General features: G+C 40.8%; 7 protein-coding genes, 1 pseudogene and 2 gene segments (V, D, J or C); 3 read left to right on the forward strand and 7 right to left on the reverse strand.

The window, feature by feature from the left end:
• Positions 1 to 1,875: 1,875 nt before the first annotated feature.
• Positions 1,876 to 11,464, reverse strand: LOC109058532 (annotated as a pseudogene).
• Positions 11,465 to 26,918: 15,454 nt separating this feature from the next.
• On the reverse strand, positions 26,919 to 35,442 carry LOC109077501 (interferon-inducible GTPase 5-like). Of its 2 annotated transcripts, XM_042768942.1 has the most exons (4): positions 35,305 to 35,439; positions 33,441 to 33,520; positions 27,901 to 28,469; positions 26,919 to 27,805 (listed from the first exon to the last, which is right to left on the reverse strand). In XM_042768942.1, exons 3-4 carry the CDS (start codon positions 28,466 to 28,468, stop codon positions 27,177 to 27,179), a joined length of 1,197 nt encoding a protein of 398 aa, XP_042624876.1. In that variant the 5' UTR covers position 28,469; positions 33,441 to 33,520; positions 35,305 to 35,439; the 3' UTR covers positions 26,919 to 27,176. The 2 variants fall into 2 exon arrangements, with proteins under 2 accessions (XP_042624876.1, XP_042624885.1); XM_042768951.1 differs by lacking the exon at positions 33,441 to 33,520 and having other exon boundaries at positions 35,305 to 35,442.
• Positions 35,443 to 49,955: 14,513 nt separating this feature from the next.
• Positions 49,956 to 50,789, reverse strand: LOC122135311 (gastrula zinc finger protein XlCGF49.1-like). Its single transcript, XM_042714021.1, has 2 exons — positions 50,720 to 50,789; positions 49,956 to 50,479 (listed from the first exon to the last, which is right to left on the reverse strand). The coding sequence occupies exons 1-2, from the start codon at positions 50,787 to 50,789 to the stop codon at positions 49,956 to 49,958; spliced, it is 594 nt and encodes a 197-aa protein (XP_042569955.1).
• An 820-nt stretch (positions 50,790 to 51,609) lies between these two features.
• On the reverse strand, positions 51,610 to 59,952 carry LOC109094270 (interferon-inducible GTPase 5-like). Of its 3 annotated transcripts, XM_042768932.1 has the most exons (5): positions 59,824 to 59,952; positions 59,208 to 59,287; positions 53,839 to 54,406; positions 53,271 to 53,743; positions 51,610 to 51,801 (listed from the first exon to the last, which is right to left on the reverse strand). In XM_042768932.1, the coding sequence occupies exons 3-5, from the start codon at positions 54,404 to 54,406 to the stop codon at positions 51,775 to 51,777; spliced, it is 1,068 nt and encodes a 355-aa protein (XP_042624866.1). In that variant the 5' UTR covers positions 59,208 to 59,287; positions 59,824 to 59,952; the 3' UTR covers positions 51,610 to 51,774. The 3 variants fall into 3 exon arrangements, with proteins under 3 accessions (XP_042624866.1, XP_042624854.1, XP_042624862.1); XM_042768920.1 differs by lacking the exon at positions 51,610 to 51,801 and having other exon boundaries at positions 52,910 to 53,743; XM_042768928.1 differs by lacking the exons at positions 51,610 to 51,801; positions 59,208 to 59,287 and having other exon boundaries at positions 52,910 to 53,743; positions 59,824 to 59,928.
• A 6,562-nt stretch (positions 59,953 to 66,514) lies between these two features.
• On the reverse strand, positions 66,515 to 67,895 carry LOC109059326 (oocyte zinc finger protein XlCOF26-like). Its single transcript, XM_019076516.2, has 2 exons — positions 67,722 to 67,895; positions 66,515 to 67,581 (listed from the first exon to the last, which is right to left on the reverse strand). The coding sequence occupies exons 1-2, from the start codon at positions 67,804 to 67,806 to the stop codon at positions 66,626 to 66,628; spliced, it is 1,041 nt and encodes a 346-aa protein (XP_018932061.2). The 5' UTR covers positions 67,807 to 67,895; the 3' UTR covers positions 66,515 to 66,625.
• A 3,506-nt stretch (positions 67,896 to 71,401) lies between these two features.
• On the forward strand, positions 71,402 to 75,272 carry zgc:113293 (uncharacterized protein LOC550593 homolog). Its single transcript, XM_042768967.1, has 5 exons — positions 71,402 to 71,674; positions 72,647 to 72,991; positions 73,063 to 73,374; positions 74,494 to 74,595; positions 75,120 to 75,272. Exons 1-5 carry the CDS (start codon positions 71,635 to 71,637, stop codon positions 75,134 to 75,136), a joined length of 816 nt encoding a protein of 271 aa, XP_042624901.1. The 5' UTR covers positions 71,402 to 71,634; the 3' UTR covers positions 75,137 to 75,272.
• Positions 75,273 to 75,907: 635 nt separating this feature from the next.
• LOC109059323 (ATP-dependent RNA helicase DHX30-like) lies at positions 75,908 to 91,173 on the forward strand. Its single transcript, XM_042768982.1, is given in 24 exon segments — positions 75,908 to 76,119; positions 76,206 to 76,330; positions 76,468 to 76,578; positions 77,495 to 77,658; positions 78,995 to 79,103; positions 79,184 to 79,333; positions 79,724 to 79,876; positions 80,638 to 81,114; positions 82,985 to 83,356; positions 83,445 to 83,520; positions 84,281 to 84,385; positions 84,482 to 84,657; positions 86,106 to 86,312; positions 86,458 to 86,469; positions 86,471 to 86,540; positions 87,385 to 87,566; positions 87,568 to 87,579; positions 87,654 to 87,804; positions 89,065 to 89,222; positions 89,466 to 89,569; positions 89,711 to 89,757; positions 89,760 to 89,812; positions 89,814 to 89,835; positions 90,678 to 91,173. Coding segments are annotated over 24 exon segments (3,477 nt in total). The 5' UTR covers positions 75,908 to 75,944; the 3' UTR covers positions 90,944 to 91,173.
• Positions 91,174 to 115,837: 24,664 nt separating this feature from the next.
• LOC122147243 (tripartite motif-containing protein 16-like) lies at positions 115,838 to 120,199 on the forward strand. Its single transcript, XM_042769002.1, has 6 exons — positions 115,838 to 116,730; positions 117,583 to 117,678; positions 117,758 to 117,991; positions 118,655 to 118,814; positions 118,954 to 119,001; positions 119,218 to 120,199. Exons 1-6 carry the CDS (start codon positions 116,161 to 116,163, stop codon positions 119,772 to 119,774), a joined length of 1,665 nt encoding a protein of 554 aa, XP_042624936.1. The 5' UTR covers positions 115,838 to 116,160; the 3' UTR covers positions 119,775 to 120,199.
• Positions 120,200 to 128,728: 8,529 nt separating this feature from the next.
• LOC109059182 lies at positions 128,729 to 129,438 on the reverse strand. The segment is given in 2 exon segments: positions 128,729 to 129,188; positions 129,310 to 129,438. Coding segments are annotated over 2 exon segments (369 nt in total).
• An 8,947-nt stretch (positions 129,439 to 138,385) lies between these two features.
• LOC122146941 lies at positions 138,386 to 138,919 on the reverse strand. The segment is given in 2 exon segments: positions 138,386 to 138,729; positions 138,816 to 138,919. Coding segments are annotated over 2 exon segments (369 nt in total).
• Positions 138,920 to 144,179: the final 5,260 nt, after the last annotated feature.

The raw sequence follows: 144,179 nt of genomic DNA on the forward strand, positions 1-144,179 counted from the left end.
ATAGTGTGACTCTTCAGTGGGGGTTTTAGTAAGAGTGAATCAGTGTCTGAGCTCTCTAGGTGTGAGGAGGTCTCTAATGCGAGTGCCACTTCTGGTGTTTCTTCAGGTGCAAGGACAGAATGAATCTCTGGCCGCATGGCTCACATCTGAAGGGCATGTCTCCGGCGGGACACAGCACCGGCTTTTTGTAATTGCACACCTGCATGAGTTTCCTGTAATTAAGTGCTGTGATTTCTCTCCGGTGTGAATCTTCGCTGTGACTGGGTGAGGTTCCCCTGGTGTCTGAGGTTATTCTCGCACTGCTGGCAGGTGAAGGGCAGCTCTCTCGAAGTGAGCGATGATGTGTTTCTTCAGGTCTCCCTTGGTGTGTGAAGCTCCTGGACGACTGCTGGCAGCTGAAGGGCTTCTGTCCGTTGTGAATCACCAGGTGATCCTTCAGGTCTCCTTCACGCTTGTAGCTCTATCTGCAGTGAGTGCAGGGAGAAGGACTCTTGGCTCCTGGGTGCTTCGTGTTGAATCTTCTCTCGCGTCTGTAGGATTTCTCCGGCTGTCAAAGCGTGTCATTGATTAGGATTGAGATGAGTATGAAGATCAAGCCCAAAGAACACAGCCGCTGTTACTCTGAAACTCACCACACTTCACATATGCCCTGCGATTATAATCAATAACAGACGACTTTTCACATTACTTCAGGAAAACGTTCTTAGTAGAGTTATTATGTTTTTGGAGTACAATGCGTAAAGAAATGTCAAGGTTTTAATTTACAGATGCTCTAACAGTGAGTTGTTCAATGTGCATGTGACGTGATTTCAAAGAATGTCATCACATTTTGTAGCCTATTATTATTATTATTATTATTATTATTATTATGTTTAATTATATCAGCTTGGTTAGACAGTTAATCACACTTGTTTAAATAATCTTACTTTGTTCAATAATACAGTGATGTTATAATAAACCTTAGTAAGCAAAATGAAGTATTGGGTTAAATGAGTATCAGCGTGACCTAGTGGATAATGTAAATGTAAATGTGTTGAATGGGTGAACCTGAGTGAAAAATAAAGAACACAACATTGTTTCCCAGCTCCTAAATCTTTTATTGTTAAGATAAAATATAATAAAAATAAGATGATACATTTTTCAAAAATTTCTCAGTAGTTTAGTTTTATTCCTGATCAAACACACTTGTGAAGTGGCATAAACCTGTAGGAGTTAGACTGCAGCTTTAATAAGCGAGTATGAGTCAGTGAAACTTTACTGCCACTGTCAGTGTTGTTTGCAAAACATAAAATATAATTGTATTATTTATTACTATTCATACAGTATGTTGTAAAACATAACCTGCTGTAAATGTAAATGTAGGTGCAGCAAAAACATTTTGAGTTTTCATTGCTCTAAACTTGGTTGGATTTTACTGCCATTCAATAAACTGTTGGGAGTATTCTTCCTCAAGTGTTCCTGTGGCTCAGTGGTAGAGCATTGCATTAGCAATGCAAAAAGGTTGTGGGTTTGAATCCAGGGAAACACATGTTAGGGGAAAAAAATGTGTATACTGTTGAGTCGCTTGCGTCTGCTAAGTGCATAAATGTAAATGGAATCAAATTGAAATTATAGTCAAAAAGTTTACCCTGTATCATATTGAGAAAATAACTTGAATACAACAGTAAAGTGATAAATGTTTTTTAATGTAATGTATCATGAGTATAACTACAGATATTATGATGCTGCATTATTTCTCCAAAGGAAAGTACATTTCAGTTAAAAGAAATAAGACATGCAAGATCATGTTTTAGTTAACTTACAGAAATTTGCTACAAGTTTGAATAAAAGCAGCTGCTACTTGAATACATGTAACTTCTGTGTCATATTCTATGTTTACACTTCAGTCTGCACTGAAGCCATCAGCTACGATTCTGGCATCTTCTGCTATGTCCCTTCAGAGCTCTCTCTTCAGCATTATTGACACTGTAATATAGGACAATCCTCCTGCCACCACAGAACCAAGTAAGGGTATGAGACTCACAGCATACTCAACTGTATTTTTCAGCCACAAGCAGAAATGCAGCTCCCGCTAAGGATAATATTGAAGCTGGGTTTATCCCACCAATCATTAAGCGATTTCCATTAGACTTTTGAATTCCTCAATGGTCTTCCCAGATCTTTCACAGAGCTTCTGCAGGGATGGATCATCCAGACCAAAGGTACTGTAGTATGTTTCTATCTCCTTTATAACAATGGCAAAATCCATAGCAACTGAAAGACCAGGAAGAGGGACTGTAGCCACCGAAGCAGACAGTAAGGCAACTTTTCCAATGTTTTCCTGTAGAACTTTCTTCTTTTTCTCATTGATCTCCAGTGTAGTGTGATATTCTGGCAAAGCCAACATCAGCACACGTCTCTTATGCTGTGGAAGCTCTTGCTCCATTCTATCCTGCAGCAGATTTAAATCATACTTGCCAAGCTCAAAGCTAGAGATCAAAAACACAACAGGATCCTCTATACTGATCTTTCTAAGACCTACACGGAAACAGGAAAATGCATCATGAAATAAGTCATTAAATATTTTATTATAAACTATTAATAAGAAACGTTGTGTGACCTGAATAACCAACCTTTTTCACAGTCCTCTCGGATGGTATCCAGTGTCTTTTTCTGGTCAAAGCTCTTCTTCCTCTTCTCAGCATTAATGCTTGAGTCAATCTTGGAACGAACAAAATAAAACCTTTTCCCCATTCTCACAATCTCTTTGGCCAGCTGAATGTGGCATTCTCTGAACCGATCTGAAAGCGCATGATGATGAGAAAAAATCATAGCGCTCAAACTCAACCAGTTTAAGATACTCATTGGCTTTGAAGTTTGCGTTCCAATGCCAGGGAAGATCCCACACTTTCACATTTTTGTATTTTGGGTGAATATAAGCTTCTAGGCTCCATAGTGGTTTCTATAGGGCCAGTTTTAGCAGAGCCCTCTTTCTTCATCCCCTAAACCCCTGGAATGCATTGACAAACGAGATTTTCCAGAACCGGACTCCCCCTGGCCACATTAACAATGTTAAGTTCTACAAGATCCTGTTTGTCAAGGAATTCCTTTAATCATGTTTACTGCTGTTGGGAGATCCTAAGTAGATATGGATTCTTTAATATCTTCGAGGTCCTCCAGAGTTATTATATCGAAAAAACAAAACAAACCAAACAAAAAAAAAAAAAAAAAAAAAAAAAAAAAAAAAAAACAATCACTCCAAAACCAACAAAACCTTAAAAAAGAAACTGCTGAAAAGTATGTAGCAGAAATTGCTCTGTAACTAACCTAACCTTGGTTCCCCTGAGATAATAAAAAGTGCATTGCATTAATTTTAATGCTATGGGGAACTCTGTTTCTCCAAAATACTGAATCCTGATTTGATAACATTTATGTAGCTGCACAAACAAATGGCATTTTGTCTCAGTCAGTGCTGAGTGCTATTTCATCAGAATATTTTTGACTGAGAAGTGTCAGCACTGACTTAGGCACTGTAGCACGGCCAGCTACGCAATGCTCATTCCCGTTATCTCTGGGAACTGAGGTTGCGTTAGTAAACAATATGGTTCACTCACAATGCATTAGCTTTAACGCTATGGGGAACAGTATCCAATAGTGCCATGCTACAAGCGCAGAACGAAAAGCCGTCCTGGGTTGTGTGGGCTAATATTAGGCCAGAACTAACCCAGAATCAGTGAGGCTGGAGGCCTCAGGGCCTTGCTTTGTAACCAACGGACCTTTAGTCCGGCTTCCTAAGCACACAAAGAACTGCTCTGATTGCCGAGACTGGCTAGAGAGTTCCACATATATCCTGAGGCCCAAACTGAGCAGAGCAATTGTACACCATGCTCATCCTCCAAAGCAGAAAAAGCTGAGAGGGTAATAACTTTTTGTTCTGAATAGTAGAGAGTACCTTAGGCACATATAGCAGTGCCTTGGCTTGAGGATGACTTTGTGGTTGTAGGCCCCAACTCAGGGCAGGAAGTGCTCACAGAGAGTGCCTGCGGGTCACTCACTCAATTGATTGATGCAAAAGCCAGTCCTCAAAGAGCTCTGAAGACCATGGATAGGTCCCAGGTCGGAACATCAAGGATGATTCAATCTCCTGGCTCCCCTCAAGAACTTAACAACTTCATGAAGTTGGTCTTCCCTGCTGACTGACCGGTCAAGGGAGCTTGGTTTTCCACAACAGCCGCCATATATACCTTGAATGTGGAAAGGATGTGCCCCTTATCCAGCAGCTTTTGTAGGAAGGACAATATGGACGTAATGTCAAAAGACAAAGGGTCATCATTCCAGATTGCACACCAGTCAGACAAGACTAACCACTTGAGGGCATAGAGACCTCTAGTAGATAGGACTCTGGCCTCTGAAATAGTTTTAATGACCCTTACTTGAAGCTGCAGAGGGTCCTGTCAAGGCCCTTAGATGTTGGGGTGCAAAATAGCTCCCTTTGCCTGAGATAGGAGGTCCTTTTTCATCAGCTGTACTAATTCGGGAACCACAGTTATTTCCCACCAGAGTGCTCTCTCTGGTTCAAATTGCCCAGCACGTGCACTGCCTTCAGAAAGTGCAGATTTCTCTAAGCCCATATTGTCAGGACTCAGCCCTGGCAGCTTTGTCTGTGTTGCCTTTGTTTAATGTTTCTTTGTTTGTCTTATGTGTGTCTTCACACATTGTTTTGTCTTTGTTTATGCCTGCCATGTGTTCCTGTGGTCCCACCTCCTTGTTTCCCTTGGTCACGCCCCCATCTTGTTTAGGCCTTGTCTTGTCCTCATTTCTTTAATTGTGCTCACCTGGCCCTCGTGTACTTTCCTCCCTTTATATTGTGCTGTTTTTCCTCTTGTGGTTGCTGGTTCGTCTTGTGCCATAGAGACAGTTACTGATTTGCTGCTCTATATTCCAGTCTTGCCCTTGTTACTGTGTATCCTTGTTGTAGATTTTGCTCCTGATTTTCTATTTTCTGATTTTGGTTTAGTTCTTTAGTAATCTTGTTTATATTTAATTGTAATATCATATTTAATTATTCATCAGTCTTGTTTCTTCTCTTGAACTGTTTAGATTTTATACTTGAGATATTTTTCAGTCTAAACATGGATTAGATTTGGTCTTTCTTTTTTTTTAATTTTGTTTCTCCTGTGTGTTGCGCTGAGTAGTATTGTTGTGTGGTCTTGAGTGGTGCCTTGTTGTGCATTCGTTTCTGCTGTGTGTTCCCTCCAGTCCTGCTCTACCAACCTGAGACTCCCTGCCTGTTGGTTCCCCTCTAGGCGGCCTGCCAAACAAGCCTGCTGCTTATAACCGCATCTTTGATACTGCCTATGTAGCGTATCAGGCCCCGAACCAGACAAATTAAAGATTTGATCGGAGCCTGGTTGGAAACATGAGCCGAACTCCACAGAAAGGCAACAGGTTGTTGTAAATCAACTCCCTAGCACCACAGTCTGAAGCAAGATAACCAACCAACTCTTTTCACAGAACAGCTTTAAACATTACACACCATTAGAACAATTATTGACAACTTCAATTCGAGAAGAGATTGTCAAATTTGGGGCCAAGTAATCCAGATTGATGGTCAAAGAGATGCACAGCCTGACCATCATATGTAAACCCATGATAGTAATCATGATCACAAGCTCTTTGATTGACTTCCCCCACCTAGAAGGAAACCAGACTGAAATTCCTAAGGAGACCTGTTAACCTCTCTGGTCTATCACAGGACATATCCTTACTCCACAGAATGGCACAGAGAATGACTTCCCAATGAATATATGCACCAAAATGAACTCAAAAAGACTTCTAAATGGATACCAGTCCATTGCTTAACTCAATATCATACACATAACCTACACATTTGACTATAATGTTTCTAATCACTTATTGTGTATGTCTTTTTAAATAACTCTTGAATAGCTTAAGGATCATATTCATGTTTAGTATGTGTGTGTTCAAATCTTCTTGCTTGAAACGTTTATGACCATCAGTTATTTGTCAAATGTATCATATTCTTGTTATAGGAATCATGTCCAAATTATACTCTGCAAGAGCGGAAAATCGGACCACGTGCTTGATAAGATAACATATGATTTATGAATGGGTGGGACAAACATCGCAACACCCCTAGAAAAGACAATATCTAATTGGTCAAGACAACATTTGAGGTGTGGCCAAAAGGCCAGTTTAAATACTCAGGACACCATCAAATTTTGCTTTTAGCCTGCTTTTTAGCTTTTGCTTTTAGTCATGCTTTGTCATCACTTTTAGCGTTCTTCGAGCGCCGTTCCAGCGTGCTTCGGCCTGCACGCCTGCTGCTACTTAGCCACGATGAGAAGAAAAACCACCTAGTCTCTCGGACAAACTTTACTTCTGTTCTTTTACTTTAGTTTCTTTTCTTTTCCGCTTGAGAGTTTCGTGTTCCTGAGTTAAGTTTTGTAACGCCGTGTCTCAGAGTCTGACCTCACCGTGTCTGCCTGAAACTTCAACCAGCCCACAACTCTGCATCATCCAGCCTACGCCCAACCACTGGCTTCCCCAAGACGCCACTTCAACGACTACTGAACTTCCAGCCAATCAGTAACCTCGGGAAACCCCCTTTTCAGCGACAACAAAGGGAACACCGTTACACAGGCATCACAAGTAACGTACCTCCAGACTCTGATCTGTACTGGTGTTATCTAATATAATTTTAACCTCATTAAGGAACTCAATGCGAGGGTTAATTAAGTGATTAATGGTTGTTCATGTCTATGCAATTTCACATATTGCTACAAACTTGGGATTTCTCATTTTCATTCTCTTAAACTCATCCTTTCCTAACTCTCTATCCTCCTGCAACTTGTGTGAATGTGTGAGTGCGTGTTCTTGTGTTAGATTAGTTTATATGTCTTAGATCTATCTAATAAAGCCTTTTCATATTGAAAAGAGAAGTATCTTGTGTTTTGTGCTTACAAGTTAATGTCTTAAACTGCCGATCTTGTTACTGTGCTAATTAATAGTGTTTTCACTATACTTTGGATATTAATATCCAGCGCAGATTTGATGTTAAATGTCTCGTTCGACACTAGTGTAAACAAACTCCATGGTGTTGCTAAGCTAACGAAGCAGTTGTATTTACATTGAAGTCTATGCTAAAGCCACTAGCCTCAAAGGTTAGCTGTTAGCATTAACATCCAGTGGTTGAATAGTGTCTGTGTGGGCAACGCTAAAGTGATTTAACCCTTTAAACATCTTAACTAACACACTTGTTGGTCTCTTTCTCTCTCTTATTGCTCTCTTTTCTCACGATACCATTTATTGGCATTTTACTAGAAAGGGAAATACTGACTCACAATTATTAATTGTGTCTAATTCAAATTTAACTGAAACATTAAATTTATTTGGAATCATTCAGATTTTCCCTCTCAGATCATTTCATATGATCATTACTTCTAGTATTCTCTTTTGGGCCTAATTATTTTAGGTACGAATAAGCCTTAAACTTTGAAAGTTTAAACTTATTCTACCTAATTTATTTATCACCCATCTTTATATATTCTATTCAGACTTATACTTACTCATTATTGTATTGCGTTTTACCCCTCTTTCTTCCTGTTTTGGTTATACACTTAGCCATTATTGTTTTATTTACTGATTTCCTCCTTTATTTAATTTCATTTTTGCTTATTTTGCCCATTTATTACTTTTTAATTTAACTTTTTCTTACCATTCCTTTCCTCGTTGTATCCTAGCTTGGGCACGACACACCTGAGCCCTAAAAGGAGACATTGTTATCCCTCACTACGAGTTCAAATAAATTAGAAAGACAACTCTCTTTCACTTATAGTTTATTTTGTTGATTAGTTGTGCAGCAACTAAAGCAACACTATACTCGTAGTTGAGATAACCACTACTGGACTTACTGTCTCTGTCCTCTCTCTCCTTTCCTTTCCTCTTCACTTTTCACATTTGTAGGGACATGTAAGAACCATCAATCAATTCTAAGTGAATGAAATACACAATCGTGTCAAAGAAGACAAATCATCCTTATGAATTTGATTGTAATCAACCTCTCCTTTGTTCTTCCTAACCTCCCTACATTTGGAAACGCAATCCAAGTTTTAGCATCTCATCCAACGTTGAGATCAATTTAATAGAGATACGTGTTGAACGACTGTCGCCTCAAGCAGCCTCCCTGGTGAACGGTCCAACTGTAAGGTGTACGGTGTCAATCCTGTCAGACTAAGGAAAGAGATATCAGCATTATTATTGTATTCTTTTGTCCAAAACAAGAAATTTAATAATATTGTTTACCTTCTTGATAACATTTAATTGGAAAAATTAATTTTCCTCATTTGAAAAACAGAAGTTGTTGCTTGTCATTGAATTTGTTTTTCACCTCTTTCTCTCTTTCCTCTTCCTCATTAGAGTGACAAAGTCTTCGCATCTCTATTCTACTTAGACACCCTGAGACCAGCACAGTCATCACCACACTTCACTAGTGGTTCAGAATCACTGATGCAACACTTAGTTGTCCCACCACACATAGGCTTTTACTCCACACAGATCTGTGTCAATCTCTCTTCTCCCCAGCGTGCAAACATGCTGCAGACTGCAGACCCCATTGCCCATGGGGAAGATGTGAACATTTGGCTGAGAGGCATGACAGACAGCCTCACCCCCAAGACATCTGAACTGTTATTATTTTTAATAATAATCCTAAACCCTGAGAAGATTCCTGACACAAGATTCAAGCCAGAACAACAACCACGAGGAGCTAGTCAAGATCACCAGCCCCCAAGCTATGCCTTCACAACCCAGCTGAAACTGATCGACAAGCACATCACCCACCTTCAAGAGGAGCTGACACGTGCTCAACATCGCATAGACAAGCTGGAAGTGAAAGTTCAAGATCAACTCAAAGCACCCAACGAGAGGGAGCAGGAAACAACGGAACAAGTTAAGAAGCTCCAAGCAGCCCTGGCAGCAGCTCAGCTCGAACAGCAACATGCAACGGCTGCCGAGAAAGACCTGGTAAGCAGACTCCAGTATGCCGAACAGCTACTAGAGAAAACCAAGAATGACATCAGAGACAAGAATTCTGAAATCAGTCCTTTGAAAGACCACCTTGACAGGTACAGAACTGAAATGGACAATCTGACCCAACAACTAGACGATACCAACGATGAGCTCTACATGGTCAGAAAAGAACTCCAATATGCTTACAAGGAGAAACAAGAGCCAAGGAAAGAGAAACTTCTCTTAGCCTCATCACTGCTGAGCAGAGCAGAGTCCCACGTCCAAGAACTGGCATATGACGAAAGGAGCGAAGGGCCACAACCTAAAACCTCACCTGCCTTCGCCACACAACCCTGTCCTGCCAACGAAAGAAAACCTCCCGTCCAAGACCTTGGAGCTGCTCACGGGATGACCATCAAAGACCTCAACAAGCTGTCTGAAAACATCAGCAGGTTCAACCCGAACTCCAAAGAGGGCCACGACATCCAGGCTTACCTGCAAGATATCGAATTTCATCTGGAAATGAGACCTCATGTGACTGACAGAGACAGGTTATACATCCTTAGAGCCACGTCCAGTCCAGAGGTACGAAACTTCCTAGATCGACAGCCCAGTCAAACAAAGTCAAACTACCAGGCTGTGGCCTTCAAACTGAAAGGAGCAGTTGTAGACGACCCGGTTCTTGTTATTGTGCTGAACCATATGGTGCGGGATGTACCATGACTCTGTGGAACTATCCTCCTCTCTCGGTTCCAGCTTGGCCACATAACCTGCTTCCTTCAGTTTGGTGATCTCACAGTCTTCTCCTGCAGCAGTCTGATGGCTTCTTGATCTAGTTTGGATCGTGTTGCTATCTTGTCACTGCGATAGGGAATCACATCCATTTGCCATAGTCGCTCGCGACATGAGCAAACAAGTCTGTGTTGGGGGAGAACGGATGTAAAGAAACACTGGTGTGTGCTGATCTCATCAGCCTAACCTCATGAGTAGGACCTTGAAGAGTCCATCCAAGGCGGGTTCTGACTGCTGCAGGACCCCCTGGTGGGCCTAACCGACTGGTTCAACAGGCGTGATGAGATGTGGACAATCTGATCCGATCAGTAACATAGGCTGCACTTTCTCCATCTGCTGCAGTGGAAGGCCAGCTAGATGTCTGTATCTCTTCTGTAAGGAAGCCACTGGATAGGTGTGTTGGCAAGGCCTAATCTCTCAGCTGTAAATGCATGCTGAATGAGGTATTTCTTGTGGGGACGAGACACAGGTGATACCGCGGAAGGAGACAGCCGCCCCATGCAGCACCTGCTGATCTTGTCTCACTGTGCGCAGGATCAGATCTTCTGGTTGCCCCTTGAGGTTCAGTTGCTGAGCTGCAGCATGGAGGAGAATAGTCCTTTCTGTCCCATCATCTAGCACTGCATACGTTTCCAATGATGCATCCCCATTTGTGATGATTACTTTACTAACTTTCAAGAGGACTCTGCGGCTGCCGACCCGAACGGTCTGCATACAAGATGTCTTTCGTGGAACTCACAAGACACGAAGTTCTCCTTGGGATCAGTCTCAGCATTGGTATTCAAAGCTCGCTCATTCAGGTCATGCAGTATAAACAGGTGTTTCCTGTTGCAGGTCTTGCACAGAGCCTTCAGTGTGCATCTGGAAGCATGATGATTGCGCCACACCGCCAACACCTGTTGTTCTTGCGGATCCATGTCTGTTTCTGTTCTTTAGTAAGCTCCTTGAAGTTGGGGCATCCATTAAGGAAGTGACTAGCATTGTCACAATAAGGACAGTAGGCACGTGACTTCTCTCTATACCTGGCCAAGCTGGGTCTGGACTCTGAGTATGCGCTCTGCATTCACTGTCAACAGTGGGCTTCTCAGTACCCAGCAGGATGCTCAGATCTGCCTGGAGGCTTGGTGTCATGACGACCTTCTCTTTTCTTACTAGGTAAGGGTGGAGCATACATGACTGGATTTGGCAGTATCATCTTGGACCTGAAGCTCGTACTTCAACCAGTTTGCAAAGTCGAGAAGTGTGGGAACTGTGATCTTAAACGGGTGGACCAGCCTTAAAACGAATCTGGAGTTCATGTGGAAGCTTGCCTTGGAGTCTAGACACATGTGAACCGCACTCTAACTCAGCTACTCCCTCTGAACCCAACTGTTCCAGCATACTCACTAGTGAGCGCACTCGAAGGGCGAAGAGTTTGAATGCTTTCACGCCACCTGGCTTGAGATTGGGACCTTCCAGTACTTCAGCTGAGCACTCCGAGCACAAGCCTGTGTGGCTGCCCATACATCTTCACAAGAGCTTGCATTGTGTCTGTATATGGTCTCACAGAGTTACAGTAGGAGTCAGCCACTAGCAAGGCCTCTTCTAGCTCCAGATGATCAGTCAGAATCTGATACTTGAAGCGCTCACTCGCATCTGCTGGCAGAAGGTTTGCTAGTGCCATCCGCAGTCTGGAAAACTGTCGGGGATCTACTGCTGTCAGGCTGGGGATAGTAGGCTTAGGTCCTCGATATATCTGTTCTTGGACGTGCAGCAGCTCCTTTCTAGGTGTCACCTGTGGACGGAGGGTAGACTGAATCCTCTCACTCTCTGAAGATGACTGTGTCTGGGATCAAGCATCACAGAGTCGTACTGTCCTGTTCCTGCAGGCTGGGCTGAGTATGTATACGAACTCTGAATCGGTGTGTGATGACTCTCTTCAGGATGAGGCATCCTAGGTGAAACTGTAAGGTCTTCCATATGTCTCGGGCCAGCTGCTCACACGGGCAGGTCGGGGTGGAGGAACTTCATCAGCATACACTGCAGAACTTCTCCCACTACAGACGGACGGTGGCAGGTGAGTACGAGGGGGCTGGTATTGGTGTCGCTGATCGACCAGGAGTCTCAAAGCTGGTGCTAAACTGCTGAATTTCCTTTCTCAATGAAGCATTCTCCGTCTTGAGTCCTTGCAGTGTAGACATGATCTTTGGTAGAATGTGGCTGCGAAGCTCGTCGTTGTCCCTCTTTATCTCAAACCACATATACTTTATATCAGACAGCTGCTGGATTTGAAGGTGGCGCTCACCTTGCTCTGGTGACACATCTTCAAATGGTTCTGGCCATACATCTCTGAGAACTAGATCATCTCCGTATGAAGGCTGACTCTGTGGAGAAGACGATCGGGATGCATTCTCTGGTGTGAGTGCAGCGGCTTGGAATTTCAACTTCATTCAGATGTGTAGCTGATGGTACTCTCTTCACAAAGCCTGATCCATGAACTTGATAGTCTGCTAGATGTGCAGGTGGCCTTATTTGTCGCCTAGGTCGGACAACAGGAGGATCTGGCTCAGAACGCGATGTCATCTTTCTACAGTGATTCACTGATCCGGCTCGAAGGACCACTTGTAATGTAGGGTTCGTATGATGTGTTAATTATGGGGGTGTGAAACACTGTAGGCAGTCTGTCAGGGCTGAGTGAGATGATTTCTTAATTGAAGAGAAGTACACAATGCAGTTGGTTGATGTCTGATTTACTGAAGACTTTGTGGGTACACATATGTGTGGTTTCTGAAATGGATTAAACAAGAGAAATAAACTTAATGATATGAATATACAATGTTCCACAATAAACATTAAAACACTGAACAGCACACTATATAAATATAACAACCTAAAATCATGCTATATTACACTATTTAACATGGGCGTTTATGCTCTAAATGTCCATAAGAGGGCACTATTCGCACATGAATGCAGCAAGGGGCAGGGTAACATGCCTGACATGTACTAAGCAGATGATCGCTACGTGCAAACAACAACCGTCACATAACGCGCACACACAATGTTAATAAGGTTAATATTCACTAACACAATGTATAGCATCATAAGCATCTCACCACAAGGAATTTCACATAAATACTCGCGGAATGCACTAAATTGAGCAGGAAATACTGGCAGTGCTATGCTAATTGGCTACTCCTTAATCGGTACAAGAGTAACAGCTGATCACTTAACAATAACAGAAAAAAAAATATATATCGCGTTACTTACTTTACATGTAATGCGACACTGTAAACCCAGTATAACTCAAGTCAATGTCTTTAAAGTAACTCTGAATGAACTAGAATACAGCTGCCAAACTCTCCTTCTTGCGCCACATGCTTTGCGCCTCCTCTCTCTAACCCTGCGATTCAGCTCTCACTCAACTAATGCCATTGCTGCTGCGCTGAACTCTCTGATTGGGCAGAATCGTCCGGGACTTAGAGATGGCAGAGCCTTTTGTACAACCTCAGTCTCCCAACGCTCACTAACAAACTGTCAAATGAACTCCAACTCCAAGAACTACATTCCTGTCTGTGCAACAGCAACCACCAGAGCACAGAAGGTCAGAAAGTCTGCCACAGCCAGAAGGCACCACAAGAAGAGTGCAACATAGGAGACAAAGTTTTGCAACCCAGCTTCACACAGCCATGCCAAACTACCTCTGACTGTCTGCTAAAGAACTTCCTGCCTTGCTGGACTGACCCCCATTAGACCATGGACAGGCCCTCATCCAAGCCAAGGATACAGAGAGCCAGTCTTCAGTGACATACAAGCAAAGGGGGGAGACAACACAGACTGAAACAGATCTGACCACACATACACTACACCTTTAACACACACAACATTACCTACACCCAGAGGTAACCACATCTACTGATAACACATTCAACAAACATATTCTTCCCACAGGTAGAATATCCAAATTTTAGCGTAACAAAGTTACATTTACCCACCATGAAGAAACATGCAACCATCCTCACAATAGGTAGAACACCTAACACTAAGTTAAGGTACATGACACACTAGCTGCACATGACATCCTAGCTCAACAGTAGTTGTAAGCCATGCTAGGAAAACCACAGCAGCTTTGTTTTGTTTTGTTCTTCTTTTACCTATCCTTCTCCTTCCCCTCTTCCTGAGTAGATGAAACACCTAGACACCCTGCAAGGGTCGAAGGTCTGATATTAGGATTGACTCGGCCACACCTAATATCTGCCAGCCACTCTAAACTGAATGGAAGCCAGAGACCTCCATGCATGATAGGTCAACTCATTTCATTGCAAATGAGGTTACTAGAAAACCAACGGTAAACGTTTAAATTAAGACAACCTAGAAGAACCAAACAAAGTTAACCACAAATTTGATTGACAAATCAAAATAAAACAATGATTTCCAAAATGATCTAAACTATCCTCAATGTACTAAACTACATTGACTAATTGAACTTAACCACGTGTACCTAAATAACCTGATGCCTGCACCAGTACAGTAACTGTCATGGAGGTGTTGTCTTGTTGTTTGCTGTGTTTGTCTGTTTCTTCTGCCTTTGTTTCTCCAGCGATCGACGATGTCTTCAGCTAAACACCTCACCGACGAAAAGGGGGATATGTAGCGATCAGGTCCAACCAGACAAATGAAAGATTCGGATCGGGAGCCTGGTTGAAACATGAGCCGAATTCCACAGAAAGGCAACAGGATGTTGTAAATCAACTACTAGCACCACAGTCTGAAGCAAGATAACCAACCAACTCTTTCACAGAACAGCTTTCAACATTAACACCATTAGAACAATTATTGACAACTTCAATTCGAGAAGAGATTGTCAAATTTGGGGCAAGTAATCCAGATTGATGGTCAAAGAGATGGACAGCATGACCATCACATGTAAACCCATGATAGTAATCATGATCACAAGCTCTTTGGATTGACTTCCCCCCACCTAGAAGGAAACCAGACTGAAATTCCTAAGGAGACCTGTTAACCTCTCTGGTCTTCACAGGGCATATCCTTACTCCACAGAATGGCACAGAGAATGCCTTCCAATGCATATATGCAACAAAATGAACTCAAAAGACTTCGAAATGGATATCAGTCCATTGCTTAACTCAATATCATACATGTAACCCACACATTTGACTATAATGTTTCTAATCACTTATTGTGTATGTCTTTTTAAATAACGCTTGAATAGCTTAAGGGATCATATTCATGTTTAGTATGTGTGTGTTCAATCTTCTTTGCTTGAAACGCTTCTGACCATCAGTTATTTGTCAAATGTATCATATTCTTGTTATAGGAATTATGTCCAAATTATACCCTGCAAGAGCGGGAAAATTTGGACCATGTGCTTGATAAGATAACATATTATTTATGAATGGGTGGGACAAACATCGCAACACCCCGAGAAAAGACAATATCTAACTGGTCAAGACAACATTTGAGGTGTAGCCAAAAGGCTAGTTTAAATACTCAGGACACCATCAAATTTATGCTTTTAGCCTGCTTTTAGCTTTTGCTTTTAGTCATGCTTTGTCATCACTTTTAGCGTTCTTCGAGCGCCGCTCCAGCATGGTGCCAGCGCCTGCACGCCTGCACTGCTACTTAGCCACGATGAGAAGAAACACCACCTAGTCTCGGCACAAACTTTTTCTGTTCTTTTACTTTAGTTTCTTTTCTTTTCCGCTTGAGAGTTTCGTGTTCTGAGTTAAGTTTTGTAACGCCGGTCTCCGAAGTCTGACCTCGGCGTCTGGCCTCTGAAACTTCAGCCAGCCCACAAACCCGCAGATCGCCAGCCTACGCTTCAACCACGGCTTCCCAAGACGCCACTTCAACGACTACTGAACTTCCAGTCAATCAGCAACCTCGGAAACCCCCTTTCAGCGACAACAAAGGGAACCCCTGCTACACAGGCATCACAAGTAACGTACCTCCAGACTCTGATCTGTACTGGTGTTATCTAATATAATTTTAACCTCATTGAGGAACTCAGTGCGAGGGTTAATTAAGTGATTAATGGTTGTTCATGTCTATGCAATTTCACATATTGCTGTAAACTTGAGATTTCACATTTTCATTCTCTTAAACTCATTCTTTCCTAACTCTCTATCCTCCTGCAACTTGTGTGAATGTGTGAGTGCGTGTGCTTATGTGTTAGATTAGTTTATATGTCTTAGATTTATCTAATAAAGCCTTATTCATATTGAAAAGAGAAGTATCTTGTGTTTTGTGCTTACAAGTTAATGTCTCAATCTGCCGATCTTGTTACTGTGCTAATTAATCGTGTTTTCACTATACTTTGGTATTAATATCCAGCGGAGAAGAACCAGTATTTGCTTCAGAGAAGCTGCTTACCCTGCAAGTCACGTCATGACAACAGAGCCACAGTCGTGCATGCTTTGGGACATCCTTACTGAGGTGCTTGCCTTCCTGTATGGCCAGTGAAGCCATCCTCAAGCAGCTATAGAATAGTCACTGCCGCCAGGCCATGGTTGCCAGTTTGAAAGCACAGACCACACTATTTATGAGTATGCAATTCTCCAGAGTGGCCAGGCTCACTTGCCACAAGGCACTCAAGAAATCTAGCTACAGTCCCAGAGTCCCTGGAGTCTGCCCCCTAGAGGTATTTCTTATGGTCCCAGACAATTGCTCCACTCCCTGAGGTTTACGCCCGAGCTAGTCCCAGTCCCTCCCATGGAGGTCAACAAGGTCCGCCCATCACCCAGAGTCGAATTCAGATGCAATTTCAGTACAGGACACACACAGAGATCATACCCTAGCAGCAAGTCCTACAGCCTCTAAGTCAGACCCGAACACATGATCTATATACAAGAACATCCCACCATCTTGTAAAGCTGCAATTGCACCTAAGACCACCTTGGTGCGTCATATGTAGGCCCAAACATGTCACGTTGTCCAAATTATACACCAAGAATGTTGGCCACCCCTTTAAGGAACGGGCAGGAAGCGTTGTTGAGTAGCCAGAATGAAATATAATGCCAATGTCATGCCAACCATGAGCATAACTGTACTGCCCTAGGAACTCGAACGCCGCGTCCCATCACCCCTTTTGCCCCTCGCAAGCTGTCACCGAGGGGGTGAGTTTGCAAGCTGATGGCAGACTGCCAAATGTGATGTGCCGATGACCTGAGATCAAGCAGCGTGTGTCGGCATGCTGAAAGACCTAGCGGATGTTCTTTGTAAACTTCAGGAAAAACAGGAAGAACAGGGCCAGGCTCCTCCTGACTCTTCGAGGTACAACTGCGCCAGCACCCAGGACCCCTTTGCAGATATTAGAAACCATTCCATCAAGTCAGCCTATGGCCAGAGATCGATTCTGGTAGCCGGACCACTACAAGCTGAGCCTCCTCAACAGCTCTTTATGAGGCACGAATATTTTTAAGTCCAGTGTCCTATATTCATTCTAGCCATCACTGTGAGCCAGTCTGACCTATGTGGCCGCCACAACGTGGACAGAGTCCTTCACAGACGTTCACCCAATCCTCTGCAGGCAGGAAGCATGTCTAAAATGACACAGTATCATAGCGACAACAATCATCACTCAGAGAAATCAAAAAAATGCCGCACACAACACCGCCACCACCACTGTTTTCATGTGTATCCAGGGAAGATGCGCCTCGTCGGAAAAGCTGACCCCCCACCGTGGCAGTATCCTCTCGCCTGTGGAGGGAAGAGTGAAAAACACAGGATCTGAGCCAGTGTGCAGCTCACTCAAGACCTTGTCTGCTTTATACCACTAACATTTTCTCTCTCAGAGGCTCCTGAGAGATGAAGAAAACAGGAGGGGACAGCACAAGTGCCAGGGTCACGTATCTTTAAAGACCAACAATCCGCGAGGTGAGAGTGCAGAGAAGCGAGTAGGATTCATGCTTCTCGCACAACGAGAGCAGCAGTGGCTTCGGGAGGATTGGCCAACTGCATGTGCACTAAGCATTCATGGCATGACATTTCACAGCAAACACCACTGTGTAGGACCCTCTAGAAATAAAGCCTCTCTTACAGCAAGATATGCTCATATAGTCTCAGCTGGATAGCCACAGTATGTACTGTTGCTTGAAGTGTCTTTCCATTGCTGGGAAAAGCTCTTCTATGCTCTAGTAGTAGGCTCTTCTTCTTGCTTCTCATTCTTCTGCTTCATTCATTCGGAGTCCAGCTAGGAGGTGATCTTTGCACTGAAGAAGGAGAATGATTTCTGAGGAAATGGCCCATTTTGACAGCCCTGAAAATGCCATTTGTTTCGTGCCGAGACGGCTCACATACATTAGACAAATCAAGGCTTTCCAGAGTTATCCCATTAGGATGAGCGTTAAAGGCAGTTGCAAACGTGAACATTTTAAGTCAAAGCCTTATTGTAAATGTCCAGATGCATATGCTACTTTCTAATTGGACCCCCATTCCAATTCTTAGCTAAACTTTGTGCTGATTGTCTGTTTTTTTATCTGTGTTGGGAGGTCCAATAGGTTCTGTCAATCTAATGAAAATCTTATATTCTATTTTAGTTATGTAGGGTATTTCTCAAAATACGTCTCTCTATAGAGCCTGTCTGCAAGACATATGGATTCAATTGTCATACTGTATATTCAATAATTTACTGTATATTCAATACAAATATATTATAACTATTTTTCAAGTTAAAAAATAAATTGTGCTGTGCTTCTGCCCATAAGTAAACACAAGCACATCAATCTGAATGGTTCTCCTATTCCGGCACATTGCCGGTGAATAAAGCTAATTCTGATTCTAAATCTGTTTATACATCTTAAATGCAAAATGCAAAAACTAAAACAATGAATTGTTGTATGGTCTGTGAAAACTGACTCTTAACTTAATGTTTTCAATCTCACGCTTTGTTTCAGAGCAGAGAGACTGGAGCGAATTAGATCTAGACTGCGTAGAAGAAAAGTTTTGTGCTGTCCTTCGAGTCCCTGTGCACAAATACGGTAGAACTGCCATCCCGGATGCCTACAAGGAAAAGTTTTGAAGTCCCGTCAGTTCAGTGTCACGTGATGTTGCAAATAAATACATAATTACCCTTAAAATGTGTAAAATTAACCTGATTCATCTTGCAATCTACATTTATAGAGTCCCATTTCCGACACTAGCTCACAAAAAAATAAAATTCAACATAAAAAAACAACACTTCATTGTGTTATTGCTGCGACTTTTTCTCTCTCTCCCGTGTTCTTATTATTTTTTTTCAGAATTGCGGGATATAAACTGTGACCGTGTGCACAGCGGCCCGGCCCGTGGCATACCGACGGACACAGGCATTTCGCCTTAGGGTTATGCAAAAATCACTGGGGGGCCGCCAGGCAAAGTTTCGCCTTATTTATATTTATTTTTATTTATTTGGTGACATTGGTTTTAGTATGCGCCCGTCTTTGCTGACCATGCGTGCGCCGTCCTACACCCCTCATATTTTAAGGTTAGTTAAATAGATTTCTGACACAGTTAGAGTCAACATAATCGCTTAAGTTTTTCCACACTGTAATCGAATTGCATTAAACTGATTGAAAATAAAGTGTTAGAAATAAAATCAAATTGACCCATCAACGAAAAATCATATAGATTGTGACAATATGCTTTGGACCAAATTTAAACACTTTTTAGCTTCATGCACTAATTATAAAACATCATCATAACGCATTACCTTTATGCATCGGTGCCGCAGGTTTACCGCCAAATAGTTCAAATATTTATGTGCTCTAGGCCCCTCTCCATGCAAGTGGTCATTTCTAAAAAAATTTGATTGTGAAAAAATTAAAATTATCAGGTGCACAAGGCAGAAAGCGAGGAGGAGAGAAGAAAAAAATAATTAATATAGAAGTAAAAGCAGAGCAGAGGGAGTTAAAGACTGTTTGTATTAACCTGTGATCTTTAATGTAGTATTTTGAAAATAGCCTCTTTTAGAAAATCTTAAACTGGCAACACTGACACCCACTACACGTGGAATGTTTTTGCTTGAGTTAACTGTTTATTTGATGTTTACCTTTATTTTCTTTATTTAAGCCTGTAATGTTGTTTTAATATTCGTTACGCTATTACTGCTTGTGCTTTTCATTCACCAAATTAATAAATGTGTAAATGCTCTTTGTGTGAAACAGACCCATCACTAGGACTACAATATTAGCATCATAAAATGAAATAATTAAGTTTAAGTATGTCATTTTCCACTGTACATATGCACAAAATTGAATGTATGTTAATTAGACTAGCTGGCTAACATGTACAAATAAATTACAAAATGTAGCCTTTATTTTGTTGCCTTTGTTGTCTGTTAGACTATTTATGCCATTTCATATTGCTCCTATTTCTATTTGTTGTAATAAGTACTCACTGTAGGCATAGTTGTGGGATAAGCTAATAGTCATGATCTCATAATTGCGCGCAATAATAACTCGCAAAATCTTACTTTTTTTCCTCTCGCAATTACGCAGTTTATATCTCCGCATCATACTCTGACTTTATTTCTCAGAATTTCTCACATATCTATGTCTCTTAATTAATGTCTGACCTCGGCTATATTAATATCTTGCAGTTTTGAGAAAAAAAAAAAAATAATCAAAATTATGTATCAAATTTATATCAAGCAAAAAAAAAAGTTTTACATTCTACAAACATTTAGAAGATCAGTGAACCACAAAGTATAAAAAATACATTGCAATGGAGCAGATTAATCCGAATCTTTCTTACCAAATTCTTCTGAGCAGCAAGAAGACCCCTGACCAGCGTCTGATCTGAAGTGAAGCCCGGAGCTAAACTTTTCTACTTGATGCAAAATAAGATCAGAGCCTCCACCCAATAAATACTATGACTTTCGTTTTTTGTTTTGACTGCTATGAATCACAGTAACACGTGTCAGAGGCATGCACATATTTGGTCGGAGTTTATTTGCTCATATCTGTGCATTAACACTCAGAGGGCAGTGCTAGACACATTTTTTTCTGCAGTGTATATATGTACTGAAAAGATTTTGCTTCGGTCTGTGCATGTCGATTTTGTGTGATGTAATGAAAGACCAGCAACAGCACTATATCCACACAGGAAAGCCAGACAGGAAAACTATTCTTACAATATTTGCTTCTAGATGTTTTCCACTAATGTCTAAAGTCAAATCCATATTTTAGTGTTCTGTAAACTTATGTATTCCCTTGAAAAGAGTTGAATATGGCAGCAAAGGTCACACAGATAATAGCAAAATGTGATCATTTTAAATTAAGTAATTGTGTCAAATGCATTAAATAAATGTGATGGCACTGAAAATATAATTAATTTAATTGATTATAAAGTCAAGTCAAGTTTTATTTATATAGCACTTTATACAGTACAAAGCAGCCTTTCAGTGTTAAACAGTGTGTCAATGATGCAAGAGGACAATAGAAACCAACATTAACACAATAGAATGAAACTGATTAATTCCGTTAACACTATATTGATTTAATAAAGATTCTTGAATATCTGTAGATGTTATTTATGTTATTGTCAATATTGTGTGTTTCAGGGTCTGTGGAAACTTTGTGGTTTCTTATGAAAGGAAAAGAAGAATGGATGATTAATTCAAGTCTAAATATTTCTGGGTGTTCTTATGACTGTTTTTACATTTGATTATTACTGTGGCATGGGTTGTAACTGTAGTAAAGGCCAAAAGAAAACACTTCTGAAGATGTTCAGGATTGAAATTATATAAAGCCAGGAACCTCACATTTGCACGTAAGGATGTGAAGAATGACTCGGGATCAGTGCTCATGATGGAATATTTGCTTTAATAAAAGTACATCTCTACAAGTCGACGATTTAACAGAAGCTGAATCTCATTTTGTTCCTTTTCAGTTAATGATTTCACTGACTCAATTAACCTCAAAGAAACAATTACAGCAATGCAAGTGTACGAACAATCATAAATTAATAAAGGTTTATAACTTTAATACAGATCATGTGAAAGACAGCAGGCTCATTTAGGTGTGTTTGAACATTGTTCACCTTTCGAATCCCAAATGACAGAATAAAGTGAAGCAGGGGCAATAATTCAGCGTTGAGCTCTTAAGCTCTTGTTTCTTCAGTCATATTCTGTGCATCAGTGCAATGCTCTTTCACACTAGAGTGTATTTTTCAGATGGTCTTTAAAAAACGATCAGCCATGAAAAAACTCTTCCCACAGACATAACACAATGTAAGGCTTCTCTTTAGTGTGTGTTTTCATGTGGGCCTTCAGGTCTGATTCCCAGAACAAAGCTCTTATGGCACTGATCACATGTGAAAGGCTTTTCTCTCGGAGTGAAAGAGCTTAATGAATTCTGAGACTATTTGACCATTTGTAACTCTTTCCGCACTGATCGCATGTGAACGGCTTCTCTCCGGTGTGAATCCGTATGTGACTATCAAGGTTGCCTTTAGTTAAAAAATACTTTCCACAATGAGGACAAGAGAATGGATTATCTCCCGTGTGAACTCTCATGTGACGACTGAAGTGGTCTTTACGTCCAAAGTGCTTTTCACACTGAGGGCACTTGAATGGTTTCTCATTACTGTGAACCTTTAAGTGAGTGTTAAGTGTTCCTCGACTTTGTGAAAGTCTTTCCACACTGCTGGCACACGAACGGCTTCTCTCCGGTGTGAATCCGTATGTGAATCATAAAGACTCCTTTACGTGAGAAACTCTTTCCACACTGAGGGCACACGTGAACGGTTTCTCTCCTGGGTGTGTGAATCCTCATGTGTTCTTTGAGACTTCTTTTGCTTGTGAAGCGCTTTCTACATTGATGGCATGTACCATCTGTTTCCTCTTCATTAAACTCAATCTTTTCAGCATCGCAGCTCATTGTTATGCAGTATAAAGGACCAGATCTGGAAAAAAAAAAGGAAAAAAGAAACTTTGTATGGGTAATATAGGCTACAGTATTAATATGAGAGACAGAGAGAGAGAGAGAGAGATTGAAAAATAAGTGGGCTATGCAGGTATGACCTGCAATATTCTAGATACAATTGAGTAAAGAGCATTCGTTAACCATGGCATTACAAATATTTTTTTTTTCTGACCACCAGTTCTTACTCTAATTTGCCTCTTTGCATTTTAATTTAAAACCCTTTCTCTGTTTTAACCTTAAATACTATACTAATTGTAATATAAGTGATAGAACTAGAAGAAATATTTTAAGTCATTAATGGACCATAATTATTGCAGTTTTTAGTATCAAAAGATCTTCTTAAAATATTAAATCAATATGATTTGAACTAAAATATAGAACATTTATTTAACTGAAAAAAGAGTTCAGCTGTATGGTCAGATTATAAGCAATAACTGAGGGTTAAATACAAGAAAACCATATTAATGTTGCCTCTCCATCACTCTCCAGAATAAAATGATACTGTAATGATACATTATATGCTGGAATGTTTACCAAACATTGCTGCAAATCCTTGTATAGTGAAGCTGTCGTCTATTTTACTTGAACCCATTCAAATGTATGGTCCACGCTGGTTTGTTTGGAGAGCTCCGTGAACCACGTGGACCGCGCGGCGAGATCAAAGCTTGTCGCGACTCTGTGGCTCTGGCTTTAACTGGAGCGCTACATTTTACGATTTACGCCACATTTATGTGCGCCAAACTGTATTTATTGTTTACATTTCGTATTAAAACTTACAAAACTTGAAAGCTGAGACTGTTTCATATCGCAAAGCAGGGTTGCCAATCTGGCGTGAGATTTACGAGCAGCGTGAGAGCGTGACACAGAGCCTGGAAGCGTGAGATCTGGCAACCCTGCTGCTAGACATCACAATTATTCACAACATCTAAACTATGAGAACAATGATTTAACTGAACTAAAACCAGCACTTACCAAACACAACAGAACAAGATCACACGACTGAAGAGTTCGAGTTGTGTATTGTTGTTCTTCTTTTTACTTCTTTCTTCTATGGATTGTGTTGTTTTTGACGGTAAGCAAAGAAATCAAGATGAATTACCGCCACCTACTGAACTGAAGGATGGAGCTTCTATGCGCAGGGAACAGGGCTTAAAGGGACAGTTCACCCAAAAATAAAGATTGCCCCATAGTTTACTCACCCTCAAGCCATCCTAGGTATACGCTTTATTGGACTATTAAATATCACCCATTCACTGCCAAAACATTAAATTAATATAAAGGTGAGACATAAATGATCACACCAAGGGCTGGGATTTTTTTTTTTCTTTATGTATTTAATTGTGCTTTAAGGAGTTTATCAGATGTTAAGATGCTTTCCAGGTGAAATGCTAATAACCTACAGGTTATTACACAATTTGAATCATGCAGTATATTAAAGGTACAGTTTCAGTTCCCATCGACTTCCATTGTTGTTGTTGTTTTTTTCTCTCCATATAACGAAAATCAATGGAAACCGAAACTGCTCGGTTACCAAATATTCTTCAAAATAACTTATTTTGTGTTCCATGCAGGAAAGAAAGTCATACAGGTTTTTAAAAAAACATGAAGGGGAGTAAATGATGACAGACTTTTGATTTTTGTGTAAACTGTCACTTTAACAAAGAATCTCTGAAAGCAAAGATTTCACACCATTGTTAGTCAGTCCTCAACACCTTGATTGGATCATTTAAAAGAAACTATTGTTTCTAGATTCTTATTGTTAATGCACTGCTAATATCCTGCAGTCTTATTTCCCTCATAATATTTTCATAAACGCTGTTGTATTAAAATCACTGCTTTGTCTTGTTGTGCCTACACTTTTAAGTTAGATATATTCAGAATGGGTTGTTTGACACACAGTAGCATTTAGTCAGATGTGTTGCATTGATTGTTTTGTAACATTAACCTTTCCTCCCATAGTTCAGTCGTACATATCTCAAATATGTTATTGAAGTCCTTCACTGACAATAAAGGTTCTGACTGTTGTATTAACATTAATATCTACACAAGAACAGCTGCTAAATCCGCATGGAACTGGTTTTGATTCATAATTGGTTTAAGATTTATTAAATCAATATATTTTATTGTACAGTGTTTAGATTAGAGCGTCCTGTAGTGACCAGTTCTTTTTATTATGGATAATATATGATGTTTTAATATCTCATGTGTTAAATGAATTAGTATGGGCATTTCTAAACTGAGGAACGGCTTAAAAAATAATCACTGATAGGAGTAGAAATCTGAGTACAGATTGCTAAATTATGAGTACCATTTACATATCTGTGTGTAGAAACTGTTAAACTGATGGATGTACAGTTTGTAAACTCCAGACTGTACTTAAATATAGCCATGTGTTCCGGATTTATCCCAACATCTCAGAGCAAAGGCAGGGAATCACCCGGAAAGGATGGAAATCAATCCCACATACTGTGTTTCCAGTATGACTATTACAAAAAAAAAAAATAGACCCACATATTAGAATGTCAACTAGTAAAAATCACTTTGACATATCTTACTAGGTCAAAAATGAATTGTAAAGATAAAAGAAAACAGTATCCATTGTAAGACCATGGATTTGTCAAAACTGCATAACACATATCTGAGAGAAATCATCTACTGATGATACAAACAAAAACTGTCCGTCTTCATTTCAGGCTTAAAAGCAACTAAATGTGATTATTTTAAAGGGTGCTGATTCTTTTCAAGATCCACTGTCTAGACATAAAACATCACTGGAAAGGTCTGAGTCTCAGGATTCCATATTTGGTGATATAAGTAATATTGATAGAACGTTTGTGACAGAAAAAATGCATCAAAAAAATTCAATAGAGTTTTGATGGCACCCGGTGGCTGTTTGTGGTGTAACACCCTAAATAAAATCTCACAGAAACCTCAATTTTTTTTCCATTTTGGAACACAGCTTATATAGACATAAAGCTTTTTTTTTTTTTTTTTTTTTTTTTTTTTAAGCAATTTTAGAGTAAAACCTGTTATATAAAATACTTATTTTATATAAAATATGATAAAAATTGTACAGTGCATTTTTATTACAGTGAATTTAAAACTACATATTTTTGATATTTAAATTTTTTGAAAAAAATCAATAATCTGCTGACTGTCTTCTTTAAAAAGAGACCAACCTTTCCTCTGTATTCCAAAGTGTTCATGAATTATAACAATTTACATTTGAATAGTGCATTTTAATGCCTAATCAAAAACTGACAGTTACGGGATTTAATGTGGTTAAGGGATGTCTTTATAAAATAAAAAATGTGAAGTGTGTAGAAACGTGAACTCTAGGAATACTGATGTAAGACAAATTCTGTATAGAAAGCCTGCATAGACCTGATGTTTGCAAACCACGAGCAAAAAACATGATAAAGTAACTTTATCCACAAGAGTTTTCTGAAGGTGAACAAGCACTGAACATTTATTAAGTCTTTTGTTTTCAGAGCGATGCACTGAAGCTTTGGCACTGATAGTGTCATGATCTACCAGATGATTGTTGAGCGGTTAAGATTTCATCATCAAAAATCTTACTGATCTCATTGCTCTTCGGTTCTCCACTACGACTGACAGAAAGGCAAAGTTCACATTAAAATTAAAATTGGTCACAAGTGTCCAACGTAGCTCCACATTCCTCTTCTTGCACGGAAAACATAGGGGTTTTGGAAAGCGAGTCTGCATTTACTGCACTTTCTCATTCTTTTTAGAGCTTGACAGTCAGACTCACATTGTTTCAATGTGGAAATAAGGCTTAAATATCATGTTCCACACAGGTTTGTGCAACATGTGCGAATAGGTGATGATGACAGAAGTTCCATCACACATCAATATATCTTCTCTGCGCTCACTGCTACTTCATCATGAGAGACAGAGCTCTAAACATGGCGCTTCACAGCGACCCGCTACTCTCAACTATTCATCTTCATCAAACATTACACTCTCAGATGAACCATGTATGTGACAAATAAAAAATCTTGAATCTTGAATGACATGTCAGCTTCTGTTTAGATAAAACATGATATAATAACAGATACAGTAAACAAAAGACTTATTATTAATAATAAAATTCTAAAAAATCATAAAAAAAATAAACCATCAGAATAAAAAACAACAACAAAAAAAATGATATAAATAAGTAAGGCTTGTAATGTTTTTTAAAGAAGTCTCTTCTGCTCATCAAGACTGCATTTATTTGATCAAAAATACAGAAGAAAACAGTAATCTTGCAAAATGTTATTACAATATAAAATAATGGTTTCTATTTTAATATGCTTTAAAATATTATATATGTCCAAAGGGAAAGTACATTTCAGTTAAAGAAATAAAACATGCAAGATCATGTTTAGTTAACTAATAGAAATTTGCTACAAGTTTGAATAAAAGCAGCTGCTACTTGAATACATGTAACTTCTGTGTCATATTCTGTGTTTACACTTCAGTCTGCACTGAAGCCATCAGCACGCTTCTAGCATCTTCTGCTATGTCATTCAGAGCTCTCTTCAGCATTTTTGAGACTGTCATATAGGACATTCCTCCTGCCACCACAGAACCAAGTAAGGGTATGAGACTCACAGCATACTCAACTGTATTTTCAGCCACAACCACGGCTGCAGCACCCGCTAAGGATAATATTGAAGCTGGGTTTATCCCACCAATCAGTGGCGACTTCATTAGACTTTTGAATTCCTCAATGGTCTTCCCAGATCTTTCACAGAGCGTCTGCAGGGATGGATCATCTAGACCAAAGGTACTGTAGTACATTTCTATCTCCTTTTTAACAATGGCTATATCCACAGCAACTGAAAGACCAGGAAGAGGGACTGTAGCCACCAAAGCAGACAGTAAGGCAACTTTTCCAATGTTTTCCTGTAGAACTTTCTTCTTTTTCTCATTGATCTCCAGTGTGATATTCGGCAAAGCCAACATCAGCACACGTCTCTTATGCTGTGGAAGCTCTTGCTCCATTCTATCCTGCAGCAGATTTAAATCATAGTTGCCGAGCTCAAAGCTAGAGATCAGGAACACAACAGGATCCTCTATACCAATCGTTCTTAGACCTACACGGAAACAGGAAAGTGCATCATGAAATAAGTCATTAAATATTTCATAATAAACTATTAATAAAAATCGTTGTGTGACCTGAATAACCAACCTTTTTCACAGTCCTCTCGGATGGTATCCAGTGTCTTTTTCTGGTCAAAGCTCTTCTTCCTCTTCTCAGCAACAATACTTGAGTCAATCTTGGAACGAACAAAATAAAACCTTTTCCCCATTCTCACGATCTCTGTGGCCAGCTGAATGTGGCATTCTCTGAACCGATCTGAAGCGATGATGATGAAAAAATCATAGCGTTCAAACTCAACCAGTTTAAGATACTCATCGGCTTTGAAGTTTGGGGTTCCAATGCCAGGAAGATCCCACACTTTCACATTTTGGTATTTTGGGTGAACATAAGCTTCAGGTTCTATAGTGGTTTCTACAGGGCCAGTTTTAGCAGAGTCCTCTTCTTCATCCCCTAAACCCCTGAATGCATTGACAAACGTGGATTTTCCAGAACCGGACTCCCCCGTCACACCAATGTTAAGTTCTACAAGATCCTGTTTATCAAGGACTTCTTTGATCGTGTTTACTGCTGTTGGGACATCCTGAGTAGATATGGATTCTTTAATATCTTCGAGGTCCTCCAGAGTTATGATATCGAAATCATCAAACATAGCCATCCTAACAAAAAAAAAAAACACGTCAAATTCAACAGTTATAAAAAGAAACTGTTTAAAATATGTACCAGAAATTGCTCCATAACTAACTTAATCTTGGTACCCTGATATAATAAGAATTAGCATTACATTAATTTTAACACTATGGGGAAATCTGTTTCTCCAAAATACTGAAGCCTGATTTGATAACATTCATGAGCTGCATAAACAAACGGCATTTTGTCTCAGTCAGTGCTGAGTGCTATTTCATCAGAATATTTTGACTGAGAAGTAGCAGCACTGTAGCATGGCCAGCTACGCAATGCTCATTCCCGTTATCTCTATGATCTACATTAGTAACCAGAGTTTTCCCTATCAATATGGTTCACTCACAATGCATTAGCTTTAACACTATGGGTAACAATATCCAATAGTGCCATGCTACAAGCACAGAACGAAAAGCCATCCTGGGTTGTGTGGGCTAATATTAGGCTGGAACTAACCCAGAATAAGTGAGGCCCAGGCCATGAGGCTGGAGTCCTTAGGGCAAAAATGCATAGGTTGTTTAGGTGAACAAAATCTGTGGCTGAAGTCTGTAAAACCTAGAAAAGGTAGACAGCGAAGTCCAGCTGGCTGATGCACAGATAACACCAATGGAAACTCTGCTGGAACATGCCTAGGAGGAGGCCATGCCCTTGGTGGAGTGGGACCTCACTCCAATGGGGCACTGTAAGCCCAATGAAGTGTAAGCCAGAGCTATGGCATCTACTATCCAACGGGATAATCTTGCTTTGTAACAGACGGCCCTTTAGACCGGCGTCCTAACCACACGAAGAACTGCTCTGATTGCCGAGACTGGCTAGAGAGTTCCACATATATCCTGAGAGCCCAAACTGAGCAGAGTAAGTGTACACCCAGCTCATCCTCCAATTCAGGAAAAGCTGAGAGGGTAATAACCTGTGCTCTGAATTGAATAGAGAGCACCTTAGGCACATAGCAATGCCTTGGCTTGAGGACGACTTTGCGGTCATTAGTCCCAAACTCAGGGCAGGAAGCGCTCACAGAGAGTGCCTGTGGGTCACTCACTCACTTGATCGATGCAAAAGCCAGCAGAAGGCTGGTCTTAAGCGAAAGGGTTCTCAATTAAGCCGGAGGGCCTCAAAGAGCCCTGAGGACCATGGATATGTCCCAGGTCGGAACATCAAGGACGATTCAATCTCCTGGCTCCCCTCAAGAACTTCACAACTTCATGAAGTTGTTCTTCCCTGCTGACTGACCGGTCAAGGGAGCTTGGTTTTCCACAACAGCCGCCATATATACCTTAAGTGTGGAAGGGGTGTGCTCCTTATACAGCAGCTTTTGTAGGAAGGACAATATGGTCACAAGTACACTCATCATTCCAAACGGCACACCAGTCAGAGAAAACATACCACTTGAGGGGATAGAGACATCTAGTAGACAGGACTCTGGCCTCTGAAATAGTTTGAATGACCCTTGAAGCTGCAGAGGTTCCTGTCGAGGGGCCTTAGATGTTGGGGTGCAAAATTGCTCTCTTTGCCTGAGAGAGGTGGTCCTTTATTAGCAACTGTACTAATTCGGGGAACCACAGTTATTTCCACCAGAGTGCTCTCTGGTTTAAATTGCCCAGCATGTGCACTACCTTCAGAAAGTGCAGGTTTCTCTAAACCCATATGAGGAGGTGCCCCACCATCTTGTAAAGAGGCCATGACCTTAGACCACCTTGTAGATCTATGTAGGCAAAAACATGTAATTTTCCGAATGGACCAGAACGTGGCACCCCTTTACGGCTCACAGGAAGATTTTTAGCACCAGAAAATAATGCCATTATTTCCAGGCAGTTGATACATTGGAATTGCTCCAAGCTGGACCAGGAGCCGAATGCCGGCCTGCTCTAGTACACTACTCCCAAACCTGAGTTGGAAGCATCTGTCATGATTATCTTCCTTCTGAAGACCAGTCCCAGCTGAGTGCCTGTCTGATACAGGCAAGGGGCCTTTCAAGGGGCCACAGCCCTGACACAGCTGTGGGTTACCCTGAGGTGGAGGTGTTTCGGAGATCGAGCGTGGCATGCAGGCTTTCAGCCAGTACTAAAGGGGCTGCATGTGGAGCAGGCTCAGCAGAACCACAGAGGGGGCGGCTGCCATCAGGCCCAGCATCCTCTGTAATGTCCTGAGGGGAAGAAAGACCCCTGCTTTGAATAATGCCACAAGTCACTGAATATTCAGAGTGTATTCCTGCACAAACCAGGCCCGTAACTAAGCTGAGTTGAGACCTGTTCCCAGTAAAGCGATTCACTGGCTAGGAGACAGGGAGCACTTGGCTGAATTGATCCTGAGCCCCAGTCATTCAAAGTGGCTGAGGAGCAGAGATCTGTGGGCACAAGCTCGTGCTCCGACTTGGCCAAGATGAGCCAGTCGTTGAGGTAGTTCATGATGCACACTCCCTTCTGTCTCAGAAGGGAGAAGGCCATGTCCATGCACTTCGTAATGGGGCGTGGTGCCAGAGACAGTCAGAATGGAGGACTGTATATTGTTGAGCTACCCCTTTGAATGCAAATCTCAAGAATGGTCTGTGATGAGGGAATATCTGGATATGAAAGTAGGTATCTTTCAGATCCACTGATAAGAAGCATTCCCCTAAGCAAACATGTGAGAGGATCTATTTCAAAGTCAACATCCTGAATGGCCACCTTATCAGGGTACAGTTCAGGCGCCTCAGTTTGAGGATGGGGCTGAGGCAACTGTCCTTCTTAGAAACAACAAATTAGTGGCTGTAAAAGCCTGACTCACTGAGAGTTGATGGGACTTGGCGGCCTTGGCCAGCAGATACTGAATTTTTTGGATCGGAGAACATGAGTATCTTTGCCCTGGACTGAAGTTTGTCAACAAGGCCTGCGACTTGAAGAGCTACTCATACCCCTTCTGCTCTGCGCTGTCAATGGAGGTGAGGGCGGCCGAGACTGAAAAGTGGACGTGGACTGAGAAGGAGGCATGCCAAGACCTAGTAAATTCATTGTGAACTTCAGGAAATAACAAGGCAGGTCTCTGACTTGGAGATCACTGGCAGCACCCAGGCTGCAGAAACCATTCATCAAGTCAGCTGTGGCAGGGTCATCTGGAGCCGACCACTACAAGCTGAGCTCCTTAATGGCCTTTATGAGGATGAATATAAGTTCGGAGACCAGACTGGTTCTAGCATCACTTGGCTCTCTATGTGGCAAGGGGACAGAGTTCTTCACAGAGTTCACCCAATCCTCTGCATCAGAAGCTGTCAATAACACAGTATCATCAGCAAAATCTTCCTCAGAGGATTGACCGAGGATGACAAGGGATGCTGGTCCTCGTGGAAAAAGTGCACAGAGGAATCCTCTCGCTGTGGGGGAAGTGAAAAACACAGGATCTGAGCCAGTGTGAGCTCACTCTGACCTGTCTGCTTTGCCCCATAACTCCAACATTTTCTCCTCGTAGGCTCCTGAGAGGAAGAAAACAGGGGAGCACAAGTGCAGGGTCACTATCTTTAAAGAAAACGATCTGCAAGTGCAGAGAAGCGAGATTCATGCTCTCACAATGAGAGCAGCTTGTCTCAGTGAGGAGTGCCCTGCATGTGCCACATTCATGGTGTGACATTTTGCAGCAAACATCACTAGAAATATGCTCTTTTAAGCAAGATATGCTCTTATAATCTCGCCGGATAGCCACATGTACTGTTAGCTTGAAGCCCCTTTTCACTGCTGGGGCTCTTCTATGTCGAGTAGTAGGCTTCTTCGTTCTTTATTCGGAGTTCAGCTAGGAGATGATCTCTGCACAGAAGGAGAAAGATTCTGATTTTATTGCATTTTGACAGCCTGAAATGCCATTTGTTTGTGCAGCTACACACCTTATCAAATCAGGCTTTCCAGAGTTTCCCCATAGCATTGAGGTTAAGGCAGTGCAAGTGAACATTTTAAGCCTATTTTAAATGTCAGATACCACTTTCTCTGTCCTGGCCAATTTTAACTAAAATTTGATGTCCTGTTTTATCTGTTGGGACGTCAAATGGTCTGTCAACTAAACATTTTATTATGTAGGGAATTTCTAAGTATCTCTCTGTATAGATCCTGTCAAGACATTCATTCATACTTGTAACGATATAACAAACTTCATATTCACGGGAAGAAAGGAGGCGGGAACCGGCGAACACTCAAATAAAACTTTAATGACAAAATAAATACAAAACAGCGCGACAGCCCCTCACGGTCGACTGCCGCGCACAAACAAAAACCAAACCACAAAATAAAGCCCAGGCCTGATCCTCTCTCCTCCTTCACTGTCGTCGCTCCTCTTTTGTATCCTCCCAATCTCCTCCGTGGGACTCGAGACCGGTGAGTGGAGCAGGTGTCGCTCATTTCCCAATCACTCCACCGGCCTCGCTCCGTTCCCACGGCTCTCGGCCCCGCCCCACTCGTCACAATACTGTATATTCAATAATTTACTGTATATTCAATACAAATAAATTTCATTAATTTTTCAAGTTCAAAACGAATTGCCCTGCACATTTCAAAGTAAGGAATATTGTGCTTCTGCAAAGTAAATATGCACATCAATCTGAAATTTCCTCCATTTCCAGCAATTGCCTGATTTTCAAGTATATTATGTAAATACATATGCATATTTTTATTTATACAACTGTACAGTAAATAATTCACAAATCTGAAGATAAATCTTCTTTTCCAGATTTTACCACATTATTATTATTATTTTTATTTATTTGTTTTTTTTTCTTTAGTCTTATTTAATTGATCTTTCTGTTCTCGTGTCATATGTATTATGTATATACCATGAGCTCCTAAAAAAACACAAATTCCTTGTGTGTTTGCACACACTTGGTGAATAAAGCTAATTCTGATTCTAAAATGTAAATCTTAAATGAAAATGCAAAAATTAAACAATGAATTGGTATGGTCTGAATACTGACTCTTACATGTTTTCAATCTCACCTTTGGTTCAGAGCAGAGTCAGGAAGAATTATTAGACTGAGAAGACAGTGCTCTTTCCTTCACAAATTTGAAAGTCACTGCTGTACAAAGAAAAGTTTGAAGTAAGTTCAGTCAAGGTGTCCAAATAAATGCACAATTACCCTTAGAATGTGAACCCTAATTGATTCATCATGCATGTTACATTTATAGAGACCCGTTTCCGACACTTAATTAAAAAACTTAAAGAAGGTAATTGCGACTTTTTATCTCCCAGTTATTATTTTTTTCCTCAGAATTGCGGGATATAATCCTGACGCATAAACTCGAAATTCCGAGTGATAATTTCAGAATTGCCCAGTATAAACTCGCTTATCTGAATTATTATTATTATTTTTTTTTTCGCAATTGCGAGTTTATATCTCGCATCTCTGACTTTACTTCTCCCAGTTTGCAACTGGCATAAAGTTGGCTTGACGTTGGACGTTCAATATTCGCAAATCTAGGGACCATCTCTAAAGTTACATGCGAAACTACTATACACTTCTCTAACGTCAATAGCATGCACGGAGAATGACTAAAAGTCATGAAAACAATGATTAACTGTTCATCCAGATGTCAACTATAATGCACACCTTTTATATCTTTCATAATTAATCAATAAACTGTAAATCATATGTAAAATATTGCTAATTTTCATTACCGAATGGACTTAAATACAAATTTAAAGCTCAATACCATTTGAACATAATGACTCACTTTCATAAAACATACTGTAAAGTGTTCATCTAGGTGTCAGCTATAATGCACACCTTTCATATTTTTCATCATTATTCAAATAAACTGTAAATCATATGTAAAATATTGCTAATATGGCATATTTACATTTAAGCCCATTCATTAATGAAAAGTAGCAATATTTTACATATTATTTACAGTTTATTTGAATAATTATGAGAAATATAAAAGCTGTGCATTATAGCTGACACCTAGATGAACACTTTACAGTATGTTTTATGAAAGTGAATCATTCTGTTCAAATGCTATTGAGCTTTAAATTTGTATTTAAGTCCATTCGGTAATGAAAAGTAGCAATATTTTACATTTGATTTACAATTTAATTGAATAATTATGAAAAATATGAATGGTGTGTATTATAGTTGACACCTAGATGAACACTTTACAGTATGTTTTATGAATGTTAGTCATTCTGTTCAAATGCTATTGAGCTTCAAATTATGGCATATTTTACTTTTGAGCCCCTTCGGTAATGAAAATTAGCAATATTTTGCATATGATTTACAGTTTATTTGAATAATTATGAAAAATATAAAAGGTGTGCCTTATAGCTGACACCTAAATGAACACTTTACAGTATGTTTTATGAATGTGAGTCATTCTGTTCAAATGTGATTGAGCTTTAAATTTGTGTTTAAGTCCATTCGGTAATGAAAAGTAGCAATATCTTACATATGATTTACAGTTTATTTTAATAATTATCAAAAAATATGAAAGGTGTGCATTATAGTTGACACCTAGATGAACAGTTAACAGTTGTTTTCATGAGTGTTAGTCATTCTCCTTGCATGCTATATAGTAGTTTCGCATGTAACTTTAGAGACGGTCCCTAGATTTGCGAGTATCGAACGTCCAACGTCAAGCCAACTTTATGCCAGTTGCAAACTGGCTATGTCTTGTAAATCTGACTTTAGCTCATTTATACACTATCTCACTGTTCTGAGAAAAAAAGGTCAAAATTACAAGTTTATAGTGCGCAAAAGTTTTTTATTTTATTTTAAAAAAAAAAACATTCTATAAACATTTAGAAGATCAGCGAAACAGAAAAAAATACATTGCAATGGAGCTGATTAAGCTGAATCTTTCTTACCAAATTCTTCTGAGCAGCAAGAAGACCCTGACAGCGTCTGATCTGAAGTGAAGCTTGTGAAGCCCGGAGCTAAACTTTTCCACTTGATGCAAAACAAGATCAGAGCATCCGCCCAAAAATTACTATCACTTTCGTTTTCACTGCTATGAATCACAGTAACACGTGTCAGAGGCATGCACATATTTGGTCAGAGTTCATTTGTTCATATCTGTGCATTAACACTGGCAGTGGCAGTGCTAGACACATTTTTACTGCAGCGTAGCCTTTTTATATTTACTGAAAAGATTTTGCTACTGTCTGTGCATGTCGATTTTTGTCACAGGAAATAAAAAAAGACCAGCAACAGAAACTTTATTCACACAGGAAATCTACTCTTACAATATAATATATACATTTATGTAAAAAACTGGTGGGAAAACCAATTATGAATTGAACCCACAATCTTTTGTGCTGCCAATGCAATGCTGTACCACTGAGCCACAGGAACACTTTCTTGCACAATATTTGCTTTTAGATTTTTTCCACTAATGTGTAATGTCAATGCCATTCTTCAAAGTTTTGTGTAAACTTATGTATTCCCTTGAAAAGAACAGCAAAGGTCACACAGAACATAGCAAAATGTCAAAGTCTGCTTATTGTCAATTCTTCCACATGTACAGCACATACATACAGAGAATTGAAATTGCATACAGATAACACTACCAGTAGAACCTAAAGAACAGATAGATACAGATCAAATATAAAATACAACTATACAAATATACAAATAAGGACAAGTAATTAAAAAAAAAAAAAAAAAAAAAACAAAGTTAAATGAAGCAGCACAAGGCACATGGCAGATATAGTGCAAACCAGTAATGTGAACAAACAGTGCAGAACAAACAAGTTCAGAGAGCAGTTCATTATTTAAACTGACAGAAGAGGTGTGGTGGCTTCTGCCAACGCTGTAAGGAATCATTCTTCTTGGGGTTTTGATGGCAGAAGATAGACTTTATTCTTCAGATGAAATAAAGCTGAGAAAAACTCTGCAGAGCCATCTCCCGAATCTTTTTTCTGTACTCTCTTAAACACAGTTTTTTATCTAGGCGTGTTCAATACATTTTATTCATAATTGTTATGGGATCATGATGCAGTCATGAGGCCTTAATGTTACGTTTTGTGAAAATAAAGGCCCTATTGTGCCATATGCCTGCACATTCCATTCTCATACAGACTTTCATACACACAGGCGAATACACCTGATTACAATAGTAGAATAATGTTACACATAAATGGCTATATTCCAATTGATTATACATGAATGATTTATATTTTAATTAATAAAAATCTACCACAGAGGTAGTAGAATGACGTCAGTTCTATGCTGAATGAGGTAGTGAGCAGACCAATGCTGCACAAAGTGACTGGTGCATGTCAACGTATGTCATGGGAGGGGGGGTGGAACCTGGGGATGTGGGATCTATGGGGGGGGGAGGGGGGGTTCAGTGGGGGGGTTGCAAGTTTGGGAGCGAGTTCAGCTTCCTGACAGCCTGATGAATGAAGCTGTCCTTCAGTCTGCTGGTCCTGGCCTGGAGACTCCGCAGTCTCCTTCCTGATGGCAGCAGACTGAAGAAGCTGTTTAACGGGTGAGTGGGATCACCTGCAATGCAGAGGGCTTTGCGGGTGAGACGGGTTCTGTAAATGTCCTGGAGGGAGAGGAGGGAGACACCAATGATCTTCTCAGCTGCTCTCACTATGCGTTGTAGGGTCTTTAAGCAGGACGCGTTGCAGGCGCCATACCACACAGTGATGCAGCTGGTCAGGATGCTCTCGATGGTGCCTCTGTAGAAGGTGTACATGATGGGGGCCGGGGCTCTGGCTCTCCTCAGTTTGCGGAGGAAGTAGAGACGCTGTTGTGATTTCTTGGCCAATGTTGCAGTGTTGTCGGTCCAGGAGAGGTCCTCTGTGATGTGCACACCCAGGAACTTGGTGCTGCTCACTCTCTCCACAGTCGCACCGTTGATGGTCAGAGGAACATGCTGAGTGTGCGCTCTCCTGAAGTCAACAACAATATCCTTCATCTTCTCCACGTTCAGAGAGAGAGATTGTTGTCACTGCACCACCCGGCCAGGCGGCTCACCTCGCTCCTGTAGTTTGTCTCATCTCTGTTGCTAAAGAGACCCACGACAGTCGTGTCATCTTCAAACTTAATAAAGAGGTTGTGTGACGGTGTGCAGTCATGGGTCAGCAGAGTGAAGAGGAGAGGGCTCAGCACACATCCTTGGGGGGCCCCAGTGTTCAGTGTGATGGTGCTGGATGTGTTGCTACCGACCCATGCTGCCTGAGGTCTTCCAGTCAGAAAGTCCAACAGCCAGTTGCACAGCGAAGTGTTGAGCCCCAGCTCGACCAGTTTGTGGAATGAGCTGTTGAGGGATGATTGTGTTGAATGCTGAACTGAAGTTTATGAACAGCATTCTGATGTATGAGTCTTTTTTCTCTAGATGTGTGAGTGCTGAGTGGATGGCAGTAGTGATGGCATCATCGGTTGAGTGGTTGGACCGATATGCAAACTTGCAGGGGTCCAGGGAGGGGGGGGGCAGACTTGATGTGGTGCATGACTAACCGTTCAAAGCACTTCATGAGGATAGGAGTAAGTGCAACAGGACGGTAGTCATTGAAGCAGGATGGAGACGGCTTCTTCGGGACTGGAATGATGGTGGTAGCTTTGAAGCATGTGGGAACAACAGCCTGACTAAGTGAGATGTTGAAAATGTCTGTGAAGACATCAGAGAGTTCTGCTGCACAGTCTCTCAGTACACGCCCAGGAATGTTGTCAGGAACTGGAGCTTTGCATGCATTGATCCTGCTGAAGGATCTCCTCACACTGTCCGGGGTCAGCGTCATCACCTGGTCACCGGGAGGAGGTGTAGTCTTCTGTGCAGTGGTGCTGTTTTGTGCCTCAAAGCAAGCGTTCAGGAAGGTGTTCAGCTCGTTCAGCAGAGAGATGTTGCTGTCACAGGTCCGCGGTGGGGGCTGCCACAGGCTCAGAGTGTCTCTGCTGTCACTGAAATGATGGGCTATCCTCCTGGAGTACTGTCTCTTAGCCTCTCTGATGCAACATTTTATCATAAAATGATAAAATGTTCAAATGTTATCATTTTAAATTTAGTAATTGTGTCAAATGCATTAAATACATGTGATGGCACTGAAAATATAATTAATTTCATTGATTATAAAGTCAAGTCAAGCTTTACAGTGTCAAATAGTGTGTCAATGATCCAAGAAGACAATATAAAACAGTCAGTTTTCAGCTAGAGTCAGATCAATGGTGATTCAGTGATGTCATCATCCAGTTCAGCTCTCTTCCATTAGTGTCTGTGCAAATCAGTCAAGCGTCCCAAACTAAGCAAGACAAAGGAACCAAAACTCCATCAGTGACAGAAAAGGAGAAGAAACCTCTGGAGAAACCAGGCTCAGTCGGGGGCCAATTCCTCTTTCCAGACCAAATCAACATTAACAGGATTGAATGAAAATGATTAATTCCGTTAACACTTTATTGATTTAATAAAGATTCATAAATATCTGTAGATGATATTTATGTTAGATGTTGTCAGTACTGTCTGTTTCAGGGTCTATGGAAACTTTGTGGTTGAGCATGTAAAATACATGCAAACGAGATCATGTAGCATATAACACAAGAACAATCCTTGATAAATGATTGCAAATGAATAAACATTTTGTTCAAAATAAATTAACATTAGTATTTGGCTGGTCTGAGTAAGACATTTTTAAAAAATATTTTAATCAGAAGACAAATCACTTCTTTAAGGACAGCTTTTTTTCTGAATAAGAAGTATTGTAATGTTTTTAATTTAATTAAACATTTTTTTTTTACCTATTTTGAACACTGACTGGGAGCATATCTGCATTCACAAGAATGTTTATTCAGTGCTGCAGTGACCTTCAGTTTTTGCTGTTTGTAAGGAAACACTGAATAGACCTTTCAAGCTTCAATAGCTCTGATGCCAGAGTTTTGACATCTGTAAGACATCATACTTTTCAAGAGACTGTTCTTAGTTCAAACCGATTCTGTAGCATGTTGTTAATGAAAAGCACTACAGTGAGTCATTAATAAAGAGTGTCAGGACATTTGTCAAACACAGACACTGTCTCAGCGACTGTACACAGCCAGGTTTGAAGTTACTCTGAAAAGGCTAAATGTTTTCACCATAGTAATGAGAGTAAGATACTTGCTAGACAGGATTACAGCCCTGTTGTGTAGTAATAAAAACAGTTCAAAAGAATCTCCAGAGTAGAAACCATGATCCAGAGAAAGAGAAAAGAGGGATGTCAGAGCTAGAAATTGATCTTCATTAGAACACTTTCTATGGTCAGTTTTAGTTTATAAATCGTGATATGTGTGTGACTAGTTCAAACCTGTCTGGTTGACACAGATGTGTTTTGTGAATAAAGAACAGCAGAACGGAGATGCTGCTGTGACCTTTGTTTTACTCCAAACGAAACATGATCTGAAACATACTGCACTTCCTTAAGTGTAATTCAACAAGAGAGTGGCAAAACCAAAAGCTAGAAAGACATAAATTAGCGGAAATAAATGCCATTTTTGAGCAAATACACATATGCAACAAAAGTAACCCTAGTTGAACCTCTAAATAAGGTTAAATGTGCTCTCAATTTGGGCGCCCTAGGGCTAGAATGCCATTTATTCATGCAGCTACACAAACAGGCTTCAGTGTTTGGAGAAACTGTTTTCCCCATAGTGTGTTAAACGCAATGCTCGTTCCCGTTATTTTAGGGAACCAAGATTGCATTATTAAACCATAGCGCTTTATTTAACAGTTTTTAGATAGTTCTTTGATTCAGTAGTGGCTTGTTAAAAAACAGTCTACACTGAGCTGAACTAACATGTTAGCAAAAGGACATCAGATCATCTATCAGTTTATACAGCAGGGATTATTGCAGTTAATTTTGAGTGAAAGAGACCTTAAAATATAGTGATTCCATTTCTGTTCCTCTAAAATTTACTGAATGGTAAATCTTCATCAAGACAGAATTTATTTAAGTTTTGGAAAGAGTGAATCTCCTCCTGCTCCTGTTTCTCTCCAGTGTGAATACTTATGTGTTCTTCTAGGCTTCTTTTACTTGTGAAGCTCTTTCCACATTGATGGCATATATTATCATTATTCTCCTCTTCAATAAACTCCATCTTTATGACACATCTCACCGTTATGTGGAATGGAGGACCAGATCTTGAAGAAAAAAGTATTGTATGGGTAATATAGGCTACAGTATTAATATGAGAGAGAGAGAGAGAGAGAGAGAGAGAGAGAGAGAGAGAGATATCTGAGTCCACTTTAGTTACAGAGAGACACCTTCTAGACATTACAATTATTCACATCTAAACTATGAGAACAATGATTTAACTAAACTAAAACCAGCACTTACAGAACAAAACAGAACAAGATCACAAGACTGAACAGGTCAAGTTGTTATTGTTGTTCTTCTTCTATGGATTGTGTTGTTTTTGGCAGTGAGCAAAGAAATTAAGATGAATTACTGCCACCTACTGAACTGGAAGATGAAGCTTCATTATTTTATGTTCAGAAAAAAAGACAAATTAAACGGGACACATTATAATTTACAGAAAAAAAAAACAAAAAACAAACAAACAAACAAACAAAAAAAAAACAATTAAAGCCGTATTAAGTGTGTCCCAAAGCATTGTATGCAGAAAAGAGTTTCCCCGGATGGTCAAACTATTTCAGGTCGATCTGTGAAATGTAGATACATGCACACTCTAATGGCTAATATTACCCACAATCCATTGAGCTTTGGAGGAGGATTCAGTTCAGAACTACAAACATGAATAAAAAGTGTTAAAAAACCTACAAACATGGCGAATGTGCAGTTTAGATAAAGGCATAAGTTACTAATGATCAACATTTAGCCTGACAAAAATGTTCATTTAATGTTATCTGTGTTATATTTCATCTGCAACAACAACGTGAACCATTATAAACATGTGTTTGGCCATTAACTTTTAAATGCATCATTATGCAACAAATATGAGCAGTGGTCCGTGCAGAAAATACTGGTATGAGCAAAGACACTTTAATTAGATGTGTTTTGTTCCTTCAACTGAGCTTTGTTTAAATATACAAGCACAAGATTAATCAATACAGATAATGAGGCCTCTTTTTCTGCTCATCTTTGTAGGGTCACAGCAAACTGTTCACTTTGCCCTCTTTGGACAGTGCTGTCTGACATGTTTCTGTCGAGTGCATGATGAGCTGAAACTCTTGTCGCAGAGCGAGCACTTGTAGGGTTTTTCTCCGCTGTGGACTCTGTGGTGACCCTTCAGTTCTCCGGCTCTTCTGAAACTCTTCCCACACTCAGAGCACACGTGAACTTTCACACCGGTGTGACCTTTTTTGGTGCATTTTAAAAACAGTCCAGCCGTGAAAAAAAGTCTTTCCACAAACAGAACAGAAGTGAGGCCTCTCGTTGGCATGAGCCATCATGTGCTTCTTCAGGTGTGAGGCCAGAATGAACGCTTTACCGCACTGCTCACATTTAAAAGGCTTTACTCCAGCGTGACAGCGCAGATGATACGTCAGGCTGTCCGGCTGCGTGAAACTCTTCCCACACAGATGACACGTGAAAGCAGCTTTGGCGATGTTCGTAGAATCACAAGTTTCTTTGATATTCAAAGACTTGTTTAAAATAAGAGAATGCAAGACAAGAAAGAAATAACTCTGGTGATGTTAACTGCACTGATAAACATAAAGGAACTCCAGAGCGCGCGTTTGTTACAGTGTTTCAAACACGGAAAAACGTCACGTAACGTTACATTTGAAAGTTATCCAGTGTTCATTAGTTAGACCTTATTTACTCAACCTATTAATTATTTTCCAAAGGATTTAATTAATGCTCCATAAACCTTTACTAATCTCATTCTGTTTCCAAATCAGTACTTCAGATGTGTCTCCTTCTGCCTTTTTGCGGTTAAGTCACCTATAGTTCGGCATTACCGCCACCTACTGGACTGGAGGAAGGTTTTTATTCCACTACAACAAAAATACAGCATTCCAGAATCCTCCAACAAGAGAATACAGAAAGAAGAAATACAAAAATTAAAATGCAGTTTCTTTAAAAATACTTTATATTAAGGGGGTTTTTAAGTGTTGTTAATGTTAAATGTAAATCAGAGGCACAAACTTTACCGTTAGGCTTAAATGCAGGATTCTCTTGCTTTGTGAATGTGGTATTTACCCATTATTGTCACGACACGCACACAAACAGATAGATCCAAGAGCAGTTCAAAACAAGAACCATGAACATCAGTGAGTAAACACAAAATAACAGGGTGACATTAACCAAGGACTCCATAACAATGACAAAACAGAAACAGGGTATTTTTAGACAGGTGCAAACAATGTAAGTGGGAACAGCTGTATACGATGAACAGTGATGAGTCCAGACAAAGGCTTGTGGGAAATGTAGTTCCTGAAGTGGGGTGAAGATATGGGGAAGTGAGACCTCTAGCGGACACCCAGGGATACACAAACCAGACACTGTGACAATTATACCAACAAAAACCAAGACATCTTAGGGCTGTCTATTCACAGAAATGTTGCAGTGGAAAAGAACTTTATTGGCAGAAATGTTGATACTCTGATAAAACACAAGAAATAAAGATGCTGATATTTGATTTGTACAGGTTGTACTTGTAGCATAAGAAATTATTTTGTGCTCCTTAAGTTAAATGGGTTTTGATTTTAGCACTAACGTTTATAGAAGCCTTTCTTTAACATAAATTGGGTCAAGTATTGTCTATGCATCTGCATGGTTGTAACAATCAACATATATTATTCAAAATACAACAGACCCATCCATCTTGGTTTTCTGACTTCTCTACTGGAACACGGTCCACTTGGATGTGACGTCATTCCCAGTTCCGACATCCGAGGCAAATGGAACGCAGCATTAGTTCCTGTTCATTTCCATAGTTACTCATTGGTTCATTGATTTATGTTCATCTGTGTCTTGTTTAGTTCCTCATCATCCTTTGAGTCTCAAGTGGCCAAGACACAAGCATGGGTTTTGTGACGGCCCTAATGTTCAGCTGAAAATTGACTGAAGTGTTGCTGAGATACAGCATAATCCTGATTTACATCGATATTGTTAACTATGGCTGCAAGTCTTAGAGCACAGATCCGATCTTTTTACCCACCTGTTTACATTCACTTAAGACACAACTGGTATCTGATATCTGTGTTTAATTACAAAAACTGCTAAGTTATCATCAAAAATCAGATCTCATGTGGATTTTTGTGTTTACATGTGTGCAACAAATTAAGATCTGTGTCAGATGTGAGCAAAAAATCTGATTTTTTTGGTGCCAGTGTAAATGCAGCCTTTGTGTCATTTCAAATTCGAAATGAAGGCATAAGTTCAGTTCAGTCAGTTTTGTGAGGCTGTCCAATGATTGTCTGAGCTAATTTTGCTACAAATTGACCAAAGGAGTAGCAAAAACAAAAACAAAAAGTCAACTAATGCAATTGGCTGTGTTTAGATGTAATAAATGAAATGTGATCAGAAGAGTGATCAGATTTTAATTCTAGACCAAAGGCTTCTAAAGTTAACTAAAAGATAAGGTAATATCGGAATTGAGTACTTATTTCCAGTCCATCGTGTTCACTCGATTCAGTTATGCGAACTACAGTTATAGTAAACAGTCACTTTTGGACATCAACAAACGGTATTCCAACATAGTTTTAGATCATCCTTTCGACTTCAGCGAACTCCCGCCGGAGCTACAGAGATCACCGCGGAAAAGCGGATCACTCGTACCAACCGAAAGTGCTCGTCGTTGAGCCTGTAAACAAAGATGAGGAAAACGTGGAGGGCTGCGTGCTAAGCTAAGGCTAAACCCACATCGACCAGCTCTGCCCAGCATCTTCCTTGCCAGTGTACGGTCTCTGATGAACAAGATGGACGAATTAAAGATCTGGACCCTCACACAGAAATGACTTATGGACTGTAATGTTATGTTCTTCACTGAAACATGGCTCTGCAACGATGTCCCAAACACCATGGTGCATATGGATGGACTCTCTTTCTTCAGGGCTGACAGAGTAGCAGCAACCTCTGGTAAAAACAAGGGTGGTGGAGTATGCATTTATGTAAACAAATCATGGTGCACAGACTTTGTCATTGTTGATACCTACTGCTCTGCTGGTCTGGAGTTCCTGATCATCAAGTGCAGGCCGTTCTACTATCACGTGAGTTTACTTGCATTGTTGCTGCTGCAGTTTATGTACCACCGGATGCTAATGCTAACGTGGCTATGAAAGAACTTTGGGCTGTGATTAGCAAATTACAAACCTTGCACCCGGATGGAGCCTTTATTGTTTCTGGGGACTTTAATCACTACACTTTAAGATCCGTTCTCCCTAAATTTCACCAAAATGCCTCCTGCACTACAAGGGGACATAAAACATTGGACCACGTTTATACTAATGTGACTGATGCCTACAAAGTCACATCCCTCCCCCACCTGGATCAGTCTGACCACCTCTCTTTGTTCCTGCTCCCCAAGTATACCCCGGTCAACAGATGTGTGAAACCTACAATAAGAACTGTTAAAATCTCTCTGGAAGGTGCTGACTCCACTCTTCAACATCAATTCCAGCACACAGACTGGAGTGAGTTTTCTGCCCAGGCCACCACAAACTCTCAGATTAACATTGACACTTACACCTGTTGTGTATTGCATTTCAAGTGTTGTACATTTTGTCCTTACGACACCCCGTACTGATACTCTGTTTGTAGTACGCATACTCAGTATGCACAAAACGTCATGTGTATACCTGTGATTTTGAATCAGTAAAGAAGTCACATTGTTCAAGGCTCATGTCAGTGTTCTCTATTAATAACTAACACACACATCAAAAATATAATAAAAAAAACTGGCGATGAGGATAAACAAGCACACATCTTCCGCGACACCCACAGAGGTAGTGATGTTCAGTTGACCTCGGCTGCACGTGATTGCACACGTTCGTCTGAAGCTAACAGGCTAACCGCATGCGAAGCCAGTCGCGCTGGGAGAATAGTGCAAATAAACAAAAAAAAAGAGAGAAAAAAAAACGGAAAAAGAAAAGAAGAGACGGCGGCATTCCGGAGTCAGATACAAACGAGTGAGTAAAAAAAAAAAAAAACACTGATAAACAGAGCAAAATGGTGGGTCTAGTGGGGCAAATCGGACCATATGATGAAACTGTTGAACAGTGGAGCTCTTACACTGAGGGGTTTGATTATTTCGTCAAAGCTAATGGAATAAAAGATGAGGTTTTAGTACCAACGTTCCTCAGTGTAATGGGCAGCAAGACGTATAATCTACTGCGCAGCTTGGTACAGCCCAATAAACCTGGTGATTGCTCATTCAAGGACATTGTAACATTGCTCCAAGAACATTGCTGAAAGATTTCGTTTTCATAAACACAACCAGGTAAAGGGAGAATCAATCACAGGAAAAGATGATGAGGATCAATTTGTTGCCGTATAGAAGCGATTGTCGGAACACTGCGAATTTGGCACAGCACTAAACGACACAATAAGGGACCGATTCGTCTGTCGACTGCGTAGTGAGGCAATTCAAAAACGACTTCTGTGTGAAAGTAATCTAACATTAGAGCGAGCAGTGGAAATCAGTTTATCCATGGAAATGGCTGCGAAAGAGGCGCAAGAGTTAAATGTATCCATGAAAGTTCACAAAGTAGACAGTGAGAAAATACAGGACTGCTAGTTTAAAGACAAAGACTGCAGAAACTGCGGAAAAACAGGGCACATTGAACGTGCGTGTGAAAACAAAAAGCTGACCGTAAACGAGAAAGTAAACCCAACTAAGCATGCGGGGCCAAAGTAGGTTATGTCAGGAAAACTAAAAAGAAATATGTAAATCAAGTGGAATATACAGGGAAACAAGAGAATGAATCTGATGAAAATGAGCTCTCACATGTTATGTCTGTGTCTTCAAATTCTAATGGCTACTGGGTGACGCCACTGCTTGATGGAGAGGCCGTTCCGATGCAAGTGGACACAGGCGCAGCTGTATCGCTCGTGGCAGAGTCAACTTATCGGGAGAAGTGGCCACACCTCCGTCCAAGGGAAGCGAACCTGACCCTGAAATCATACACAGGAGAGCTCGTACCTCTCTCAGGGATTGTGGACGTGACTGTTACACAGCAAAAAAAAGGTAAAATTACCACTGTATATGGTGAAAGGTGGTAGTCACACAGCTCTAATGGGTCTAGCATGGCTAGAGAAAATAAAGTTAAACTGGCAGGAAGTGCACTTAGTGGCGAAAGAACCTAGCAGTTTGGAAAACATCCTGAGGAAGCATTCAGAGGTGTTTGGAGATGAACTGGGGAACATGAAGGATATAACGGTAAAGCTGGCCATTAAACCTGAAAAGCTAAACCTAAAAGCACGCCCTGTTCCTTATACGATAAAGCCAAAGGTGGAAACAGAACTAGATCACCTGGAGAAAACTGGAGTACTCAAGAAAGTGAGTGTTAGTGACTGGGCTACACCCATTGTTCCTGTTCTAAAAAAAGATGAAACAGTCCGAATTTGTGGCGATTTCAAGGTTACTGTTAACCCCGTTTTGCCATTAATCGAAGATCTTTTTGCTGGATTATCAGGCGGCCAGAAATTCAGTAAAATAGACTTATGTCATGCTTACCTTCAAATGCAGGCAGATCCTGTTTACCAAGAGCTGTTGACTATCGTGACGAACAAAGGCCTATATAGATATCAGCGTCTACCTTTTGGGATAACTTCGGCTCCAGCATTGTTCCAGCGTGCCATGGACCAGATCCTAAGTGACTTGAATGGCGTACAGTGTTACCTCAATGACCTGTTAATCACAGGAAAAGATGATGAGGATCATCTCAGAAACTTGAATACAACACTGCAGCGGCTGAAGGAAAATGGTCTCTGGGTAAAAAAAGACAAATGTGAATTCTTCCAACCCACCATCGAATATCTTGGGCACGTAACTGACAGCACTGGTCTCCACACAGCATCATCAAAGGTAAAAGCTATTGTGGATGCACCATTTCCAAAGAACATAAGCCAACTGAGATCATTCCTAGGACTAGTAACTATTCAAAGTTCATGCCAAACCTGGCCAGCAGGCTTCGTCCCTTACATGAACTGCTGAACAAGTCCAAACAATGGAAATGCTCCGACATATGTGAGAAGGCATTCAAGGATGTGAAATGTACGTTGACACAATCCAAGGTCCTCACGCATTACAACCCTTCACTACCGATACAGCTAGCATGTGATGCTTCACCGTATGGTGTCGGCGCAGTACTTTCACACGTTATGCCATCCGGTGTAGAAAGGCCAATCGCCTTTGCGTCAAGGACCCTGAACTCAATTACGAGAGCTGAGAGCAATTACGCTCAAATTGAACGAGAAGCCTTAGCAATCGTATTTGGTGTCAAGAAATTTCACCAATACTTGTTTGGCCACAGATTTACTCTACTTACAGACCACTTACCTCTACTTTCGGTTCCCAAACAGGCATTCCCTCTTTGGCGGCAAACCGCATGCAGGGCTGGGCTCTGTTGTTGTCGGCACATCAGTATGACATCAAGTACAGGAGATCCAAGCAGCACTGTAATGCAGATGGACTGTTCAGGTTGCCTCTGCCAGATACACCACCAGAAGGCAGTCAAGCTGACATTTTTTGCTTTTTTAGGAAGTGCAGAGTGCGCCTGTCACTGCTGCTCAAGTGAAACAATTCACAAGAACTGACCCTGTTTTGTCAGAAGTTCTGGCCTGGATCTCTCATGGTAAGAGAGGAGAGATGGCGGACAACTTAAAACCGTATCTGGTTGGTGCTATAGACACTGCTCTACCCCGCTCATATGGTATTCATTTTATTTGTGCAGGTCTTAAAAAGTCTTAAATTTGAGTTTAAAAGTCCTGCAGAAACCCTGCACATGATCAATGGAGCAGGACTGAGACTGTGAGAGAACCGGCGTTTATTTCTCTTGTGTTCCTTGAAATGTGTTTTTGTTAGGTTAATTATATTCAAGTGTTCTTTTGAGTCTGAAGGTATCACAGTAGTGTTCGTCTTCATATTATCAGGACTGATGTTTGTCTGACCAACATCTGGACCGACCAGAAACTGTCCACTACTTCTTCAATACAGACAGGGTGGTGCAGGAATGTTAATATAATGTAAAGTGCATCATTTACTACTAATATTACTTACTGTTAAAATTAAAAGTTGCATTAGTGTATTTGAGCGCAGGTCCTTTCAGACTAGTTGTATTCAGGTTCAGACACAGAATAAGCTTCAGTGATGTAATCATGAACTTCTTCATGTGTTTCTTGTTCTGTGGAGTCAAACACTCTCTCTTATAGATCACATTATTATTCATTGAACAGGTTCTGCACCGTTTGATCATATTCATGCTGTTCTGTCATTAAATCAGTGTGTAAAAATGCAAATCTGATGCTTGTGGAAGATTATGCTGAACCTTTCTCAAAATCATTTGGCTTGTGAAAGATCAGGTCTAATTCGACATGAAATCAATAGATAAATACATTTTATATTAACACTAAAACGTACTACGTTCAGTCCAATGGATGTGATATTTCTAGTTTTTGTCATTTTATATCACCCATTGATATTTGTGTCCCTGGAGCACAAAAGCAGTCATAAGTAGCACAGGTATATTTGTAACAATAGACAACAATACATTGTATGGGTCACAATTATAGATTTGTCTTTTATGCCAAAAATCATTAGGATATTATGTAAAGATCATGTTCCATGAAGATATTTTGTAAATTTCCTACTGTAAATATATCAAAACTTCATTTTTGATTAGTAATATGCATTGCTAAGAACGTAATTTGAACAACTTTAAAGATGATTTTCTCAATATTTAGATTTTTTTGCACCCTCAGATTCCAGATTTTCAAATATTGTCCTCCTAACAAACCATATATCAAAGGAAAGATTATTTATTCAGATCTCAATTTCAAAAAATAACCCTGATGACTGGTTTTGTGTTCCAGGGTCACATTTTTCTTTTCTTTGACCATTAAAATCTTCAACTGCACAACTGATCAACAAGCACATGCACAGAGAACTGCATTGCTGCCAGTGTGTGGTGAACTGTGAACACATAATATATAAATGAACATAAAAAGGTGTGGGTTTTCTGTGATCAAACACAACGATCAATTTTCTTCTCACTTCCGTTCATGTGTTTCTGTATTCACCACCATAACTTTACCCAGCTGATCAGAAAAACACAAGCGACTGAAACAGATGAATGAAATACATATACAAATGTATTTCATATACAGCCCTATATAGTCTACACTACACTGCTAGACTGCTCCAGGTTACATGAACAGGACAGAAACAGCACCAATGCTGTCAAAGTCTTCAAATCCTGCTCTAATTACAATGAGACTTTCAGCTCTACAGAAGACAGTAGTGTCATTATTCAGCTCAATTCTATTCTGGTTCAGTACAGATGAAATAGTGTGACTCTTCAGTGGGGGTTTTAGTAAGAGTGAATCAGTGTCTGAGCTCTCCAGGTGTGAGGAGGTCTCTAATGCGAGTGCCACTTCTGGTGTCTCTTCAGGTGCGAGGACAGAATGAATCTCTGGCCGCATGGCTCACATCTGAAGGGCATGTCTCCGGCGGGACACAGCACCGGTGTTTTGTAATTGCACACCTGCGTGAGTTTCCTGTAATTGCGCTGTGATTTCTCTCCGGTGTGAATCTTCATGTGACTGGTGAGGTTCCCCTGGTGTCTGAAGTTATTCCCGCACTGCTGGCAGGTGAAGGGCCGCTCTCCGAAGTTAACGATGATGTGTTTCTTCAGGTCTCCCTTGTGTGTGAAGCTCCTGCCGCACTGCTGGCAGCTGAAGGGCTTCTGTCCGTTGTGAATCAGCAGGTGATTCTGGAGGTTGATCTTCTGTGTGTAGCTCTTGCCACACTGCAGACAGGTGTACGGTCTCACGCTGTGAATCAGCAGGTGATCCTTCAGGTCTCCTTCACGCTTGTAGCTCTCTCCGCAGTGTGGGCAGGAGAAGGACTTCTTGGCTCCCGTGCTTCGTCTCGAATCCTTCTCTGTCTATGGGACTTCTCCAGCTGTCAAACTGTGAGGATCCTCCTCGTCACTCTGACCGGGACTTTTCTCCTCTGTTAGCTCTAAAAGTTGGTAGAAATCAACCAGAGTGTAAGAATATAGTTAAAGAAGACACACGAATGAATCTCAACTGGACTGAGGAACAAGAGATGAATCATTCAGTTTTGTTTACAAACACAAACAGCATCATGATGAATGATTTTTGAACGAAATCTCCCAACCTGTGTGTTCCTGGGTTTCGACCGGCTCCAGATCAGTCAGATCCACGATCTCCACTTTAATGAACTCCATCCTTCCTGTTTGTTTTGTAAGGTTTGGAGGGTATATAGGAGTGGAGTATTTTGACCAATCTCCTGCTGGGCCCATTACTTTAGGGAACAGAGACTGTAAAGCAAATGTGAATGTTGACCTTGGTGATCTCATCATTAAAGGACTGCAAGTGGAAGAAAGCCGAAAATTCAAAAAGCAAGCGAAAGTTGAGAAGCGTTGCCGAGCAACGAAGAAACCTGGAATACCAGCAGGACATGAATTTTAAGCTGAGAGCTGTGATATAGTTGATGCGCAAGAAGGAAACTTTGAATAAGAAAATGATGAAGTTGGTAAGAGAGATGGCTGAGTATAATAAGATCCATCTCGAGCTGCAAGCACTGACAAATGGTTTAGAGTCTTTAAAGCTTATGCGGTTGCATTTTCCAACATGCTTGGGAGATGAAACCACAACCGAGCTGTGTTGATTTTGCAATGCATGAAGGTGTGATTTCAGTGGTTGAACCGAGCACACTTGTACCTATGCAGAAAAAGGTGTTATAGATATTTTTGTGTTAACATGTGTATGTTGCTGACCAATCCCTGCCATTCTTCCATATGAACTTTTGACACCCTGTATTAGATGTGATAAAGGTCATATACTCTGTTTGTGTATGAATACACGTGATTACCAAATAAGGGGGAATGTAGGGGAGGGATGCAAATGATATGCAAAGCTATAAAAGATAGAGAAAATCTGGGTGTGGGCCGCACTTCGATGGTGAAGACTTATTCGCTGTTATTTTTCATTTTTGATTACTTATGAGTTATTGTCTATTAATAAAGCGAAGCCATGACAAATGGGGATGCGGAAAAACTTCATTAAAAGGTAAAGTCTCTGAGTAATTCATTTATGAATAATAAATTATTCCAAACTGAATAATCCTACGAGCTTCAAGTAGACCGAACTCAGCTGAGCAGTTGTGGGTGCCGGGGAGGATTCCACATCTTCTCGTCACAGATCCGGACCTCAGTGGTAAGAACAGATTGTTTGTGACTGTTAATGAGAATAAGGAATGTGCATTAGATATTTAGTGGATTTCCCTCGGGATATTAAATACAACAGTTTGGAAACGTGTCATTGATTAGGATTGAGATGAGTATGAAGATCAAGCCCAAAGAACACAGCGCTGTTACTCTGAAACTCGACACACTTTACATATGCCTTGCGATTATAGTCAATAACAGACGACTTTTCACATTACTACAGGAAAATGTTCTTAGTAGAGTTATTATGTTTTTGGAGTACAATGCGTAAAGAAATGTCAAGGTTTTAATTTACAGATGCTCTAACAGTGAGTTGTTTAATGTGCATGTCACGTGATTTCAAAGAATGTTACATCACACTTTGTAGCCAATTATTAATTTTTTTTTAAAAAAATTTTAGTTTAATTATATCAACTTGGTTATACACTTAATCACACTTGTTTAAATAATCTTGCTTTGTTCAATAATACAGTGATGTTATAATAAACCTTAGTAAGCAAAATGAAGTTGTATTGGGTTAAATGAGTATCAGCGTGACCTAGTGGATAAATGATGTGCTGTAAATGTGTTAAATGGGTGAACCTGAGGGAAAAATAAAGAACACAACATTGTTTCCCAGCTCCTGAGTCTTTTATATTTAAAATATAATAAAAATAAGATGATACATTTTTCTCATTTTTCTTAGTAGTTTAATTCCATTCCTGATGAAACACTTGTGAAGTGGCATAAATCTGTAGGAGTGAGATTGCAGCTTTAATAAGCGAGTATGAGTCAGTGAAACTTTATTGCCACTGTCAGTGTTGTTTACAAAACATAAAATATAAGTTGTATCATTTATTACTATGCATACAGTATGTTGTAAAACATAACCTGCTGTAAATGTAAATGTAGGTGCAGCAAAAAACATTTGGACTTTTCATTGCTCTAAACTAGGTTGGATTTTACTGCCATTCAATAAACTGTTAAAACCTGTACATGTGAGCATCCTGCTCTGATCTTTATCTTGGACTCGTAAGCAAAACAAGCACTGGGAGTATTGTTCCTCAAATGGAATCAAACTGAAATTATAGTCAAGAGTTTGCCCTATATCATACTAAGAAAATAACTCAATACACCAGTAAAGTGATAAATGTTTTTAATGTAATGTATCATGAGTATAACTACAGATATTATGATGCTGCATTATTTCTCCAAAGGGAAAGTACATTTCAGTTAAAGAAATAAGACATGCAAGATCACGTTTAGTTAACAGAAATTTGCTACAAGTTTGAATAAAAGCAGCTGCTACTTGAATACATGTAACTTCTATGTCACATTCTGTGTTTACACTTCAGTCTGCACTGAAGCCATCAGCACGATTCTAGCATCTTCTGCTATGTCATTCAGAGCTTTCTTTAGCATTTTTGAGACTGTCATATAGGACATTCCTCCTGCTACCAGAGTGCCAAGTAAGGGTATGAGACTCATAGCATACTCAACTGCATTTTCAGCCACAACCACGGCTGCAGCACCCGCTAAGGGTAATATTGAAGCTGGGTTTATCCCACCAATCAGTGGCGACTTCATTAGACTTTTGAATTCCTCAATGGTCTTCCCAGATCTTTCACAGAGCGTCTGCAGGGATGGATCATCCAGACCAAAGGTACTGTAGTATGTTTCTATCTCCTTTTTAACAATGGCTATATCCACAGCAACTGAAAGACCAGGAAGAGGGACTGTAGCCACCAAAGCAGACAGTAAGGCAACTTTTCCAATGTTTTTCTCTAGAACTTTCTTCTTTTTCTCATTGATCTCCAGTGTGATATTCGGCAAAGCCAACAGCAGCACAAGTCTCTTATGCTGTGGAAGCTCTTGCTCCATTCTATCCTGCAGCAGATTTAAATCATACTTGCCGAGCTCAAAGCTAGAGATCAGGAACACAACAGGATCCTCTATACCAATGTTTCTCAGACCTAGACAGAAACAGGAAAATGCATCATGAAATAAGTCATTAAATATTTTATTATAAACTATTAATAAGAAACGTTGTGCGACCTGAATAACCAACCTTTTTCACAGTCCTCTCGGATGGTATCCAGTGTCTTTTTCTGGTCAAAGCTCTTCTTCCTCTTCTCAGCAACAATACTTGAGTCAATCTTGGAACGAACAAAATAAAACCTTTTCCCCATTCTCACGATCTCTTTGGCCAGTTGAATGTGGCATTCTCTGAACCGATCTGAAGCAATGATGATAAAAAAATCATAGCGTTCAAACTCAACCAATTTAAGATACTCATCGGCTTTGAAGTTTGGTGTTCCAATGCCAGGAAGATCCCACACTTTCACATTTTTGTATTTTGGGTGAAGATAAGCTTCAGGCTCCATAGTGGTTTCTACAGGGCCAGTTTTAGCAGAGTCCTCTTCTTCATCCCCTAAACCCCTGAATGCATTGACAAACGTAGATTTTCCAGAACCGGACTCCCCCGTCACACCAATGTTAAGTTCTACAAGATCCTGTTTATCAAGGACTTCTTTGATCGTGTTTACCGCTGTTGGGAGATCCTGAGTAGATATGGATTCTTTAATATCTTTGAGGTCCTCCAGAGTTATTATATCAAAATCATCAAACATAGCCATCTAAAAAAAAACAACAACAAAAAAAACATGTCAAATTCAACAGTTATAAAAAGAAACTGTTGAAAATATGTAGCAAAAATTGCTCCGTAACTAACTTAATCTTGGTTCCCTGATATAATGAGAATGAGCATTACATTAATTTCAACACTATGGGAAACTCTGATTCTCCAAAATACTGAAGCCTGATTTGATAACATTTATGAGCTGCATAAACAAACGGCATTTTGTCTATTTCATCAGAATATTTTGACTGAGAAGTGGCAGCACTGTAGCATGGCCAGCTACGCAATGCTCATTCCCGTTATGTCTGGGAACGTCTCGGTTACGTATGTGGCGTAACTGTGGTGACGGAACGTACATCTCCGTTCCCTTTCAGTCAGTCACGTTCAATGTTACATCAGTGACTGACGAAATCAGGGATCCGTATGGAAAGCACCATTATTGCTGACCCCCTCCAGTGCCCTGCGAAAGCCGGCAAGTCCCCCCACACCAGTTGGGGTGGAAGACAGGACAGGGCTTAGGCAGAGGAACCAGCCACTGCTGTTTCGTACAGTGGGATTGGATAACACTGGGAAAGCGTACCCGAGTAGGGGAACGCTGCGGAACCACATCCTGCCCATAGGAGGTAACATGTGGAAATTACACATATGGACTGACCATAGGGCAGTGCTACATATGGAAATCCCTGTGGTAGACTCAGCCCCCCTGGGGTGAGATCACAACGCAGCAGAGACAACAAACAAAACGCTGAAACACAAAAAAACGGGCTTACCATGAGGAAAGCCGTACCATGGAAGAATACACATGTGGGATCACCCGAAGGGGGAATCACTACACACGGGCACCTAGCCCAGCACAAGGGCTGACCTTGGGCATACACACAAGTGCTGGACCTGGCATCTGGCAATCTGCCACGCCTGACTGCCGAGGGTGCGGGAGGAACTTCAACAGGGTTCGCCAAGAGGGAAACTGAACTGAGAAGCACTTAAGCGAACGTATCCGGTCCGTAGAAGGGAATGACGCAGCAAGCGTGATTGACACCGAGCGGGTCCAACATTACAGGCCATCTGAGGTGAGTACATGAGAGGACACAGGCTCTGCACGGAGATTATAGAAACACGCAAACATGTTAGGTGTCGTCCCCGCCAGCAGCTCTAAAGATGTCTGCTATCGAGGCACCCCATGCCAAAGCCCAGAAGGAAGCCACAGCTATTGTAGAGTGTGCTCTCACTCCAAGGGGCACGGTAAGCGATGGGCCTGATATGCCAAGACTATAGCCTCCACTATCCTGTGGGCAAGTCTTTGTTTGGAGACAGCCTTTCCCTTCTGCTGTCCTCCGAAGCAAACAAAGAGCTGGTCTGAGGTCCTGAAGCTCTGCGTGTGGTCCACGTAAATGCGCAAGGCACGAACGGGACAGAGCAAAGCGACGAGTAGAACAGCTGGCAGTGGGACGTGTCCGGAGAGGCAAACAGGTCTACCTGAGCGTCCCCGAAGCGTCTCCAGATCAGCTGGACTGTCTCGGGGTGGAGTCGCCATTCTCCCGGAAGGACGGGCTGATGTGAGAGCTCGTCGGCTGCACGATGGAGCTCGCCTGGGATGTGAATGGCACGAAGCGACCTCAGATGGTGGGCGAGTTTTGACATGTGACGGGAGCGTAGACCACCCTGGTGGTTGATGTATGCAATGGTCACAGTATTGTCCGTCCAGGACCAGTACGTGTCTGTCGCGAAGCCTCGGTTTGAAGCGGTGGACAGCAAGCCATACTGCCAGCAACTCTGGGCAATTGATATGCCACTGCAGACGAGGCCCTGTCCAGGTGCCTGAAGCTGCATGCCCGTTGCACATGGCACCCCAGCCGATGGCAGAGGCATCTGTTGAAACAACAACATGCCTGGACTCTTGCATTAGGGGAACCCCTGCCCATAGAAAAGCAAGGTTCAACCACGGGCTGAAAGTTTGGCTTTCGACTGAGCGCACTCTGTCGAAAGACGCACCGTCAGGTTGACCAAGTCCAACTCCACAATGAGAAAAGAGATCCTCTGCACAGGGGAGAGTTTGCTCTTTTCCCAGTTGACCCGAAGCCCCAACCCGCTGAGGTGGCTGAGTACCACGTCCCTGTGTTCGCACAACTGAGCTCGGGACTGGGCCAATATGAACCAGTCGTCGAGGTAGTTGAGAATGCGAATGCCTGCTACCCTCAAGGGAATGAGAGCTGCCTCCACGACTTGGTGAAGACACAAGGCGACAGGGATAGCCCGAAGGGGAGGACCTTGTACTGATATGCCTGCCCCTCGAATGCAAAGCGGATAAATGGCCTGTGTCGGGGGAGAATCGAGACATGAAAGTACGCGTCCATCAGGTCGATTGCTGTAAACCAATCTTGTGGATGAACGCATTGAAAGATATGTTTCTGCATTAACATCCTGAATGGGAGCTTGTGAAGGGCCCGGTTCAGAACGCGCAGGTCCAAGATTGGCCGTAACCCACCGCCTTTCTTGGGTACAATGAAGTATGGGCTGTAAAACCCGACTTCATATCCGCTGGAGGGACCGGCTCTATCGCGTCCATCGCCAGCAGGACTGCGATTTCCACTAGCAAGACGGGAGCATCTTTGTCCGGCACAGAGGTGAACCGGATGCCCCTGAACTTGGGCGGACGCCGGGCGAACTGAATCGCATAGCCGAGTCTGATGGTTCTCGTAAGCCAGCGAGACGGCCTGGGGAGCGCTAGCCAGGCCCCCAGAGACCGAACAAGCGGAACTAGGGGAACCACCGACGTACCCATGGTGGGGCAGCGAGGCGGAGAACAGGGACCCAACCCGGAAGGCACAGCGTCCTGGAGTGGGGTCTGAGTGAGTGGTGCGACTCTTACCTGGCTCTGTGATTGGGCAGGGGGCGCATGAGAAGGCCCGGGCAAGCATAGCAGTCAGCTCTGGATCTGACTCGGGCAACGCCGCTCTCCCAGAAGGAGGCACTGCAGCTGAATCTTCATCTCCGGAGCCTAGCTCGTCCCCCGATGCAGTGATTGACATCAGGTCCTCTGCTGTTGGGCCGGATGAAGTGCTGGGCCCCGCCATGGCTGCTGCCTCAGCATCTGCATCACGGTACACCAGAGGGTATGATGCGCTGGAGGAGTGAGGGGCCCGTGGAGACTCGCTCGGCGGGGAAGCCCTCACTGTGACCCTCAGATCGCCCTGGCCATGAACCGCAGTAGCCCTCCTTTTGAAGGAAGAACTAGAATGGGGCATGGGGAGTGGGACTCCTCCCCGTTTGACGAAGAGGAGCCTCGATCGCAACATCGCGATGGTCATGTTTCCGCAAAGAGAACATGACTCATCCACGAACGCTGCCTCAGCGTGCTCGAGGCCCAGGCACGAGATGCAGCGATTGTGACCATCAGATGGAGCCAGGAAGCGACCACATCCAGAAACGCACAAGTGGAAAGACATCTTTAAAAAGACGCCACATCACTCATGGAGCTCTTTTAGAAAATGCTCTTTTAAATAAGGAAACACCAAAGTGTTGAAGTGCCCAGGAGGAGTTGCAGCGTGACTGCAGAATGGGAAGCTGCAGCACGCTGATGCGCCGTAACACCAACACTCACGTCAAACTCGTCTTGATGACACTCTTGCTTGAGAAGTTGAAGGCTCGGCTCCGAAGCGAAAAGCTGAATGTGCGACTGCACGCGCTCTCCTTATATACCCGCGTTGCGGGGTGGGGTGCGCAATGCAAATCTCACACGCCAACATTCATTGGCTTGTTTTGTTAACACTCAAAAGCGATTCGTCTCTCTAGCGAGATCCCTGATTTCGTCAGTCACTGATGTAACGTTGAACGTGACTGACTGAAAGGGAACCGAGGTTACATTAGTAACCAGAGTTATCCCTATCAATATGGTTCACTCACATTGCATTAGCTTTAACACTATGGGTAACAATATGCAATAGTGCCATTCTACAAGCGCAGAACGAAAAGCCTTCCTGGGTTGTGTGGGCTAATATTAGGCTGGAGCTAACCCAGAATAAGTGAGGCCCATGCCATGAGGCTGGAGTCCTCAGGGCAAAAATGCACAGGTTGTTTAGGTGAACAAAATCCGTGGCTGAAGGCTATAAAACCTAGAAAAGGTAGACAGCGAAGTCCAGCTGGCTGATGCACAGATAACACCAATGGAAACTCTGTTGGACCATGCCTAGGAGGAGGCCATACCCTGGTGGAGTGGGACCTCACTCCAATGGGGAACTGTAAGCCCAATGAAGTGTAAGCCAGTGCTATGGCATCTACTATCCAACGGGATAATTTTGCTTTGTAACAGACGGCCCTTTAGACCGGTGTCCTAACCACACGAAGAACTGCTCTGATTGCCGAGACTGGCTAGAGAGTTCCACATATATCCTGAGAGCCCAAACTGAGCAGAGTAAGTGTATACCCAGCTCATCCTCCAATTCAGGAAAACCTGAGAGGGTAATAACCTGTGCTCTGAATGGAATAGAGAGCACCTTAGGCACATAGCAATGCCTTGGCTTGAGGACGACATTGAAGTTCTAAAGTAAAACACATTAATATTTTTATTTATTTGTTTTTTTCTTTAGTCTTTCTTATTTAATTGATCTTTCTGTTCTCATGTCATATGTATGTATGTATGTACCATGAGCTCCTAAAAAAACACAAACTGTGTGTTTGAACACACTTGGCAAATAAAGCTAATTCTGAATTTAAAATGTACATCTTAAATGAAAATGCAAAAATTAAACAATGAATTGGTATGGTCTGAAAACTGACTCTTAACATGTTTTCAGTCTCACCTTTGTTTCAGAGCAGAGACTGGAAGAATTATTAGACTGAGAAGACAGTGCTGTTTCCTTCACAAATGTGAAATTCACTGCTGTACAAAGAAAAGTTTGAAGTAAGTTCAGTCAAGGTGTGCAAGTAAATGCATAATTACCCTTAAAATGTGAACCCTAATTGATTCATCATGCATGTTACATTTATAGAGACCCGTTTCCGACACTTAATAAAAAAACTAAAAGAAGGTAATTGCGACTTTTTATCTCACAGTTATTATTTTTTTCCTCAGAATTGCTGGATATAATCCTGACACAACTCGAAATTGCGAGTCATAATTTCAGAATTGCCCAATATAAACTCGCAAATCTGATTTTTTTTTTTTTTTTCGCAATTGCGAGTTTATATCTCGAATCTCTGACTTTACTTCTCAGTATTGCATATTTAGGCTATGTCTTGTAATTCTGACTTTAGCTAATTTATACAGTTTCTCGCTGTTCTGAGAAAAAAAGTCAAAATTACGAGTTTATAGCGTGCAAAAATTTTTTTTTTATAAAAACATTCTATAAACATTTAGAACAGCTAAACATTGCAAAATACATTGCAATTGAGCTGATTAAGCTGAATCTTTCTCACCAAATTCTTCTGAGAGGCAAGGAGACCCTGACACCGTCTGATCTGAAGTGAAGCTTGTGAAGCCCGGAGCTAAACTTTTCTACTTTATGCAAAACAAGAGCAGAGCATTCACCCAATAAATACTGTCACTTTCGTTTTGACTGCTATGAATCACAGTAACACGTATCAAAGGCATGCACATATTTGGTCAGAGTTCATTTGTTCATATCTGTGCATTAACACTCAGAGGCATTGCTAGACACATTTTTACTGCAGTGTAGCCTGTTTATATGTACTGAAAAGAAATTCACACATTCTGTGCATGTTGATTTTTGTCACAGGAAATAAAAAAGACCAGCAACAGAAACTATATTCACACAGGAAATCTACTCTTACAATATTTACATTTATGTAAAAAACTGGTGGGAACACCAGTATGTGTGTTCCCTTGGAATTGAACCCACAATCTTTTGCACTGCTAATGCAATGCTCTACCACTGAGCCAAAGGAACTCTTTCTTGCACAGTCTTTGCTTCAAATTTTTTTTCACTAATATCTAATGTCAATGACATACTTTAAAGTTTTGTGTAAACTTATGTATTTCCTTGAAAAGAGCAGCAAAGGTCACACAGAACATAGCAAAATGTCAAAGTCTGCTTTATTGTCAATTCTTCCACATGTACAGCATACATACAGAGAATTGAAATTGCATTACTCTCAGATCCTTGGTGCATACAGATAACACTAGCAGTAGAACCTAAAATACAGATAGATACAGATTAAATATAAAATACAAATATACAAATAAGGACATGTAATATAAAAAAAAAAAAAAAAAAAAATACAAAGTTAAATAAAGCAGCACAAGGCGCATGGCAGATAGAGTGCAAACCATTAATGTGAACAAACAATGCAGAACAAACAAGTTCAGAGAGCAGTTCATTATTTAAACTGACAGAAGAGGTGTGGTGGCTTCTGCCAACGCTGTAAGGAATCATTCTTCTTGGAGTTTTGATGGCAGAAGATAGACTTTATTCTTCAGATGAAATAAAGCTGAGAAAAACTCTGCAGAGCCATCTCCCGAATCTTTTTTCTGTACTCTCTTAAACACAGTTTTTTATCTAGGCGTGTTCAATACATTTTATTAATTGTTATGGGATCATGATGTTAGAAGGTTACACATGATGGGGGCCAGGGCTCTGGATCTATCTCAGAAAGTTTCAAACAGCCAGTTGCACATATTCCAATTGCGAAGTTTTTTTTGAGCCCTAGCTCCATAGACCAGTTTCTATGTGAGGTATGAGCTGTTGAAGGATGTCATTGTATGTTGAATGCTGAACTGAAGTTTGGTGGGCAACAGCATTCTGATGTATGAGAAGCTGTCCTTTTTCTCTAGATGTGTGAGGCAGAGACTGCTGAGTGGATGGCAGATCTAGTGATGGCATCATCGGAGGAGTGGTTGACACCGATATGCAAACTTGCAGGGGTCCAGGGAGGGGGGGAGGGCAGACTTGATGTGGGTGCACATGACTAACCTGTTCAAAGCACTTCATGAGGATGGGACCAGTTTGTGTGCAACAGGACGATTGTAATGCTGAACTGAACGTTTATGAACAGCATTCTGATGTTGAGTCAGGATGGAGACGGCTTCTTCGGTTGACTGGAATGATGGGAGGGCGGGGGTGGACTTATCCTGCTTTGAAGCATGTGGGAACAACAGCCTGACTAAGCGAGATGTTGAAAATGTCTGTGAAGACATCAGTGAGTTCTGCTGCACAGTCTCTCAGTACACAACCAGGGATGTTGTCAGGACCCCGAGCTTTGGGTGCATTGATCCTGCTGAAGGATCTCCTCACGCTGTCCGGGGTCAGCATCATCACCTGGTCACCGGGAGGAGGTGCAGTCTTCTGTGCAGTGGTGCTGTTTTGTGCCTCAAAGCAAGCGATGAAGGTGTTCAGCAGGGAGAAGTTGCTGTCACAGGTCCGCGGTGGGGGCTGCCACAGGCTCCGAGTGACTCTGCTGTCACTGAAATGATGGGCTATCCACCTGGAGTACTGTCTCTTAGCCTCTCTGATGCAACATTTTATCATAAAATGTTATCATTTTAAATGTAGTAATTGTGTCAAATGCATTAAATATATGTGATGGCACTGAAAATATAATTAATTTCGAGTCAAGCTTTATTTATATAGTGCTTTTTACAGTACAGGTTGTGTCAAAGCAGCTTTACAGTGTCAAATAGTGTGTCAATGATCCAAGAGGACAATAGAAGACAGTCAGTTTCCAGCTAAAGTCAGATCAATGGTGATTCAGTGATGTCATCATCCAGTTCAGCTCTCTTCCAGTAGTGTCTGTGCAATCAGTCAAGCGTCCCAAACTAAGCAAGACAAAGGAACCAAAACTCCATCAGTGACAGAAATGGAGAAGAAACCTCTGGAGAAACCAGGCTCAGTCGGGGGCCAGTTCCTCTTTCCAGACCAAATCAACATTAACAGGATAGAATGAAAATTATTAATTCCGTTAACACTTTATTGATTTAATAAAGATTCATAAATAACTGTAGATGATATTTATGTTAGATGTTGTCAGTACTGTCTGTTTCAGGGTCTATGGAAACTTTGTGGTTGAGCATGTAAAATACATGCAAACGAGATCATGTAGCATATAACACAAGAACAATCCTTGATAAATGATTGCAAATGAATAAACATTTTGTTCAAAATAAATTAACATTATTTGGCTGGTCTGAGTAAGACATTTAAAAAATATTTTAATCAGAAGACAAATCACTTCTTTAAGGACAGCTTTTTTTCTGAATAAGAAGTATTGTAATGTTTTTTTAATTAATTTAATATATAAACATTTTTTTTTGACTAGCAAAATTTTTTTTTTACCTATTTTGAACACTGACTTGGAGCATATCTGCATTCACAAGAATGTTTATTCAGTGCTGCAGTGACCTTCAGTTTTTGCTGTTTGTAAGGAAACACTGAATAGACCTTTCAAGCTTCAATAGCTCTGATGCCAGAGTTTTGACATCTGTAAGACATCATACTTTTCAAGAGACTGTTCTTAGTTCAAACCGATTCTGTAGCATGTTGTTAATGAAAAGCATTACAGTGAGTCATTAATAAAGAGTGTCAGGACATTTGTCAAACACAGACACTGTCTCAGTGACGGTACACAGCCAGGTTTGAAGTTACTCTGAAAAGGCTAAATGTTTTCACCATAGTAATGAGAGTAAGATACTTGCTAGACAGGATTACAGCCCTGTTGTGTAGTAATAAATACAGTTTAAAAGAATCTCCAGAGTAGAAACCATGATCCAGAGAAAGAGAAAAGAGGGATGTCAGAGCTAGAAATTGATCTTCATTAGAACACTTTCTATGGTCAGTTTTAGTTTATAAATCGTGATATGTGTGTGACTAGTTCAAATCTGTCTGGTTGACACAGATGTGTTTTGTGAATAAAGAACAGCAGACTGGAGATGCTGCTGTGACCTTTGTTTTACTCCAAACGAAACATGATCTGAAACATACTGCACTTCCTTAAACGGCATCAAATTAACATAACTTTTTGCCCTATACAGCACATTTAGACAAGATCTAAATAAAACACTCATCTAAAGGTGATAAATGTTTTAATGTATCACGTATTAAGTGTAATTTAACAAGAGAGGGCCAAAACCAAAAGCTAGAAAGACATAAAATAGCGGAAATAAATGCCATTTTTGAGCAAATACACATATGCAACAAAAGTAACCCTAGTTGATTCTGTAAATAAAGTTAAATGTGCCCTCAATTTGGGCGCCCTAGGGCTAGAATGCCATTTATTCATGCAGCTACACAAACAGGCTTTTCCCCATAGTGTGTTAAACGCAATGCTCGTTCCCGTTATCCATAAACCATAGCGCTTTATTTAACAGTTTTTAGATAGTTCTTTGATTCAGTAGTGGCTTGTTAAAAAACAGCCTACACTGAGCTGAACTAACATGTTAGCAAAAGGACATCAGATCATCTATCAGTTTATACAGCAGGGATTATTGCAGTTAATTTTGAGTGAAAGAGACTCCCTTAAAATATAGTGATTCCATTTCTGTTCCTCTAAAATTAACTGAATGGTAAATCTTCATCAAGACAGAATTTATACAAGATACTTCAATATGGAAGGAATAATTATTTCTTATGGGTATCAGCTCACAAAGCAGTGGAAGGAAATGAAGAATGGATGATTATTTCATGTCTAAATATTTCTGGGTGTTCTTATGATTTTTTTTTTTTTTTTTTTTTTACCTTTAATTATTACTGTAGCATTAGGTGACAAGAAAAGAAAAGGCCAAAAGAAAACACTTCTGAAGACATTCAGGATTGAAATTATATAAAACCAGGAACCTCACATTTGCACACGAGGATGTGAAGAATGACTCGAGTTCAGAAGCGTTAACCAGCACTTACAAAACACAACAGAACAAGATCACACGACTGAAGAGTTCGAGTTGTTATTGTTGTTCTTCTCTTACTTCTTCTTCTATGGATTGTGTTGTTTTTGGCTGTGAGCAAAGAAATCAAGATGAATTACTGCCACCTACTGAACTGGAGGATGGAGCTTCTATGCGCAGGGAACAGGGCTTAAAGGGACAGTTCACCCAAAAATGAAGATTGTCCCATAGTTTACTCACCCTCAAGCCATCCTAGGTATACGCTTTATTGGACTATTAAATATCATTTTTGGGTGAACTACGCAAAACATTAAATTAATATAAAGGCGAGACACAAATGATCACACCGAGGGCTGGGAAAGATTTAAAATGTATTTAAATGTGCTTTAAGGAGTTTATCAGATGTTAGATGTTTTCCAGGTGAAATGCTAATAACCTACAGGTGATTCATGCAGTATATTAAAAGTAGAGTTTCAGGCTTGAGGACAGTTTGCAGTAAATACAAACTAAAACAAAAACTGTGTTCATTTCAGGCTGCAAAGCAACAACGTGATTATTTTAAAGGGGTTGATTATTTTCTAGAGTCACTGTATGGTTTGTATATTTGCAAAAACACACAGACATTTAATAAAAACTAACTTTGTTTTGCGGTGTATTTTGTGGCAGTATATAGTTTAATGTGGTGAAGGGATAACTTTATAAAGTAAAAAATGTGAAGTGTGTAGAAATGTGAAGTGTGAGTTCTGTATAGAAAGCCTGCATAGACCTGATGTTTTCAAACCAAGAGCACAAAAATTATAAAGTAACTTTATCCACAAGTTTCTGAAGGTTCTGAACATTTATTAAGTCTTTTGTTCAGAGCGATGCACTGAAGCTTTGGCACTGATAGTGTCATGATCTACCAGATGATTGTTGAGCGGTTAAGATTTCATCATCAAAAATCTTACTGATTTCATTGCTCTTTGGTTCTCCACTACGACTGACAGAAAGGCAAAGTTCACATTAAAATTAAAATTGGTCACAAGTGTCCAACGTTGCTCCACATTCCTCTTCTTGCAGGGAAAACACAGGTGTTTTGGAAAGCGAGTCTGCATTTACTGCACTTTCTCATCCTTTTTAGAGCTTGACAGTCAGACTCACATTGTTTCAATGTGGAAATAAGGCTTAAATATCACGTTCCACACAGGTTTGGAGCAACATGTGCGAGAGGTGATGATGACAGAAGTTCCATCACACATCAATATATCTTCTGCGCTACTGCTACTTCATCATGAGAGACAGAGCTCTAAACATGGCGCTTCACAGCGACCCGCTACTCTCAACTATTCATCTTCATCAAACATTACACTCTCAGATGAACCATGTATGTGACAAATAAAAATCTTGAATCTTGAATGACATGTCAGCTTCTGTTTAGATAAAACATGATATAATAACAGATACAGTAATTGACAGACGTTTTATTTTTAATAAAATTCTTCAAAGTGATCCTAAACTGACTTCATCATCAGAATACACACTTAACGCTCAAAAGTTTGAGATCAGTAAGGCTTGTAATGTTTTTTAAAGAAGTCTCTTCTGCTCATCAAGACTGCATTTATTTGATCAAAAATACAGAAGAAAACAGTAATTTTGCAAAATGTTATTATTACAATATAAAATAATGGTTTCTATTTTAATATGCTTTAAAATTGTATTTATTTCTGTGATCAAAGCTGAATTCCCATCAGCATCATTACTCCAGTATAAAGTGTCACACGATCTTCAGAAATCATTCTAATATGATTAAAAATTACAACAATAATTAAAAATATAAATCTTACAAATATCTCTAAAAAAAACCCTTAAATTCAAAAATTATACTTCAATAAATTTTATTTTTATTTATTTAGAAATAAATCAAAATATAAATCTTTGCTATCACAATTTAACACATCCTTGCTGAATAAAACTTTTAATTTCTTACAAAACAAGAAAGAATAAACATGTACTGACCCCAAACTTTTTGAACTGTAGTGTATATTGTTAGAAAAGATTTCCATTTTAAATAAATGCTTTTCTTTTTAACTTGTTATTCATCAAAGAATCCTGAAAAAAAGTCTCACAGGTTCCAAATAAATATTAAGCAGCTCTGATAATAAATCATCATATTAGAATGATTTCCGAAGATCATGTGACACTGAAGACTGGAGTAATGATGCTGAAAATACAGCTGCACATCACAGAAATAAATTACAGTTTAACAGATATTCACACAGAAAACAGCTGTTTTAAACAATACTAAAATTTTTCCTGTAATTTTGATTAAATAAAAAAACATTAAAAATCATTCTGATCCCAAACTTCATGTTAGTCTTATAACTATAGATATCAGAGTCGGAGCTGTTATTCTGGCAGGAGTTCCACCTTCGGATGAATGGTGAGTGCCGCACCGGAGGATGATTGTTCTCCCGGAGGCCTGAAGATGAACTGCGTCAGCTTCGGACAGCTCTGCTGCTTTAAGTGTCTCAGTAAATGGCTGAACTGACTGAAACTGCCCGCACACGAGGGACACTGGTAGGGCTTCTCTCCGGTGTGAACCCGCTGGTGTTTCTTCAGGTTTCCAGACTCGGCGAAGCTCTTCCCGCAGCACGAGCAGGTGTAGGGTTTCTCTCCGGTGTGTGTCCTCTGGTGCATCTTCAGCTCGCTGGCTCTCGTGAAGGCGCTGCCGCACTCGGAGCACACGTGAGCTTTCACGCCCGTGTGCTTCTTCTGGTGGTCTTTGAAGTAGCAGAGCCACAAGAAGCTCTTCCCGCAGAAGGAGCACACGTGGGGTCTCTCGTTGGTGTGGATCCTCAGGTGTCTCTTCAGGTGCGCCGCCAGAATGAATCTCTGTCCGCACTGATCGCAGCCGAAGGGCCGCTCTCCGGAGTGAGACAGCAGGTGAGTCTTCAGGCTGGTGGCGTGTGTGAAGCTCTTCCCGCACTGGTCGCAGGAGAACGGCTTCTCTCCCGTGTGGATCCGGATGTGATCCGTCAGGTTGGCTTTATGCGTGAACCTCTTCCCGCAGTGCTGACAGGCGAACCGTCTCTCTCCCGAGTGAATCCTCATGTGGTCCTTAAGGTTTCCTTTGTGTGTGAAGCTCTTTCCGCACTGGAGGCAGGCGTAAGGCTTCTCTCCGGTGTGAGTCCTTATGTGATCGTCGAGGTGTCCTCTCTGTCTGAAAGTCTTTCCACAGTGAGGACAGACGAGTGCTGATTTCTGTGGGCTTTTATTTTCAGTCTCTGAGCTGCTTATGATCGCACGAGGTTCCTCCTCCACTTCATTCAGCTCGTGGCTTTCCTCTTTCACCTCCACCGGCTCTGAAACAAACACAGAACTCTTTTGGCAAAACTTCTGACAATTAAAAGTGCACTCAATGCCAAATTTTAGTAGCCCTTTGAAATAAACAGCATTATATTACACATATGATCTATACACATGAGTAAAATCGGGAACCAACCCTTTTGTTCCTCGGGGTCCTCCTTTAATATCGTGAATGGTTCTGGATCACTCACGTCCCCAATCACCACTCTGACAAACTCCATCCTTCACTGCCTGGTCTCTTCAGCGGTACGAGACGGATTCGCTCCCAGCTGTGGGAGGGGCTTCACTTCAGTTGTGGAGGGGCTTCACAGGGGCTTCACTTCGCTCCCGGGGAGGGCTTCACTCCAGCTGTGGAGGAGGGCTTGTGGGGGTTTCGGCTGTGGGAGGGGCTTCACTCCAGCTGTGGGAGGGGCTTCACTTCGAGACTGTGGGGAGGGGCTTCACTCCAGCTGTGGGAGGGGCTTCACTCCAGCTGTACGGGATTAGCTCCCAGGGGCTTCACTCCGGCTGTACTAGACGGATTCGCTTGCACCTTCTAGTAATACTACAGAGGAGCTTCACTCCAGCTGTGGGAGGGGCTTCACTGGAGACGTCAATCAAGATGCTGTGGAGGTCCAGATCTGACAAATCAAATATAAATAATGTAAAAATCAGTGCACCTTCTAGTAATACTACAAAAGCACAATGAGTTTTATTCAACTGTGTTAAACATTGACATTTGTCTTTTTATCACACCTTTTATATAATGAAAAAATTAAAAGGACATTTAACTGAAAAGAAAATATCTTTTTTTTTTTTTTTTTGGTATAACGTCCTAAATAAAAACTCACAGGAATCTATTTCTATTTATTATTAATATTTATTTATTTTTTGTATCAACATAACTTATTTAGACATAAGGCTAAAATTTTATAGCAATTTTGGTTACTAAATATTTATTTTAGTTTGGCTAGAGCACGTTCACGCTTATGTTCAGTGGGGCTGACAGTTAAGGGTTAAACACAACAGAACAGATTATTTATTTTATGATGTGGTACAGTATGAACTATAAATGAGGACAGCAGTCACATCCAAAATGCAATTCAGTGCTTCACTTGCAGAATAAAACCTCCAAAACTCCACTCGCTTTAAAACAAGATACACACATACATAGCGACTCAAGGCTAGAGAGTGTACAGATTATATTTTAATAATAAATGCTGCTGTGTAGATCAAGCGCACATTTATTAAAAATTCGCTTCATTCTTGATGTCAACAGGCCTCAAACATTACAGTAACACATTCCTCGAGTAACCACATCCACTACACATTACTGAGGCAGAATGTCTTCAGTAATAATCCGTGTTATTAACAGCACATTTACCAAAACTTCAAACAACCTTTATCGTTTCATTTCGTTTAAACACTGAAGCGCCAGAAACCACAAAACCTTTCGTCAGCGCACGCAGCACGCACCGTCCCCGTGACGTCATGACGTCAAGCTAAAATAAAAGTCTCTCTCGTTCATAACAAAAGTTGTGTTCTGTTATGTCCTCTTCAGTTCAAATCTATAATTTTATCCTTTAGACTTCAACGCAATAATAACAATATCTAATTTCTTTATAAGTTTACTTAAACGTGATTTAATTTCAATACTATTGTATTTGTGAATAAAATAAAATGAAAAACAAGTCTTTCTTTAACATATATGTAACATATATCACAATATACATATATTACATTTATTTCCAACATCATAATACTGAAAAAAAAAAAATTAAAATAAATTAAATAAACAAATAAATAAATATATATATATATATATATATATATATATATATATATATATAATATATATATATATATATATATATATATATATATATATATAAAATGCAATCCCGATCATTGTAAGACCAGTCTAAAGGTTTTATGCAACTGGCCCCAGGTCAAATTCCAAATAAACATCATGGTCTAAAACACAACTATCTGTTATAAACATTCTGTCATCATTGCAGAAAAGTGATATGAAGATTGTACAAAGTAAAATTTTTATTTAGCCATATCATTATATCATGTACCTGCTGTTCACTTTAATAATAATAATATTAAATATACACACACACACACATATATATACATAATACTAACTATATATATATATATATATTATATATAGAAGATATATATATATTTATGTATGTATGTGTGTGTGTGTGTGTGTGTTCAATGTGCATCATGAACATGCAGATGTGTGTTTTTAGTGTACTTCAAAGAGAGCATCTTCAAAAAGCTGCTTCTGTTGGACAAAAAAAAAAAAAAAAAAAAGAAAAGAAAAGGAAAAAAAGGCCAAAATATACCGAAAAAGATCCATTTTCAAATTCTTCTGCATTAACACAGATCTAGCCTGAACTAACCCTTCAACCCAATCACATGAACACTGACTGTCTGAGAAATAAATCAACTTAAGTAAATAAATCACATGGACTTCTTTTAAAGGCTGGCCTCCACTTTTAAACTTTACTGTTAGGTTAATAATGTTTTAAGGCAGCAGGGCAACAAAGATGGACTTTCACAGTACAGATGCTGCACAATTAATGCAATCAGTTAAACAATCCTGTTCTCCAGCTGAACGCTTTCCAGAATTAACAGTTCTCCACTTTCCTCCTTTAGATCTGTATCTAAACCAACAATCAGTTCAAGAGGAGCGACCGACCCTTCACTGAGCTTTCCTCAGGAACCAGAAAAATGTTATTTCTGATCAAATCTCAACATGAGCTGTTTGTTTAAAGGAATTCACAGTAGTGTGATAAACAACGACTTTAGTGTAACGATGGTTCTGTGAAAGGTTTCGTGAACTATAACTGGAACTGGAAACAAATAACATTAAAACAAATTTTTACTCTGCCATTCTCATCTTAAATCCATTAAACCTGGCACAATCCACCCCAGTAACCATCTTTCCACTTTGCTGCCATCTGGTTAGCACTTCCGTTACCTGATGATAAAAAAACTAGAGTTTCTTCCCCCATGCCATGAGGCTCCTAAACTCAAAACCAGCCTCTTAACATCTTCATGTCTCCACTTAATATTCACTTTATCAGTAAGATATTCATCATTCTCTACCTCACATTGACATACTGTAAGTGTCAACCTGTTTGCACATTTGCCTCTTGTACATTCCTGTGTATCTTAATATTTAAGACTACAGTTTACTTTCATGCACATTATGTTCTATTCTATATTTAATTCTACAATATACATCTTTTTTTATATTTTATTCATATATTTTTATTGTTTACTTTTATTTCATTCTTTCATACCTATATTTATTTATATTTCATCTGTTAATCTTTAATAATTGCACTGTCCATGGAGCGGACCTGACTTACATTTCACTGCTGGTTATATATGCTCTATATAATCCTGTATGTGACAAATAAAAATCTTGAATCTTGAAGCTGTTATGAATGAGACTCTGTATTGGTTTGATTAACATGTTAGTGTCCTTATGAATCAAACATGCATTCAGATGTTTTGAAATGCCAGGCACATCAAAAGATATTAATAAGTGGATTTTTTCTGGAATAAAAACAAGGCTGTAAGGGACAGAAGTACAGTGTGTTTAATGAATTCTGTTCAACGTAGCAATTGTTCAGCTGATAAAACGTCTTAAAAAAAAAAAAAAAAAAAAAAAAAAAAACTGCATGTGATGCAGGACCTTCTCGTCCTCAGACAGTAATTGAGGCAGTGACTGCAGATCCACAACCGTGGCTTACATTTATCTTAAATATCGTTCCTGATCATCTGAGTGTAGGATTCAACATCACAGCATTTTCGATGAGGTTCGACAAAACCCAGAAGTGATCCGAAGTGCAGCTCGCCTCACAGAAGCGATTATAAACCCGAGGAAAGACTCGGTCTGGACTCAAACACGCTTCAGGTGTAAACACGCCGCAGTCGATCCGGATCCGACACTGATATTAATTCGGCTTGATCACTGACTCTAGACACGGTTCACGGTTCACCCGTTCATTACCCAGCAGTCTCTCAGTTCTCTGTGGAGGACAATGATTCATACATCTGTGTTTCTCCTGTGTTTACTGATCGGTGAGTTCCGTGCTTTTAAAGGGCATCTGATCTAGTTTTGCGCTTCTGCTGCACTCTGAAGTAGCCTAATGTGGATTCTTGATTTACACACGTTCTCTTTCCAAATGCATTTAACAAGAAAAACTGTTCCTCATCTCTGTCTTATTTAAAGACATCACACGTTTAATCAAACAGTCGTGGCTGTGTAGCAACGTTTGAACGAGATCTTGTTTAAGTTAGATTTCTTAACCCTTCTGTTATGTGCAAGTTTCAACCATGGTTTTAATGTGTGGGGTCAAATAGACGCCAAATATTTAAATATATCAATAAATTACTTAAATTGACAATATAATTTATTTTTATTTACTTACACTTTACCGACCTGATATTTTAAATACTTTTTAGGACAAAGCATAACTTTTTTCCCCTACGTAAACGATGCATAACAAACAAACAAACAAAGGTCCTAATTTTCTAAGATTTGTAAAAATGTAAAAATGCATAAAGTTTTGTGTGATGATTAGGGGAATAAAAATGCAGTTTGCACAGTATAAAAAATGATTATGTCTATGGAAAACAACAAAAAAAAATAAAAAAATATATGAAAAATAATTTGATAGATGCTTGTAAAAATGTGTGTAGTGTACAGTGCTTGTAAACACACAAAGGTAGATGAAACTCAAAAAATGAGCTTCATATGCAGTGCAGTAATAGTAAAATGTAAATTGATGCCAAGGCATGCATTATATTTACTGATTAGATATTTAATCGTTGAGAGGCAATGGAGAGATTCATCTGGAAAAGGTAAAACACAACAGAAATTTATTCTGCATGTAATGTTTATTTTTTATTTTTTCACCAAAATATGCACAGACATTTTAAGGTTTAAAAATATAATGATCATATTTGTCAGAGTTGCTGTAGGCTCAGTTTGACCCCAGGCTTCACAGGAAGGATGTGAATCTGAGGATCTGGCTGCTTGTGTTTCTGCAGGTGTGTTTGGTGCAGACACAGATAACACTGAAACCGTGAGGGTCATGCTGGGAGATCCGGTCACTCTTCACACTGACCTGGGCACGGTCCGGAGAGACGATCACATCGTGTGGGTGTTTGGACCGGACAGTCCAGACAACCAGATCGCGGAGCTCATGAAGTGGTCCTACATGCTCTCGATATACGTGAGCGGAAAGATGCCGTTTAGAGACGCACTGCAGCTGAACCATCAGACCGGGTCCCTGACCATTAAAAACACCAAATCTGAACACTCTGGACGTTATAAGTTAACAATCATCCATGACAGAAAGACTTCCCACAAGAGGTTTGATGTTATCGTCTATGGTAAGAAAGAATATAAAGCTGTGATTAACTGTTAGAGACTGTGCTTTCTGAGATTGTTATATTTATTCCAGCTGCTCTCTCGGTTCCCATCATCAGCGCTGACTCCTCTCAGAACTCCACAGCTTCAGAACGGTCTGCGGGTCCAGCGTGTGTCCTCGTGTGTTCTGTGACCAACGCGTCCCGGGCCACTCTGTCCTTCTTTAAGGGCAGTGATTTAGTGTCCAGCGTCAGCGGCTCTGATTCCAGCAGCTCTCTCTCTCTGCCTCTGGAGGTGGAGTATCACGATGAAAACAGCTACAGCTGTGTGGTCAATAACTCCATCAGCAACCACAGCACGCTCTTCAACATCACCGATCTCTGCCAGCCGCCTCCAGCTGCCTCAGGTGCATCCTCTTCCTTTCCTTTTACATGAACACATATGCACATAATTAAACAAAAAAATACAACCCAAAAATATTTTTATAAAATCACCCCAAAATTCAGATTCTGTCCTCATTTGCTAACCCATATGCTGTTTTATATGCAAAAGAAGATATCTGAAGAATATGTCTGTACAATCTGGCTATTTTCTTAAAAAATGCAAGTTTAGTAGAATTACAAAGTGCAGTTAACAGTAAAATTATTTGTGCTACACACCAGTGTGTTTATGATTACGAGTAATACCAGTTTGCAGTATCGAGCAGCGTAACGGACTGTTTTTGTACAGTAGAAATAACTGGAAGCTGTTTCTGACCTGTGTACAATTGAATCATTTGCTCACACTGAAATCCATATGTCTTTGGAAATGAACCATAGGGGGACTTAAAAATGTAGATACCAAAAGAAAAGTTTAAGAAACAAAAGCTAAAATGATATGAAATTCCTGAGTGACAAGCCTGCAAACATCGTAAAAAAGTGTTTTTTTTTTGTTGTTGTTGCTATTTTTATACTGTCACCATTGGCATATAATGCAACAAAGACTGCTAAAGTCATAAGATTTGACTGATAGAGTTTCAATCTCTGTGTACAAATAACATCATGATGCTGCTGTCTTTCTGAAGTCATTTTAACCTCCTGTAACTTGGCTCCAAATCTCAGGTGAAAATCGTCATTTTGTTCCCACTCTACAAAATAGTGCATTACTCATTAAATACACCTGTGATATTTAATATTTTGGCTTTCCATCATTTATGTGTGTCTTAACAACAACAACAAAATATAAATATAAAATTTTAGCCAGGCATCCTCAATCCAATCTGGCGTCAATCATCATTGGTTGTTGAAGTCACATGACCTCAGATCATGATGTTGTCATAGATAGAAGAACCAGTGAGGTTTAGATGTAATTAATGCATTGCCATATTTTATTTGGGCTCTGAATACAGGACTTAATCCATTACTTAAACATCTGAAAGAGCAGAATTTTCATTTGTGGGACTAAATGCACGGATAGTTAATAGTTATTTCTGTGGATCTGCTGCTGTGCTTGACATCAAGCTGCTTGGCCCTGTTTCTGATTTCAGACGACTCGCTGCTCTTCTGTCTGCTGCTGATTCCTGTGGCTCTCACAGTGACCGCTCTCATACTGTGTGTCTGTAGAAAACGCAGAAAAGCAGAAGAAGAGAGTGAGTATCACATACAGCTCACTCTGCGGCTCAAAGATGTGTTTGATGTTTCTGAAAGAGTCTCTTCTGCTCAGCGTTCATTTGATTCAAATACAGTAAAAACAGTGAAATATTATTATAAAGTAAAACAGCTGTTTTCTGTGTGAATCTCTGTTAAAGTGTAATTTATTTCTGTGATGCGCAGCTGTATTTTCAGCATCATTGCTCCAGTCTTCAGTGTCACATGATCTTCAGAAATCATTCTAATATGATGATTTGCTGCTCAAGAAACATTTCTGATTATTATCAATGTTGAAAACAATATTTTTGTGGAAACCGTGATGCATTTTATTTTTCAGGATTCACAGATGAACAGAAAGTTCATATTTGAAATAAAATCTTTTGTAACATTATAACACTTTTGATCGGTTGAATGCATATTCTAGTATTCATTTATTTTGTAAAAAAAAGGATTTTGCAGAAAGATTCTCAAATGCTTTGCTAAATGTCTGTATGTTTTAACATGTGGTGTTTGTTTTGAGCAGCTGATGAGAATTGCTAGCGCTGTAGAGAGCTGTGAGGATGACAGACCTCGAGAGAAGATGAAGAGACCTGCTACAAACACTGTCTGAGAATGCTGTTTTAATAGACTGGTTGATTTATTTATTGAGTGTCCATGATGAAAATGATGGCCTGATGCGAACTGTTTTTACAACTCCTTCGGTTGATCTGAGCTTTCTTTCAGTGAAGCTAATTACAGCCAGCGTGGCTCGTTATATTTGACTTCTGTGATGATGCTGGAACATTGTTGCGAAGCGAAACGTGACTGAAGATGTTTTAAAAACCCTCACTTAAACATATAAACTTGTTTGTGTTTTATTAAGATTGCAGCCGTTGCAGTAGCTGCTCTTGTTCAGAAGGAAAAACGTTTGTCAATTTATCGTTCTCAGTCTATATTTCTATTGTAATCTTGGATTTGTTTTAAATAAATTACTTTAAAAAAAATCTGTTTTGTCATTTGACAGTGTTTTTGTAGAGGAGTGTGATGCTTAGACCTTCATGTAAGTTCAAGCCTTTTAGCATCAGAAAAGGAAAGAAAAAAAAAGGGTTAGGGTAGTGTTTTATATTATTTGTGTTTATTGTGCTAAGCTGCATAATGCAGAAATGTATCTGTTACAATAAAACAAATTCTTATAGATAATATCGGAGTAGATGATATGTGCACTGGAGTAGAATTACATTATTTGTGTCTCGTTTTATGTATCTGGAAACTTAAAAGAATGATGTAATTCCATATTTGATCGCAATTCCAGTAGGTGGCGCCACCGCCAGCAGGTTTTCCGTCAAAAGCGGCGAAGAAGACATTAGACATGGCGGCGTCCTGTGCGGCACTCATGCGGGCTCGCGCACTGGTCACTTTAAGGAGAAAAACTCCTGAAATGAAGAAAGACATCTGGTCAAACTGGACGTCGGTGTGTCATTACAGGACTAAAGTTGGTGTCACACATAAACATCGGCGTTCTTCGCCGGAAACGGTTCACAAAGGTAAGTCGCGCGAGGTCGGCGTACACAAACACATCACGCAACATCTCAAGACAAGCGCTTTATCATCTCCTGACATGTTCGTGCAGGTCCTGATCTTCTTCGAGAGTTTCCCCAGCCGAAGAACCTCCTGTTCGCCACCCTGTCCAAGTCTCTGGGTCAGTCCGATCTGTCGCAGTACATCCAGTACACCTGCACCGAGGGAGAAGTCAAGGTTAGACGCGTCTGAGGAGGACTATCGCTCGAGCGCATGCTGCTCTGTGATTATGGCGTGCATATTTATGTGTTATCATGCACTTGAGCTGTTTTATACTTGACGCAGCAGTGCTGTGTTGGATGTGTGTTTGTTAGAGAGCGACAGTCACGCTGCAGTGGCCCGAGAGGATCGAGACCGAGGGCTTCGGGACGCGGAGGGTGGAGGCGGAGCGTCACGCGGCAGCAGCGGCTCTCTGTAGACTCAGAGTAAGACTGTGATGTGCTTAAAGGAGTAGTTCAACCCAAAATGAACATTTGGTTAATATATGCTAAGATTAGGATGAGTTTGTTTCTTCATCAGATTTGGAGAAATGTAGCATTGCATCAGTGTCTCATCAATGGAAGTGAATGGGTGCCGTCAGAATGAGAGTCCAAACAGCTGATAAAAACATCACCGTAATCCACAAGTAATCCACAGCACTCCAGTCCATCAGTGAAACTGGAGAAGACAAAAGAAAAAAAATCCAGCATTAAGAGCTTTTTTTAACTCCAAATCCATAGATCTATAATCCATAATAAACACTTCCTGCAGTGAAAAAGTGCTCTCCTGTTGTACTCACATCAAAATCCAGACACATATTAGTTTAGAGTGTTTAAACGCTGCTTGATTGTGCAGATTTAATCTCCTGATTAACACCATTCACTTTTTCAGAGGAAGGTGTTATTATGGATTAGACACTCTATGTATTTGAGTTAAAAACGTCTTCAATGCTGATTTGTTCCCCTTTTGTCTTCTCCAGATGTTCACTGGGAACTGGAGTGCTGTGGATTACTTGTGGTTATTGTGATGTTTTATTTATGTTGGACTCTCATTCTGACGGCAACCCATTCACTTCCATTGAGACACTGATGCAATGCTACATCTCTACAATCTGGCATTGTTTTGGAAACAGGCCGTGTTTCAGTTATTTATTTTTTACCAATAAAATGCGAAAGTAATTTCACAAATAAGCACTTAACCAATAAAATTCTAAAAAAAATTAAATTCACTTAACCAATAAAATGCGAAAGTAATTTCACAAATAAGTTTTCTTTTCTTTTCACAAAAAAAAAAAAAATGATAGATTATTAGACCACTATTTGAATATTTAGCAATCCTGAAATTTCTGCATTGTGTTTTTAGGAGCTGGGAGTCCTCCATCAAGGAACGCAACCGTCCGTAACAGGAATGACGAGACAGAAAGGGAGGCAGACGTCTGTCTGGGAAGATGAAGAGGATGTGGCTGTCCATGATCGTCTTAAATATCTGCCATTCCAGAAGAAATCCCAGAAGGAAAGAGCCCAAGGGTAGTCTAATCCTGCAGCTGAGTTTATTATTTTAAGTTTGTCATTCCAGTCGTATACAAGTGTGCAGGGGAATGATATGCACAGTAAGATTCTAGTCACCATATCCACCATAGGTTGAAATCGTTAAACACAATATGCCAAAAAAAAAAATCTGCAAAATTGTTTGATGACAGATATGTAGTGTAATGTACATTAGAATAGATCACGGTCAAAATATGCTTGCAAGGATGTGCTCTTGGTTGTTGGATATATTAAAGGTGTTATCAGTAACGTCAGCTTGTTAGTGATGTTGTACTCAAAAGCAATGTGACTGATTAATAGGGCTTAGTGATTTTTGTGTATGTTAAAAAGTGGATGGGGCCAAGGAGCGAGCCCTGAGGTACCCCATTTGTTAATTTATATGACTTGAGTCATATCAGTAATTGTTTCAGTAATAGTTTCTCTCTTATGTTGAACACAAAAGAAGATATTTTGAAGAACCAAACAGTTGTTGGTCCCCTTCGACTTCCATAGTGGGGAAAGAAATGGAAGTCAATGGGGACCATCAACTGTTTGATTACCAGCATTCTTCAAAATATGTTCTTTTATGTTCAACAGAAGAAAGAAACTCGTACAGCAAATGATGACAAAATGTTCGTTTCTGTTTTTTTTTTTAAGAAAAAAAATGGAACAAAATGTTGTAAACTTTTGAAATAGGCCTTTATTATTCCATAAATCCTTGTGTAAATAAGCGATTGCGTTAATGTATTAATGATAACTTCCACATTTAAAAAAAAAAAAAAATGCCATCCATTGTTTAGAGAGATAAAAGTGCAAGAAAGCCATGCAAACCAGTGTTTCAATTTTTCTATTCATAAATAGAATATTTAAATAAATGTTGGATTGCATGCACATATATATATATATTATATATATATATATATATATATATATATATATATATATATATATATATATATATATATATGCTGTGTGTCCCATGTGTATATATATATTTTTTTACTTTTTATCATTATTTTTCTTTTTCTTTTTTTTAAGGTTTTACCATGTGCACTCTCTGTACTCTCATCTCGATGCTTCCCAGTGGTAAAGAAAAAAGTCATCTTATTGTCTACACATTATTACTACACACATCACTCAGTCTAGATATATTCTGGAAACTGATGTCCTGCGTCGAGATGCTTGTGTGGTAGGAGTCAGGAGTGGACAGGAATACCTGTAGTATGATTCAAAATCATCCTTTCGTATAAATATGACATGCTGTTTGATATCTAGTTGTACATGTTTGTGCATTTGGCATGATCTCTGTCTGTATCTGATGTTTGATGTGTTACAGGACCACAGAAGAGGATCCAGCAGTGACTGAGGCGCTCTCCATATTTCCAAAGCCTAAGGCAGTTCTTGGCAGCGTCATTCAGGTGGCCACATCATCCAATAGAGTCCGAGTAAGTTATAAACCATTACTGATCAGCGCACACATCTGACAGATAGACACTGATTCCTGTTTCTCTGTTCTCCGGTGTAGGAGCTGCTTCAGTACAGAACTACCGGTGGAAAGGTAAAGACGTGTGAGTTGACCGTACGCTGGCCGGAGGAGATGACCTTTACCGCTCATGGACGTCGCAGACTGGAAGCAGAGTCGAATGCAGCAGCACTGGCATGTCTCCGGTTTAAGGTTGGGTTGATAACATGCACATACAGTCATTTGATCTTGAATCAGACAACAGGTCATGCTGTGTTTTTATTTTTGCGTGTCGTTGCTGCAGGAAACACGGCTGTAATCTGTGCATCTTATCAAAAATAAGTTATGTGCACCAACAAACTTAACTGAATTTGAGAAGTGATTTATTGCTGGGATGTAAATGAATGCACCATCATCACACTTTGTGAAAACCTATTTTCACTTTCTCTGCAAACCACAATTTGAGAAGAAAACTTCATGCAATAAAAATCTAATTCTCTAGCTGTGAATAACCCTTACTCTCTGTCTCAGTGGGAAGTACTGTGCTTGTCCAGTCTTTCATTCATCCAGCCCCAGCACTGACTGCTTTGGTTGGGTCCACAGGAGCTGAATCTTCTGGATGAGCAGAACCATCCTCTGACTCACGCCAGGTACCATCAGCAGCAGGTGCGTGAAGCTGGAGAGAGACACAGACGGCCCTGCCGCATCCACATACCCACAGATCTCGAGCGCAGGATCCAGGAGTACCTCACACAGGTGAAACACACACCGGACAATCAGACGTACACACAGGACATTTCAGAATTATGTGTGTTAGAATACAGATGGACACATGATTTTTTTATTTGGATATTGTAAAATAAATAATGAGAAAATGAAAACATTCCATTCAAAAACAAACAAATCATAAACTCTAAAGACTTAATAAAAGATACATATTATTCTAAAAACAAACCAAAAGTGAATGATTAGTTATCCTTCATTCAAACGATTTGTTCAAAGTGACTGATTCGTTTAGAAACAAAGCAAGCGAGTGTGTGTATGAATGGATATTTGAATCATTGACTCAAATGATTCATTCAAAAACTGATTCGTTCAGCAACAAAACAGCGCACAATGTTCTGATCTGGCTTTATTTGGAACTATCTTTGTTTGCTAAACAGATAAAAATGATTACAATGTGTCTAAAATGCATGCAACTCACGTAATATTAACAAATTGTTTGTTAAACTGTTACATAAGATCAAAGTCTCATTTGCAGTCGAGCTCAAGCGCAAATAATCAGGAAAACACACTCTTGCTTGTGTTTCATAACATGAATGAAATGGGCATTTTAACTGCATTCGGGTTCTTTTGCATATACTTGATAATGCCAGCTTGCACATTGTTAAAAATGACAGTTATGATATTATCATAGATGATAAATATCACACATCCCTAACAGAAATCACAACTAAATACAGTTTTATATTGATTGAATTGTTGAAACAGTGTGTGGCTGTTTGATATGTGTTTAGTATCCAGTGGAGGCTGAGGTTCAGAAGCTGTGGGATGAAGAGGAGCAGCGGTCCGTTCAGCGCGAGTCGTCCTTCAGCACTGATGATGATGATGATGATGACTTCATCACAGATGCGATCACCGGTAAGCCGTACCGTGCTTTACGCTCCGAGGAGGCGGAGTCTCTCAGCGACCACCTGCTCAGCCTGTGGATGAGGGCGGGGCCTGGCAGGGGGGTGGAGCTTCCCGTGGACTCCTATAAAGACAGCGTGCTGGAGGCGGTGAGGTCCTCGCAGGTGGTTGTGATCGCAGGAGAGACAGGATGCGGGAAGACCACACGGATCCCGCGCTTCCTGCTGGAGGGGCACGTTAGGAGAGGAGAGGGGGCCGAGTGCAACATCCTGGTCACGCAGCCTCGCCGGATCAGCGCCGTGTCTGTGGCACACCGTGTAGCGCAGGAGATGGGACCCGCCCTCCGTCACTGCGTGGGATACCAGGCAAGAACATACTACAGCTTTCAGAAATATGAGTCGCGTGAAATATCTCTTTTTTTTTTTTTTTTTTAAATGCATGTTATTGATTTTGTTATATGATGCACATCATTGTTTCATTATTTAATTTTTGCATGACTTATCCAATGCTTAGTCCACATAAATCCCGCCCTCATTCAGATCCGCCTCCATTTTTAAGGCCGACGCCCACATCTCAATATCCAATCAGCTACTGATGGAGATAACCTAAGAGTCTCCGGACACCTTTGCTTTTGCAGTAATCTGTTTCATGCAGGTGTACAACATAATATAACAGAAAAGATCTGCATCTCTCTGCGATTTTAAGATTTTTAAGAACATAAAACATTTTGAAGATGTTTGAATCAGTTTTTTCCTCTATAGTTCACAAATAAACCAAGGTCCCAACATTTATTTGTTGAGTTTAAAGGCTCGTTCAGATATTTATAGTGAACTAAAAAAACACAAACAAACAAATTGTTACTTGAAATAAATATACTATAAAACTAAAACAAAACTATATATACAAAAATCACCAAAACACAAAATTACTGAAACTTTATTAAACAATTAACTACTAATTTAACAAAATAAGTTATAAAAACTATAATTAGCGATGTGCAATATTACGATTTCTGATTGTGGACGATTGAAATGTCTCCACGATCTGCTTATTTGTAGAAATATCGTAGTGCACAGAGAAACATCCCTGTACGTAAAAATCTATCTAAAAATAATCAAAATACAAAAAATTCATTAAACAAAAAAAAAATGTGGGTTAAAGACAAAAAAGTGTTTAAGCATTAAAAAAAAGTGTAATACTGCTTTAAACTGTTGTAGTTTCCCCCCCAAAAAATGCTAAAAGTTTTCTGTTTTATTTAATTGCAATTTTGTTTTTGTTTTTCTGAGTAAAAAATAAATATCATACATTTTCCCCTGATTTAAAGAAGACACCCAGTAAAATGTCCTTCAGTGTAACAATCTCGTCAGGAATATTTACAACAAAAATCAGTTTATGACATATTAAAAGACTAATTACTTTCACCCCAAATACTAATGAGTTGTAATTTTACATATTAAAAATTTCACACTATCCTAGGTTTTGCCCATTTGTCAGTAATAATTTTTTACTAATTTAAACCACAATAAAATTTAGTATGCTCCATTATTCTTTTAGATATTTTAAGTATGTTGTTTGAATTTTTGGCATGAATATTGTTACACTGAATGACAATGTAACATTATATCAACCAAATTTTGACATTTTATTCTCCAAAAACTTATTTGAAACCTTAAAAGTAGATCTGAAAAATTACATTTAATGTGCTTTCTATGGACACAAAATCACTTTTGTCCATTTCTTTTGATGCGAACATCTTAACGTCTTTGATCCATGTACATTAGTTCAGTTTCTTGAATGCTGCTGCGCAATACACCGACTGTACCTGAAAAATAAAGCACTGTTAATGTATTTGCAGTGTGCATCTTTATACTCATTCTTTCTTTACTTGAAGCTCTAAAAACTTGTTTTCTAAAAGTGTTGTTTTAGTGTAGTTCAGATTCTATTATAGTTATTAATATTTCGAATTAGTTTGTATTTTTGTTGTTTTCATGTTAGGTTTAAAGTGTAAGTAGCCTAATTGTTGTGTTTTCGTCATTTTTATGTATTTTTATTTATTTCAGTTCCAGTGCATTTCAGTACATATTTTAGTATTTCTAACCTAAATTAATAATAAAAAAAACATTTACAGTCATTAAAACAACAAAACCTCTTAAAGCAATTATTACACCATAAAAGGGGCAGTTCCCTGAAGGGGGCAGTTTTCTGGAGTGTGAGCGCGGTCTGTGTCTGTCTCAGGTGCGTCTGGAGTCACGTCCGCCGGAGCGCAGCGGTGGCGCTCTGCTCTTCCTCACAGTCGGAGTCCTGCTGCGCAAACTTCAGTCCAACCCCGGTCTGCAGGGCATCAGTCACGTGATCGTGGACGAGGTGCACGAGAGAGACGTGAACACGGACCTGCTGCTGGCGCTGCTGCTCTCCAGCATCAAGGACAATCCAGACCTGCGCGTGGTGCTCATGAGTGCCACCGGCGACACGCAGCGGCTCTCGCAGTATTTCGGCGGATGCCCGGTGGTGCGTGTGCCGGGATTCATGCATCCGGTGCAGGCCCGGTTCCTGGAGGAGGTGCTGGCGGAGATGGGTCGACCGACACCGCCGAGGAGAGACCGAGTGGTGAGCCTCGGACGCTTGCTTCACGCTGTAAGGATGTTTGATCGTCTGCAGAATCACAAACCGTTCTCCTCCTGTTCTTTGTCTCAAGGATGAAAAGGAAGTCGCTCCTGATCTGGATCTAGTGGCTGATGTGATCGACCACATTCACAGCAACGGAGAGCCAGGTGAAGATGCTTTTAGACTGATGTGATGCATCTGTGTTAAATGTAGCATTCTCTTGCTCACCAGTGGATCTTATTAAAATTTACTCTTATTAAATATACCATTATACTTCTGTAATATTATACTGAACTGACTGATGTCTGATTATTGTGGTTTTTATTTTAAAGCACTTTGACTTTCATAAACCAAAAAAGGCCAAAACTTTGACGAAATTTGATTTCTTGTTAAATTTGATATTCTATGATACTGATTTTATAAGTTCAAAATATAAAGCAAAAAAAAAAAATGAATGACTACTAAGTCAGTAAGTGCTCCTCTGCTGCCATCTGCTGGTTATAGTTGTGATTTAATGTATTTTTATATTTTGTTTGTTCACCAAAGTATATTTGGTCATCCCATTAAAAATAACATTTACAGTCCTAATGGGTGCCGTCAGAATGAGAGTCCAAACAGCTGATAAAAACATCACAATAATCCACAAGTAATCCACAGCACTCCAGTCCATCAGTGAACATCTGGAGAAGACAAAAGATGAAACACATCCAGCATTAAGATGTTTTTAACTCAAAAACATAGAGTCTATAATCCATAATAACACTTCCTCCAGTGAAAAAGTGCATCTCCTGTTGTCTCTCACATCAAAATCCAGACACATATTAGTTTAGAGCTGGTGCTTGATCTGTGCTGATTTCTCTCTGAGTCACACCAGGCCTCTTCTTCCTCTCGTGTACTGACTGACGGTGTTTGTTTGCTCCGCTGCAGGCGCTGTGTTGTGTTTCCTCCCAGGATGGCAAGATATTAAAGCTGTGCAACAGAAGCTGGAAGAAAAAGCAACATCCAGATCACACTCAAATTTAACTTTAAAGTACAACTACAGCGGCATCCTGTTACACTTAAACCTTTATTCTAATCTTCAATACTCTAGACTGTATATACATTGGACATGTGTTCTGTCCTCTCTAGTGCACTCCAGTATGGCAGTATCGGACCAGCAGACGGTGTTCCAGCGTCCTCCAGACGGACAGAGGAAGATCGTCCTGACCACAAACATCGCAGAGACCTCCGTCACTATAGACGACATCGTGCACGTGCTGGACACTGGCTGTCAGAAAGAGCAGAACTATGACCCCAGAACCAAGGTCCTCCACCCGCCTTAACACTCAGAACACATTCGCTCTGTTTTCAGCCAGACGAGAGAACTTTAAAAACTCTAGAAAAAAATGCATTGATTTTAGTAAGAGAATGAAACTTAGCAATGAAACTTTAAGACCATCAATATACATTATTTTTTATTTAAAAAAAAAAAAAAATATATATATATATATATATTATATATAATATATATATATACACACACACACACACACACAGTACAGGTCAAAAGTTTGGAAACATTAATATTTTTAATGTTTTTGAAAGAAGTCTCTTCTGCTCATCAAACCTGCATTTATTTGATCAAAAATACAGAAAAAACAGTAATATTGTGAAATATTATTACAACTTAAAATAATAGTTTTCTATTTGAATATACTTTAAAAAAATAATTTATTCCTGTGATGCGCAGCTGAATTTTCAGCATCATTACTCCAGCCTTCAGTGTCACATGTAACATCCAGTCTATCACATGATCATTTAGAAATCATTTCTAATATTCTGATTTATTATGAGTGTTGGAAACAGTTCTGCTGTCTAATATATTTGATGAATAAAAGGTTAAAAAGAACTGCATTTATTCAAAAAAAAAAAAAAAATTCTAATAATATATTTTCTTTACTATCACTTTTTATCAATTTAACACATCCTTGCTGAATAAAAGTATTGATTTTATTTAAAAAAAAAAGAAAGAAACAAAAAAATTACTGACCCCAAATTACTGACCAATAGTGTATATTGTTATTACAAAATATTTATATTTTATAAATATCACATGTTCTGAAAAAATATTAAGCAGCAGAACTGTTTCCAACTTTGATAATGAATCATCATATTAGAATGATTTCTCAAGGATCATGTGATAATGATCCTAAAAATTCAGTTTTTTCTGTATTTTTGATCAAATAAATGCAGGCTTGATGAGCAGAAGAAACTTCTTTCAAAAAACATTAAAAATAGTAATGTTTCCAAACTTTTGACCTGTACTCTGTGTGTGTATATATATATATATATATATATATATATATATATATATATATATTATATATATATATATATATATATATATATATATATATATATATATATATTTATTTATTATATATTATTATTATTATTATTTTTTATTTATAGTTTTCTTGTGTGTATATTTTTTTTGTGTGTGTGTTTCATATAATTTGAAATTTCAAAGAATTTCACATAATAACTATTAATAAAAGAGGGGTAAATGCAGTAATAACATGGTAACATTTAAAACTTTGATATAATTTCACATTCACTCATCAGTAAGAAGTTGCTGATCACATACAGTATGGTTATAGTTAAGAACTACTAAGACTAATTTATAAAATAACCCTTTTAGTCTGGCCTGGGATGCAGAAATAGCAAGCAGATTCTGAATGTTATGTTAAGTTACGAGAGTGTGTGTTCTCAGGTCTCTGGTCTGAACACGGTCTGGATCTCACAAGCTAACGTCACTCAGAGAAGAGGAAGAGCGGGCCGCTGTCAGCCTGGACATTCCTACCACCTCTTCCCCGGAGGACAGCTGGAGAGCATGGCTGTGTTTCCGGTCCCGGAGATCCTGCGCACCCCTCTGGAGAGCGTCATCATTCAGGCCAAGATCCACTGTCCCCGCAGCAAAGTGAGCCAGAGTCTCCTGCTTCGAGCTGCTTGCTTTAAATTCAGAAATGAGGCTCACTTTGGTCAGTTCTCTGTGTTCAGATCAGTTTATGATTGTATTCATGTTATTATTTGAACATGTTGTTGTTGCTGTTGTTCCTCTGCAGGCTGTGGACTTCCCTGTCACGAGTGCTTGATTCCCCGGATACTGCAGCAGTCAGAGTCGCTGTGAAGAACCTGATGGACATTGGTAAGTGTTTTTCTCTTTTTATAAAGTAGTATTTATGTATTAGTTAAATTTTTAATGCATATATTCAGTTTGAAATGATACAGGCTTCCTTCTGTCCTGTGCCTTAACTAACACACACAGCTCCTGTATTCATTTTAATTTGAACGTTTTAGTCATTTTGCTGTGTTAACATTTAGTTAACATTTTTCTAGTGTTATTTTAGTGTCACTGATATACTATCGTAGGTTTTGTCAATATTTTACTTGGGTTTTGTATTTTTTTATTTTTTTTTCTGTATTCATTTTAATTTGAAAGTTTTAGTATTTTTGTTGTGTTTTTGTCTTTCAATCACTCAATTTTTTAAGTCTTAGATTAGTTTATTTTTGTACTTTTTTTTTTTTTATTTTTTTTTTTATGTGTCTGCCAAGGACACATTTCTCTTATTTATTTATTTTTTAAAGTTTTTTAAAGTTATTTATTTTAGTGTCACTGATATACTGTTGTAGGTTTTGTTAATTTTACTAGGATTTTTTTTTTCTTTGTTCATTTTAATTTTAATTTTTTTTTTATGCATTTTAATTTTTTTTCACTTTTTCCACTTTCATTTTAAAGGTTATTTTTGTCATTCATTTTTTTTTTTTTTTTTTTTTTTTTTTTTTTTTAGTTTTAGATTAGTCTCTCTTAGTTCTTAAACTTATCTTGTTTCCAATAGCTGCCAAGGAAACATCTCATTTCTGTAGTTAGCAGTATTGAAATGCACCATCCCTTGAGCTCTCTGTTGATCGGAGCAGGTTTGGTCAGCAGCACACGTGTGTTCTTACGTACACGGCTCTCTCGTGTGTGGTCTCTCCTCTCTGTGGGTCAGGTGTGCTGGACGCTGCTGAGAACCTGACGCCGCTGGGCGAGCGCGTGGCCTGCGTGTCGTGTGACCCGCGTCTGGGGAAGGTTCTGGTTCTCTCGGCTCTGTTCTCCTGTGTTCTTCCCGTCTTGTCTGTGGCGGCCTGCTTGACGCGAGACCCCTTCTATAACAGCATGCAGAACCGGGCCGCTCGTCTCCAAGGTCAGAGAGCCGTTCGGAGAGCATAGGTTGATGGTTTCTGTGCGTGTTTTAATCCTCCTGTGGTCTCTGTGCAGGCCAAGGCGGCTCTGAGCGGCTCCAGCTGCAGCGATCACCTGGTCTTCAGTCGAGTCGTTCAGAGCTGGAGAGAGCAGCAGGGCAAAGAGAGCAAGCAGGAGTTTCTGGACACATACACTCTGTCTGGAGCCAGCCTGCGCTTCATACACGGTGAGACCTGCACACACTTAAAGCATGATGCTAAAACTACATGGCCATCTAATTAAACTGAATTAAAATCTAAATAATAGAATTACTCCCGGCCATCTCATGTTATTGTGAGCGTACATGTCCATGCTGAGTCTGTGTAAAATCTTTGTGATTATGATTATGCATTGTCCTCATAATGCATTCAGGTCTGTTTTTGACCTGGAAGAGATGCATAAAAAATAAAAAATAAAAATACATAGTAAGGAAATGAAACTTTGCAAATGCTTTAAGATCCCTAAAATACATATGATTATTATTATTATTATTTTTATTTTCCCGTTTTAATTTTTTTAGTACAATTTTTTTATTAGAGATTGAACCATTAAAAAAAAAAAAAAGTTTGGGTCATTTTGACACAGGTATGTATGAGGTGTCAGAAATACTTTTTCTCACACACTTTTGTACTGAATTTTACATAAATACGTCACCAAGTCAAGTCACCTTTTTTATATAAAACCTTTTTATATACCTATTTATATAGCACTTTATACAAAAAAAGATTGTGTCAAAGAAACTGAACAGTATTAATTAAGAAAACAGTTAATAATAATAATGTCAATAATGCAAACGCTATTTTTTTACTTTACATACCAACTAATGAACCAGCATGAAAATCTGAAAGAGAAAGTTTATGCAAGTAGAATGAAATTCTCATCAATCTCAGATTATACGTTCTTATAAATTTCATTCAGTGATGTATTAAAAAAAAATTCTCATCAATATTGGAAAAAAAAAAAGTTTTTTAAATATGATTTGTGTAATTTGAAATTTCAAAGAATTTTTAAATTAATAAAAAAAGTTTAAATGCAGCAATAACAAGGTAACATTTAAAACATTGAAACTGGTTCACATTCACTCATCAGTGAGAAGTTGCTGATCAGATACAAAATGATTGTAGCTGAAGAATATCTAATAACAATTCTTTGGATCCGGAATATGAAGTATGTAAATGTTCAGGTTCTGCGTCCCTGAACGTCACATTAGATTCATCTGAAGCTTTGCTGCTGTTCTGTGAAATGTATTGTGTTCTGCTGCATGCTGCACAAAATCATCCTGCGACAGATATGAAGATATGAGACTGGTTTGTACTTATGTGGCGTCCCTCGGATGAATGGTTTTGTTGTATCCCTCAATCACTTTGAATAAAAAGCCTCTGCTGAATGAATAGGTGTGATGTAAATTCACGTTCTTCACGTGATTGCTTGCTCTGGTCTCAAACAGGCCTGATGCAGCAGTTCAGTGAGAATCTGTGTGAAGCTGGACTTCTGGAGGGTTCTGCTGAAGGTCTGCGTCTGTCGTCTCGTCTGAATCTACACAGTCATCAGGAGCAGCTGGTCAAAGCTGTGCTGATCGCCGGGACTCTACCCCACCTCATACAGGTGCTGTGACATATCTGTAATTTTGTAAGCAGATCATATCATTTCTTGTTTAAAGTTTCAGGGCAAGATTTGAAAAGCATTGCATGAATTAAAAATGCACTACAGTCAGTTGTTTTGGTGCATGATTTCTTGTGCACAAGCCTGTATTGGCCACAGCACAGAAATAAAAACTGTATCTGGACCAAACACAATTTCTGTAATGATGCACATCTATTTACAAAGTTTATGAACTTCATTCATCAGGTGAAAAGAGGCACCGTGACCAAAAGTGGAAGATTTCGGCCAGAGAATCTGTCGTATCGTACAGAAAGCGGCCCTGTGCTTCTGCACCGCTCCTCTGTTAACCGGTAAACACACAACTATTACTGGATATGGAGTGACTGAAATGATGCACAACAAAACCAAAAAAACTTTTGTTATGTGAAATAAACATTAACTGAAATAAAATCCTTTTGGTGTCTTTCAGCAGGAAATCCGGATCTGTCGAGACTGCGCTGGCTCACCTTCTTCTCGGCGGTCAAATCAAATGGTCAGGTGTCATCAGAGACTCTTCACGGTGGTTCAATCCGCTGGCGCTGCTGCTCCTCACAGGACTGTGACCTCAGCGAGAGAGGTCAAGCCCCTAATCTCAGCACTAGTGCTCATTTAGTGCAGGAAAACTGTAGAGAAAAATATTTGTTGACAAATCAATAACTGAGATGAGACACAGACAACATTGAAATCATTAAACACTAAGTGTGACTATATCAACATTCAATATCGTTGAAGAAAAAGATACTAAAATGTACTTTAAAAAATAACTTTCTACATCTAAAATTTCTCTAAAGGAGGTAAAAACATGGACCTCAACAAAGTTTATGCTTGCGGTTGCCAGATATCATCAATTTAAACCCCCCCACTCACTCAGAGCTTTTCTCTCTTAAAAGGCACGTTGTGTGCCCTATTTATTTTATCTTCCAAACCTGGCAACCACAAACATGTAAATTGGAGTTGATCTTAACTCTGTTGTTTGTGATTGAGTTCACAATACAGAGTCTTTTTTCCCCATTTCAATAGACAAAAACATGCAGGTAATTTTTGAGTTAATATTAGGAATATCACTGCTTTTATTTAGATGTAGAGACTAGAATGTGTTTATATTTCTGATAATACTGTATAATAAATCAGGAAAACCAGATGAGGTCAAATACAGCATGTGTACGAGTCGATTTTCGGCTTAAAGTGCAGTTATTTTCATGCAGTTTCTCAAATAATCACGATTACCAATTTGAGCATAATAATGGTGATTATAACTTTAACTATAAATGAAGCATGACTATGACTAAATTTTAATTGACTAAAGAACTAGACTAAAATAGACTAGTATGGACATTGCCTAAATATAATAAAAACAAAACAGCTGATTGGTCGGTGCATGTTTGCTCTGAAATGTTTTTGTGTTTTGTTGTTGCTCAGTTGTTGGAGATGGTGTGGAGGTGCTGTTACCGGGTCACTTTAATCTCATCCGCTGGGAGTTTTCTCCTCACGTCTGGGAGTTATCTGGGGATCTGCGCACCTCCCTGCAGGCCATGATCCACCGCAGTCTGCGCTCCGACCGCAGATCCTCCTCCGACGACCGTAAGGACCGAGAGCTCGTCGCTTTATTAGTGGAGCTGCTGAATAACACGGATCCAGAGTCTGCCAGCGATCAGGGAGAGTTCAGCACAGAAGACCGTCTGTAATGTCCACATCCAGCAGCCCAACACTTCTGCAGATGAAACACAATCAGGGCATGATGAATCAAGCTGCTTTATTTATTTATTAAGGGAAAGATTGGTGGTATTTCTCATCGGCAGACTACGTGAAACCCCAGAACGTTTTTGCACAAAGGTTTTTTTCATAAAGTTCGGGAGGCATAAACACTAGGATGTGTACATAAAAATTACATCTTAACTTTAATAGCAGGTTGTGTCTGAGGATGAATGAAAACTGCTATAATACTGAACTATTTTGTTGTGCCTGTGAGGCGGGACAAAATAAAGTTATGTAACACTTTGCTTAATTTATTGTCCAATTAAAGATGTTCAAAATCACATCCTGCATAATTTCAATGCTCCATTTTTCTGCCCTTTAAATTTGATGAGACAATACAAAAGAAAGTAACACACCCTTGCAATAATGGTTGTCTTCTACTTGTTTTTTTTTCAAGTCCTCAAACTTGATTTGTTGAAAATTTCAGTGGACGCAGTTTTAATTGTGAACTGAATGTCTTTTAAAGGGTCATATGATGCGATTTCAATTGTTCTTTCCTCTTGGTGGAGTGTTACAAGCTCTTGGTGAATAAAGAAGATCTGTAAAGTTGCAAAGCTAGAAGGCCTCAAATCCAAAGAGAGTATTCTTTATAAAAGTTAAAGACTCATCCACGCCCCCTGAAACAGCTCGTTCTAACACGCCACACATCTCTACGTCAGTATGTGGGAAGATTTGCTGGCATAACGCCGCTCAGGATGTTCACACAAAGAAAAAAAGCGTATCTTTTATTCTCGTTTGTAGTATTGTTGTTGCCGCCTCCATGTCGTATTATAGAATAAAAAGGGTTTTTTTTGTTTTTTTTAACCTTAAACCGCAATAAAACCCATGTCATTACACCAACAACACAAAAAAATGTTTCTTTTTTAGCATAGTCATATGACCCAAGGGCGGATTTAGTGAATTGGGGGCCCAGGCAAAATAAAGGAATGGGCCCCTATACATTTTTCACACATTTCTGGTTCCTTTTTTTGTTTGGTGATGCTTGCTGCTGCACAAAAATCGACATCGGTTCATGTACATCTTAAATGGATTTAAATACATATATCAAGAGCCTGCTCACAGATGAGAACAAAACCGTGTTGGATGAATGTGAATTAGAGCCCTGCAGGGGTCCTCAATATAAGGCCCTAGCCCATCTTTTTCCCATTTTCCCCCAAAAAGCTTATACTACTGTTTCAGCTATTAAAATAGGGTTCAGTTTTGGTATGTAATGGAAAAGTGATTATAATTTCCATTTTGCTTTTTATAAAGTAAAATTTAGAAAAATGTTTGGAAAAAAAAAAAACATTTTTTGTTCCCGTTAAATGTGTTTTTTTTTTGTTGTTTGTTTTTTAATGGCCACACTGCAGACAGTGAAGTGATCATAGCCTATCATGTTTAAATAATTTAGCCTTCATAAATCATCACGCGCTTGCATAAATAAATCTATAGATATAAAACCAGTTCAAGCATACACAATGTTAGTTAAAATGTTTACCCTAGACGTTTGTGTGGAGAGTGGAAGCTGAAGCAAGGCGCTCTTTAGGACATGGAGGCGCCGGCACGATCACCTCTGCAGTTTTTTCAAACAGTGGAAAACATCTTAATACGCAGTCATTTTTGCTCATAACGGTAAGAATACTACCTCAATCCTAACTGTTCAAAGGGGCTAGTTTTATTTGTGTTGCACTCACAATACCCAACAAAATGTGTGTGCTTTTATAAAATAAAGAAAACAAACGCTTTTCTGCGTGTCTTGGGTTTCTGAACAAGGAGCGCTTCACAATGATAAACCTAAACTCAGCGAATTACCTCAGACCAGGTTCAGTCAACAGAAATACGGGGACACACACAGGCCTATGATAACTGCTGAATGTTTGCGGGGCAAATCGGAGGTTCAGTCTGAGCGCTCATAGCTCACAGTGCGTAAAGGCGTACACCTGCAGGGCGCCAGTGGACTCTGCGACGGTTGTTGGTTTGTGTGGTAATAAGAACATCGTAAACAACAACCATTCATGTGTCAGCGCTTAATGTGCAGCTCCTATATGAAAAAGTCATTTTCCCATCCGTTCTTATAATAATGACATAAAATACAGAAACACTTATGCAAGCAAATCGTGGCCCACCCGCTAAAGAATTAGCTGCTAAACTGTGAACCCTTGGTGAAAATTGTTAGCCGAGTGCTAACATGACTAACTGAGTGAAACCATACAGTTTGTAACCAAAACCTGTCTACTTGTAATGTTTGAAAGAACAACAGACAAAAGAGACACTCTGTCTTAAAGGGGTCATATGATGCAATTTAATTTTTCTCATTGGAATGTTACAAATACTCTTGGTGAATAAAGAATATCTGTTAATGTTGCAACGACTAAAGTCTCAAATCCAAAGCGATATTCTTTAGAAAAGTTAAGACTCGTCCCACACCCCCCTGAAACAGCTCGTTCAAACACGCCCCAACACCACTTCACCATGTGGGAAGATTTGCATTACGCCGCCCAGATGTTCACGCAATGAAAGAAGGCGTGTACCTTTTTATTCTCGCTGTTAGTATTGTTGGTTGCCGCCGCCGCCATGTCATAAAGAAAGACGTGTGTTGTTTCACTGTGAAAGCGAAACATACTTTTGTTTGGCCTTCCAAAAAGAGGACGACATCTGCTTCGTCATGCCTGGAGCTGATCCGTGCTGGGTCATTGAGGAAATACATCAAACTTTTGCACTGTGGATCCGACGAATTCGGCTTTCACCGTTTTTGTTTCTTTATTTTGGCTAGGTAATTTAGAGGGTTTAATATTTAGAACATTTTGTTTATTATTTTGGCACCGTCAGCTCCTGAAAGTGGACTCCCAAATAAAAATTCAAAAGAAAGTTGATTGTTCACACTCGTGTTTCCATGTTACGCTCTACCCCTAGACGGGGCGTAACATGGATACTGGGGGCTCGTCCGTTTTGCTAAATTGGTTTAGCTCATCCATTTCAATCCGGTCCAGGGTTTTCTTCTAAGAGTGCCTAGACCATGTAAGTTCATTTCGTGGGAGCGCTTGCATTCTGTGTGGAAGTTAGCACAACAGTCCTTGTTCAGCTTCCCAAACCTGTATAAAGGGAACATTTGCTAAAAAGGACTGTTCAACCGCTCATATGAAGTAGGCGATCAAGTTTCTTGTGTTGCTACCTTTGCGGCCTGGCATTGCACTACAGGCAAAAGTTCACCGGACCATATGTGATTGAAAAAAAGTTGAATGATACTGATTATGTAGTACAGACCCCTGAGTGGAAAAGAAAGACTCGTGTGTGTCCCAATAAACATGCTCCAAGTTGTATATTTCTCGTTCTAATTCGAAAAAATCTATCAGTGTTCCCTGTAACTTCTGTGACTCCAGTTTTGTAGTAGCCTCTGTAAATCCAGCTTCTTCTGATTATTCTCCAAGCATGGATGATCCTCGGTTAGGAAGTGCATGTCTTTCTGGTGCACGTCTTCAAAATTCTGAAGCTTTAGTAACTTGATTCTAAGCTCTCTCATTTATCTAGATCAGCTCGAAGTGAAATTGTGCAGTTGATTGAGAAGTATTCATTGCTTTTCTCGGATGTACTTACTGTGACTCATGTGCTAATGCATGGTGTTCGATGTTGGGTGACCATCGACGCCAGTTAAACAAACTGCTTACCGTGTAAAACCCTGCAAAACGTGAAATCATGAAGAAAGAAACTCAGTATTTGATTGAAAATGGTTTGGCTGTACCCAGTTGTAGTCCCTTGTTGTTCTCCGTGTGTGTTGGTCCCAAAAGCTGATGGAACTCATGGTTTCTGTACTGAATTACCGAAAGGTTATCAACTAACCAAGGCAAATTCCTATAGTCTTCCCAGGATAGATGATTGCATTGATGAAGCATTGGCAGCACTACGTTTTAGTTACTAAGCTAGATCTACTTCAGGGGTATTGGCAGGTGCCGCTGGGCTACTGAACGTGCTTCGGAGATTTCAGCATTTGCTACCCCAGACGCTTTCCTTCAGTATAAGATCTTAGCTTTTGGGCTCAAAAATGCTCCAGCGACCTTCCAACGTCTAATGAATTGTGTCTTGGCTAATGTACAAAAACGTCTCTCGGTTACGTACGTAACCTCACTCCCTGATGGAGGGAACAGAGATGTTAGTCCGACGACCGTATGGGGTCTCACTTGGGAGGCCAATCATCTCTGAGTTTAAGAGAAAACGCCAATGAAAATTGGCTAGTGGAGTTTAACATACCTGAGCCACTCCCCATGCACTACAGGTATAAATGGGCGACAGGGTGCATCCACTCAGTCAGGTTTTACGCTGAGGAGCCGAGAACGACGTCCCCGGGAAACAGCGATGGTTCAAGGTTGTGTGGCATGGGGACATAACGTCCCCATTCCCTCCATCAGGGAACGAGGGTTACGTACGTAACCGAGACAAGACTATCTGTCGGTCACTACGAGTATATGTCGAACGACATATGGGGTCCTATGGAAAACGCCACAACCTGAACACCGTCACAACCCTGTGGCACTGCAATTGTCGACAAGCCACAGCGTGTCACAAAAGCTACGCTTAAGGTCGTGACCTTCCCAAAGCCCCAGCGCAAATTCACTGACCTTGGTACCGAAGGGGACCAAAGGGGAGAGTACATCGCTGCTGGAGAAGGCCAAGCTGCTGTTCCGTTCCACCAAAAGTTTTTGGAAGGGATTTCAACCTTCAGTGAAAGATTGCTTCAAATCTTTCCTATTTGTTCTTTCAGCTTGGCAGAAAGAGATGGGAAAGGGAGGAGACATGTGGGTGAGATACTGATATGGACGACCCAGGGGGCAGTACTACATATGGAATGGGTTCTCTGAGGCAGGTCCTACCTTGGAGTAGGGAGGGAACAGCTGCCAGAAGAGACTGACAGAGCGGGTCCTGTCAAAGGAAGACGGGTTTATACCAAGAGGGAAACCTTACCGTGGAAGAATACAATATGGGATTACCCGTAGGGAATCAAGCCATATGGACACTAGCCCAGTACAGGGGCTGACCGGAACTCCGGGCATGCTAACACCAGTACTGGGCCTGGCGCCACACTGCCTCCACCAAGTCTGACCGCGAGGGTGTTGGAGGATGCTCGACCAGGGTACGCCAACCGGGGAACTCTACTGGGAGAAGAAAGGCGCTCGCATCCCCGTGTTAGGGGGAATGGCGCAGCAAGCGTGACACCGAGCCGGTCCTTCCCACCAATTACCTGTTACCCAACACACGGGAAGAAACTGGCTCTACACGAAGGTTGTAAAACCCCTCGCAAAGGTTTGTTAGGTGTCGCCCAGCAGCCGCAGCTTGACAGATGTCTGCCAGAGAGGCGCCATGTGCCAGCGCATAGGAGGAGGCCACACTCCATGTGGAGTGAGCCCTCACCCCCAGGGGGCACGGCTCACCTTGGGAATGGTACGCCAAGGCGCTGGCATTCCACTATCCAGTGGGCCAAGCTCTGCTTGGAGACAACCTTCCCTTCATGCTGACCTCCAAAGCAGACCAGGAGCTGCTCAGAGCTTCTGAGAGCTCTGGGTGCGGTCCACGTATATGCGAAGCGCTCTTACGGGGACACTGCAACTGCAAGGCTGGATCTGCCTCCTCCAGGGGGAGTGCTTGCAGGTTCAACACCTGGTCTCGGAAGGGAGTGGGTTGGGATTTGGGACACGTATCCAGGCCGGGGTCTCAGGACAATGTGAGAGTAGGCCGCCCGAACACAAGGCACTCTTCACTTACCGAAAATGCTTGGAGGTACCCCGACCCTCTTGATGGAAGTGAGCGCGATCAGGAGCACTGTCTTGAGAGACAGGAACTTGAGCTCGACTGAATCCAGCGGCTCAAAGGGACCCCTCTGAAGTCCAGCCAGAACAATAGAGAGGTCCCGGAGGGTATCAGGGGTGTCCTAGGAGGATTTAACCTTCTGGCACCCCTCAGGAACCCTAACGATCAAGTCATGCCTCCCCAGGGACAGGCCATCCACTGCATTGTGATGGGCTGCAATGGCAGCCACATACACTTTCAAGGTCGAGGGTGACAGCCTATGCTCTAACCTTTCTTGCAGGAAAGAAAGCATGACTCTGACCGAGCATCTCCGGGGGTCTTCTCGGTGAGAAGAAGACCAATTCATGAACAGACTCCACTTCAAAGCATAGCCTGCCTGAGTGATAGTGTCTACTACTGCTGGTGGCAGATCACTTAGGTCTGCTGCATTACCGTTTCAGAAGCCACACGTGGAGATTCCAAAGATCTGGACGCGTGGGTGCCATATGGTGCCCAGCCCTGAGAGAGGAGGTCCCTCTCCAGGACCCCCCAAAGCTGCCTGCCCGTTTGCACATCGCTGCCCCAGCCCATGTTGGAGGCATATGTCATGACAACAACATGCCGGGTACACTTGTTCTAAACGGGCACCCCGGCCCATAGAAAAGCAAAGGTCCGACCAAGAGCTGAATAGGCAGTGACACATCGGTGTGATGTGACACGATGTGCACCACGGCGCCATGCCCATCTCGGGGACTCGGGAGTGTAACCAGTGCTGAAGTGGTCTCATATGGAGCAATCCGAGCGGCGTGACTGCGGCTGCGGATGCCATATGCCCCAGGAGCCTCTGAAAATGTTTTCAGTGGTACCACTGTCCTGCCTCTGTAGGAAAATCAGGCAGTTTTCAGCACCGACTGGGGCACTCTCGCTGGTGAGACGTGCCGTCATACTCACGAGTCTAACTCCATACCGAGATAAGAGATTCTCTGCGCAGGGGAGAGCTTGCTCTTCTCTTGGTTGACCTGAAGCCCCAACTGACTGAGGTGCCGAAGCACCAGGTCCCTGTGATCGCACAACTCCTCTCGGGACCGGGCCATGATGAGCCAGTCATCGAGGATCCTGATGCCCACTTCCCAAAGTGGGGCAAGGGCGCCCTCCGCGACCTTCGTGAAGACATGGGGGGGGGGGGGGGAGCCCGAAGGGGAGGACCTTGTACTGCCATGCCCGACCCTCGAACGCAAACCACAGAAACGGTCTGTGGCGAGGGAGGATCGAGATATGAAAGTACGCGCCCTTCAGGTCAATCACTGCAAACCAATCCTGGGCTTGAACGCATTTGATAATACGTTTCTGCATCAACATCTTGAACGGGAGCTTGTGCAGGGCCCGATTCAAGACTCGCAGATCCTGGATAGGTCGAAGGCCACCGCTTTTCTTGGGTACGATGAAGCAAGGGCTGTAAAACCCGCTCCTCATCTCGGCTGGAGGGACAGCTCAATTGCATCCTTGCCAACAGGACAGCAATCTCCTCATGCAAGACAGAGGCATCCCAGACTGCCACCGAAGTCTCGAGAACGCCATTGAACTTGGGAGGTTGCCAGGCAAACTGAATTGCATAGCCGGTCGGACCATCCGAATGAGCCAACGGAACGGTTTTGGGCAGCGCATGCCACGCCCCAAACTCCGAACGAGTGGCACCAAAGGGACAGCCGACGTACCCGCAGTGGTGCAGCGATGGGGAGTCATGTTGGATGGTCCAGAAAGCATCGCCTTCTGAGTCATCACAGCAAAACTCCCCATGTTCCCGGAGGAACTGGCCAGAGACGTGAGGAGAGGCATTGCGTCTCCAAACCGCGACCTCTTGGCCACTGGCGATAGGGGGCATCGCGGGTGAGAATGAGGAGGCAGTGCATCACTCATTGTCAACCCACGAGACTTGCAACTTGGAGAAAAGGGAAATTGCTCTTTTATTGAAAATGTGGGTACCGCTGGCCGTTGGACCAATGGCAGAACAAAAAGAAAACTGAAGATTCTCCACCCGGCCCTCCTCCGGGGAAAGGTGTGGCGCTGTCTTCACCACCTCCTGAAGAGCAGTCTCCCACATCTCCGGGAGTTGCCTGTTGTCAGGGCCGGCTTTCCATAGTCTTCTTGGACGCGATTTCGCGGCTGGATGTGACACGAGGGGGCGCCGCTCTCCTGCGCGGGCCCACCTTGCCTCAATGCGCTGGCCTCTCGAAGAACTCTCAGCGCGGGGCGGAGCCGGTGTGGAGGACGCAGGAGGGCGCCCACGGCGACGAGCAGGCTGAGCACGGCCCCACGACGGAAAGGTGGCAGCCAGAGAATCACGTCAGGGCAAGACACGCTGTATGGCCCTCAGTCTGCTGTGTTGTACTGGCGAGTACTGCTGGGCACAGCCCTCGACAGCGTCGTCACACAGGCCAGCCTTGGAGATGGGAGCATCAAGAAAGCGCACTTTGTCAATGTCTCTAATCTCGTCCAGGCTGAACAAGAGATGGCACTACTGGACCATCAGAGTGGACATCGCGCTTTCCCGAGGGACTGCGTCGTGACTTGCATCGCCCGGAAGGGTGAGGTCAGTCGCCGTGCGCAGCTCCTGCGTCAACCTCGGGTTGATACTACCCTCGTACATTTGTTAAAGCCTTGGCTTGGTGAGTTTGCAGGATTGCCATGGCCATGCAGGGCAGAGGCAGCTTGGCCCGCAGCACTGTAAGCTTTGGCAGCGATAGCCGGCGACAGCTTACAGGCTTTGGACAGGAGACGCGGACTATTCCTCCCAGTGGCGGCGTTTTGCGGGCACAGGCACTCCGCAATCGCACTCTCCTGCTGGGGGAATGTCGACGCACCCCCTAGCTGCCCCATCATCGAGGGTAGTGAGGACTGAGGAAGGAGACGAATGGCTTCTGGCCGTAAAAAGGGGACATCAACGACTACGTCAAGAGCTTCCCCATGCACATCCGGGAACAAAGGAACCAGAGCGGTTGTGAGCCGCGCTCTACATCGAGAACCAATTGAACAGCTGTGAGCACTCAGAGCTGGGCGGTTTGTTCACCTCCAACCTGATGCTCACAGCTGCCCGGGCAAGCACGGCTGTCAACTCTGGGTCCGATTCGGCAGTGGCGACAACACCCGAGGGGGGCAGCCCGCCAAATCTTCATCCACAGAGGTCAACAGCCCATCCCGCTGCAAATCGACATCTGATCCCCCGGCTGCAAACCGGATGACAAGTGACATGCTGGGACTGCCGTAAGACAGCCCAGCAGAATCACCCAGCAGCCACACAGGACAAGCACTGCGGAAGGGGTAAGAGGTCCGTGGGGCGTGGCCCGGCGGAGAAGCTCTCACTGTCACCCTCAAATCTCCCAGAGCACTAGCCGGCGGTCCTCTGCTCGTGGCAGAGAAACCGAGATGGGTAGTGACAGAGGGGTCTGCTCATTTCCCTTTAAGAAAGAAGAGACGCGATCACAGCGTTGCCATGGTCACACACGCAGTGCGGGCATGAACCATCCACGAACGCGTCTTCAGCGTGCTGAATGCCCAGGAGACACGGAAGACAACGCTCGTGGCCGTTGTCAGAGGACAGGAAACGACCGCATCCAGAAGGGACACGGACGAAACGGTGTCTTTAAAAAGACGGGAATCGTCCGTGATTTGCTCTTTTAGGAAATCGCTCTTTTAGTTGAAGCGCCCCAGGGGAATCGCTGAAAGGAACACCGCTGTTCGCGCCGTACCGCCACCAGAACAGCTTCCCGACACACAGCAGAAGATGAATGGCTTTGTGGAGTATAACAGCTTTTCATACAACCACTCGGCTCCGAAGCAAAAATCTGAATGAGTGGATGCACCTGTCGCCCATTTATACCGGTAGGCACGGGGAGTGGCTCAGGTATGTTAAATCCACTAGCCAATTTTCATTGGCGTTTTTCTCTTAAACTCAGAGATGATTGGCCTCCCAAGTGAGACCCCATATGTCGTTCGGACATAACTCGTAGTGACCGACAGATAGGGAACTGTGAAGCATACTTAGATGTTGTGGTCTGCTACTCGAATACTTGAATGATCATTTGAAAAACTCTAGAAGAAGTGTTTACCAGATTTCAAGATGCCAATCTAACACTTAATCTAGCAAAATGTGGAGTTTTGGTCATGCTACCATCACTTATTTAGGCAAAGAAGTTGGTCATGGTACTGTTTCGCCCTGTGGAAGCCAAAGTACAAGCCATTGTTGATTTTCCGTGTGCCTAAATCAAAAAGAGATCTTAGACGATTTCTTGGGGTGGCCGGTTACTATCAGAGTTGTTCTGTAAGAATTTTTTTCTGTTGTTGTGAAACCCCTCACAGATATCCTTTTTGCAAAGATGCCAATTTCCAGTGGAATGATAACTGTCAGTGTGCATTTGTTTCTTTGAAGAGTCTGTTATGCTCCTGACTTCAGTCGACCTTTCAAACTTGAAAGTGGATGCCAGTGGATATTATTGCTTTGTAACAGTCCTCTGGCTTACCAAACCCTTTTGCCTGTTGTATGATTTTGATTTTGGATATTCCTCTGAACTTGATGTTTCTTTGTAAATATTTATTGTGAAATATTGTAAATAGTTTTGGGCACCCAGTAATGGAGTCAGACGCCATCTTTTGTTTTTGTAACGTTTGGATCTCTGTTTTTGGATTAGGTAGTTAGGTTAGAGAATTGTATTTTTGTAGTTTGTTTTGGCTAGGTAATTTAGAGGGTTTAATATTTAGAACATTTTGTTTATTATTTTGGCACCGTCAGCTCCTGAAAGTGGACTCCCAAATAAAAATTCAAAAGAAAGTTGATTGTTCACACTCGTTTTTTCCATGTTACGCTCTACCCCTACACGGGGCGTAACAGCGCCTCCTACCCGGGAGCGTGGTCCGAGGCCCCGTCTGAAGCCGCCCCCGCCTCGCTGGATGTGGAGCTTATGGCTATCCTCACGGAGGCAGTGGCAGATATGGAGTTGTGAGGGACAGCCCCCAAGGAGCTTACCGTCTAAGAGGTATGGATGGACGGTTCCTTCCTCGGCGTGGCCCGTCAGGCTGAAGCCCCGCAGAGACCCGCGCCCTTTTCCTCTGAGGTCTATGAGGAACTCACCCAGTCATGGGCGCTCCCTTACTCAGCTCAGCCCGAGCCCATGCACAGGGGTACCCAGCTGCTGATGACGGTGGAAGGGGGCGGAGAAATTGGGGTACGCGGCGACCGCCTCCCGTCGAGGATGCTATCGCGGCCCCACCTCGCGTCTTCTCCCGGCTGGAAGACCGCCTCATTGCCTTCTAGGCCATGCCGAGCTAACTGCTCACATCCCCGAGAAGGCATACATTTCGGCTGGACATGCAGCATCTGCCCTCCACACGATGGCAATCCTGCAGGTCTTCCAAACTCAACTCCTTGGGTCCCTGGACGAGGGAAGCCCGGACCCAGAGTGGCTCAGGAAGCTGTGCAATGGCGGCGGATCTCGCTTTCGCAACGTCGAAGAAGGTCGCACAGGGAATCGGCCGCAAAACGAGCAGCCTTATGGTCCTGCATCGCCATCTGTGGCTGACGCTGTCCGGCATGCATAATGCCGAAAAGAAGCAGTTCCTGGATGCATCGGTGAGCCCCAGGTCTTTTCGGCATTGTGGTGGAGTCTCTGTCGGGGGAAAAAATACGCCGAAACCGTTAAGCAGTCTAAGATATGCCTCATCTCCTGCCCTGAAATGGTCTCAAGCCCCCCCTGCAGCAAGGTCCAGGTCTTCTTCAGCGCAGCGCCCGGCGGGATATACCAGGCGTGCATTCCCGAGCACGGTAGAGCGTCGTGAGCCAGAGCCACCGTTCTGCCAGAGGCAGTCCAGGAAGGCAGCCAAGGGTGCCCGGCGGGCAAGCGAGCAGCATTCCTGATGCTCGTGCCAGGGGGAAGAGAGTGCGGGACGTGTTCGTCGGACCCGCTGCGAATAGGGCGTGTTCCTGCCCAGAGTTCGTCGACAATGTAAATGTTGTTACAATGAAACCGCTGTGTTCTGTTTCAATAAACATGCATTACATGCCTTAGCAAAAGAGCTTTCTTCCTCCCTCTACTATTACCCCGCGACATAAGCGAAGCCTGTTCCCCGGAAGCTCGGGAAACCCGAGGAGATGACTATGTATGTTCCTGTGCAAGAAGCCGCGGACGAGTCACCTGCCATTCATTGTAGCAGTCAATGCTTCCCCGGTGGCTGGCGCACAGCCCCCCGCCACAGCATGCGTTAATGCCCCCTGTATCGAGCCATCTGAGCGCATGGTCGACACTCCCGGCGGCATCTTTGTTGGGTGATCAACACGATAAAATGCAGCTATACGCTCCAGTTTGCTCGCAGACCACTGCTTCGGCGGTGTGATTATGACAGAGGTATCAGAACAGAGCGCCCCGCTTCTATGGGCAGAAATCTCCTCTCTCCTGGCCAAACAAGCAGTAGAGATAGTGCCCGAGGAGCGGAGAAATTCCGGGGTTCTACAGCCGTTATTTTCTAGTTCCGGAAAAAGACGGAGGTATGCGCCCCCATCTTAGACCCTGAGTTACTGAACAAAGCGCTCGCGAAATGCACGTTAAAGATGATAACTGTGAAGCAGATCCTCGCGCACATTCAGCCCGACGATTACACATTCCTGGGTATGATACTGGACTCACGCACTATGATCGCGAAGCTGTCAGAGCCGAGAATCCAGTGGATTCACAATACACTATCCCTCTTCATTCAAGGCAGAGCTATCCCCTTAAGAACGTTTCAGAGGTTGCTCGGTCTGATGGCGGCTGCAGCCTCCATCTGCATACTGGGGCTTTGTTGCACATGAGACCACTTCAACACTGGTTACAGAGCCGAGAGCAGCAGCGGGCGTGGAGAGCGGGAACGGAACGCCTTATCATAACGCGTCATGTCTCGAGACCTCTGCGCCGTTGGTCCGGCACAACCATGTTTGAGCAGGGTGCTGCTATGGGCAGAGTGGTCAGACGTGTAGTGGTCACTGCCAGATACATCACTATCAGGCTGTGGAGCCCTACCAGACCGCCGCTGTGCATATAAACTGCTTAGAGATGGAAGCGGTTCATCTAGCGCTGCAGAGTTTCCTTCCATTCGTAAAAGACCGTCATGTTCTCATCAGAACGGACAACACGGCGGTGGTGGCATACATCAATCGCCAGGGAGGTTTGCGATCCCTGCAGGGATTAGCGAGACGGCTGCTGTTATGGACGGACAGGGTACTTCTGTCGATTCGAGCAGTGCACGTACCGGGCAGTTTGAATTGCGGTGCGGACATGCTGTCCAGGGACGGCATTGTACACAGAGAATGGAGGCTCCATCCGCAAACGATAAATATGATCTGGAATCTGTTTGGCAAAGTGGAGATCGACCTTTTTGTGTCGCAGGAGAACGCCCATTGCCCTCTGTACTTCTCACTGACAACAGCCCCTCCGGGGGGGAGACACGCTGTCGAGCCGCTGGCCCAAGGGACAGAAGTATGGTTTTCCCCCGGTCAAGTTAATGCAGCTGGTGCTGCAAAAGATCAGGGAGGAGAGATGTGCATTGATCCTGGTAGCGCCCAAATGGCCCAACCAGCCTTGGTTCCCGGAACTGGTGAACATGTCGCAGCTTCCCCCGTGGCGGATCCCGCCAAGAAGGGACCTCTTATCCCAGGCGAGGGGCACCATATGGCACCCCATCCTGGAGCTTTGGGACCTGCATGTGTGGCAGTTTAGCATGGAGTATCTCAGCGAGTACTGCAGACAATAGCAGAGGCTAGAGCCCCTTTGACGAGGCGCTTATATGCTCTGAAGTGGAAAGTATTTGCTAACTGGTGTGTTGACAAAAAGGAGGACCCAAGGAGTTGCGATATCTCCATTATTACATTTACATTTACATTTAATCATTTAGCAGACGCTTTTATCCAAAGCGACTTACAAATGAGAACAGTAGAAACAATCAGATCAACGAGAGAACAACAAACCACGTATAAAGTGCTATGACAAGTCTCAGTTAGTCTAGTACAGAACACGTAGCCAGGGTTTTTTTTTTTTTTTTTGAATATGATAGACAAGAAAAAGAAAAGGTAAGTACTAGAATTAATTGGTTAAGTGCAGGCGAAAAATATGAGTCTTTAGATGTTTTTTGAAGATGAGTAAAGACTCAGCTGTTCGAATTGAGATCGGGAGGTCATTCCCACCAGCTGGGCGCAGTCCAGGAAAAAGTCAGTGAGAGTGATTTTGAACCTCTTTGGGATGGCACCACAAGGCGCCGTTCACTTTCCAGAGCGCAAACTTCTGGAGGGTGCATAAGATTGAACTAGTGAGTTTTAGGTATGTTGGCGCCGTGCCAGTGGTCTTTTTGTAGGCAAGCATCAGTACCTTGAATTTGATGCGAGCGGCTACTGGTAGCCCGTGTAACCCTGATGAGGAGAGGAGTAACATGGGCTGTTTTTGGCTCATTGAAGACAACCCTCACTGCTGCATTCTGGATCAGTTGTAGAAAGGCCAGCCCAAGAGAGAAGAAGGCCCGCCAGGAGAGCATTGCATAGTCCAGGATTCTGGAGAGAACAAGAGCTTGGACAAGAAGTTGGGTGGTTTACTCTGACAGGAAGGGTCTAATCTTCTTAATGTTGTATAAGGCAAATCTTCAGGACCGGGTCGTATGTAGCAATATGGTCTGTGAAGCTTAACTGATGATCCATCACAAGTCCTAGGTTTCTGGCTGTCCTGGAAGGAGTTATGGTTGACGAACCCAGCTGTATAGAGAAGTTGTGATGGCTGAAATGCGAGCAACTACTGTTGGGTCATCTGGTTGTAATAAGAATTAGCTGAAGGTGATGGTCATTCATCCAGCTAGAAATGTCACTCAGACAGGCTGAAATGCGAGCAACTACTGTTGGGTCATCTGGTTGGAATGAGAAGTAGAGTTGAGTGTCATCAGCGTAGCAGTGATAGGAAAAGCCATGCTTCGAATGACAGATCCTAATGACGTCATGTAGATGGAGAAGAGAAGCGGTCCAAGTACTGAGCCTTGAGGAACCCCAGTAGCAAGTTGTTGTGACTTAGAGACTTCACCCCTCCAAGACACCATGAAGGATCTATCAGAAAGGTAGGAGTTAAGCCACTGGAGTGCGGTTCCAGAGATGCCCATCTTTATGAGGGTGGACAGGAGAATCTGGTGATAAAACAGTGTCAAAAGCAGCACACAGGTCCAGCAAAATGAGTACTGAGGATTTTTGAAGCTGCTCTTGCCAGTCGCAGGGCTTCAGTAACCGAGAGCAGGGCAGTCTCAGTTGAGTGGCCACTTTTGAAGCCAGATTGGTTGCTGTCCAGGAGGTTGTTCTGTACAAGAAACATAGAGAGCTGGTTGAAACCCACCTCGTTCAAAGGGTCTTTGCAATAATGAAAGAAGGGATACCGGTCTGTAGTTTTCTAGAAGTGCTGGATTTACCCGAGCCTGCTTAAATGCTGAGGGAAATGTTTTCCAGAGTGAAGAGAGGAGTTGATAATGTGAGTAAGTAAAGGTATGACTGAAGAAGAAACGTCCGTCTCTGAGAGTGGAGAGAAGGAGGAGAGAGAAAGCCAGTAGTAGGATGACTGGACAGGATAAGATTGGAAACGTCCGTCTCTGAGAGTGGAGAGAAGGAGGAGAGAGAGTGAGCATTAGTCGTTGTGAAGTTATCCTCAGTCTGCGGTTGTGGAGAATTGGTCATGATGGTTCTTGTCTATTTGTGAGAAAAAAACTGCAAAGTCGTCAGCTGTAAGAGTCGATGGAGGAGGAGGTGGAGGCGGATTAAGAAGAGAAGAGAAGGTTTTGAAGAGTGTCCGAGCGTCACAGCAGTTGTTAATTTTGTCGTGGTAATATGATGTTTTAGCAGTGAAAGACGTTTGCAGAGAAGGAGGAGAGGAGAGACTGATACACACTGAGGTCGGTAGAGTTTCTTGATTTATGCCATTTCCTCTCTGCAGCCCTGAGTTTTAGAGCGATGTTCACGGAATACATCGGACAGCCAGGGGGCAGATGGGGTGGTGCGTGCTGGTCTAGACGACAGTGGGCAAAAGTTGTCCAAGCAAGAGGTTAGAGTGGAGCAAAAAGTGTCCATAGCACTGTTCGTGTCCAGAGCTGAAAACTGCGAGAGTGAAGGAAGTGAGGATGAAACCACAGAGGATAGCGTAGGTTCCGTCGAAAGGTGACCTAAAGTGTTGTCCACTGAGCAACAGCGCGTGTAGATGAGGTCCAGTTGGTTGCCTGATTTGTGAGTCGCTGACACTCGCTTGAGATCAAATGAGGCAAGCAGAGTGTTGAAGTCAGCAGCCTGGGGTTTATCTAGGTGGATGGTGAAGTCACCAAGCAGTACCAGAGGAGTACCATCTTCAGGATAGTTTGATAGCAGCACGTCCAACTCCTCCAAGAAGTTTCCCAATTGACCTGGGGGACAATAAATGACCACAAAGTGGATTTTAACAGGGTGGGTTACAGTAACAGCATGTGATTCAAATGAACCGTTACCTGTAGGTGATGGTTGAAGATCAAATTTCCAATCTTTCGATATAAGGAGACCAGTACCTCCACCCCTCCCAGTCGTACAAGGGGTGTGGGAACAAGTGAAATTACGGGAGAGGGCTGCGGGAGTGGCAGTGTCCTCCGGTTTGATCCAAGTCTCAGTCAGTGCCATGAGGCTGAGACCGGAATGAGTAGCAATAGAAGAAATGAAGTTGCTGCTTTGTAAACAGCGGACTGGCAGTTCCAGAGACCAACTGGAATAGAGAGCGTTGTAGTAGAGGTCAGAGGGACAGGCTTTAGATTTGTCGGGCAGGCCTTCCTTTGACGTACATAGCGTGCTCTCCGACTGTTGGTAGTGATAGTAGAGATCTGAAAGCACATGGTGACTACAAGTGACCAAAATAAGTATTTGAGGACGAGCTGTACAAAAATTGAAGGGGAGAAAAGCAATACTCAAGTGCCCTGTCGGTGTCCTTGCTCAGTGGAGTCGCGCAGGTAGAGTCGATGGTCTTTACACTCGTCGGTCTTCACACGAGGAGGCTTCACACAAGGGCTGCCGCGACCGCTGCCGCGGTGACACCTACCACTTATATATATTTGCCTGATTACCTGTGATTGAAGTCAGCTGGTCACACCTCCCTATTTAGCAGACCGAAACTGTCCAGTCCCGCGATAGGCAAATGCAAAACCAAACGCCACTTCACACGTATTTACCAGGGTAAGACACACAGTAATTAAAGCAAAGTTTCCCTAGCAACGATGTTCGCGCAGTAGTCTAATGAGAAAACGAGGCAAAAACACTTACAAACTGCTGTCCTTATCTGTCGCTCGACTGTTTCTTCTTATTCCGACCTTCCTACAGGAACGTCTGGATGCTGGCAGTTCTCCATCTACAGTGAAAGTCTACGTGGCCGCTATCGCCGTTTTTCTTGACTTGTTAGATAGCCATTCAGTGGGGAATCACCCCCTGATAATGAGCTTTCTCTGGGGAGCTAGGCGGCTTAATCCACCCCGCCTTCGTCAGATGCCAGTCTGGAACGTGTCGTTAATGCTTAGTGCGCTGTAAGAATTAGTGCTTGTGCTCTACTGGGGCTCGATGCGAGCTGGGCCGGATGGTTTTTCCCACGCGGTGGGGGTTTTATTTTTCCCCATACGTAATGCCGAGAGGCCGACTAGATAAGGGAACGTCTCCAGTTACTAATGTAACCTTGGTTTCCTGAGAGGAGGGAACGAGACATTACGTAACCTGCCATGTGGAAAGCCTTTCAGCCTCATAGCTCTCGTTCAGTCGAAGATTCAGAGGTTTTTTGGTGCCTGACGTCACCTATATTGAGGGCTGTCAGCCAATCAGGTGAGGGCGGGGGCGCCATTGGCTATTTGCAAGCAAAAGAGTTATTCAATCAGACTTCATAAATTCGAGGACATGGATTTCCCTATACGTAATGTCTCGTTCCCTCCTCTCAGGGAACCAAGGTTACGTGAGTAACCGGAGACGTTTCCTTGAGAAAGCAAAACTACTTTATTTTTGCCTTCCAAAAGAAAACACGACTAGAAATTATGTTTATATCAAAAGAGAGAGTAGGTTCTGAATCGCCTTAACGAGTCGTTATATTATCGAATGTTTTTCCTGTTACGGGTATACGTCACTGGGTAACTCATTTACATAATCCCCACCTGCCCGCGAAATACAAACAGGGTCTGACCTGCCCACAAACACTTCCGCTATTAGTGTGTTTACATCATGTTTAAAAAGTCACTGTGTTCAAAGATAGCACAGAAATACAATTCGAACCTTTTGTTGTGTGCATGTCATTTTATCAAGGACTGATTCTCTAACCTTGGCATTAATCTTCGTTGGCTTCTAATCTTCTTAATTTGGACTAACAAGCTCTCTAAACCACAACCTGTAAGTAAGATTGATCCGTTTTATACATTTTCAATTGAGTGCTAAAAAAAGTTTTTGTGCTAATATGTGATGTATACCTAGTGCAGCTTTAAGTTTCCAGCTAAAGCACGATATTACTCTCTTACTGAAGTAGTTTTTATAATTCACTGTGAACCCACTATTTTCTAAGAATGTGTTGATTATTGTATACTGATGTTGTTCTAATTACTTCATTTAATAATTAAAGAAAGTAGTGTAGCACACAGACTTTATAATCATTGTGAAATTGCTGTTTATTGTGCTGCACCGGGAGTTATAGGGTTAATGCGGGAGAGACGAGGCTGGTGCTCCTGTGATACAACTGTTCTGTGTTCTGATTAAAAGTTAAGACAGAGCGTCTTTTGTCGGTCGTTTTTTTCAAACATTATTGTAGTTTCATCAGTTAGTCATGTTAGCACTGGGCTAGCGTATCCACCAAGTGTTCAGAGTTTAGCAGCTAAACTTTAGCTGTGGGCACGATTCGCTTGCATAAGCGTTTTTGTATTTTATGTCATTATTATAAGAACGGATTGGAGCACTATATTACTGTTTTATAGTAAAGGTGCCTTATCAAATGTAGCGCTGGCTAACTGGATCAAGGACTCCTCTCTGTGCCAATCACAACAGGCTTGACCAGCTGACCAATCAGGGCTTACGGAAGGGAGGGGTTTGCTCCGAACTTGTTTGGAACGAATCATTTCGAAATCATTGGCAAACAACTCCAAAATAAAATAAAATTAAATGTATGTTTTGAGAAAATTACAATGTTTTCTGACCTTAGATTCATTTAAACCTGTTGTAGGAGATTCCAACACAATATTAGGAAACTTTAAAATACCATATTCAATTCAATTCAAGTTTATTTGTACAGCGCTTTTTACGATACAAATCATTGCAAAGCAACTTTACAGAAAATTACGTTTCTAAAATATTTAGTAGTAGCTTATCAGTGATGGCTGTCAGTTTATGTGCATACGGCAGAAATGTTCGGGTTAAACAATTAAAAAAATAAAACAAAAAAACAAAAATACTATTAACACTATTAACAGCAATTATTATATTAGGCAATCAAACTCATAGCAAAATGTGGTAGTTCTGTATGTTGTTTCAGGGTTGGCATCATCTGAGGTCCTCTGAGGGGTGGGCATCATCTCTTCTCAGGTGTTCTGGATCCAGACTGGAGCTTGTGTAAATCCTAGTTACCACGGGATGTAAATCCTAGTTAAAACAAAGAAACAAATAGAGACATAATTAGCATAGCTGCTGTTCCAGCCGAGTAAAATTAATTAGTTTAACACAAGCAAAAGAATAATAATGCGCATTTGATCAGATATAACAGCAGTCCAAGATTATGAGGTGCATTATTTGAATGCTTGGCCAAAGAGATGTGTTTTTAATCTAGATTTAAACAGACAAAGTGTGTCTGAACCCCGAACATTATCAGGAAGGCTATTCCAGAGATTGGGAGCCAAATGTGAAAAAGCTCCTTTAGTGGACTTTGCTATCCTAGGTACTATCAAAAGTCCAGCGTTTTGTGACCTTAGGGAGCGTGATGGGATTGTGGCATGGGTAGAAGGCTAGTTAGGTACGCAGGAGCTAAACCATTAAGGGCCTTATAAGTAAGTAACAATATTTTGTAATTGATACGGAACTTAAAGGGTTACTCCATCTCAGAATTAAAATTTTGTCATTAATCACTTACCCCCATGTCGTTCCAAACCCGTAAACGCTTTGTTCGTCTTCGGAACACAATTATGATATTTTGGATGAAAACAGGGAGGCTTGAGACTGTCCCATAGACTGCCAAATAAATAACAGTGTCAAGGTCCAGGAAAGTATGAAAAGCATCTTCAGAATACTCCATCTGCCATCAGTGATTCAACCGTAACGTTATGAAGCGACGAGAATACTTTTTGTACACGAAGAAAACAAAAAATAACTTAATTCAACGATTCCCCTCCTCTGTGTCTCTCCAAATCAATGTAGCACCATTTCGGCAAATCTGAGCAGTACGCAGGCGCACACTCTTCTGTGTCAGCCTCAAGCCTCCCTGTTTTCATCCAAAATATCTTAAATTGTGTTCCAAAGACAAACAAAGCTTTTATGGGTTTGGAACAACATGGGGGTAAGTGATTGTGGCGGGGGAGGCGTGGGTTCAGCGAGGTCTGCGACGGGAGAGAGAGCGAGGAGACGAGCGGTGGGTAAGTGAGTCAAGTGGAAAATGATTTACACCTGGATCTCATTTGCAGTGATTGGTTTTGGGGAGGCGATTTTTTTTCAATTTTCTTTTTGTGGTCGAGTAACCCTTTATTAGGTAACTAGTGCAGAGACTGTAGTATTGGGGTAATATGATCATATGTTCTTGACCTGGTAAGGACTCTAGCCGCAGCATTTTGGGACTACATGTAGCTTGTTTATTGAAGAAGTGCAGGACAACCACCTAGCAGTGCATTACAATAGTCCAGTCTAGAGGTCATGAATGTATGAACTAGCTTTTCTGCATCAGAAACAGGTAACATGCTTCGTAGCTTGGCAATGTTTCTAAGATGGAAGAATACTGTTTTGTAACATGGGAAATATGATTTTCAAAAGCCAAGTTACTGTCTAATAAAACACCCAGATTTTTGACTGTAGAGGAAGTAACAGTACATCCGTCTAGTTGCAAATTGTAATCTACGAGATTCTGTGTAATGTTTTTTGGTCCAATGAGTAATATCTCTGTCTTATCTGAATTTAATAGGAGAAAATTATTGGTCATCCAATCTTTTAAATTTTTAACACTCTCTGTTAGCTTAGATAAATTAGAAAGTTCATCTGGTCTTGTTCAGATATATAGTTGAGTATCATCAACTTAACAGTGGAAACTAATCCGTATTTTCTAATAATATTACCAAGGGGCAACATGTATATTGAAAATAGCAGAGGACCTAGGACAGATCCTTGTGGCACTCCATATTTTACTGGTGATACATGAGATGACTCCCGATTTTAATAAACAAAGTGGTAGCGATCGGACAGGTAGGATCTAAACCATCTTAAAGCCTGCCCTTGGATACCTGTATAGTTTTGTAATCGATCTATGAGTATGTCGTGATCTATGGTGTTGAACGCAGCACTAAGATCAAGTAAAACTATCAATGAGATGCAGCCTTGGTCTGAGGCAAGAAGCAAGTCATTTGTAATTTTAACAAGTGCAATTTCTGTGCTATGATGGGGCCTGAAACCCGACTGAAATTCTTCATAGAGATCATTTTTCTGCAGGAAAGAGCACAATTGACCATACACAACTTTTTCTAAAATTTTAGACATAAATGGAAGATTTGAAATGGGTCTGTAATTTGCCAGTTCACAAGGATCTAGTTGTGGTTTCTTAATAAGAGGCTTTAATAACTGCCAGCTTGAATGGTTATGGGATGTGACCTAAAGATAATGACGAGTTAATAATATTGAGAAGCGGTTCTTCTGCTACAGGTATTAACTCTTTCAATGTCAATGTCAATGTCACTTTTATTTATATAGCACCATTCAAACAACACATGTTGACCAATGTGCTTTACACCATCTCAATAAAACAATACAGTAATTAAAAAGTAATTAAAATATGTAAATAATAATCATTATCATCAAAAAGATGAATAAGCCATTTCAAACAAGTGTGTCTTAAGTTGTACTTTAAAAACATGTACAGAGTCAGCGTCCCTAACATGTGGTGCTATTCCAAAGTTTTTGAGCAACTACCCCAAAAGCACGATCCCCTTTTTGGCTTAGCTTAGTCCTCGGAACTTTTAACAGGTTTTGAGTTGATGATCTCAAGGTTCTACCTGTCTTGTACCCCTATTAACAAATCTGATAAATAAGTCGGTGCAAGGCCGTGAAGAGATTTATACACTAATAAAAGGAGTTTAAAATCAATTCTATATTGTACTGGGAGCCAATGTAAATGGACCAGGGATGGAGTGATGTGTTCACGTTTTTTCAGTGTTAGTTAGTAATCTCGCTGCAGCATTTTGTACCTTTTGTAGCCGTTGAATAGATGCTTGACTAATACCCTTATATAAAGAATTGCAATAGTCAAGTCTTGAGGATATAAGAGCATGGATTGCAATTTCAAGGATGATTTCATTTTAGCCAAATTTCTCAACACAAAAAAACACAAATAAACAACATAATTTACCTGTGCATTCAATTTCAGTGCGCTATCAATATAAACACCCAAGTTTTTAACACAATCTTTCACATATAATGACAGTGATCCAAAATTGAACTCTGCTGCGCCTTTGGTTCCTCTAGGGCCAAACACTACAACCGCTGTCTTTTTTTCTTTGAGGTATAAAAAATTACACGCAAGCCATGATTTAAGATCAGACAGGCACGACATTAGAGATTGCACATTATTTCCATTTTGTAACGGTAAATATATTTGCAAGTCATCTGCATAACAATGAAATGTGATGTCATACTTCTTAAAAATGTCTCCTAATGGGAGCATGTAAAGAGGAAAAAAGCATAGGGGCTAGGATAGAGCCTTGTGGTCACACCACATTTAAGTGATGTCGATCTCGATGTGTACGGGCCCAGTCTCAATGCCATGGTTCTGGCAGTCAGATAAGACTTAAACCAATTTAGGGCCTTCCCCTGAATCCCTACATATTCCTCAAGCCGTGAAAGCATTACCGTGTGATATATTGTGTCAAAGGCCGCAGTTAAGTCCAATAAAACTAACACTGCTGAATCACCAGCATCCACCGTCATCAGCAAATCGTTGAACACTTTTACAAGAGCAGTCTCTGTGGAATGATGCTTCTTAAAACCAGACTGATAAACTTCACCAATATTACTCTGTTCTAAGTATACATGTAATTGATTAAACACTACTTTTTCTAAAATTTTTGACATGAATGAAAGATGAGAAACCGGTCTAAAATAGGTTAAGTCAGTTTGATTTAAGTTAGGTTTTTTTAATATAGGTTGCACCAAGGCCTGCTTCAGCATTCTTGGAAAAGTACCTGTGTTCAAGCTTTTATTCACAATCTGTAGAATACTAGGTCCAATAACCTCAATGTTTTCTTTTAAAAACCACGGAGGAACCATATCTATAGCTGACCCAGTAGGTTTCAGTCTGCTTACCGTTTCCAGCAGCTGCTGGAATGATATAAGTTCAAAATGATTTAAAACTGTATTTTGTGTACCATGGCCCAAAGAGTCACCACTCATTTGTGGGATAATTCTTCTAAGATTCTCAATCTTAATTATAAAAGAATCTAGAAAATTCTCACACATCGATGGAGACGGATCTAGAATTAATGTAGGAGGATTTATAACTGTATTTATTATATTAAATAACGTTCTAGGATTGTTAGCGTTCTTTTCTATTTTCTCCACGAAATACCTTGATTTGGCTGATTTTATAGTGCTCTGAAATTTTTTTTGTGCTTCCTTAAGAATGTCATAATAAACTTGTAACTTATATTTCTTCCATTTTCTCTCTGCCTGCCTACAAATTCATCTAAGACCTCTTATCTCATTATTTAACCACGGATCAGACCTAACTTTACGCTGTTTAGTATTTTGAGGAGCTACTGCATCCAACACATCTTTACAGGTTGAATACAACCAATACAAATGCTCTTCCACACCCATATCATGTAGAGCAGATTCAGATATCTTACACACCTCATTAAAATTTGTACTAAATTCTGTACCAGTTGTTGCTGAAAAACTGCGACAGCTTTGCAAAGACTCAGTAATCAGTAATTCAGTAATTCAGTAATTTAGTGGGTACAGGATCTAATAAACATGTTGTTGGTTTAGATGCAGTGATAAGTTTATTTAGCTCTACCTGTCCTATAGTTGTAAAGCACTGCAGTTTATCTTTGGGTGCGATGGAAAAAACTGAAGTATTAGATGCTGTAGAATCTACATTTGTTATTGTATTTCTGATGTTATCTATTTTATCAGTGAAGAAATTCTTAAATTCATTACTATTTAACTGGGAGGGAATATTTAGATCGGGTGGGGTCTGGTTATTTGTTAATCTAGCCACTGTGCTAAATGAAAACCTTGGATTGTTTTGGATTGTTTTTGAGTTTGTGGATATGCTCAGCCCTGGCAGTTTTTAGAGCCTGTCTATAGCTAGAAATACTGTTTTTCAATGCAATTCTAAAAACTTTCAAGTTAGTTTTTCTCTATTTGCGCTCAAGACTACGAGTTTCTTTCTTGAGAGCGTGGGTATTACTGTTGTACCATGGCACAGTACGTTTTTCTCTAACCTTTTTCAATTTGATGGGGGCAACAGCTTCTAATGTATTAGAGAAGATAGTGCCCATGTTGCCAGTCATTTTGTGTCTAGTTCATGTGTATTTATGGATACACAGAGCAGTTGAGATAAATCAGGCAGGTTATTTGCGAATCTGTCTTTGGTGGCTGGAACAATAGTTCTGCCCGGACGATAATGTGGAGCCATATAGTTAATATCAGTAATACGCAGAATGCAAGATACAAGGAAATGGTCAGTAACATTATCACTTTAAGGTACGATATCTATATCAGTAAGATCGATTCCATGTGATATAATTAAATATAGTATTAGTGTAGGTTTTAAGGCTGTTGTCATGCTTCTCTTGAATTCTTTGAGTGTTGGTCTGAGACTGACATCTAGTAGACATTTCATCATCAGTGTTCCCCATTCCTCGTCCAGGAGAGTCACTTTCCCACAGAGTTCAGTTTAGTCTCTGATTAAACGCACCTGATTCAACTAGTCAAAGTCTTTGTGTTTACTTTAACATCAACTCAGCAGGAATGAGGAACCTGCGTTACAGACTCACAGACACACCTGTTTTACACACGTCACTCAAACACAGAACCAGGAAACAGGAAACATGTGATTTTAAGGAAAGAGAAACTGAAGTGTAGTCGAGCTGTTGAGTGTTTGTGTCTCTGTATTCATGCAGTAAAATGGCAGAAGCCAGAGTTTCTCAGGATGAGTTCATGTGCGCAGTGTGTCTGGATCTCCTGAAGGATCCAGTGGCCATCCAGTGTGGACACAGTTACTGTAAGATCTGTATTACAGACTGCTGGGATCAGGAGGATCAAAAGAGAGTCTACAGCTGCCCTCAGTGCAGACAGACCTTCAGTCCAAGACCTGCTTTAGCTAGAAACACCATGCTGGCTGAAGTGGTGGAGAAACTGAAGAAGACCAGACTCTCTGCTGACTGTGACGCTGGAGCCGGAGATGTGCAGTGTGACGTCTGTACTGGAAGAAAATACAAAGCCGTCAAGTCCTGTCTGATGTGTCTGAACTCTTACTGTCAGAATCACCTCGAACAACATGAGAGTTTCTTTAGAGGAAAGAGACACAATTTGTCTGAAGCCACTGGACGACTGCAGGAGATGATCTGCCAGAAACATGAGAAGCTCCTCGAGGTTTTCTGTCGCACAGATCAGAAGTGTATATGTGTGCTGTGTATGGATGAACATAAAAACCATGAAACTGTATCAGCTGCAGCACAGAGGACAGAGAAACAGGTATTTAACACTAGACACTGATGAAATATTGCTGACACTCATGTTTATTATTGGCAATCATATGAACAGCTTACAGTATTCACACGACAGCAGAAATAACAGCAGCTGCAAGAAGAGTTTCACTGTTTGCTGAAAAAGCACCATAAACCTTCATCAACACAATCTTTCATAAAATAGACTTTGATTAAGCAACATAAAAAAATGGAGCTGTCACACATTCACAGAGTTTGTACGTTGTTTTCAGGTGTGTGTCAGCCTCATTTGATTTAGTACTTTAGTTTGTTTGTTTCCGGTCATAACTGCCGGGTCTCTTCCGTGTGTAGATGTGTTGTAGCTGTTCTCTCTGTTTGTAAATCTTGAAAAAAGATAAATTGAAAACCATAACCTTCATCATTGTCTTCATGTGTACTAACAACACAGTGTTGTGACAGGAGTGAACTATTCCCCCGTTCTATGACAAAATATATACTTTCATCAGTCAAAATACAATATAAATGCATTGACAGACGACTTTCTGTTCAATAAATCTGACTGAATACAGATGATTTCAGTCATTTATAGCTTCACTTTGTTCATTTATTTTCTGTCTAGAGACAGGTCTTAATTATGTAGAACACAGAAACACTGTCAGTGTGAAGCTCTACGTCTGTCTGTTTGACTTTTATACTTACACTTGCAGTTTGAAACAGGCGTTAATTCATGTACAATGGTGATAAATGTTCAATTGTCACTTCTGAAGTTTGAACCTACAGTCATTAGTTATCAGCTCCACTTTTCCTGGATTCATCTGTTCATGATGATTTAGAGTCAGTAGTTTTCTGTGAGATACACTGTTATCTGTTTGTCCTGCAGAAGCAGCTGAAGGAGACGCGGAAGACGCTCCAGCAGAGAATCCAGCAGAGAGAGAAAGATCTTCAGCAGCTGAGAGAGACTGTGGAGTCTCATAAGGTGAGTCTGGAGAAGAAGAGAAGTTTGTCTCCGTCTCAGTTCAGACTCACTGAAGCTGAATCACTGTGTGTCCTAACAGCGCTCTGCACAGACAGCAGTGGAGGACAATGAGACGATCTTTTCTGAGCTCATCCACTCCATTGAGAGAAGCCGCTCTGAGCTGATACGACTGATCAGAGATCAGGAAAAGACTGCAGTGAGTCGAGCTGAAGAACGACTGGAGCGACTGGAGCAGGAGATCAATGATCTGAGCAGGAGAGACGCTGAGCTGGAGCAGCTTTCACACACACAGGATCACATCCAGTTCCTGCAGGTAACACAGATCTAGAAGAACAGGGTCAGAGTGGACTTGAGCAGATCCTGCTGTGACAGAGACTCACAGAGAAACAGTTCATGAGTGTCTTATTATATAATCATCAGACAGACTCTCATCTGATCTTCTTCTTTTGAAAGAAATGAATGGCTTTCAGCTCTGGAAATCTTGCTCAAATGTGTCTCATGTCAGAACTTTTTAATTCATTCAGCAGCACCACACTTCAACACATTGTGATTCATTTGTTTGGACTTTCAGTTATGGATTTTTATTTGCTAATATAGGTTCCCTCTCTGAATAATATAATTTTGTTCGGAAAATTACAGAAAGACAAAAATGCAAGCTGATGCTAATAATGTGTTTCCTTGATTTTGTTTAAAATGTTTCATGAAATCCTGGAGTGACTGAACAATGCTTCAGCGTACTGAAACCAAACAAAACCTGACCATGTCTTAAAGGTCCTTGTGAAGTTTCAGTGTCTAGTAGTTCAGATTATGTTGTACTTATATTCATGTACAGCTCAATTTACCCATCCTTTAAAATATTCTCTGACAAAACATTCACTGTGCAACTGTCCAAACAGTCCCACAGACAAAGATCAAATCTGATGTTCCTGCAGGTTATTGGATGAAGTGTGGAGCTGATAATTTGTGTTTTCTGTAGAGTTTCCAGTCTCTCTCAGCACCTCCTGAATCTACAGACGTAAATGATGATCTCTTCAGTTCTCTCTTCTCTTCTGATGCTCTGAGAGAATCTGTCCATCAGCTGAGAGACAAACTGGAGGATTTCTGCAAAGAGGAGCTCAAGAAGATCTCAGACAGAGGTAAAGTCCTGGAGATTCATCTGCTCTCAGAAACCAGTCCATCATCATCTCATATCATGGAGAACATCATATTAGAAATGTGTTAGGAATAGATACAGGATCATGAGAATCTCACGTTCATGTCTGTTGATTTCCACAGTCACACTCACCAACACTGATCACTGGACCAGGAAGGACTTCCTACAATGTAAGTCAGTAAGAAAACAAGTGTGAGTGTGTTCATGTTCTTCCTGTAGAAGGAGAAAGAAGAGTTTTATAACTGATGATGTAAATGATGATGTGCACAGATATCTGGTCATCTGTACTGAGACACTGATGATACACTGAACATGAAGAGTTCAGATACATGAAAACATCAAACAGATTCATAATTCCTGACTCTTATGTGTTTTATCTCCATCAGATTCCCGTCAGCTCACTCTGGATCTGAACACAGTGAATAAACACCTCCGTCTGTCTGAGAACAACAGAGTGATTACTGACACTGGCACAGATCAGTGGTATTGTGATCATCCAGACAGATTTGATGTGTATCAGGTGTTGTGTAGAGAGAGTGTGTGTGGACGCTGTTACTGGGAGATTGAGTGGAGTGGAGGTGTGTTTACTGGAGGTGTGTGTATATCAGTGTCATATAAGAGCATCAGCAGGAAGGGACGGGGTCATGAGTATGTGTTTGGATGTAATGATCAGTCCTGGAGTTTGTTCTGCTCTTCCTCCAGATACTCATTCAGACACAATAACATACACACTGCTCTCTCTGTAGAGTCCATCAGCAGGAGAATAATATTGTTTGATGATAATTATAGAATAGGAGTGTTTGTGGATCACAGTGCAGGAACTCTGTCCTTCTACAGCGTCTCTGACACAATGAGCCTCATCCACACAGTCCAGACCACATTCACTCAGCCACTCTATCCTGGGTTTAGTGTTGGTTCTGGATCATCATTGAAACTGTGTTGATGAATCAGAATAGACTGATGAGAGATTCTACCCATAATGCTTTGAGCTGCATGATGAATCAGTAACAGTCAGATGTTATAGAGCCTCTTCATGACATTAATACTGCTGCTGAACTTCTGTCAGTGAAATAACGTTAGAATAAATGTGTGTAATAAATCCTCAAATAGACAGTAAGATCAGTTTATGTGTGTGTGTGTGTGTGTGTGTGTGAGAGAGAGAGAGTCCTGCTGAGTGACAGTGTGTTTCTGTGCTTTTCTCAACCTCTGTTTGTTGTTGATGGAAATCACTAATTTAGTTAATATATATTAATTATTAATAATAATGATCAATAATTAATGTTTTTATTAAAAAATATTTCTGATCATATTTTTCAATGTGTTATTTCTGTTCTCTGGCTGATATAAATAAAGCTTTTACCCACTTGATGGACAGAAGTGATGGTTTTCTTCCTCCTCTGTGCAGATCTCCAGAACACAAATCAAGCACCTCATTATAGTTTCTTCTCTCACCCTAAAATCAGCTGACATAAAAATCAGATGAATCATAAAAGGACAATACTGTATGTTGTCCTCTGTAACCATAAAATCAGACTGTTGCTTAACAAAAATAAGATTCAGGATAAGAGTTGTTTATCTAATTCTAATATAATACATGAGTAAACAAAAATGCTCATGAAGTCAAACACTAAAAAGTGACAAGTTTTTAATCTATTCCTGTTACTTGCTACTTAGTCTCACTGATGAATTTGCACCTAAATACCATAATGTCATAAAAGAATAAAAGATGAGAGACTATTATCAAAGTAATAGCACACCTGTTGTGTTTCAGCTGTGATCTGTTCTGTGTGTCTCGATAAAACATCATTCCTGAGAGAAAATGGTTCTTCATCAACGGACTGATCTCTTTCAGGAAGGACATCGTTGTTTATCAGTGTTTGGATTTAGATTTGTGTGTATTTTCTTTTCTGTCTAATTCACTCTGATTTTTAACTTTCCTCCTGTGTCTCATGGCTTCTATTTCTGGACCAACGTAATTCAAGATTTTCACAGTTTACCAAATGTTCAAAACCAGCCCTTATCACATGTTTTAGTTAATAAACCTGAATCTTTAGTCCTATGAGATCTTGCTTATAGGAGCAAAGTCCCAAGAGTGGGTTGGGCTCGGTCATGAACAAAGACATTTGGGACAAACAGATGACTATTCCCTGCTCAACTTCTCTCCCCAGGAGAGGATGAGAATCATCTACAGCATTAACATCGTAGGTCTGACTGACTGATCCAGCTATGTCTTATGGACCTTGCCTTGTGCACTGGGGCACTGGATTAAAAAAGGTCTTCTTCAAAAACTGATCCCATGAAACTGGAAGCACAGCCTTGTCCAAATGTCTTGATGTGCTGAAGCATTAAGATTTTCCATTTACTGGAAGCAAGTGTCCTAACACAACCCTTCAAAAACAGCCCCATACCATTATCCCGCCTTTACAGTTAGCACAGTGTAGTCTGACAGCTACCATTCGCCAAACCCAGAGTTGCCCATCAGACTGTGTGATTGGTCACCCCAAAGAACAGGTTTCCACTGCTCCAGAGTCCAGTATCTGTGTGTATTACACACTCCATTTGACGCTTGGTATTATATTTGGTGAAATGTGGCTTCATGCAGCTGCTGCCACTGAAAACCCTTTCCATGAAGCTCCTGCACAGTTTTTGTGCTGATATTAGTGTTTTTCTCTACTGTTTGTAAATGCAGACTGCATGGCTAGTGCTTGACTTTATACACCTGTGGAAATGAGTCTGATTGAAACACCAGAATTCGGTAATTAAGAGGTGTGTCCTAATAAGCCTAAGAACAAATTATTTTAAATAACACTCTTCCTGTGTAGTCGGTGGCTGCCAACAAAGCTGAATACAAACCAAATAATTTTGATACTCAAATGTCTCTTTACAGCATGACTGAGGCGGAGCTTAAAGTTTGTCTAGGTTTAGTGTTTCATAAAAGTCACATATTAGACAACTGGACTATGAAGCTAAACTGAACCCAGACAATCAAGTCTCTACTGTAGTTCTACTGTAAGCTATATGCATTTTTGCACCAACAGTATCTGGAAAGTTTTCCATCTGTAATCCACACAGCATATAATATGCACACAATGCTATTAAAAAAAGCTCCAATCCTCTGCATTTTAACTGTGACATATTTACTAAGTTTAAGTTAAATTCCCATACTGCTTTCTGCACATTTGTTTCGCACACACTTTAAAAAAAATGAATGGCTCATTTAAAATCAGTTTAAATTAAAAACTATATATAAATTAAAATGCAAATTATGCAATTTCTACATTTATCAGCCTTAAATCTAACTCAGAAGAAACTAAAACCACGTTTCTACTTTTATACATATTCAAACATTTTCAGATGAAATAGTTTCAATTCATGCCAGTTAATTATCAAGTTAATCATTTTAGTTATAAAAAGCATGAATGTACAACCCGACAGAGGTAAAATCTCTCATATTTCCACAGACTAAAGATTACTCTGAAGCTTCTCTGTTTATTATGTTTATTCACAGCAAAGCCATGGTGAAATGCAGGTAGACTTTAAACACAATCATTTACAATACACACATTCAATGCAATTATAATTCAATTCAAAGCAATTGTTCATTAAATAACACGCTATGTAAAAAAATTAAATAAATGTAATTCATAACCCTGTATCTGAATGTAGTTTGTAACAAATATGAACAAAGTCTTCAATGAGAATTCCCAGTCGATTTGATAAGGAATAATTAGCCCATAAATTTGACATAACATGCATTTATGCAAGTTTCATTCAGTTTTCTTCTCACTATGCACTGGCCTCATCACATAATGACATACAGTCACATTTAAAACTGAAGCCCCTAAAATAGAGCTTGATGAACATATTTTAAAAACATTAATTGTCCTGTTCTAGTTCTAGCGGACATGAACACTGATTTACACTCCGTGAAGTGAGGGAAGAAGATTCCTAAACAGTTGCACGAGCAGAAATTACAGTATGAGCTTGTGAATAAACAGCAAAAGAAGCAGAGTCACGTCTGCAAATGAAATGAAATCTAGAAATTCTAACTTGTGCATGGTCTCCTTTCCAACCTTTCTGCTGTTTTTTTTTTTATTAGCTCGGACAATGAACCTGAATAACATCTGGTGCCTAATACTGCTCAACAGTTATATCACTCCATTAAAGGCGTCATGAGAAATCACATTTTCCTCGATCTTTTGACATATAAGAGGTCTTTGTACCATTAAAACATCCTGCAAGTTTCACAGCTTCCTCCTTAAAGCGTTTAATCGAGCTCAAAAGCAAATCCATGTCACGACTCCTTCACGAGAAACAAGCAACAAATCAGCTGTGAACTAATAGAGATGAAGCCACCGGGGAAATACGCTGCAGAGCCACTATGAGAGTTTCAAGCTTTGTTTGCAGGCCAGCTCTTATTAAAACCAAGAATTGTAGGTCCTCGCGTGTCATTCGAATGTGAGAGTATTTTAGGTGTTTTTGTGTATTTACACTTTTTACACAGTTTCACTGGTTAGATCTTCTTGCTGCTTTTCCTAGAACAGAAACAGAATAAGTATTAGCACACACAGTGTTTCTGCACAGTGAACAGGTGTAGATGTAGTGAAATCACCTGCTGAACGCCGCTGTGATTGGGAGGATTGGGTCGATCTGTGCTGCAGATTTCACAGCCGGGTCTCGTAGACTTATTTATGAACGTACAGGAAGGACAGGACCAGCCTGACTAAAGACAGAGAGATGAAAATCAAATGATTTGCTACATAATCCAACAATCTGCTTTTGTTACGTACATTAAACTGGAAGACAGATCTATATGAGGGGATACAGATTCATGTGTTTCCCTTTCAAGGGAACTTCGAACTGCATCCTCTAGGGGTCGCTATGGGGAACACCTCATCGTGACCTGTGTCTGAAGCATACACTGAAAAAAACACCAACGAGTTGGCCGGCGACAGCCTCTGACGTCACTACCGGCGTGACTATAAACAGCCACCGGGAGAACACGTCATTCTCTTCTTCGTCTTCAAAACTGACTGTTTTGTTTGAAGCATGCATCTGAAAGAACCGGTAAGAGCACTCTTTCTGTCTATCATGGCGACTACTAGCAAGCGTTTAGACAATGTGTGCATCCGTGTCGGCGTTATTTGACACCCGATGACACACACGATCTTTGCGTCATTTGTTTGGGTAAAGAGCACGCACGCGATGTCTTTGAGGCAATCTGCATGCATTGTGAGTGTTTTTTCAAGGAAAAAGCTCCGCTCCGCTCTCGTTCATCTCTCTTTGCGAAAAAAAAAAAAAAAAAAAGGCAACCATCTGCTTCCCGCGGTTCAGGACCCGCCGCTGCTGAGGCACGGAGGAGACGAATGAGCTCGTGAGAATTTCAGGTGGATCTGTCTGAATGATTTAGAGAGGAACTTTCGCGCTCGTAATGGCGGCGGACGAGAGAGAGCCTTGGGAGGATGATGTTATATCTTTACAACTTTCTGATACTGAGGTTAGTGCTCTGCTGGGTTTTTACCCAGGAAAAGCAGGAGATATTTTGAGGATGGTTGAAGAAGCTGAGGCTGAGCCTTCTCAATTCTCCTGCCCTGCTTATGTAGAGCTGTTGGAGTTTATGGATCGCGCCTCGATGAGCGTTATCTTTCCGACCATAGTCCTCTAGCTCAGGTGAGCCTTCCATTTCTGCCTGATCTCCATACAGAGATCGAAAGGAAATGAAAGAGGCTGTTGCGCAGGCGGAACGGCTCTATGAGAGAAAATGCCCCCTGTAGAAAGAGCTTTCATTCTGCGGGGGAGACATCCTCTCTTAATCTCCCTCCTTGCCATCTAAACCCCTTCAAGAAATACATCTCGCTTAAATGGCAAGACATATGCAAGCAGCAGGTCAGGCTGTGGCTTTATTACACACGATGGTGGTGCTTCAAGCATATCAGACTGATCTGCTAAGAGACCTGGATAGAGGCAAAGGCCTTTTTCCTGATCAGGTAGCCGAGCTGCGCCGCACCACAGGCCTCTCTCCGGGCTACCAAGCAGGCCGCCTCTGCCATTTGCAGGACTTTGGCGGCCATGGTGGTAGCAGAGAGACTTCTGTGGATGAACCTGGCAGACATCGGGAAGAAAGAAAAGGCTTTCTTCTCGATGCTCAGGTTTCGCCTTCTGAACTTTTTGGTATTTCCGTTGAGACGGTGATCGAGAGGTTGGGGAGACGAAGGCGCACTCCGCTGCTTTCAGATCCTTCGTTCCACGAAGGTCCAGGTCTGAGCCCGAACAACATAGGGCTCCTGGCCTGTCTCGATCTGAGGATCAAAGACGGGCACAGAAGGCTAGTCGCACGACTCGCGCTCTGCTTTCAGGGGGCAGGGGTAAGAGGAATTGTGGGTCACAAGGAGGTAAGCAGAACCTAAGGGATGTGATCCAGATGAGGCAGCGTTCTCGTCACAGAGTGATACTGAGGTATCTACTCGTTCTCTTTAGGGATTTTTAACTTCTGCTTTTATCCTCCCCTTCCTAATTCCCCTGTAACCACCAGCTCTCCACCTGATCGAGGTTAGGTTGAAACCTCTCGCATAACAGTCTCCTATGCTAGACCTATAATGTTTTTGGCTGGTCCTATGTTCATAGCAATCACCTTACTGATGGTCCGGACTAAAAGGAGGCGCCCCTTAAGCAGGGCTCCAGCGCAGGAATAACCCTGTATAAAAATACCCTTTCTGTATATACTTGTGTGATAAATTGCTGGTGGTTATGTGTCTACTAATAAACTCTTTGGAGTTTCCTTTGCAGTGCTCAGTTACAGTGTTTACTAAACACTGTCAGCACCAGCCATCCGGCTTCATGTTCCGGTATTAGGCGGGGGGACTGAGATCACAGGTTTCTGCGGGGGAGCCTCCTTGATCATCAGGCCTGGCACAGCAACTGCAGGGAATTTCAATGGATGTCCGGCCAGGTCACCCTGAGGGGTCTCCTGGCCGCTTAGGTGCTGTCGCATCCAGCGGGAAGTGAAGGTGGCAGTTACAGAAGTCATTCTTGTATATGCTGCCTCAGGTGATGCTCCCCTCGCTAGAGGTTTATAAATTCGAGCTTGCCTCGTCCCGTGCGGTTCAGCGCCTCTGCGATGCTTAGGAACCTTTAGGTACACACGCTAAGCTCTGTGTACTTTCTGAAAGCCACATGGTGGTCAGGGTGCACGTGAACACTTTGCGCACTTTCTAAAATCCAAAATCCACGTATTGGTAAGTGTGCACGCAAGACTCTGCGCACTTTCTGAAATCCTGTATGGTAAGGGTTACGCGCTCCGCCTCGGTTCCCTTTCTTGAGATGATTAGACCTTGGTTCCTTGGGCTCCATTCAGCCATGTGTATTTGTTTATACACCTCAAGCATCGCTTTCCCCTCCAACATGAGGGGCTATTCGGTAGCGATTCTCGTGGTAGTTTAGCAGCGCTCCCCTTTTCCAAGAAGGGTCGCCTATGAGCGTGCTTCTCTGTAATTCAGGAGTTCTCCTCTCATATGAGACTGAGTTCACTGTTTCTTCCCAGAGCGCTCCAGCATTATTTCCACAGATCGAGTTGATGACTCTCAAATATACTTTTTTGAGATGCACCATTCCATCTATGAGCTGCTCTATCAGAGTGCCACGAGAGCCGTTCCTTAGAACAGTATTTGAAAATCCATGATATGGTAAGTGTGCACGTCAAGTCTTTGCACCACTTTCTGAAATCCACACTGTGGTAAGTTCGCACGCTAGTACTCTGCGTTCTTTATAAAATCCTATATGGTGAGGGCTTCGCGCGATTGCTTCGTGCCCTTTCTTGAGCTGGTAAAAGCCCCGTTCATCTTGGGTGCCACTCCACCCATGTATCCTCGGATACCTATCTAAACAGGGTGTTGCTACTGGAGATCTGTTGAGACAGCTCCTTCAGCAAGCTTTTGCGGAAGCAAGCTGTAGCCCCTGTGTGACAGGCTAGACTTAGTATAAATGCTAGGTTCCTAGCTGTATCCCTTTAAAGGAATCTTTCCTGATTCCAAGCCTTTAGCTCTAACCACCGGGCCGAGGCCCTAACAATTAAGTTGGGTATGTAGCTTAGGCCTTTGGCCGTAAGGGGTATTGTCACAGACAGCCGTCTAAACATCCCGGGGGCAACTCCCATCGAAATGGTAGAGTTGGTACTTAGTGTTCGCCATGATTCTGGCCTGCACTCCCCTCAGCATGGCGGCGTGGGTATACTGTTCCCCATAGCGACCCCTAGAGGACGCAGTTCGAAGTTCCCTTGAAAGGGAACGTCTCAGGTTACGAATGTAACCATGGTTCCCTGAGTAGGGAACGAGACACTGCGTCCTCTAGCTCCCTGCCATGCTTCGGACGCAAGCTTCAGACGAAGAAGTGAATGACGTGTTTTCCCGATGCCTGTTTTATAGTCGCACCGGTAGTGACGTCAGAGGCTGTCGCCGGCCAACTCGTTGGTGTTTTTTCATTTGTATGCTTCAGACACGGGTCACGACGAGGTGTTCCCCATAGCGACCCCTAGAGGACGCAGTGTCTCGTTCCCTACTCAGGGAACCATGGTTACATTCGTAACCTGAGACGTTTTATATGACCTACAGGTATAAATAAATATAAGCTGTAAACACTGAAAAAAAAGATCAATTCTGAAGACTATTTAATATTTCTGTTCAATAAAACCATTCAAGTGTAAATTACATCATAATTTTAATAAAACATACAAAATCAGGCAATACCTACATATAGGCCCATATAGGCAAAATTATACCCTTTTGTGCATGATGTCCACTGTAGTGGACAGATATATTTTCTGTCACAGAAAAAAAAATACAAGAAAAATATTGATAAAATCTGAATGAATCTATTTCTGACATCCTATTTAACTGGAAAAAATATTTTTTGTACCTGTATGGTTTTCTGAGAATAAAAGTACTTAACACTTATTTTCAAGGTACATGGTGCATCCCCTTTTCCCGACACCATTTTGAATATATTATGCAATATCTCAAAACAAAAAATATATAAAAGACAACAATTAAATGGAATTGTAGGCAACACTTTCGGGGTCCGCCAGTTGGTGGTTGGGACATGATACTACATCTTAAATGGTTCAAAATGGCTTCCAAATATCTTTCCACTGTAGTGACCATGATGCATCAGAGGGATAAATTGCCATTTTTGCATGTCCCAATATAAAAATTAAACAACTGACACTGATACTTGCGACACTGTGAATATTTAAAAACACAAATGAACACCTTCATGGAAAAAATGTTATTTAAAACACAAAATAAGGGTGTCAGTCTAGAACTCTGCATAAATGCATGAAAGACAGTTTCCCTTTGTGAACAAAAATAACAATTTTGATCAACATCCGGGTTAAATACAGAAACAAAAGCAACCTCCATTGCAAATCTCCAATTCTCTTAGATAATAGTGACTTAAACAATACTCTCCACTCAGGTTTTTCACACTCTTTTAAATCTCACGCCAAGGTGTATCAATTTTTTTTTTTTTTTTTTTTTTTTTTTTTATCCAAGGCCTTCTTATTAAAAATTTTAACACAGATTTTGTAATAGACCTTTCCAGAAGTAACATCTGAGCCCTTCACAATCAAATTGTTAACCTCTAAGAAACAGCCTCCACAATTTTCCATTATGGGAGTTAAATCTCATCCCCAGCTTCTCAGTCATTGAATTCACAGCTGAAAAATTAAGAGAGAGAGAGAGAGAGAGAGAGAGAGAGAGAGAGAGAGAGAGAGAGAGAGAGAGAGAGAGAATTAGAAAAAACATTTTATTACAATTCAATTAAAAACATGGTTACACAAAAGAGCATATATTCTCTCCCAAGTAGAGAGAGAGAGCAAATATCTTTTCAGGGACTCAAAATAGTAATATCAAATGTTATAACATTATGACTACTTAGTTTGTGTGATAATGTGTCTGAATGTGATCCTGAAGCAGGTCATTAGTTGTGTGTTTGTAAGTGTGTTGATGAGCTGCAGATCTGTTTTTGTCAGTTTCTTACACTGAACTGATCCACTGTGTCTGTGTCTTTGCACAGTAAAACACAGCTGTGTCTTCAGTCTGCAGGCTGCTGATGTCTAAATACAGCTCATTTCGGCCTGTGTCTCTGGAAATAGTGAAGCGACTCTTGAAGGAATTCCCAGAGGCTATTGACCCACTGCCCCATATGATCCCGATCCACTCCATGGCTTTTCCAGGAGGCTGCCTGATCCAAGCTGTGCCCAAGTCTGTGAGGGCATATCCAGAGATCTGACAGGACAACCTCACCGACTGACCAGGAGCTTTAGTCTGTGCAGGAGACGAGGTCAGAGAGATGCCAGAAACATCTGTGAGAGAGAACAACACACTGAGAGTCAATCATATTTCATCTGTTTCTAACTATATAAACATTTGTAAAAATACAAACAGCAATAAAAAGATTCACAATGACTGAATGAATCAACTCACATGGCAAAAAGGCAAATAAAATGAGTAGAGTTTGACTCATGATTGATTTCAGAATCAGAGAGTAAACCCACACAGCTTTATCCGAGTGTTAGTGGACTGCCCCTCTGCTGGAGGAAACTGACACTCTTATTCTCTCATAGTGAATATTTGCATATCATTATCTGGGATAAATACAGATACGATTTTGAAGTTTGAATTTCAGTGAGCTAAAATGCTTTCATACAGAGTTTACATCTTTGGTTAGCATAGGCCATTTTCAGGAATTCACAAAGACATCAGAGTGCTAAAATCAAACATATTCAGGCAATAATGGCATTACATTACATAAATCTTTTACATCTGTCATGTCTGCAATTGCTTGTATTTATGGCTTAAATGACTTAACTGGACAACATCCACCCATAAAGGATCATTAGGCATCATTAAAGGCCATTCATTCACCCTGATGTCATTCTAATCTTGTATGACTTTTTATTCTGAGAAACACAAAATATATATTTTTAATAGTATCTTCTTATGTGTTTCTCAGAAGAAAGAAAGTCATACAGATTTGGTATGATATGAGGTAAAAAGTAAATAATTGTATAATTTTTTTAATTTTCAGTTTAACTATCCTGTTAAGTGTCATATTTCAAGAATCAATACATGACTAAACTTCTCCCTAGGTTTACACACAAAAATTACCACAATTCTCACAATTACACACTAAAACAAACTGTTTTCTCATGTTGTGGTTGTCTGGCACAGTAATACACAGCTGTGTCTTCAGTCTGTAGATTTTGTCCTTTAAGAGTCACTGTGTTGCTGGAGTCAATTTTGGAGATGCTGAACTTGTTTGACAGTGAATCTTTTTTGTATATGCTTCCACCTCCCCATATCTCTGTAATCCACTCCAGAGCTTTTCCTGCAGGCTGACGAATCCAGGCTGTTGCGTAGCTATTATCAGTAACAGAGTATCCAGACACCTCACATGTGAGAGTGAATGAGTTTCCCGGCTGCAGAACTATAGAGTTTGTCTGCGTCAGGACAATATTACACTCCACACCTGTCAAAGAGAAAATAACATCAATAAATTATACAGTTCTGTCCACATATCTGTATTACTTGCTGATAAAGACACTCACAGGTCATTGCTGCCAAAAGCAGCAGTAAAGATGTTGGGAACATGATGTGTGTTGATTTCTCTCTGCTCTACTGGGAGATAAACAATACAACCAGCTCTATTTAAAACACCCTGAGAGGTGGAAACACTGTTTTGCATAGAGTAAAATGATCAAGTATAAAATGCTCATCAGTCACTCAAAATACTGAGCTATTTTTAAAAAATATATTATTATTACTATTTTTTTTACAACCTTATTTTTTTATTTATTTGTATTTTTTTTTTTTTTTTTTTACTGTTCAGCAAGAAATAAGTCAAAGACATTAAAAATAAATATATAAACAGGTTTGGTCTCTAAACACACACAGTTATTATTACAAAACAGATTTCAATGCCAAAATCATCTTCAGTGCAGATTTTCATGCATTTCAGTGATGTAATATTTAGTGTCTCTTGTTCTTATGTTAACACTCTTGTAGTTTTTCTTTTCTTTTTTTTTATATTTACATTTACAATACTCCCTATAAAGAGCGTATTTGGTCATAAATGTTTATTTTATTTGTTTATTGATAGTCCATAACAATTATTTTAATGTAATATGTAAGTTAAGTTATTTGTGATCTGTGAGACAGAACTCAATTTTTGAAGTTGTAGAGCTTCAGTGGGTTGTATTTTGGTAAATACAGGCACATACAAATAGCTTATTTTGTGCAGTGCTGTATTCATCACTGTGTCTCTCTTATACAATAATATACAGCGGTGTCTTCATTCTTCATATTATTCATCTGCAGATACACCTGTTTATTGCTGTTGTCTCTGGAGATGGTGAAGCGTCCCTGAACAGACTGAGAGTAGAATATATAACTACTACCATCACTATAGATGTATGCCAGCCACTCCAGACCTCCTACTGCTGTCTGTCTGATCCAAGCTAAGCGCGGGTCACTACTAAATCCAGAGAATGTACAGGTGAGTTTGTGAGATCCTCCAGGTTTAATGACCACTGACTCAGACTCAGTCAGTGTTTGACACCAACAGACTGAAAAACAAACAGTTCAACATTAACATTTACAACAGTACACATGAATAAGTCTGATTATCAACAGTTTTTCAAGACAATCTTACATTCTGTCAGAGGAAACATGAAGATAAAACCCAGTTTAGACACAATATCCATTGTCATGTTATGAAAAGAGGAAGCCAATGCATCAAAGTTTTGTGTCTGGAGATGAATAGTGTGGAGACTTTTGAGGAAGACAAATAGAATTAGGTTTGCATAGGGTGCCCTCTAAAGGTACATTTACATTTCTGTGTCCTTATTAATCACTGTAACAGTGACGTGACATAAAGCCAAGTATGGTGACCCATACTCGGAATTCATGCTCTGCTTTTAACCCATCCAAAGTGCACAGACACAGCAGTGAACACACACCCAGAGCAGTGGGCAGCCATTTATGCTGTGGCACCCGGGGAGCAGTTGGGGGTTCAGTGCCTTGCTCAAGGCAACTTATCTTAATCATCCATCACAAAGAGTAACGTTGTACATTCACTCCCCCCTGCTAAAAATCCAACCGGCCCGAGACTCGAACACACAACCCTTGGATTGCAAGTCCAACACTCTAACTGTTAGCCCAAGACATCCCTGTAACCATGTCTGCCTTTACATGTATTGTTTGTTACTTCTTATTTATTTACTAGGCTATGATAGATGATGTAGTGGAAAGCACATTCCAGGGCCCAGTTTATGGCGGAGCTACTCTCTGACAACAATAGTGGACAAAGGTTTGCTACAATTTGATTGGATCTTGGTGGACAAACATAAGCAATCTGTTCAAAGCCATCAGATAAAGATGCCAGGACAATAGCCAGACACCTCTTATAGGGCAAGAAAAATACCTTTGGAAGGACAGGATTTCCTATTGGTCAAAATGCAGGTTCTGGCCTTCACCCAGCAGCAGACTGATTTCTCAGGTTTTGGCCTGTGACTGCCATAAAAATTCCTTAGGACCTTTTGGACACAGCAGCACTGAGTAAGACAAAGAGAGATCACAGAGATCTATCCAAATCTATTCATAAAAATGTTCTCAAATGTTAAACTGGTGCAAACTACAACACACACATCTCATAATTATTCAGAGAAATGAGTATTCTCAGTGACTGCGACACATATTGCAACATCATACACAAACTCAATGGACAAATGACTCCATGCATGGCATGGAATCTTTGTCCATCATGTTTGGACTTAATGTGTTCGTAACATTGCCAAATGTATTCTGGTTGTGGTTTGGAAAGTGAGAAATGCACTGGTAAAACATTGGTGACACTTTTCTATTTGGACCGAGCGGCAACCTCCCGCTCTCTCTCGTGAAGCCAACAAGGAAGCGACTAAAACTTAAATTCATTGACTGGCCGCTTGAGGCTGGCTGCAAAAGAGAGTCAATCCCATAGACTCCCAATGTTAAAATGCCCAAATTTACAGCAGGAAAAAACATGTTTACAGCCTGGTTCAAAAAATAATTTTGGTCTATATAGCTAATTTTACCCTTTATGACAACTGTGAGGGGGGTGAATTTTTTTTATTACTCATTACGCAACGCACCTGCCTTTTTGCTTACCCCAGATTGACGGGCAGTGACGCGCTGCCAAGATGGAGACGGCCCGCTCCGCCCACTTTTGGTTCCAAAAACTCTCTTCAGAAACCTATGGGTGACGTTACGGACACTACATCCATGTTTTTATACAGTCTATGGTGTGGACTATGCAAATAAGTTTCACAGGAGGAAAGAAGGGTGTGCCACACTGACCCCCCCCCCCCCCCCCCCCACTCTGATGGAAACAGCCAATCACAGCCTGGAAATGGAGAAGCACCAGATTGAAATCTCCTCCTTATCAGAAAGAGATAAAGGTACCTTCCCAAAAGACACTCCTGGTTCTGAGTCTGAGTACTGCAATGGAAAAGACATTAACAGATACACTTTTCTGAGTCTGAGCCCTGCATGGGTGAGACAATAACAGATCAACTTACGTCCTGTCCTGTTCCTATCAAGGGAAGGACTGCAACAAATCACCAACACTCTGAACCTCTGGCCCATGAGGGAAGAGGCAATAACAGATACCAAGTCCTAAGTCTCCAGCTTCGAGGCAGCAACATACAACCATATTCTGAGCCTTAAGCCTGCGAGGAAAGAGAAAATTTACGTTCAGACGTCATTCAGTACCTTCGTCCAGCAAGACAACAACTGATGGAGCACTACCTGAGTCTCCATCCTAGAGAGACAAAGCGGATCGACCCAAGTTCCAGCCCAGAGAGGCTGAAGACACAGAGACATCTGCAACAAGGTTAAGCTTTGGCGAGCAAACCTTCAGGTACCTTTGCTTGTGTGTTCCAGGCTAAGGACCTTCTGCACCTACTCCAGGGCCACATCTTCGTGTTCCAGATTCTAGGACAATTTGCTGCTCCAGGAGATCAGCATCTTCTAGTGCTTAATGTTCAAGACTGTCGAAACAGATTCATGCTCCTTTCCCCACTGCATTGTTACCAGCACAAGCAGTGGATGGTCACCACCACCAGACTGCTCACTCAACCACAAAGAACATAACTATAACTTATCCAAACCTCTTCCAGAGACCTTGGCAATGTTGTATATTATCAGAATATGACTTTCTAATTTACATTAGATATTATATAGCTGATTGCAGTTGATAACAATTAATCTTTCCCATATTTGTTTGATGCATAGTAAGGTTCTTCACGTTATTTCTTTCGGAGTAGCAACAGTATATTTTTCCAGATAACTTAGCTCTGACATAGCAATACCCAGCATAATCACTTGCATTTTATGCATCTTATGCACTTTATTCCTATTTCATTTATGGTATTCATTTAGTAGTTGTTGATTACGCTTGTCTATCTTTGGTTAATAAAATCTATTTTATTACACTTGTGTCTTCCTTGTGTTCCTGATTCAGAAAGAAGTTCTACAAGTTAGAGATCCCACCAATCTTTCTTATTTGATGTATTCATGCAAAATTCACTACAATGATTAACAATTAATTGCATGTTTTTATTAAATCCAAATCTACACATTACTACACTTCTCCCTAGGTTTGGCGAAAGCAAAATTCACTTCAATGATTAACAATTAATTGCATTTTTTATTAAATCCAAATCCAGTTTTCTGAAATCCTACAAAACATACAAATTGTTCCTCAGATATATAGTACTGTATATACACAGTTTCACACACAAAGGTAAACATAGAGGTTCCTTTATTCATAGTTGGAGTAACATTTTTTGAGTTTGAACCTTGATGAGTTGGTTGAGTATTTCTACATGCTTTAATATATTGAAGAATGAAAAATGGGCAGGTTTTTCAGATTACTGTCTGAACTGTTTTTGATAACGTGCGGCATGAAAAGTGTGTGGTTTTTCCAAAGCACATTAAGTTTATGTACTGCACAGAAGCCTCTTGTGTTACTGTGTTTTTCGGGCACAGTAATAAACGGCAGTGTCTTCAGTCTGCAGATTTGTCATGTGCAGATACACCTGTATTTTACTGTTGTCTCTGGAGATGGTAAATCGTCCTTCAACAGTTTTAGAGTAATATTTGCTGCTGCCACTTGGAGCAGAAATTCATGAGATCCACTCGAGTGCTTTCCCTTCAGCTTGTCTTATCCATGAAATATCTGCAGCTCCAACATCAATCCCAGAGAAGGTACAGGTCAGTTTATGATCGTTCCCTGGTTTGATGACGACTGACTCAGACTCAGTCAGTGTTTGACCTTTGCACTCTGTTAAAATAAAAGTCAGACCATTGTCTATATCAGTCAGTAATAAAGAAGTATAAAGTTGTATTCCTAAATCATACTTACCACGCATAAATACTATTATGCTTATTAAACATGTAATTCTGAGGACCATTTTTGCAGCAGTTTTTGTTCAAAAATATCACTGACAAAATGCTGAGGAGTTAAATATGGAGGGTTTATAAGACAGAAGGTACAATTAATTTGCATTGTCCATCCCCCAACTCAGTGGTTCCCAAGCACGTTCCTGGAGGCCCCCAACACTGCAAATTTTGCATCTCTCCTTTGTCTGACACACCCATTTCATATCTACTAGATGAGCTGATGATCTGAATCAGGTGTGCTTGATTAAGGTGATTTTTTTTACGCACAGTTAACGCACTGGCCCCGCCCCCAGACCTGTTGACAAAATAAATGCAGGGCATGCCCTAAAATTCAAGATATTGAATATGACTTTTTTTTCATATTTATATCATGATAAGCGATATCACACGAGCAGCCAGAGTAATATCACACCAGTGCTGTTTTTGTCACTAATAACCCTTTACTGAAGTCCTAAATGAATCAGCCTTTTAAACGAATAACTTAGAAATTAACTTACCGCCACCTGCTGGAAGGTTTAGTTTATTCTTTAGAGTATCATTTCTTTAAACAAACAAACAAACAAACAAACAAACATTAAAGAGAAAGTTCACCAAAAATAAATAAATAAATAAACATATTCTGTCATCGTTTACTCACCCTCATGTTGTTATAAACCTGAATGACTCACTTTCTTTTGCGCAACATAAAGAATAGCCTACTGTTGGTAAATAAGCTGTTTTGGTCACTAGTAACTTCCATTGCCTGAACAAAAGATACTGAGATATTTCTCAAATGATCTTTTATGCTCCATACTTTATGTTAGTCCATTGTAGCCTAAACATTTAACATGATGATAGCGTTAAATGATCTTTTGGGGGTATTTTCACAGCCTAATTAATTTGCAATTAATTTGATTAATTAATCACAGAACCCTGTAATTAGATTCAAAATTCTAATCGACTGACATCCCTAATTTAAATAATTATTTTATTCATTTTAATGGCAGTAAAACAGAAAATTGCTTGTGTCTCACATTTTAATAATGTGGCTAGTAATTGGTAATTTGCTGAAGTTGTGAATTAGTTCTGAATGATTTTTATCTCATTCAGTAATTACTGATTATCTAATAAATCAACTCAGTCTAAAGCCTAAATTCGTTATTACTTAATGATTAGTTATTCTTGTTTCCAGATTAGTTAATAGTAGCTGAAGTGTTTCTGAACTCATTTGTCCTGCACTTCTTCCTGCATAGTTACTTGTTAATGATGGACCATTATTTTAAATTGCTACCAAAGAACTGCTTAAGTGTGCTGAATAACATCTAAAAACAAGTAATATTTTATATTTTGAGGATGTTTTCAGTAGAATTGCTTTTGTGATGCAAGAATAATTTTTAAATTTTTCTTCAGTCCAGCAGTCTTTTGAATTACTGTGACTCTCGTGCACAGTAATAAACAGCTGTGTCTTCAGTATTCAGGCTTTTCACCTCTAACTACAGCATGTTTTTGCTGGTGTCTTTTATGATATAGAGAGAGCTCCCTCTGGTGGTGAGAAGGAGGCCGCCCGGGAACATCCTTTGTAACTTTATATATATATATATATATATATATATATATATATATATATATTATATATATATATATATATATATATATATATATAAAGTTACAAAGGATGTTCCCGTGCGGCCTCCTTCTCACCACCAGAGGGAGCACTCTCCTGAAAATTGACTCAATCCATGGAACTCCAATTCCAATCCTGCCTCATATATGGGACTGATTGCACACACACACACCTGCATCTAATTACACACACACCTGCAGCTAATTACACACACACACACACACACACACACACACACACACACACACACACACACACACACACATACATATAAGCAGCACACTCACGCCAACTCACTGTGAAGTCTTGATTTGCCCCGGCTGTCACTACTGAGCGTTTGTATTCCGCCTTCTCATTTTGACCTGGACTGTTTATCGTTGACTGATTGTTCTCTGCCTGCCCTGACTCGGATTTACCTGCTTCTGTGATTGTTTGCCATCTGCCCTGATCTTGTGCCTGTCCCTGGTTTTGTCTCAATGGATCCCGCCTCTGCTGATGCTTCGCAATATACAATTATTAAAGAATACAAACACAAGAAAATTATATATAAATATGTAATGGAGAAAGTAAGATAAAATATATATATAGTAAGATAAAAGATAAAATATATATATATATATATATATATATATATATATAATATATATATATATATATATATATATATATATATATATTTATCTTACTTTCTCCATATATATAAAATGTTTATAAAATAAAATGTACAGGACAGTATACTGTAGACTTTATAAATATTATGAGCAGGAATGTACAAGAGAAGAATGTGCAAACAGGTTGTACAGGGTATTTACATAGCAGCAATAGAGGTAGTAAAAATGTATAGAAAATATAGAAAATGCTGTATGCTAGTGGCAATGTCAGTATATTAAGTATCTTACTGATAATTAAGTGAAATTTACAAGTAATTGTGTTGCTTTTTGGGGTCCTCAAAGTAGAAATGTAGAATGACAGCTAGTGTGTGTTTGAAAAAAAAAAAAGTCTGCTTAATTTGTAACCAGGGCAGGAATAGCCCAGTTTTAATTCTCCCTTTAAATTTTCACTATGATGCAGTTACATTGGTTGTCCCCTTTAAGAGTTTGAGCATGTGCACAAAGAGAGAGTGTGCCATCAGAGGGGAAAAGAGAGAGCTTTTTGTCAATGGGGGCTCAGGTTTAAACCTTGACCCTACATAGTGTATTGTCAAGTAGCAAAATTGCACCTAAGATAATAATAATAACCTTGTATTTCTGTTGTATGGGGCATTCATGTTGCTCTCAACAAAAGTAAATAATGACCAGCAGAGCTTCACTAAATGCATCATTAAATAAATACATATGACTCGTGTCTCCATGCAAAGTCTCCTGCAGATATTTGATAGCACTGTGTAAGCAAAAATCTAATTAGTTTAAATGATTTATTCACTGAAGTTTTATGTAGTGAGCTGTTTATATGGTTGCATTCAGATTTTGTGTAGTGCTGTAGCTGTATTCATCACTGTGTCTCTCTTGGGCAATAATATACAGCAGTGTCTTCATTCTTCATATTATTCATCTGCAGATACATCTGTTTCTTGCTGTTGTCTCTGGAGATGGTGAAGCGTCCCTGAACAGACTGAGAGTAGTATGTAGTACCACCATTACCATAGATGTATGCCAGCCACTCCAGACCTCCTCCTGCAGTCTGTCTGATCCAAGCTAAGCTCGGGTCACTACTAAATCCAGAGAATGTACAGGTGAGTCTGTGAGATCCTCCAGGTTTAATGACCACTGACTCAGACTCAGTCAATGTTTGACACCAACAGACTGAAAAACAAACAGTTCAAAATTAACATTTACAACAGTACACATGAATAAGTCTGATTATCAACAGGTTTTCAAGAGTCTCTTACATTCTGTGAAAGCAAACATGAAGATAAAACCCAGTTTAGACACAATATCCATTGTCATGTTATGAAAAGAGCAAGCTGATGCATCAAAGTCTCAAACAAGTTTTGTGTCTGGAGATTAATAGAGTGGAAGCATTTTTAAAGAGGACGAGAAGTAGGTTTGCATAGGGTGCCCTCTAAAGGTTAATTTGACATCCTCTGTGACCTTATTAAGCACTGTAACCACGTCTGCCTTACAACATACTTTTTTTTTATTGCTGTTGATATGTAGTTCAGAGACATAGTAGTGGCTGTAACCAGTGTTGGGGATAACGCATTACAAGTAACGTGAGTTACATAATCAGATTACTTTTTTTAAGTAAGTAGTAAAGTAACGCATTACTTTTAAATTTAAAATTAAAAGAAAATATCTGATTTTCCATATAAATAAAACCAACTACATTTACTTCCCATCCCATATCTTGACTGACAGCTCTTGTTGAGAGAAATCGTGAGTAAATACAAACACTCTACTCACACTACCATCATAAATAACTAAAAGACTGTATGTTACTCTAGTTCTAGGCAGTATGGAATACCTCAAGGCTCAGTACTAGGGCCGTTACTCTTCACGCTTTACATTTTACCCTTGGGAGATATCATCAGGAAACATGGTGTTAGCTTTCACTGCTATGCTGATGATACTCAGCTCTATATTTCTTCGCAGCCCATCGAAACATACCAATTTGACAGAACTAACGGAATGCATAGTCGATATAAAAAAACTGGATGACGAGTAATTTCTTACTGCTAAATTCTGAAAAAACAGAGGTGTTAATTTTAGGACCTAAAAGCTCTGCATGTAATAACCTAGAACGCTGTCTAAGACTTGATGGCTGCTCTGTCAATTCTTCATCATCAGTTAGGAACCTAGGTGTGCTATTTGATAGTAATTGAAAGTTAGAAACCCACGTTTCTATCATTTGTAAAACTGCATTTTTCCATCTCAAAAATATATCTAAATTACGGCCTATGCTCTCAAAGTCAAATGCAGAAATGTTAATCCATGCATTTATGACCTCAAGGTTACATTATTGTAATGCTTTATTGGGTGGTTGTTCTGCACGCTTAGTAAACAAACTCCAGTTAGTCCAAAATGCAGCAGTTTGAGTTCTTACTAGAACCAGGAAGTATGATCATATTAGCCCGATCCTGTCAACACTGCACTGGCTCCCTATAAAACATCGTATAGATTTTAAAATCTTGCTTATTACTTATAAAGCCCTGAATGGTTTAGCACAAGAGTATTTGAACGAGCTCTTGTTACATTATAATCATCCACGTCCGCTGCGTTCTCAAAACTCAGGCAATTTGATAATACCTAAAATATCAAAATCAACTGCGGTCGGCAGATCCTTTTACTATTTAGCGCCTAAACTCTGGAATAACCTACCTAACATTGTTCGGGAGGCAGACACACTCTTGCAGTTTAAATCTAGATTAAAGACACATCTCTTTAACCTAGTTTACACATAACACACTAATATGCTTCTAATATCCAAATCCGTTAAAGGATTTTTAGGCTGCATTAATTAGGTAAACCGGAACCGGAAACACTTCCCATAACACCCGATGTACTTGCTACATCATTAGAAGAATGGCATCTATGCTAATATTAGTCTGTTTCTCTCTTATTCCGAGGTCACCGTAGCCACCAGATCCAGTCTGTATCCAATACCTCATTTACACTGGTTCAAGTGACCCAATTCCGATTTTTTCCTCTCATGTGGCACAGATCGGATATGACCGGTGAACGTGTAAGCAGGAAAAAAAACGCATGGATTCCAATTTTCTCAGATCGGATTCAGGCCTCATTCATACGTGGTAATAAATCGGATATGAATTGGATACGTGCATTTGCGTGTGCCATGTAAGCAGACAAATCGGATATTCCCCAGTAAATGCGAGTCGTACGTCATTAAAAAGGTGACGTCAACTCTGGTGGACACCACCAACTGAGATCACATGACTTTTTATAGGCACGATGGAGGACAAAGGATACACACAGTGGAGCAATGCAGAGGTTTCATGTCTTTTAAGTCCTCTTTTTTTCTCCGCCGTACGAGACCAATGTTTTGCTAATTTTTTTGTTTAACTTTCAAAAAAATGTGGAAAGCAAAAAAACACATAATAATTTTATTTGCATCTGCATCCATTGTATTTCGTTTTACTTCCTTTTCTGGGTCAGAACATCTACGTTTGGTAGTTTCAGCAGTGTATAGTGTAAATGCAAAAATCGGATACTGGTCACTTTTAAAAGATGATGTAAGCGGGTCGTCAAAAAAATCGGATTTAGTCAGAAAATCGGATTTGGGCATCGAGACCTGCAGTGTAAATGCAGCCCAAGTCAGAGGGTCACTGCAGTCGGATCCAGTATGTATCCAGACCAGAAGGTGGATCAGCATCTAGAAAGGACCTCTGCAGCCCTGAAAGACAGCGGAGACCAGGACAACTAGAGCCCCAGATACAGATCCCCTGTAAAGACCTTGTCTCAGACAACCACCGGGACAAGACCACAGGAAACATATGATTCTTCTGCACAATCTGACTTTGCTGCAGCCTGGAATTGAACTGCTGGTTTCATCTGGTCAGAGGAGAACTGGCCCCCGCCTGAGCTTGGTTTCTCCTAAGGTTTTTTCTCCATTCTGTCACCAATGGAGTTTTGGTTCCTTGCCGCTGTCGCCTCTGGCTTGCTTAGTTGGGGACACTTCATTTACAGTGATATCGTTGACTTGATTGCAAATAATTGCACAGATACTATTTAAACAGAACTGAAATGATGACATCAATGAATTCAATGATGAACTGCCTTTAAATCTAATTATACATTATACACACACTGTTTTCCTAATTAATGTTGTTCACTTGCTTTGACGCAATCTTTTTTGTTTAAAGCACTATATACAGCACAGGTCAAAAGTTTGGAAACATTACTATTTTTAATGTTTTTGAAAGAAGTCTCTTCTGCTCATCAAGCCTGCATTTATTTGATCAAAAATACAGAAAAAAACAGTAAAAGTAAAATAAAAGTTTCTCGATTTCTTTACTTTAAAATAGTGAGGAGCAGCATATTTTCCTGAAATAAAGTGGAGGAAAACGTTTCTGCTTTGCAATGTAGTAAAGAAAATTCAAGTTTCATAAACATTAAAATGTCTCACAGCAGACACATTAGACTATTGTGGTGTCATTTATCAACTGCATGACAGATTATCATGTAACAACAATTGTCTTGTCATGCTATATAAATTAAAACAATACTGATACATCCTTTTCATTTCCTTTCTCATACTCTGATGATATGAAATAATCACATTTTGTGGTTAACTGACCTTTTTATAGCTTCATTCCCCTGTTTTCATTTCGGTTTCCTTCATTCACTCTTAATTTCACTTTCAGTTTACCCATGTATGCGTGATTGTATTCATGCGTTTGTTTAGCCTAGTTATGTGTTTGTATTTTCTGGCCAAGAAAATAATATTTCTAACTGTTATTTCTAATAACAGATAATTCTCCTACAGTTACTTCTGGCAGCTGATCTTAATACTTGCAATGAATTATAACCAGGTATATTTACCTTTTGAGCTAATTTACTACACTTTTTTTTTTCTCTGATTTGTGAATTTTTGTTTGAACTTCAGGGCCACCTTATTTCTGATACTGTCCAGTTAACCACACTTGTCTCAGCCACTTGAGAGCATGTGCACACAACAGGAAGTAAGTGTGCAAGACTGTCCCAGGCCTTTAAAACACCAGAGCACAGTGCCATTAATGCTCATATAATCCACACATTTGAATACCTTTCTGGAGTGTGGTATGTGTATTTTGTACAACATATGCAACTGGTTTTTATCACTTAATTAGAAGCACCACATTAAATTGTCATTAAATTGTGTTATCTGTTATTGGGACTAGTGAACAGATATTTAGATGTTTATTTTTCAGCACTTCCTCTATTAAAGTGTAGCTTGTTCGCACCAATATGTCATGAGAAAAGTATGAATGGCATTCTTCTTCTGCAACAGGAGAGGACAGAACATGTAAGTTCATTGCTTATGTATGCAAAAGGTAAAGTCTTTATTTTACATCCATGTTCTGATTATTTGTGCAAAATAAGTGATGTGTGATTACAGAATGTATGATTACATATATATATAGGTGTCATTATGTTCTTGTGAGTTTATGAAGTTTTTAATCTGCAGTAGTATCTTGTGACTGTTTCATCTGGAATATAAAATCTGATGTGCTTATATTAAAGTTAGTTTAGAGTTTATAGAGGGCAGACTGACGATGCTTGGCGTGGTAGTTATGGATTCATGTTTGTCTGATTTGTGTTTTTCATATTTGTTAATTTTACATATTTATTCTATCATTTATTTCACCCAAAGATAGGAATACTCTGCTCTAATCAAAAACACATTAATAAAACTGTCAGTTGTACTATATGAAAACCTGTAAACTTGACTCATCTCTCGGTAAGGTAAATTAACCATGTCATGAATTACTAAAACAGACATACTACTGAAATTAGGTTTTAGACATTTTTTTTTTAGATCATTATACAGCTGGCTGCTTCTCAGAAGTGTTTTTATACAACACCACACACTCTTGCCTTACAGTGTCTCTTGCACAGTAATAAACAGCAGTGTCTTCAGTTTTTAGACTGCTCATCTGAAGGTACAGCTGATTCTTGTTGTCATCTCTTGAGATGGTAAATCGTCCCTTAACCTTGTCAGAATAGTAGATATAGCTATTGCCATCAGATAGTGTTGCTACCCACTCTGGTCCTTTCCCCGTAGCCTGTCTGATCCAAGCCATCCAGGAGCCACCAAAGTTAAAACCAGAAGCAGTACAGGTCAGTTTATGAGACTCTCCTGGTTTAATGACTGCAGCATCAGATTCCACCAGTGTCTGGCTCCTGCAATCTGAAAATTGAGAAAACAGCAGAATTTAGAATCATTATTGTATATTGGCATGCAAATTATAGTCTGCATTGGCAAATTGTACGTTTTTTAACAGTTTTCTGCAGTACCATGTAATGAAGAGATCATTAGCACAACAAAGAAAATCGTCCTCTGCTTCATCATTAACCTGTTGTCACAAGAAGTTGTGGTAGAATTGCTGCAGACCAGGAAGAGTGGAGGTATATGTGTGTTTCTGAACAGATTGTGATGAGAAACACTTTGCATACTTGGGGTGTCATCTAGTGGCTGAAATCTAAAGCGAGAGGTGAACCAACTGAAATCTCTCAATCTCAAAGCTCTCACTGACTATCTTGCAGACCATTCAGTGCTTCAGTTGCCACTGTCTAAAAGTAAACACCATTGTTAC

This window comes from Cyprinus carpio, chromosome A2, assembly GCF_018340385.1.
Source record: "Cyprinus carpio isolate SPL01 chromosome A2, ASM1834038v1, whole genome shotgun sequence".
Lineage (NCBI taxonomy): Eukaryota > Metazoa > Chordata > Actinopteri > Cypriniformes > Cyprinidae > Cyprinus > Cyprinus carpio.

Excerpts from the sequence above, each read along its gene's own strand:
- zgc:113293 (XM_042768967.1), top strand. The coding sequence starts at position 71,635 with ATGATTCATACATCTGTGTTTCTCCTGTGTTTACTGATCG. Across the intron at positions 71,675-72,646 it reads TCTCCTGTGTTTACTGATCG|GTGTGTTTGGTGCAGACACA; the intron begins GTGAGTTCCGTG and ends GTGTTTCTGCAG. Across the intron at positions 72,992-73,062 it reads GTTTGATGTTATCGTCTATG|CTGCTCTCTCGGTTCCCATC; the intron begins GTAAGAAAGAAT and ends TATTTATTCCAG.
- LOC122135311 (XM_042714021.1), bottom strand. The coding sequence starts at position 50,789 with ATGGAGTTCATTAAAGTGGAGATCGTGGATCTGACTGATCTGGAGCCG. Across the intron at positions 50,480-50,719 it reads CGAAACCCAGGAACACACAG|AGAAGGATTCGAGACGAAGC; the intron begins GTTGGGAGATTT and ends TCCCATAGACAG.
- LOC122147243 (XM_042769002.1), top strand. The coding sequence starts at position 116,161 with ATGGCAGAAGCCAGAGTTTCTCAGGATGAGTTCATGTGCGCAGTGTGT. Across the intron at positions 116,731-117,582 it reads CACAGAGGACAGAGAAACAG|AAGCAGCTGAAGGAGACGCG; the intron begins GTATTTAACACT and ends TTTGTCCTGCAG. Across the intron at positions 117,992-118,654 it reads ATCACATCCAGTTCCTGCAG|AGTTTCCAGTCTCTCTCAGC; the intron begins GTAACACAGATC and ends TGTTTTCTGTAG.
- LOC109094270 (XM_042768920.1), bottom strand. The coding sequence starts at position 54,406 with ATGGCTATGTTTGATGATTTTGATATAATAACTCTGGAGGACCTCAAA. Across the intron at positions 53,744-53,838 it reads CCGAGAGGACTGTGAAAAAG|GTCTGAGAAACATTGGTATA; the intron begins GTTGGTTATTCA and ends GTTTCTGTCTAG.
- LOC109059326 (XM_019076516.2), bottom strand. The coding sequence starts at position 67,806 with ATGGAGTTTGTCAGAGTGGTGATTGGGGACGTGAGTGATCCAGAACCA. Across the intron at positions 67,582-67,721 it reads GGACCCCGAGGAACAAAAGG|AGCCGGTGGAGGTGAAAGAG; the intron begins GTTGGTTCCCGA and ends TGTTTGTTTCAG.
- LOC109077501 (XM_042768951.1), bottom strand. The coding sequence starts at position 28,468 with ATGGCTATGTTTGATGATTTCGATATCATAACTCTGGAGGACCTCGAA. Across the intron at positions 27,806-27,900 it reads CCGAGAGGACTGTGAAAAAG|GTCTAAGAACGATTGGTATA; the intron begins GTTGGTTATTCA and ends GTTTCCGTGTAG.